Source organism: Pleurodeles waltl, chromosome 2_1, assembly GCF_031143425.1.
Source record: "Pleurodeles waltl isolate 20211129_DDA chromosome 2_1, aPleWal1.hap1.20221129, whole genome shotgun sequence".
Taxonomy (NCBI): domain Eukaryota; kingdom Metazoa; phylum Chordata; class Amphibia; order Caudata; family Salamandridae; genus Pleurodeles; species Pleurodeles waltl.
This window is the reverse complement of record NC_090438.1, coordinates 526031475-526175653: the sequence shown is the minus strand read 5'-3', so window position 1 is coordinate 526175653 and position 144179 is coordinate 526031475. Positions and strand designations below refer to the sequence as shown.

Here is a 144179-nt window from a genome sequence, read left to right as displayed (position 1 = left end):
CCAGTGGACGGAGGCCCAGGAACACAGGGGAACTGGGAGGGCTGCTGTGCGACAGGGGCCGGACAGGCCTAGGGAACCCACTCTCCACGAGGCCCTCTCCTCCATCATGGGAGCATACCACCTCTCCCAGGAGACAATGGCAACGGTACTAGGCAAGTTTCAGGAGACCCAGCGCCTGCAGGAGGAACAGTATTTGGGCTTCAGGGAGGAACTCAGAACCATCAGCACTGCCCTGCGCACCATCGTAGGGGTGCTGAAGGAGATACTGAACACCAGGAGGGACACTGTGGCACTCCAAGGGGCCCCTGACACTAACCTAGACGATGAACTGCCCACCACCTCCACCGGCGCTAGTGGACAGGAGGCACCACCACAGGACCACCACACCAGCACCCCACCCCCTGCAGATGGAGAACCACCCCGCAAGCGGTCCCTGAGAACCAGGAACAAGACAGAGCACAATGCCAAGACCGCCGCCAAGAAATAAGACCATCCTGATTGTCATCCTACTGTCCCACTTTGTAACCCTGTCCATATTGGAACTGCCCCAGCTCCACTTCCAATGCCCATATGAGCAATGCACCTGTGAGACTAATAGACTGGACTCTGCCATGGACATTCCTCCACCATCACCCCTCACCATTTTACAACCCCCCTCCAATATTTAGCACTGGAATAAACACCATTGAAGCACAAAACAACCTGGAGTCAGTCTGTGATTTCGAAAATGTGTATTAGCAATGGCAGTGACAAAATGTGTTCTCAAATGTAATGTCAACATACCTATGTCACACATCTCAAGTCCATGAGGAATCTAAGCAGATGACAAACGTTGGAAACCACACCTGTGAAACCGTAATGGAAATGTACAACTCAGTTACCATATACTGGTTGAAATCGACAGACAGGATAGAGGTAGAAGTTGAAAGTACTTGTAGTAGGCAGGAATGCATTCTCACCTGTGTGTCACTGGAAATATTGCTGGATAACTGTCCACAGGCTCCACAGCTGCCACAACACTGTCATCTGGACCATCCTCCTGCAGAAAAGGCACCTGTCGTCGCAAAGCCAAATTGTGAAGCGTACAGCAGGCCACAATGATCTGGCACAGCTTCCTTGGTGAGTAGAATAGGGAACCACCTGTCATATGGAGACACCTGAACCTGGCCTTCAGGAGGCCGAAGGTGTGTTCGATCACCCTCCTAGTCCGCCCATGGGCCTCATTATAGCGTTCCTCTGCCCTGGTCCTGGGATTCCTCACTGGGCTCAGTAGCCATGACAGGTTGGGGTAACCAGAGTCCCCTAATAGCCACACCCGGTGCCTCTGGAGTTGACCCATCACATAAGGGATGCTGCTATTCCACAGGATGTAGGCGTCATGCACAGAGCCAGGGAACATAGCATTTTCCTGGGAGATGTACTGGTCTGCCAAACATACCATCTGTACATTCATGGAATGATAACTCTTGCGGTTCCTGTACACCTGTTCACTCCTGTGGCGGGGGACCAGAGCTACATGGGTCCCATCAATGGCACCTATGATGTTGGGGATATGTCCAAGGGCATAGAAGTGACCTTTCACTGTAGGCAAATCCTCCACCTGTGAGGAAAACGATGTAGCTCTGCATGTGTTTCAGCAGGGCAGACAACACTCTGGACAACACGTTGGAAAATATAGGCTGGGACATCCCAAATGCCATGGCCACTGTTGTTTGAAATGACCAATTTGCAAGGAAATGGAGCACTGACAGCATCTGCACTTGAGGGGGGATTCCTGTGGGATGGCGGATTGCTGACATCAGGTCAGGCTCCAACTGGGCACACAGTTCCTGGATTGTGGCACGGTCAAACCTGCAGGTGATTATTAAATGTCGCTCCTCCATTGTCAACAGGTCCACCAGCGGTCGGTACACCGGAGGATGCCGCCATCTCCTCACATGTCCCAGCGGACGGTGCCTAGGAAGGACAACAGCGACCACAGAGTCAAACAACTCAGAGGTATGTCCCCACAGTCTACACAGAACACGAATCATAATCCAAAAAGTTCCCTGTATGTGTGTTGAGTCTAGGCCTAGGTATGTTTGATGCACTTAAAAATGAACCCATGTGGGCCCCTGAAATGGCGGCTGCCTGACCTCTAAACTGGGACAAAGGGATGTGAGGTAACTGCGCTGGAGTTGTACACCGTCGCGGTAGGCGGTCGAAGATCGCGGCGCAATGCTGCATTGGTTAACATTGGAACCTATGGGTCCCAGGAGCCAATGACGAAGTGCGCCGGCGGTGATGGTACGCACCGCCGCAGAAGTCACCGCCGCAGACGTGACCGCCATTTTCTATCTGTTCAATCACTCGATACCTGATCTTCGACAGGAGAGGACCTACACTGCAAGTGCTGCTGTGACCTCGGTCTGGAAGAGACAATGGCTCGTGTGTCTTGGGAAAGGGCCCCTGCCTTCACTGCAGAGGAGTTGGAGAAGCTCGTGGACGGGGTCCTCCCCCAGTAAACACTACTCTACGGTCCACCAGACCAACAGGTAAGTACACAGGGAGCACGTTGTATGGGCTATGCCTGAGTGGAGAGGGCTGGTTTTAAGAATGAAGGGGGCACAGTTCTGCATCCATGAAGGACTGTGAATGCATGTGCCACATGGCAAGGGTAGGGATGTGGGCCACTCACTTCAACAGTGCAGTTGCTAATGACTTCTCTTCTTCCCCTGTACATTTCATTTAGGTCAGCGCCCACCAGAAGAAGGATATTTGGCGTGCCATCGCCAAGGACGTCCGGACCCTGGGGGTCCACCACAGACGGAGCTCCCACTGCCGTAAAACATGGGAGGACATTCGCCGCTGGAGCAAGAAGACGGCGGAGGCTCAGCTGGGGATGGCCTCCCAACGTGGGAGGGGTGCCCGTCGCACCATGACCACCCTGATGTTCCGGATCCTGGCGGTGGCCTACCCTGAGTTGGATGGGCGCTTGAGGGCATCACAGCAGACACAAGGGGGTGAGTACAACATCATTCTGCGGACTTTGCGCACAGTGAAGGTGTCTGGGTGGGGGAGGAGGGCTATGGGTTCCCCTAGGCCAGGGCGAGTTCTGTAGGCTAGGCCCCTCCGTAATGCAGGCCATGTGGCACTCCACCCCACCTCTGTAGAGTGCCAAGTACAAGTATACATACCCCTGTGTCATCTATGTGTGCAGATGTCGACCATAGCCATGTAGGCCATATCCCAGGTACTGCATCTGTAGAGCCCAACAGCGCGGCGTAGTGCAGGGGGCTGCTGTGTCTGTATTGTCCGCCAACAGTAGCAGTAAGCCATGCACTCAACCTTTCTTTCTTTTGTTGTCCCCCCCTTTTTGCGGTCTCCCTGTTTTTGTGTGCATCAGCATCATCAGGCGGAGGTACAGTGGCACCGGAGCACAAGGGAGCTGCATCCCACATGGCCATGGAGGGCCACACCACGGACTCTGAATACACCAGTGGGACGGAGGGCGAGGAGAGCTTCCCGGCGGTCACAGGATCTGCAACCAGCGACATGGACTCATCCTCCGATGGGAGCTCCCTTGTGGTAGTGGCATAATCTGTGCCCCCCACTTCTACAGGTACAGCCGCCACCCCCACTACCAGCACGGCCCTCCCAGCAGCCCCTCAGTCTTCGCCCTATGCCCGCTCACCCAGGAGGGTGGGCATCACCTTCGCCCCAGGCACCTCAGCCCCTGCCCCTGTCACCTCTGCTGCCCTCAGTGAGGAAGCCATTGACCTCCTCAGGTCCCTCTGTGTTGGGCAGCCTACCATTTTGAATGCCATCAAGGGTGTAGAAAGGGAACTGCAACACACAAATGCATTCCTGGAGGACATTCATTCTGGTCAGGCTGCCTTTCATCGAACCCTGCAAACTCTGGCCTCAGCACTGATGGCAGCCATTGTCCCTGCGTCTAGCCTCCCCTCTCCAACTTCCTCCACCCAGACCCAATCCCCTATACCCCAGCCTATCCCAAGCACACCATCAGACCAGAATGCACACACCTCACCACACAAGGGAAGCTCAGGCAAACATAGGCACCACACATCCCACAGGCACTCACACAAGCATCACCCAAATACAGACACAGCAACATCCACTGCCTCCACTGTGTCCCCCTCCTTGTCGTCTCCCTCCTCCCTCCCAGACTCGTGTACACTCTCACCTGCATGCACTACAGCCACTACGTCCCGCACCAGCACACCCACCACCACACCCCGCTCACGTACACTCACCACCACAACTACCATTTACACGTCCCCTGTGTCCTCTCCCAGTGTGTCTGTGACGCCCCCTCCCAAAGTACACAAACGCAGGCACACACCCACCCAACATACATCCACCTCACGACAGCCTCCAGCGCATGCACCTGCACCCAAAGTCACAAAAGTTACACCTCCTACAACCACCTCCTCTTCCTCCACTCCCAGACGCCCTCCACCCCACCTCCAATTCATAGGTCCCGTACTAGCACCTCAGCCAAAAAATCTCTGGGACCAGTGGTGCCTGTTGTTACAGGTATGTGGAGTGCACCGGGCACCAGGGCAGCCAGTGTGACACGGAGCCACAGCACAGCCAGTCCCCCCCCTGTGAAGCACAAGAAGTTGGACAGTGCCCGGCGGGAGAGGAGGAAGACTCCAGCCAGCAAAGCCGCTCACAAGGGTCCCAGGGGAGTGTCGACTCAGCTGTGACTCCTCCCAAGGTGGGAAAGGGGCAGAAGAAATCGCCAAAGTCTGGGAGGAGCAGCACAGCGGAGAAGACCTCCATCATCCCCGCTGCCCAGGTGGCCACCACCAGCCCAATCGTCAGTGGCCAGGAGGCCACCGCCAGAGTCAGTGCCCAGGAGAGCAGCCCGATTGTCACTGGCCAGGAGGCCACCGCCAGAGTCAGTGCCCAGGATGGCAGCCCGATTGTCAGTGGCCAAGAGGCCACCGCCAGCCACAGCCCAGCTGTCCAGGAGGGCCCCGGCAGCCACAAGCCCAGCTGCCCAATGAAGGACCACCAGCCCCAGCCCAGCTGGGCAATGAAGGACCGCCATGGCAAGCACCGCTGAACAGGGCAAGCACCGCTGAACAGGTCAGAAACTGCAAACTCAAGCACCGCTGAAGAGGGCAAAGACCTCAATGGCAAGCACCGCTGAACAGGGCAAGCAGCGCTGAACAGGTCAGAAACTGCAAACTCAAGCACGCTGAACAGGGCAAAGACCGCCATGGCAAGCACTGCTGAACAGGGCAAGCACCGCTGAACAGGTCAGAAACTGCAAACTCAAGCACTGCTGAACAGGGCAAAGACCGCCATGGCAAGCACCGCTGAACAGGGCAAGCACCGCTGAACAGATCAGAAACTGCAAACTCAAGCACCTCTGAACAGGGCAAAGACAGCCATGGCAAGCTCTGCTGAACAGGGCAAGCACCGCCAAGTCAAGCACCGCTGAACAGGCCAAGCACCGCTGAACAGGGCAAGCACCTACGAACAGGGCAAGGACCGCCAACTCAAGCACTGCTAGCCCATAAGCGGCAGGGGCAGTGACACAACTGGGACCGTCACGTGGTGAGTGATGCACTCTGGGCACCAGTCCCCCTCCAGAACCAGTGGAGACATGCATCCACTCCTTCTGTCCTGCACAGGATGAAGCACTCTGGGCACCAGTCCCCCTCCAGAACCAGTGGAGACTGTTATCCACTTGAGAGACTGTGGCTTTGCATTCCCCAGGATGGTACAGTGGGCAAACCACCCACTGTAGAGACTTGAGAGACTGTGGCTTTGCACTCTCCAGGATGGTACAGTGGGCAACCCACCCACTGTAGAGACATGAGAGAATGTGGCTTTGCAGTCGCCAGGATGGTACAGTGGGCAACCCACCCACTGTAGAGACTTGAAAGACTGTGGCTTTGCACTCCCCAGGATGGTACAGTGGGCAAACCACCCACTGTAGAGACTTGAGAGACTGTGGCTTTGCACTCCCCAGGATGGTACAGTGGGCAAACCACTCACTGTAGAGACTTGAGAGACTGTGGCTTTGCACTCCCCAGGATACATCAATGGGCATGGAGCCCCCTTGTGGATCTGGCGTGGTGCACTCATCCGGCTGAGGTGCCCCCCCTTCCCTTCCCCCTGAGGTGCCTGTTGTATTTCTATCTGATGCCCCAGCAGTGTCCTCTCCGTTTTGATCAGGTATCTAGTGTGGGCCTCGCCCATGCATTTTGGGTCCAGTGGTCCACGGACAATGACTTGTGCATTACCTGCACTACTAATCGTGGTGTATATTTTGTTTAATGTGTATATATATAGATATGTAGATATTTGGTTACTGTATTTTGATATATTACAATGGTTCCACTCATTTCCTTTGGTCTTTGCATTCTTCCGGGGGGGTTGGGGGTTGTTACTGTAATGTTTGAATATGCATTGGTGTGTGTGTTGTAGTGGGTGAGGGTCAGGTGGGGGTGGGGGTGTTGCGTGTGTGAGTCCCTGTCTTTTGCCTCCCTCTCCCCTATGTCGTAGGTGCAGTACTGACCGTTGTCTTCGCCGCCGGCGTTGATGATCGTCGTATAGGAGCAGGAAGACTAGTGCAGGAAGAATATGGAGTTCAGGCTCCATGGTGCCCTCCTTCCTCGTGGGATGTGTAGAGGTGAGTGTTTTCCCTTTGAAATGGCTGTTTCCGCCGTGTTTTTATCCGCGGGGAATCTGCCCAGGAAAAGGTGGCGGATTGGTAGGTTGTGATACTGTGGGCGGTACTTTGTCTCCCAACTGTCTGTTGGCGGTGACCACTGTGCTGTTTGTCTGTACCGCCGTGGCGGTTTCCGCCACGGTCATAATTCCCATTTTTTTAACGCCGGTCTGTTGGCGGTCTTACCGCCGCTTTAACACCGTCCGCCAGGGTTGTACTGACCACCTAAGTGTGATGGTAAACTTTTAACCGAGGCCTCCTGCGGCATGTAGCTGAGCAGGGCTCCATCGCGGTCGGCCTGAAACTTTGACTTTGCCCCAGTCGAGGTGCAACTAGATGACCCGATTGACGCTATTTGTTTCTAGTTGCTAAAAAAAGAATAATTCTTTAAAAATTCATATCTGCGGTTCCCCTTATCCAATTTTATTTGTTTTGGTGTCATTTTAAAGATACAAATATAATCTATTTTTATAATTTGGGTTTGGATTTTTAAACTAAGTTAAGCCTTGACGCTCGTTGCCAAGCTACCAAGGGTTGAGCTGGGTTTAATTTACCAAGACCTAACTAGACCTTAGTGGAGGTTAGTGGCATATTGCTAAGTGTAGGTACCTACCTGCCCTTACCAATAACCCATTTTCCAACTGTGGGATTGATGTCCTTCAGCACCCTTGCAATGGTAGCCATGATGGCATTGTGTTCCTGCCACTGCTGCATGACATCCTGGTGCTGCTCAATCTGAAGCTTTTGATTTCCCCCTCACATAATGATGCCTTGGCCCATCCTGTCTTGGGAACTTTGGTACACTCCTAGACTTGAGAGATAGTTTCCTGGTCAGTTGTGTCCCTTTGAGGTCCCATCTTCTGGCCCACCGCATCCCTCCCATGCACCCTACCCCCTTGTGCCTGTGCCCCTTGCACAGTGTGCCCACTCCCAGTGTTTGCAGGTCCATCATTGTAAAGGGTCACAAGTCTAGACTCAGGTACCTGTACTGTGTGGTCCATAATAGATGATACAGTCCTTGGAACACAGGTTTGGGGGTGAGTGGTTGCCTGTGATGTCAATGCAACAGGGTTGGTAGGAGTTGATGTGGGCAGGGTGAGGCCGAGAGTCGTTGACTGACCAGGTGTCCCTGAAGGGCCAGGTTGTTCGTCAGTGTCCAGACATCCAAACGTGTTGTCCTCACTGGGGACTTCATCCAGACGGGAAGTGACAGTTTCCGTATCCTTTCCATTGTGGCCATGGCAAGTTTACCTGTGGAGGGAGAGAAACACAGAGTTCAGGTTAAAAAGGGTGTTTTGTAGCATTTGTGTGAGATGAAGACAGTGCCTCTACATGATTCCCTGCAATGACAACAAGAGCTGCTACACAGCATACCTTAGTTGTACATACAACTCTGCGACTTGATTTCCATACTACATGTTGAGAATTGTTAGACTACGTTGGTACAGATTACACTGCAGATGGGATCTGATATTGTCTGATTATTGACGTGACTGTGTTAGCTAAGGAATAGTCAGGCTTGCTAGATGTCACACATTAAAGCTGCACAATGGTGTACTAATGGGAACACAGTATGTGAGTACGCAAGGGCCATTGTCATGTAGCTAGATGTTGTGCTTGTGCATCGACTCGGTCATCTGACTTTCCAACCCAGATCAGTCTATTTCTGGCTTGGGATATTTGATCTGTGGCCATTATGAATGGTCACTCAGCTATAGCTGTGTTTTGCATTGGTTGCTATTGTGAGTGTGCCATTGCATTGCTGCCATTCTCAGGTACTGTTCCTCACTTGATCAATCTAGATGGTGTAGCTAGTAATTTAGTTGTATATGCATTGCATGTGATGTGTTGTGCACATTCCAGGTCTTCACAATAATGGGTAAGTGCATTCTGGGAGTCGTAGTGATATGATTAGCTAGTAGTTAACATGCCATTTCCAAGGGTTGTACGGGCAGTTGGGCTCAGTGGAGCAGTGGCATGTCAGAGAGGGGCATTAGGTGATTTGGTGAGAGGTGTAGTAGCTAAAATATTTCATTAGGGTGGATTTGGGTGGTGAGGGGGCATGAAGGACAAGACAATTGTGTAACATAAATGTTGTGGGTACTTACCAGACTCCAGTTCCCCAGGTATGCCTTTCATGCCCTCAGAATGCAGTACGTCCCAGACCTTATCTTCCCATGATGTGAAAGTAGGGGGAGGAGGTGTGGGTCCGCCCCCGGTCTTCTGTACTGCTAGCTGGTGCCTGGATGCCATGACGCACTCCTTCTCCTGTAGGTAGTTCCACCTCTTCCTGATGCCCTCCCTTGTGCATGGATGACTGCCTCCAGAATTGACCCTGTCGACTATTCTTTACCACACCTTAATTTTCCTGGGAAAAGATGTTTGTTGGACCTGTGCTCCAAACAGGTGTGGCCCTACCCTTACTATTTCATCCACCATGTTGTTGTGTGGACAGTATGTGAGGGTGTTGGGAGTGTAAGGGTGCAGTGTTGGGTAATTGGTGAGGTGTGGGTGCTGAACTGTGAGTTGGAGACGGTTGTAGTAGATTGTGTGTGCTAGTGATGTGTGCATCGTAATTGCTGTGCTGATGAGGGGGGTGCGCTGAGTGAAATGTGTGTGTGTGCCTATAGTGTTCAAGTACCAAATAATTTTGTTTTGGTTTCTCAGTGTATGTCCATAGCGTTCTGGATGCAAAAAATTGGTATTGTGTTCTGACAGAAGTGAGTTGGTACCGCAGTGTTTCAGACCGCCAATAGTTTTCTGCCTTGGAGGAACCACTGTGGTGGTTTGTGGATCATAATTTGGTGGGTGGAATTTTGTCGGGGTGGTGGTGGAACCACCTCTTTTCTATCCTCCAGTTTCCTGACAGTTTCAGAAATTTGGTTGTTTTTTGGTAGACTTAACCATCACCGCAGCGGTCTTTCCAAAAGACCACCAAAATCATAATGAGGTCCTTAGTGTGCATTCGGTCACTTGGGGGGTGAGCTCTGTGGAACCCACTTGGATTTAAGGTCTTGCGGCTCCCTAGGCCAAGACTCAACAGTCAGTTACCTTTACCAAGAAGTCTTGGTGAAGAGGTCATCAGGCTGTCCTTGGTGCTGACAGGATCCGCAGGCACTGTCAAAACGTAGCACTTGGCAAATGCACATCTTGGGGTGGACTCACACTCTGCTCTTGGAACATAGAGGCCTTTGGGGACCCAGGACCTGGATTCACCAGTGGGAACTTTGCCACCATGTGCAGCGGCTCTGAGTGCAGAGGTGGCAATGCACTTGTTAATCATGGGGACTGGTCACACCAAAGATGTTTTCCTGCTCCTCTCGACAACGCCTTCTTCAGGATGCAGATTCTCAAGAAAGGGGTCATTGCCAACGTTGGTCAATATGCTGGGGACTTGACCTGCTCTGAAGTTGGTGATGTCCGAGAAGTTGTTGGTTAACGGGCTGGTGACAAACAAGCCTTGCCAGCAGCAAATGTAGTGCTTGGTTACTTTGTCAGCTGGAGGTTGTCTGGAAGAGGGTAGCGGCTTGAAACTTGATGAAAGCCTCATTACCTCTCCCTGGGTTCAGGTCAAAAACTTTTTTTGGGCCCAAGAGGTTGCCTTACTGGGGAAGAAGCAATTTGTTTTATCTCCAGGTTGCAGGTGACTGGTTCCAACAGTCAGTGAAGTCTGAGTTATGTTTCTGGCTTTCACTGGGTTCCCTCTTGCTGGGAAAAATCAGTTTTTGGTGCCGGCATCTCCTTCGTGCCTCTTCTTGATTTCAAAGTCGGAACTGATATTCTGGTGCCAGAGGAGCCCCTTAAATCCTGGTTTAGGGGGTGTTAAGGGTGTGGGGGACAGTGGCCAACGGGCTACTGTTCCCTGTGGCTAGCCAACCTTTAAAGTGATTACTTCTTCTGGGAGTAAGACACTTTTCTACCCAGAGCCCACTGTTGCTAGGGTTTGCCAGCATGGCAGGATGCTTCTTTGGCTGTACCGACCCTCTAGCCCATCCTAAGGTTGTGGCTAGTCATTGGGGGGTGTACACCTCCTACATAGGTAATTTTCCCATGTGCCAGCTCAGCCAGGGTGTGAAGGGCTTTGTCCTTGATTTGGGGATAAGAGATTACACATGCACCATTTACTAGGGCCTTAGAGGGGTGGTAAAGTCCTTGCCAATTGGATTTGCAATCATCTTAGCACAATTCAAGGGAAAGAACACTGGTACTGGGGCCCATTTAGCAGGCCTCAATACACTTACAGGTCAAAAGCAGCAGCATGAAGGAGCAAAAAGTAGGGGTGACAATCAAAAAATGGAACTTTACAACATGACCCCCCAGATGAAAGGGGATGAGCACTAATATCCCTTCTGGTGGTCCTCATCTTCTAAGCAGAAGAACCTGGAAAGACCATCTGCATTGGCACGGTCAGTCTTTGGTCTGTATTCCACTACAAAGTCCATCCCCTGTAGGGAAATAGACTACCTCAACAATATAGGGTTCTCTCCGCTCAATCACAGGCCTATGATTGATTGGAACCTTGAAGTAAGTCCCAAACAGATAGGGTCTCAGCTTCTTCAGGGACCAAGCCACAGCAAAGGCTTCTCTCTCAATGGTAACCCTACGCTGCTCTCTAGAGAGAATTTGCTTGCTAAATTATGGACTTAGCTGATACTGGCCCTCATCATTGGTTTGTGACAGCACTGCCCCAATACCATGTTCAGAACGATCTATCTGGAAAATTATTTCCAAAGTCTGCTGCTTTAAGGGCCGGTGCTGAGCATATGGCTGCTTTCATGTATCAAAGGCATTTTGACAAGCTTCTGTCAAAATGACCTTTCTCTATTGCTTCTTTGAGGTTAACTCAGTAAGAGGGGCCACCATGATATCATGCCCTTTCACAAACCTCGTATTGTACCCTGTGAGGCCAAGAAGGGCTTTGACTCGGGGCTGTGTCTTAGGTAGCTCCCAATCCAGATTGGTCTGAATTTTGTCCAGGAGTGGTTTAACTTGGCCTCCTCCTACCAGGTGGTCCAAGTAAACCATTGTACCCTGCTCTAACTGGCACTTTCTATCCTTGATTGTGATACCTACCTGCTGCAGGGCCTGCAAAGCGTCTCTCAGGTGGACCAGGTGATCCTCCCAGGTGCAGCTAAAGACAGAATATCATCTAGGTATGCTGCACTGAAGCCTTCGAAACCTGACAGAACTCAACTCACCAACCTTTGAAAAGTGGCAGGTACACTCTTTAGGCCAGATGGCATCACCCTTAATTGAAAGTGGTCCTCTGCGGTGGAGAAAGCAGATCTCTCCTCTGCTTCCTGTGTCAGACCAATCTGCAAGCACCTTGATGTCAAATCAAAGATACTAAGAAATTTGGCTGCCCCTAGCTTATCAATAAGCTCATCTGCAATGAGGATGGGGTGTGCATCTGTCTTAGTGGGTGCATTCAACTTCTTATAGTCCACACAAACCTCATCTCAGGTTTCCCACCTTTTGAGTGAGGTTTGGGGATCAGTTCCACTGGGCTGGCCCAGAGACTATCGGAGGGTTGAATACCCCCTAGCTCTAACATCTTCTTGACTTCATTCTTTAACTTGGGCAGACAGTCTACAAAGTTTGCTTTTGGCAGGGAGAATATCACTGGTGTCCACATCATGGGTACACCAAGTTGTCTGACAGGGGTTAAAGAAAAGAGCTCTGCAAACTGACTGAGGACCTGTCTGCAGTCAGCCTTCTGCTGTGTAGTGAGGGTGTCAGAAAACTCAAAAAACCCACTATGCCATCTTTGGGATTGGTGGATAGGGGATCAGGGAGATGTTCACTCTCCTCCTCCTGTCTTCCATCTGTGACCATAAACATGGTATTGTCAGCCCTGTCTTTGTGTGGTTTTAGGTGGTTCACATGAGTCACTCAGTGGGGATTCCTAGGGGTGTCAAGGTCAACCAAATAGGTGACCTCCCCTTTTTTTTCTACAGTGGGACAGGGCCCAGTCCACATGTCCTGGACGGACCTGAGAGCCACAGGCTTCAACACCCATACCAGACGACCAGCTTCATATTCAACCATTGCTACCTTCTAATCATACCACTTCATTACAAGCTCCTAGATGGCATGAAAAATCTGGCTTGCCTTCTTTCATCATCATCTTTCTTTAATCAGTTATATCAAAGACAACCATAAAACACATAAATACATCAATTAAAATCATAATTTAAAAAATTGTGTTAAAATGTAAAAATAAAAAATCATCTATCCCTCTTAGGAGAAATATTAAGCAGGTTCAAAAAGTGACACTATTCCACCGGCATGTAGCCCCTTTTAAAAAAGGACCAAAGGCCCCACACACTACAGCATCAGGAACCATACATAGCTAACGATAGGCTGAGCAACATTGTACAACCCCCTTACTCTTCAGTAACAGCAATACAAATTTCTGTCTAAAAGGAGCAAAAAACTCACAAAAAAGAGTGAAATGAAGTAGTGTCTGCGAAGAAGCACCATCACACGGACTGAATTGTATAGAGTTTGGATCATACTGATCAAGCGGGAAGCACAAATTACTTCTAACTGAACCTAAACAAAAGCAAGTAATAAGTGCCCTTTCTCAGACATTGTGAACCACCAAAAGGTATGCTTCAGGGCCCGCCTGAAACTTCAGCATTAGAAAATCCCCCACAGATGGTTTCATTAATTCCTCCACCTCCCTATTTCTTCTCATAATTTTGAAAAAGTTCTCCTTCACCCAATGATTATCAGCGCATTTTAGACATTGTGGGATAATAAAGATCTCAGTGTGACAAAGAAGTGTGGCAGCTTCTTTGATATAAGCTAACCAAGGAATAACCAGCCCTCGGTTACAAGCCAGGCAATGATGGATCACCTCCCTATCCAGGGAGGCACAATCATTGGTCCACACAGAGAGCCATAACGGGAGGGGCGTAATCTTTTTTACTGTCACCCACAAACTCAAAGTCCAATTCCTCATGCAGAAAATAACCAGAAGTATTTGGCCTGACTCCAAGTAACCTTCTACAGAATTAGTTTTCTTCTATTTGGGGAGCCGGGCTGCCCGAGTAGCCCCAAATTGAGGCCCCATACAAAAGGACGGAAGGCATTTGCACGTATACACCACAAGCAGTGGTAATATAGGCTTATTTTCCACCCTGGCTGCAAAATCAAATGTAGCACCTACAGCAGCATTAAACCATGCACACCGCCGTGCAATATGGGGCACCAACAACACTTTATTTTCAAAAGTCACCCCAAGGTAAGGAGACTCATGCACACAACTAATTAGTTGGCCATTAATCACCACTACCCCTACTTTGCTCAGAAGTTTGCCCACACCATAAAAAAGGGTTTTACTGATATTGACCTGCAAGTCTAGGTCAGACATAAAGTCAATATAAACACTGACTGCCACACGGAAGCCATTCATAGAATGGGCCAAGAGCACCGCATTATCTGCATAGATCAAGGATGGCACTCTCAATCTGTTAATTTTGGGAACATCCTTGCATCTATCTATCAAAAAATTGTGCAAGCCACTTGTATACAAAGGAAACAGGATTGGAGCAAGAATACAACCCTGTCTCACTCCCCTATTTACATTTAAAGGTTCTGTGCATTCCCCATGCATCCCATATCTCACAGAAGCATTTGTTCTAGAATGAAGGTATCGCAGAAACTCTATGATTGGGCTCACCAAACCCATTGTGGAAAGCAACCCCATTGCCTGCTATGATTTACCTTATCAAATGCACTGCTAAGATCCATAAAAGCAAGGTAAAGGGAACCTCTCTTGAAACATGTGTATTTACCATTAAACAAAAGTAAATTCAAACTCCGCTCCTGAGTCTCAGGCCCTTACCTGAGCCCATACTGCACCTTGCTCATCAAATCATGCTCTCTCACCCACTCCTCAATGCGCTGTAAAACAAAGTGGTCCAAACATTTCACCAGAGAATCTAGGAGTTAAATAGGGGCCATAGGACTTGGGATCACTATGATTTCCCTTTTTAAACACAGGATCATGGTAGGCAGATTTCCAGGAGGGGGTATTCCTACACTCATTGCCGTATTTAAGATGTTCACAATAAGAGGTGCCCACAACTGCAAGTTGCACTTAGAAAGGTCCAAGGGAATTGCATCAGGTCCGGGAGCTTTGTGCCTCGGATGTTCCTACAGGGCAACCACCACCTCCTCCAATGAGAATCTAATGGACAGGTTTGGGCCAAGATCAATATGTTCAGCCACTTCCTCACCAAGGGTCTCTACTGAAAAGACACTATGACAGTGACTCACTCACACGTCAGGTGGAATGTGACAGCCCGACCCCTCAGATGTACCAGTCACAATCTTCCAGAATAAGCTTGAATTCTTAATATGACATGCAAGGTCCAGCTTCTCCTATGCCTGATCTTTAAGCTGCTGCTTCCTCACCTTCAACGCACAATTATACTGTGCCCTCATACTAATCATGTGGACATTATCTCTAGGCTGCATCTTCAGAGCCCTCTGAAGGGTTTCCTTGCCATATAGCAGGTTTTGTTAAGCCAACTGCCCTGATACTTAAGAGTATCTTCGGCAACAATCACATGAAATTCAATTAAACAGGCCTCCAACCTCTCCTTTAATGTCTACAAGCCAGAACACAGGGCCATAATTTGGCAACCAGAATCCCACACTGCATTATAAAAATTTACCAGGAGAACATTATACTTATTGGGAAACACAACCCAAATAATGAGGATTTGCTGATGGCCACATTTAAAGTGATACACTCTATAAATCTTGGAGATATGGACCAAGGTAACTAGGCTCCCCCTAGAGCGGTGGCTGGGCACCTGCACAATAGGCATAGCAAACCTTTGAAATCCATCCCATTCCGCTGCCCTCTCGGATCATGTCTCCTGGTGTGGGATAAAATCAAAACTAGAAATAAACCCTACCCATTGCGTTTCGTGTAGTTTGGCATCATACCCCTCCACATTCCAAGAAATTAAAGACGACAGAGGTGACACCTTTTTCACCTCTGCCACCCTCGAAATTAAAGGTGTGGACCCCATGGGATCCACCTGGTGAATCCCCTCCTGACCAGAAAAGCTCATCCGTCTTACCAGTCAGACATTACTCTCCCAATCCGAGAGGGCAGAGAATCTATTGTTCAATATAAGCGGCGGCAAGCCCTCCCACAAACTGGGAAAACCCCTTGCACAAGGACCAGCTAAGTAGCAGGTGTGTCTATAGAAGAAACCGAGGGAAACCAGACCAATTGCCTCACGAGCCTGGGGCTCACCAGAACAAGAAAGAAGCAAATGACAGGCCAACCCTGGGTATCTACAATTTACTACAATACAATCACCCTCCCCAGCTCCCCATCCACCCAATCCATCTGACAAACAAAATGTCCCCTAAGTCACTGCAATTAAAATCACAGTTTTTGCCCAATCAATGTCCAATCTTATTTTTCAGCTGCTTGGTGGATTCATGTGAGTCCGGAGATAACGATGGTACATTTGTGAGGATTACCCTATAGGGGGCGCAGTCCGGTGGGAGCTCCAACCAGGAGTAAGAGGCACCAAAGGCTAAATACAAATTTCACCCCACTTTATCTGCTCAAGAACAGGTACTGCCTCCCGGCCAGTCCTGCTCAAAAGTCTCCACACAAATCCATCCCTGCCCTTCCCCCTCCAAACTTATCAGATGTTCAAGGGCCACCACCACATGGTTGTGAGAAAGATTTCCTGTGTTAATATGAGGTTGCTGGGAAGGCTCCTTGTACATTCCCTCCTGAGGCGGTCTGCGCAGAATTTCCTTCACTGGGATGGGGCCACAAAGTCTCACACTTTTGGGCTGAACAAGCCCCCACCCTGGAGTGCCACAAAGAAACTGAGGATTCCAATGCCTGCAGATTTACCTTTTGCCTTCAAGGGAATTAAACAGGCTTCAATCAGATCCTTAAGTTTCTCTAGTAAGTTGTCATCCAAAATAACTTGGTTCTGCCCCTTACAATAACCCTCCTAGGTGCCAAAGTGGATTATTAGGTCGGGCACCGCTTTAAGTTTTTTCCCAGTTTTTTTTTGTGGTTTTTTCTTTTTATTTGGTAGGCTGTTGCAGCAGGAGGGAGAATCAGAAAGAATCCCATTACCATTGACCAGGGAACCTTCAATCCCACTGTTGCCTCTATCTGCCAGTGGGGGGGCATCGTCAAATCAGCCTGTGGCACTGTTGGTGTACGGTTATATCTCGAAACCACGAGTGCTTCAAGCACCCATGGCTCAACAATGAGTTTGAAACCACAAACTCGTTGGTATCACTAATGCCTTTACCACGAATGCCTTTACAACGATTTTTCATTGTAAATACATTCCTAGTCCAGGCATTAGTGATCAGCATGCACAGTTTCAGCATGCTTCACCCCTAGCCCCCATCCCTAAAAATTACGTGACCCCCACAACCACCCCAACCCCCCACCCCCAAAATTACCACAACCCCAACCCCCCAAAACCTAAACCACCCCAACCCCCAACCCACCCCTTAAACCTAAAACCTGACCCCCTCCCCTAATCCCTAATCACCCCAAACCCCCCACCCCCAAAAACTAAAAATACCTGAGTCCCCACCCCACCCCTAAAACCTAAGCTCCCCCAACCCACCTCTAAAACCTAAATCCTGACCCCCAAGCCATAATCACCCCAAGCCCCCCATTCCACCCCAAAAACTAAAAATACCCCAAGTCCCCACCCCGCCCCTAAAATCTAAGCACCCCAACCCACCCTTAAAACCTAAACCCTGACCCCCCAACCCTAATCACCCGAGCACCCCACCCCACCACCGAAAACTAAAAATACTCCGAATCCACACCCCATCCCCTAAAACCTAAGCACCCCAACCCAACCCTAAAACCTAAACCCTGACCCAACCCTTCCAACAAACCCTAATCACCCTGAGCCCCCCACCCCCCAAAAAAGCACCAGTCCCAGCCCAACTAACCTCCTCCTTCACCCCGTTGACTCCCTTCTTCAGTGCCTTAAGCACGCATGTACGTGGTTCAGACATGCGTGGTTAAGACACGAAAACCAGGAAGTCGTGGAAAACGAAACTGTTGTTTCGCTTTCATTTTCCACGACTTCGTGGTTTAGGAGTTGTTGTTCCGGGTGTTTCCCCTGGTGTACTATCTTCAAGGTCCATAATCACAGAAACTTCTGCATGGGTGGAGGCTCATTGCCAGTCACATATTTACATTCAGGGACATCTCTTTGCCAGCACTATTTCCTTTTATACTACTCCTACCGCACAGGCAAAAAAACAGCCCATCGTTGAATCTAGAGGCTCCCTTCCCCCTTCTGCTTGGTCTCCACTATGAAGTGTCCTCTTCCGGCCCATATTTCTGATCCACCCAAAACCTTCTTACAAATGTGGCCAGGAAAAGACTCTGTGTAGCCCTCTGAACAGCCCCCTGCAAATTGCCACAAAATAATAATAGATGGAGGCACCACTCACCCCACTTGGCCAAATCAATGCAGAGGTCCTCTGACAAAACAAGGCTTCAGAAGGAGCGCCCAGCCTCGGCCCGCCATGCCCCGGCGTGTCCTGCGCGCGACCAATGCCACAATGTGCCTGCTTGCTTTTAGCGTCCCCCACCTCCTGACCAGGATGCTAGGAAATAGGGTCCTTGTTGCCCAACAACCAATAAAGCATGTCCCATGCTGTGGTGCGCCCGCTTGCTTTAGCGCCTCCGGCCTCCTGACCGGGACGCTGAGAAATACAGTCCTTGGTGCCCAACAATCGCTAAAGTGCATCCCGCACCCGGTGCACCCGCTTGCCAAATTCTTCCATGCCTTCTTTATCTACTCAGCCATGCATAAGTGTAGGCCAAGCACATAGTCCACTATGTCCCGCCTGAGTTGCTTTAGAGGCTTCTTCCATCTTTCCCTCACTAGACAATTGGGATCTCTTACAGGGTGCCCAAACAGAAGTTCAAAGGGGCTAAAGCCAACCCCCTTTTGAGGGACATCCTTGTATGTAAACAGGAGGCATGGTAGTAGGACTTTCCATCTCCTCCTGTGATTATCTGGGAGTCTCATGATCATGCCCTTAATGGTCTTCTTAAATCTCTTCACCAAGCCATTAGTTTGGGGGGTCCTAAGGGATGAACTTTTAAGTCACACCACATTCATCGCACATAGCCTTTAGGTATGCAGACATACAATGTGTTCCTCTATAAAAGACCACTACCAAAGGAAACCCCACTCTGGTAAAGATTCCAAGGAGGACCTTTGCTACTGCAGGAGAAGTTGCAGTCTTAAGAGAGATTGCCTTTGGGTATCTATTAGCATGGTCCACTACTACTAGGAAACATCTGTTCCCAGAAGCAGAAGGTAGATCAAGGGGACCAACTATGTTGACCCCTACCCTCTCAAAGGGAGTCCCAATCACAGGTAGTAGAATTAAGGGAGCCTTTTGGTATGTACCTGTCTTGCCATTGACCTGACAAGTGACACAGGAGCTACAAAACGCCTTCACTCTCTCAGACATCTGGGGCCAATAGAAATGGGCCACTAACCAGCCCCAAGTTTTGGACTGTCCCAGGTGTCTAACAAGGGGGATGTCATGGGCCAATGTGATTATTAACTCCCTGTACCCTTAGGGGACCACCACTCTCCTGGCTGCCCCTGGTTTGGGGTCCCTGTTCTCAGAGTACAGTAAGCCATTCTCCCAGTAAATCTAGTGCGTGCTACTGACATCTCCCTCTTTTTGCATGGCAGAATTTTCCCTCTCTGAATGGTACCCCTACACTGAGAAGTTCTGCCAGTTCAGGACAGGCGTTTTCAGTTGAAAGTCCCTCCTCTGGCAGCAAGGCCTCACCCCAAGGTGAGCTCTCCCCCTGAGCCTGATTAGTATTAGAGGTTGGGCCAACAGCCCTCTTGCCCTTTCTTTTGTTCTTAAAGTGCATGGCCATAATCTCAGGCTCCAGCTCTTTACCTTTACCCTGTTGTGCAGTAGGTGCCCTAGTTGTCTCTCACACACACACATGCACCCAGGGAGACCCAGTATATCAGTATGAGCCATCTTTTCTACCTCTGCTGATGCAGAAGTCTCTAGGTCAACAGGAGACACAACAGCCATCTTTGGGCCAGTATCTCCTCACCACTCTCAGTTCAAACAAAGCCATTGGATGACACATAGGCCCTCATTATGACTTTGGTGGATAGAAAAGCTGAAACTGTGCGGTCAGAAAACCGCCAGTGCGAGGACTATTGTGAGTTTCATGCTGGGCTGGCGGGAAACAACTCACAACATTGATACTGACTCATAATAGAGCTGGTGGAAATGTTGTGGTGCATCAGGTGCAGCAGCACCTGTCGCCCTTTTCACTGTCTGCCAAGCAGATAGTGAAAAGTGCGACAGGGCTGGCCATGGGGACCCCCTGCACCCCCATGCCAAGTGCATGGGCAGTGCAGAGGCCCCCAAGGGGCCCCCGGCACCCTGCCTCTGCCAGCTCTTACATGGTGGTGCAAATGCCATGTGAAAGCCAGCAGAGAGAGGACTCGTAATCCCCAGGGCAGGGCTGCTTGCATTGAAACCGCTGGCACCACCTGTCCGTCGGCCAGCAAAAATATGGTGGTGCTGGCGGTCCAACCATAGCGCTATCACCACTCTCTTAATATGGCGGCTGGACAACCGCATTGGCGGTGGTCAGACCGCACCCATGAGTCAGGCTGTCCTAAGACTGCCATACTCATAATGAGGGCCCTAGTCTCACTGTCAGCATTGGTAATCAAGTCACTAGCGGCAGGGATCGTTTGGCCCGGGGAATCCAGTTTGGCTGTTACCATGATGACACTGGCAACTGTATCCCTCAAAGTTTCTACCTCAGTCTCATTGATTTTTAGCCTTTGTATATACTTCGCCAAGCTTAGAGGTAAGTCTGCCAATGGGCTCAATGTCAACCCCACCCAGAGAAGCCAATGCCTCAGTGTGACCTCTGGCCTCTCCAGAGTACACTTCTACTCCCATTCCAATACTAACAGCACCCTTGGACTGCCCTCTGTGAGGGGCTTCTTGGGACAAACTGTATCACCCCTCTTGTGCCCTGGCTGCTGTCAACAAAACACTACCCAGCCTTCTTGGGATCCCATTTTTCCCCTAATGCCCCTTTCTTTTGGATTGGCAAGAGTCTCAGGCCCATCCTCCTTGGAGAACTTTGGGGGCCTGGTGAGGAATCTTTGTTTTACCTTTGCTGGTGCTATTCCCCTTCCCCTGTTGATAAGTCTGAGCACCCTTCTTGAAGTCACCTCACTATGGGACTTGTTCTGGGATACCCTGGACCTGACCCATATGTCAGGTATCTTCCCCAACTATCTGGGAGAAGGCAACTCAGAATCCACTAGATGCTGCTGTAATTGTTCTATATAGCAATTGATTAAGATGTGCTCTTTCATCAAAAGATCATACAGCCCTTCATATGTGTCAACAGGATTGCTCTTTATCCAGCCTTCTAGTGCCTTGACTGAGGAGTCAGCAAAGTCTACCCAGGTTTGGTCTTTACCTATTCAGGAATCCGTCAAATTGACTCTGTACTCCTCTGCGGTGAGTCCAAACCCTTCTATGAGGGTCTCTTTCATATGGGGTTAGGACTCATCCACCTCCTCAGGAATTGTCAGAAGTCTATCTCTGCCCTTAGCTGGGAATAACTCCCAAAGTAGAGAGCCCCAGTGCTGTGGAGGTACCTTCCTCATTCTGCAACATATCTCAAATGTGGCAAACCATTTGCCAATGTCATCTCCTGCACTGTACATGCTGGAAATCCCTTTGGGGACCTTTGGGTCACAAGAACCCTCATTTTCCTTATTTAAATTGCTGCTACCATCATTGGGGACTAGTTCCAATCTAGCCCTTCTCTCTTCCAAAGTGAGTCTTCTCTCTTCTAGTTCAACGCTCTTCTCCTCCAGGGAGAGCTGCTAAAGGCTGGTCTCTAGAATCCTACTCACCCTTCCAGCGGGGTTTACTAGAGTGACTGTGGACCCTTCCCATTAGGTCTTCTGCTCCCAAACCTATTGGTTCTTCTTCTGAGGAGGTAGCCTCTTCCCTAGCTCTGTTTTCCTCAAATGAGATGAGGGCCTCTATGAGGTCCTCTATTTTGGCTGTAGCCCTAAAGCTAATGCCCCTAGTTTTGCATAGAGACCTCAGGTCATTGACCTTGAGGATGGAGAGTATAGACTGATGGAGACTCAGGATATGCTCCAAAGTGCACTGGTTATCCATAAAGTTGGGTACTTTTTAAAACTGTCTAAAATGCTTTTACCTAAGTACCAAGTTACTTTTTACACATTTAAAACATTTTGAAACCTATTGGAATCAGGATGTAACACAGGGCCCTAGCAGTTCCAATTAAACCTGATTTTTTTCTAAATCTAAAATATACTTTTTGGGTTTAAAGACAATTGAGGATTGTAAAAAAATGGCTCCCTGATGCAGTTACCCCCCACTTTTTGCCTGATACTGATGCTGACTTGACTGAGAAGTGTGCTGGGACCCTGCTAACCAGGCCCCAACACCAGTGTTCTTTCACCTAAAATGTACCATTGTCTCCACAATTGGCACAACCCTGGCACCCAGGTAAGTCCCTTGTAAGTGGTACCCCTGGTACCAAGGGCCCTGATGCCAGGGAAGGTCTCTAAGGGCTGCAGCATGTCTTATGCCACCCTAGGGACCCCTCACTCGGCACAGACACTGCTTGCCAGCTTGTGTGTGCTGGTGGGGAGAAAATGACTAAGTCGACATGGCACTCCCCTCAGGGTGCCATGCCAACCTCACACTGCCTGTGGCATAGGTAAGTCACCCCTCTAGTATGCCTCACAGCCCTAAGGCAGGGTGCACTATACCACAGGTGAGGGCATATATGCATGAGCACTATGCCCCTACAGTGTCTAAGCAAAACCTTAGACATTGTAAGTGCAGGGTAGCCATAAGAGTATATGGTCTGGGAGTCTGTCAAAAACGAACTCCACAGCTGCATAATGGCTACACTGAATACTGGGAAGTTTAGTATCAAACTTCTCAGAATAATAAACCCACACTGATGCCAGTGTTGGATTTATTAAAAAATGCACACAGAGTGCATCTTAGAGATGCACCCTGTATTTTACCCAATTGTTCAGTGCAGGACTGACTGGTCTCTGCCAGCCTGCTGCTGAGAGACGAGTTTCTGACCCCATGCGGTGAGAGCCTTTGTGCTCTCTGGGGACAGAAACAAAAGCCTGCTCTGGGTGGAGATGCTTCACACCTCCCCCCCTGCAGGAACTGTAACACCTAGCGGTGAGCCTCAAAGGCTCAAGCTTCATGTTACAATGCCCCAGGGCACTCCAGCTAGTGGAGATGCCCGCCCCCTGGACACAGCCCCCACTTTTGGCAGAAAGTCCAGGAGAGATAATGAGAAAAACAAGGAGGAGTCACTGGCCAGTCAGGACAGCCCATAAGGTGTCCTGAGCTGAGGTGACTCTGACTTTTAGAAATCCTCCATCTTGCAGATGGAGGATTCCCCCAATAGGGATAGGATTGTGACCTCCTCCCCTTGGGAGGAGGCACAAAGAGGGTGTACCCACCCTCAGGGCTAGTAGCCATTGGCTACTAACCCCCAGACCTAAACACGCCCTTAAATTTAGTATTTAAGGGCTTCCCTGAACCTAAAGATTTAGATTCCTGAAACTACAAGAAGAAGAAGACTGCTGAGCTGAAAAACCCCTGCAGAGGAAGAACAGAAGACACCAACTGCTTTGGCCCCAGTCCTACCGGCCTGCCTACTGCCTTCCAAAAGAAACCTGCTCCAGCGACGCTTTCCAAAGGAACAGCGACCTCTGAATCCTCAGAGGACTGCCCTGCTTCAAGAAAGACAAGAAACTCCAGAGGACAGCGGCCCTGCTCCAAAAGACTGCAACTTTGTTTCAAAGGAGCAGATTTAAAGACCCCTGCAACTCCCCGCAAGAAGCGTGAGACTTGCAACACTGCACCCGGTGACCCCGACTCGACTGGTGAAGAACCAACACCTCAGGGAGGACCCTCCGGCGACTCCGAGACCGTGAGTAACCAAAGTTGTCCCCCTGAGCCCCCACAGCAACGCCTGCAGAGGGAATCCCGAGGCTCCCCCTGACCGCGACTGCTTGAACCTAAAGTCCAGACGGCTGGAAAAGACCCTGCACCCACAGCCCCCAGCGCCTGAAGGAACGGAACTTCTGTGCAGGAGTGACCCCCAGGAGGCCCTCTCCCTTGCCCAGGTGGTGGCTACCCCGAGGAGCCCCCCCCTTGCCTGCCTGCACCGCTGAAGAGACCCCTTGGTCTCCCATTGAAACCTACAGAGAACCCGACGCTTGTTTATACACTGCACCCGGCCGCCCCCGCGCTGCTGAGGGTGTACTTTTTGTGTGGACTTGTGTGTCCCCTGGTGCCCTACAAAACCCCCCTGGTCTGCCCTCCGAAGACGCGGGTACTTACCTGCTGGCAGACCGGAACCGGGGCACCACCTTCTCTCCATTGAAGCCTATGCGTTTTGGGCACCTCTTTGACCTCTGCACCTGACCGGCCCTGAGCTGCTGGTGTGGTAACTTTGGGGTTACTCTGAACCCCCAACGGTGGGCTACCTTGGACCCAAACCTGAGACTTGTAAGTGATTTACCTACCTGATAAAACTAACAATAACTTACCTCCCCCAGGAACTGTGAAAATTGCACTGTGTCCACTTTTAAAACAGCTATTTGTGTTTTATGTGAAAAGTATATATGTTATTGTAATTATTCAAAGTTCCAAAAGTACTTACCTGCAATACCTTTCAAATGAGATATTACATGTAGAATTTGTACCTGTGGTTCTTAAAATAAACTAAGAAAAGATATTTTTCTATAACAAAACCTATTGGCCTGGATTTGTCTCTGAGTGTGTGTTCCTCATTTATTGCCTGTGTGTATGTACAACAAATGCTTAACACTACTCCTTTGATAAGCCTACTGCTCGACCACACTACCACAAAATAGAGCATTAGTATTATCTCTTTTTGCCACTATCTTACCTCTAAGGGGAACCCCTGGACTCTGTGCATGCTATTCCTTACTTTGAAATAGCACATACAGAGCCAACTTCCTACAAGGATTTCTTGTGTACTCAAAGTATACTTATATAGGAGTGTTTCAGTGAAACACAAGTTCAAGAGCTGAACCCCTGATACACCAGTGTAGCAAGGTGGCAGTAATATGTGGTATGACTGGGGAATCTTAACATGTAATACTAGCACGGTACCCAGACCTGGACCTCAGGTTCACACTAGTAAACCTTAGCTCAGTCCTGGTAGAGTGGCAAAGAGCAGTCAGGCTACTTAGAGGAACATGTGCAAAGTATTTCACAACAACCACATGGATAATAAGTGAATGACAACATTTTTGAAAAAGAAAGCACATTTTTATCTTAATTTAGGCACCAAAACAAACTTTATCTTACACACAATGGGAGTTGTGACTTTTTGAATCACTGAAAAATAGAATACTTTTAATGGTCAAATAACTCCCTTTGACGTCCATGGGGAAAATCTGAGGGCCACATTATGAACCTGGATGTCTTAAGTCCTCCAGGGTTGCATGGCACTCAGCATCGCCAGTTTTCCTCCATAGGAGGGATGGGCAGTGCTGGTGGTCCTAATCTGCCAGGGCTGCACTTCAAGCCACAAATGCCCTTTGGGTTACGACCCCTTTTCCGCAAGCAGTTACATTGCGGTAGTACCACCATGTAGCTTCTAGCAGAGACGGGGTGCAGGGGGGCCCAGGAGGCATCCTGCACTGCTTATGCACTTGGCATGGGCAGTGCAGGGGCCTCCCTGGCCAGCCCTATTGCGATGTTCACGATGGGTGCTTTTGCACCCTACGCACTACAGCATTGCCACTGGCTCTATTATGAGCTGGTGTCAATGTTACAGGCCGTTTCCCGCTGGGCCAGTGGGGAATTCTAAATAGGGCCCGCAGAAAGGCAGGCGCACTGGGAGCAACCTGCCCAGCGAGACTTCGGCTGACAGGCTTTTCTATCTGCTGAAGTCATAATGACCCCCTTAGTGTGCAAGATGTTACTTGTAGGGTGAGCTCCGGGGAAGCTACTTGTAGTTTAGGTCCTGTGGGTCCCTATAGCAAGACCCAACAGTCAGTCCCTAGTTACCTTGCCCGGGGAGCCTGGGTGTAGATGAGCTCTGGCTGTCCTTGTTGCTGACGGGATTGGTGGGTGCTATCATAATGCAGCACTTGACAAATACACACATCAGGGTAGACTCAGACTCTACCCTTGGAAAGTAGAGGCTTTTGGGGTCCAGGACCTGTGTTCACCAGCTAAAACTTTGCCACCACGTCTGGCAGCTCTGGGTGCAGAAGTGGCTCTGCAGTTGTTAATCATGGGGTCTGGTCACGCCACATTTTCTTTGCTGCTCCTCTTAATGATGCTTCTTTCAATATGCAGATTCTCAGTAGTGGGGTCATAGCCAATGTTAGTCTCTATGCTTGGGACCTGCTCTGGAGTCAGTGATGTCCGAGAAACTGTTGGTTATTTGGCTGGCAACAGACAAGCCATGGCAGTGGCAAATGTAGTCCACCGTTACTTTGACAGTGGAAGGTTATCTGCAAGGGGGTAGCGGCTCGAAACTTGGTGAGAGCTCCACTGCCACTCTGGGGGATAAAGGTCACTGTCTTTATTTGTGCTCTCTCAAGAGGGGCCCAACCAGTTTCACTTTTGGTGATGCATAACGTTTCTTGTGCAGGTTGCAGGTGACTGGTACCAACAGTCAGGGGAGTCTGCTTTAGGTTTCTGGTGCCCACTGGACTCCCTGTTGCTGAGAACAATGAGTTTTCCCCATGGGCAAACATAGATCACACAATTCCACGGTATGGTCTCCTCAGGACATTTGAGTGTCCTCTCTTTGCCAAAGTCCCGTTGTTGGTGATGACATCTTCTTCGTGCCTCTTCTTGATTTTAAAGTCAGAACTGAGGTTCTGCTGCCAGTGGAGCCCCTTAGATTCTTGTGTAGGGGGAGTTAGGGGTGTGGGGGACAGTGGTCAATGGGCTATTGGTCCCTAAGGCTATCCCGCTCCGAAGTGATGACTTCCTGTGGGAGTAATGTCTCTGTTCTACCCAGAACCCTTTATTCCTGCAGTGCGCCAGCATAACAGAGCTCTTCATCAGCTGTAAAGGCCCTGTAGCCCATTGTAAAAGTGTGGCTAGTCTTTGGGTGGTGTATGCCTCCTGCATAGCTAATGTCCCCACCAACCAGCATGGTGGTCAAGGCAGGAAGGGTTTTGTCTTTGAGTAGGGGACGAGAGATTACACATAAAGGACGGGGAAACCTTTGAGGCTCACCCTCTTGATTACTGTAAACACAAACATTCCTAGGAGAGAGGAGGTGTGACCTGCCCAGGTCCTTTGTCTCCACCCTGGGGGACGTGTTAGCACATCCACCAGGAGGGCAGAATCTTGCAGTAGCAAATGGTTCAGGAGAGTCGGCAAAGCAGGTGAAAGCTGGTATCTTAGTGGGCATCCTCTAAGGATGCCACCAGGGTACATGTTAGTTAATCCTGGCCATGGGAATCATGCTGTGTTCAAAAGCACAGTGTTTGATACCAAACACAGATGAATTGGCAGGACTGCCCATGTGCAGGCCCATGTTATCCTATTGACCGCTGGTCACTTGTGGTAGAATTCAATTTAAAATGCTGCCACAGGGCCATATCTGCTCATGCATATATTTCTATACTCATAACACAGTATACCCTGCCTCCTATTCTAGAGGAGACCTGCCTTAGGGGTGACCTGTGCTATGGCAGTAAATAGACTCTGCCTGTACGTGGTTTGTACAGAGAAGCGAACTCAAGCAGGCAAGCTGCTCATGCAGGCTGACATGGTAGCTCTGTAGGTTTACTTTTACCCAGGTCAGGCAGCGTGGCACACTCAGTACTGCTGTCCTGGTGACCCCTTTATCATCGCTGCCCTGGGTACCATTGGTACTATGTACTAAGGTCTTACAGGGGTGGTAAAGTCCTTGACAATTGGATTTGAAATCATTTCAGTACAATTTAAGGGAACGAGCACTAGTACAGGGACCTGGCTAGCAGGGCTTCAGTACACTTATAGGTCATAAGCAACAGCACCAAGCAGGAAAGAGAGAGTGGTGACTTTCCAAAAAGGAGACTTTACAATAACTGGGATATTATTTTTGCAACAAAAGATAAGCTACCTACTGAGGCACTGTTGAAAATCAGTGTGAAAAGTTTTTTTTCCAATTTTAAGATTAATATTCAGTAATACCCCACTTTTGATTCCTCTGGTTTTGTTTTGATTAATACTTCTCTATTAAATTGTGCCCCATTCACTTCATCAATAAGAGGAAGACTTAAAAAAAGTAATGTCTTGATTAAGAACTTTCAAATGAATTTGGGGAAACACGGATATGTTTTCAAAATTATTTTGAGAAGACCTTTAATTGATGTGTTCTAAAGATTCCATTTCTATATCTTGATCACAGCTGATGAACGTTTAGAAAACAATCACCTCTTCTAACCTACTGGTGTTAGATGTGTGCTATTAATGAACAAAGTTGACAGAAATGGATTTGGTCATGAGTAATAAAAGGGTCCCACCAATATTTGATCTTGGATTTTAGTATACAGCCCAAAGTACAACAGTTAAACCATGGGATCACCCATGAGACAAGTATACATGTTGCTGCAGCAATTTGAAAATATAGTAGATTTTAATATTCCACAATGAAAAACATTTTATTACTTTCATATTCTGGTAAACATATGTATATTTAAAATTGTTGGGGGGAGAATTTTGCCCAAAGATTATTATAGGGATATCATTTTGCAACAACAGATATGTGGCCAACTGAGGCATTTACTTCTGTCCAAATGGAACACTCATACCATCCCAGAAGGGTACCATGGTGTAGCGGTTAGCACTATGAATTCTGAGTCAAGTAATGCAAGTTAAAATTTTGGTGGGACCTACATGAAATCAAAGAGTTAGTTTTCAATTCCTTTATTAGAAGTTGTGATTAGAAAGGTGTAATGTTTGTGTAGAAATATTAACTTGTATTATGACTAAACATAATTAGTAGAGATAAAAATCAGGAGGAGTGGTTGCCTGTCCACATTTGAAACATGCATATCATATCCACTTTCTTCTACATGTTCAGAAATTGAGATCGTATCTTTTTAATCATTTTTATCTAATAGTATAGCTGATTTATACACTGCATATGAGTTGTGAATAATGTTGAAAAAGAAAATCAGATTAGTATCTATAATACAGCTTATCAAAAGATTCTATTTTATGATTGCAGATTGACTGTTGAAAACCAGTGTTTTCAACAGTGTTTTCAACAGCTGTTTATTGCACAATTTTAAAACTAATATTCAAAACGGCACATCTTCTAGATCAATAATACCGCAACTTTGATTCCTCAATTTGTTTTGAGGACTGCTTTCCCTTCAACATGTGCCATGTTCTCCTTATCAATAACAGGAAGGTTAAAGAAGGTAATGTCTTGAATTAGCTCTCTGAAATGTTTTTGAGAAAAACAAGATATGATCATAAAATATCTAGGTATTTTGAGAAGAACTTTGATTTACATGTTTTGCAAATTTTGAGTTTTCTACAAATTGCTCACCAGCAATGGACATTTAGAAAGCAATCATTTAATGACTATTTCATCCTACTGGCTTTGGGTGTGTATGATTAATGAACAAAGCTGACACATATGGAGAAGATTCTAAGTAATAAAACGGTCCACCAACATTTGAAGTAAGATCATTGGATTTACATTCCAATGGGCTAACCTTTGCACCATGGAACCACCCATGCCAGAGACAGAGATATTGTTGCAGCAATATGGAAATTTAAAATGTTTTCTTCTTCTAGAGCCAAAGATGAACAGTATTTTATAACTTTCATAATCTGGCAAACAGTTGCAAAGTTAACACTGTCACGCAAGTATACCACTCAAAAGAATCAAATAGCAGTATAACTCTTTTGACTATTACTATTCAACTGGGATATTATATTTGCAACAAAAGAAAAACTACCCACTGAGAGACTTGCTTTTCTCATAATGGAAAAATCTCTCAAGGACAATAGGGTTTCATGGTGTAATGGTTAGTGTGAGAAAACAGGGCTGATTGCAGAGGCCCCTGACTTTGTTTTGCCCCCATTTTTCACTTTTTGCTGGTGTTTTCCTGACTCTAATGGTACTCTGGGTACTGCTAAGCAGTCCCAGGGCCTGTACTCTTTGTAAAATCAGTATGCAAATTAGGCTAATTATAATTGACTAAGTCAACCTACCTATGAGTCCCTAGTATATGGTAGGGAATGTAGGTTTAGGGACCCCAGCAGCAGTGGTGTGCCCATAGGTGCACTGCTGAGGTGCCCAGTGTCATTTTAAAGGCAGGCCTGCCTTGCTAGCTGCTTTTGAATTAAAGTTACATGCAAATTCGACTTTGGAATTAAAAGTAGTTCCAAAGTCATAAACTACCATATTTTTACATATAAGTCACCCCTAAGGTGTGCCATATGTGCCCCTAGGGCTGGGTGCCATGTAACTATAAGCAGGGACCTTATGAAAATAGTTTAAGATGCCCTGGTGAGGTAAAAACGCCTAATTCATTGTGGTGAATGGCCTTCATAGGCTAGAATGGGGAGACTTTATTTTAATTTGAAAAGCCCCCTTAAGCGACATATACCACAAGTTTGGTATCAAATGAATTGTTCTAATAAATCCCACAACTTCCAGTTGTTGGATTTAATATAACATGTTTCAGGAAAGGAGTTTTAAACTTTACCTGAAAAGTTGCCAACTTCAGCCCTGCAGTGTTTTTGCTGCTTGGCTCTGATTGGCCAGCCTCTGTCAGCCTGGCCAGGTTGCCTGGATGAGGTGTGAAGTGGCCTGGCTCAACACAAAGAGATGTGCCTGGAGGAGGAGAGCTCCCCTCAGCAGATTGGGAAGGAGGAAGGGGGGAGGGCTGCCAAACTGGTCTTCAAAGGCAGGGAAGGACATTTGGAGAAACCTAGTAACACCCTCACTTCCTGCAAACCCAGACAATTAGGTACCTCCTTGATTAGATTAGGAGAGGGCAGGAGAGGGGTGTGTTTAGGATTTTTAGCCACACCAGTGGGTGGGCTCAGCCAGATGTAACCTCCAAAAATCACTTTCAGCCATGATGGATTTTTGAGGAATGCTGCTCCCTGGGTTTCATTTTTGCCACACTTCCCAGGAAGTGGTCATCACAGGGGGAAGGACTCTGCCCCTGATTGGAGAACCAGGACCCCCCTGTTTTTCACCCAGGAGCAAAGATGAAACTGGCAGACCTGCACCCACACCTGAGTTCCCTGCCAGATTCCTACCAGGAAGAACTACAGAAGAAGAAGGACTGCCCTGCTGGACCCCTGACCTGCACCTGGAGACTGCACTCTGGAGGACTGCACCAGCTGCACACTTGGGCTTCATTACAAGAAGGACTTTGCCTGACTTCAACTGGTTCAAGGAGGGACTCCCTGTTTGCTACAGGTGAAAAATTGCTAACCAGAGTCCCCGCACCAACTCCTGAAGAAACTGACCAGAGGACCGCTGTCCAGTGACCAAAAAGGAGTTTGCGACAGGTGCATTCTGGGAGATGTAGTCTGCACCCTCAAGGAGCATCTTAGAGCTTTTGGAACCTTGGGGTGAGCTGTGGACCTCGAAAGAGCCTCAAAGGAACATCTGGAAAAAGATCCAGAAGTTTGGAGAACTTTTGAAAAAAAGCTCCATAAAGGGACCGACCCGCTGAAGCAACTCTAGCCGGCTTGCCTCAACCGCGACCCGGCCTGACTTGCAGGTTCATCCCGGTGAAGAAAATCTCCAGACAAATGACTAAGGGGGTCATTCCAACCCTGGCGGTCATCGATCGCCAGGGTGGATGACCACGGAAGCACCGCCAACAGGCTGGCGGTGCTTCATTTGGGATTCCGACCGCGGCTGTAAAGCCGCGGTCACCCAGCCGGGTCCGGCAGTTTCCCGCCGGATTTCCCCCAGCTGGTAGAATCCTCCACGGCGGCGCTGCAAGCAGCGCCGCCATGGGGATTCCGACCCCCTTCCCGCCAGCCTGTTTCTGGCGTTTTTTACCGCCAGGAACAGGATGGCGGGAACGGGTGTCGTGGGGCCCCTGGGTGCCCCTGCACTGCCCATGCCACTGGCATGGGCAGTGCAGGGGCCCCCTAACAGGGCCCCAGCATGATTTTCACTGTCTGCATAGCAGACAGTGAAAATCGCGACGGGTGCAACTGCACCCGTCGCACTCCTGCAACACCGCCGGCTCCATTCGGAGCCGGCTTCTGTGTTGCAGGGCCTTTCCCGCTGGGCTGGCGGGCGCTCCCTTGGCGGGCGACCGCCGGTCCAGCGCGAAAGTCTGAATGGCCCCCGCGGTCTTCTGACCGCGGAGCGGTCATTTGACGGGGTAAGAACTTGGAATGACCCCCTAAGTCCTAAGGTAAACTTTTGACCGAAGCCTCCAGCGGGCTGTAGCCAAGTCGGGCTTCATCGCGGTCGGCCTGAAACTTTGACTTTTCTTCGGTCGAGGTGCGACCAGATGGCCAGATTGGCGCTTTTTGTTTCTATGTGCTGGAAAGCATTAATTCTTTAAAAAATCATATCTCCGGTTCCCCTTAACCGATTTTATTTGTTTTAGTGTGATCGTAAACCTAAAATGTTTTCCTATTTTTATAAATTGATTTTGGATTTCTAAACTGTTTCCTGTGTTTTATTTAATTACTGTTTTGTGATATTTGAATGCTTTACACTTTGGGCCTCATTATGACCCTGGCGGGCGGCGGAGGCCGCCCGCCAGGATCCCGCCCTCCAAATTACTGCGCCGCGGTCAAAAGACCGCGGCGGGTATTACTCGTTTTCCCCTGGGCTGGCGGGCGGTTCCAGTTAAACCGCCCGCCAGCCCAGGGGAAAACGACCTTCCCACGAGGATGCCGGCTCGTAATCGAGCCGGCGGAGTGGGAAGGTGCGACGGGTGCTACTGCACCCGTTGCGTATTTCACTGTCTGCAAGGCAGACAGTGAAATACATTTTGGGGCCCTCTCACGGGGGCCCCTGCCGTGCCCATGCCATGGGCATGGGCACGGCAGGGGCCCCCAGGGGCCCCGCGACCCCCCCCTACCGCCATCCTGTTCATGGCGGCTTTCCCGCCATGAACTGGATGGCGGTAGGGGGGGGTCAGAATCCTCATGGCTGCGGAGCGCGCTCCGCAGCCATGGAGGATTCCAATGAGCAGCGGAAAGTCAGCGGGAGACCGCTGACTTTCCGCTTCTGACCGCGGCTGAACCGCCGCGGTCAGAATGCTCATTGGAGCACCGCCAGCCTGTCGGCGGTGCTCCCGTGGTCGGTGGCCCTGGCGGCCACCGGCCGCCAGGGTCAGAATGACCCTCTTTGTCTCCTAAGTTAAGCCTTGTTTGTCGTTGCCAAGCTACCAAAGGTTGAGCTAGGTTTAATTTACTGAGACCTAACTGGACCTAAGTGGAGGTTAGTGACCTTTTCCTAAGTGTAGGTACTTACCTGCCCTTACCAATAACCCATTTTCCAACAGTTAGCACTCTGGACTTTGAATCCAGTGATCTGAGCTCACTTGCTGGTGGGATCTAGCAGGTTTTTAGGATTTTGCTATTCCTTTGAATTGAGTGTTTGTCTTGCAAAATATAATATTCACTATATATATATATATATATATATATAAAATCTTTTTGATGTATCTAGTCATATATCTGTAGCTGTCTCTGTCTATGTAGCTAAATGAAAATATAAAATGCACATTTTCAAAAAATATAACTAGTAGGTGTAAAAATCTGAAACTGTTGTTGCCTATTCACATTTATCATGAGTAGTTTTTCCTGTATCTTTTGTATGTCTAGGAAATAATATTGTTACTTTTTGCTCATTTCTTATTTTCAAATATGATTAACTTCTACAACATTGAATTTGTTAATAATTTTATAAAAGAAAATGAGAATAATATGTATGATACGTCAAATTAAATGATTATATTTTATGCTTGCAGATTTACTATTGAAAATCATTGTGATTAACTTTTTTTATTTTCAAGATTAACATTCAAAACTGTATATCTTCAATCACAATGATACCCCAATGTTGATTCCTTTAGTTTTGTTTTGATGAATGCTTCTCGATTAAATTGTACCCCAATCACTTTACCAATAACAGGAAGACTTGAAAATGTAATGTCTTGAGTAAGACCTCAGAAATCAGATTGTGAAAATCAGGATATGTTTTCAAAATTATTTTGAGAAGACAGTCAATTTATACATATTGTAAAGATTCTGGGCCCCATTACGAGTTTGGCAGTCTTTTGGCAAGACTTCAGTGGTGGAGGCTGCCAAAACATCGGCTTGTTGGCAGTAATCTTATTGCCGTATTAAGACTCACATTGCGAAGCCTGCAAAAATGAAGCCAAAAGGACACTAGAGGGTGGGAAAGAGGCGGTCCCACCACTAGCATCGCCAGCCCACCAAAAAATCTCCAATCTTTTTATGACCCACAAATCACAAGAGCAGTTCTTCCATGACTGAAAACCAATGGCGACACATCAGTAATATACCACTCCACATTGGATATTTTGAAAACCCTACACCTGACACACACCCACACAACTGATACACCTACATACTGTACTATAAAACACACCCCTTCACACCCCACAATCATTTGCAACAAAAACACCATACACTACTAGATAGAGACCTCACAAAAAATATTGCTAACCACATAATAGGCACCCATACTCACTTCTCATAGCACTCATCCCTGCACAACACACTCAACACATAAATTAGGAACCCACTGATTCAACTTCACCGCGAAGAACTCACATCACAGCACCCACACCTAATCACCAATAGTTTTACATTATCAATTTGTTCTTTACCTCACCATCTCCTCCACCACTACCATGTCCCCACAAAAGCATCACCATTTCACAGATGATGAATTGAGGGTCATGGAGGACGAAATCATCAGAGTAGAACCACACCTATTTGGAGTACAAGTCCAGCAAACGTCTATAACCAGGAAAATGGAATTGTAGCAAAGAACAGTTAACAGGGTGAATTCTGTAAGCAACTATCCACGCACAAGGGAGGACATCAGGAAGAAGTGGAATGACGTCAGGGGGAAGGTGCGTTCCATGGCTGCCAGGTACCAGCTGGCAGTCCTCAAGACTGGCAGTGGATCCCGACCTTTAAGAAAACCAGAACAGTGCACTGCTAGTTAAATAGCCTTGCATGTTAAACTAACAATCAATCCAACCCATTTGACTTCTCCATTATTGTACACTTCATGGCAATAACATCAATGCCATGGCCATCTATTAGTACTATTACAAGCAACGGACAGCTACAGCTGTGTCCCCCACCAAACTGGCCTTTACATCACCATCCAAACAATGTCAGGTATTCACCTGGGGGGAAATCAATATAGGAAGCTGGATGTGCTTGCAGTACACCCAGACAGAGGCCCAAGTATAATGGTCACACCTACACTGTTGTTCAGCTCTGTTACCATAGTACATTGTGCAGCTGTTAGTTGACTCAATGATGCTATACACCTAACTAGGTGCTGACTTTACATTGTCAAGCTATTAATCAGACAAGATGAGTCAATGGACAGTCATCTAACCACCATGATATACCTACATCTTGTAGCAAGGTGTATGCAGTTTGTAATCTCTATGGTCCATATAACTGTAACCCAGATTTAGAAGCAGGTGTAATTGTTATATCTGGGGATCATGTAAAGGCTTTGTGTGCATGTCACATAGCATGTCTAGCAGTCGAAGTTTGATATCACTTGTTGAATTGCTTTCAGCAACTGTGTGTTCCGCTTTTCCTATAGGTAACCTAGCCAGTGTCACCATGGAAAGGACACCAGCGACTGCCACTACCCCTCTCGGTGACCGCAATGGAATTGTGGGTGGTGTGCAACCTCGCAATAAGTCAGCAGGAAACTTCGTCTCCACCGGCCTGCTGGAGCCTTCAATCATCCATGTCAGTCTCACTGCACTGGTGGTGCCGGCGGTGTTTTGGATGTATTCTGTTTGCATCACAGCCAAAGTTATAATTGGGTTTTCCTCTCCGCCAGCCTGTTGGTGGTCCGATCATCACCCAAACCACCCTGACCCCCAAACTCATAATGAGGCCCTCTATTTCTATATATTTATCACAGCTGATGGACATTAAGAAAACAATCATCTCTTCTACCCTACTGGTGATAGATTTGTGCTCGTAATGTACAGAGTTGATAGAAATGGGTTTGGTCATTAGTAATAAAGGGATCCTTTCTAAGATTTGGACTCTGATCATTGGGTTCGAAGTGCAAATTGCTAGGCATTACACCATGGAACTAGCCATGTTAAGAACAGGCATATTGCTGCAGCAATTGAGAAATATAGAAGGTTTTAATATTCTACTGACAAAGATGAACTGCAATTTATTTATTTCATATTCTAGTAAACCTTTGCATATTTAAAACTGTTAGGAAAGAATGTTGCCCAAAGCAATTAAATAACATTAAAACTCAGTGGGATATCACTTGTCACATGGGATATTATTTTTCAGTAACAGATTAACAGCCCACTGAGCCATTATCTTCTGTCACAATGGAAAACTTGCACTAGAACAAAAGGCTTCCATAGTGTAATGGTAAGCACTCTGGACACTAAATACAGTGATTTGTTTTCAAATCTCAGTGGGACCTTATTGACTTCTAAGGTTATCATTTCCCATAATTTCTTAGAATTTTTTGGTTTGAAAAAATGTAATATATACGTATTTACTTTGACATGTTAAGTTATATGTATGCATCTATGCATATGTAGAAGTTTGAGTCTGTATGGCTATATGAAAATATAAATATATAAATTATAACTAAACTGTTGGAAAGTGGATTATTGTTAGGGGCAGGTAAGTACCTATAATTAGCAATAGGCCATTAACCCCTGATAAGGTCCAGTCAGGTCTCAATAAATTAATCCCAGCTCATCCCTTGGTAGCATGGCAATGAGCAGTTAGGCTTAACAAAGGACACATGTGTGTAAGGTTGCTCCTTGGGAGTTGGGACTATAAGAATGCACCTGGTCAGAATCCTGAAATAGACACTAGATGCTGGTCAGCTGGGCTCTTTTTGCAGGACTTGATACAGGGGACTCTAGGAAGCTCCTTTCTACTTGTAGGTTACAGGGAGTCCCATCGTGAAGCAGTTGAAGTCAGGCAAATTCATTTTAGTGGTGAAGCCCAAGAGTGCAGCTGGTGCAGTCCTTCAGGGTTCAGTGTCCAGATGCAGGTCAGGGGGGTCCAGTAGGACAATCCGTCTTCTTCTTTGTCTTGTTCCTTGTATGGAAATGAGGAAGGGGTGCAGCTCTGCCATATTTATTCTTGCTCCTGAGGTGGAATGCGGGGGGGGGCAATTGTCCAATCACAAGCAGGCCACCTCCCTCTTGGATGACCACTTCCTAGGAAGTGTGGCAAAAATCAATCCCATGTAGCAACATTCTTTAAAAATCCAAAATGGCAGAATCTGAATGTTGGAGGTTAGGTCTGGCTGAGTCCACCCATTGGTTCCCTTAACACATCCCTCTCCAACCCTCTCCTAATATAATCAGTTGGCACCTGGGTGTCTGGGGTTGCAGGAAATGGGGGCGGTTCTGAGCTGCTCTGAATGTCCTTTCCTCCATTGAAGAACAGTTTGGTTGTTCGACTCCCATCCTGTTTCACAATCTGATGAGGCAGATCTCCACCCCAAGGTACTGCTTTTGTCTTCATCCTAGGCCACTTCATACTCCATCAAGGCAGCCTGGCGAGGCAGAGACTGGCCAATCACAGAAGGACACTACAGAGCTGAAGATGGCAAATTTCAGGTAGAGTTATAAAACTCATTCCATGAACTAGATATATTAACTTCAACAATAGCAAGTTGTTGGATTTATTTAAACAATAAGTGTGATACCAAACTTGTTATAGATAGCTCCTTTTGAGACTTTATTAATGAAAATAAAGCCTCCCCATGTTAGCCTATGGGGCTCATTCACTAAAGTGAGGAAAAACTATTTTGGCTATTTTTCTATCACCAGGTCTTCTAAAACATATTTTATAAAGTCCCTGCTTATAGTTACAGAGCACCCAGACCTAGGGACATGTAGAAAACACCTCCTTTGGGGTGACATATGTAAAAATAAGGTAGTTTAAGGCATTTGATGTACTTTTAATTCCAAAGTCGAATTTGCAGGTAACTTTAATTGAAAAGCAGTCAGCAAGCTAGGCTTGCTTTTAAAATGGCACTGGGTACCTCACTTATACGTAGGTTGATACTGCCAATTATAGTTAGCCTAATTTGCATACTCATTGTAATCAAGGAATAGGCCCTGGGACTTTTTAGCAGTGCCCATGACATCATCAGTGTCAGGAAAAAACAAGCAAAAAGTTAAAAATGGGGGCAAAATGTTTGGGCGCTTCTACAATCAGCCCAGTTTGCTGATATAAACTTAATTATTAGAGGTAAAATAGGAAAGAGTTGTTGCCTATCCAAATTTGAATCATGAGTATCTTTCCCTCTCTTTTCTAAATGTTCAGAAATTTAGATCGTTTTTTCTTCCTCATTTTTATGTAACAATATAGCTGATTTATACAGTGCACATGAGTTGTGTATAATGTTGATTGCAGAATGACTGTTGAAAATTAATGTGAAAAGCTTTTTACTCCACAATATCAAAACTAATGACAAATCATGTATCTCAATAATACGGCCATTTTTATTCCTCTAGTTTGGTTTTGAGGACTGCTTCTCCTTTAAAATGTGCTGTCTTCCCCTGATCAATAACAGGAAGGTTAAAACAGGTAGTGTTGTGAATTAGCTCTCTGCAATGTGTTTGAGGAAAAACAGGATATGATTAAAACATGTCTAGGTAGTTTGAGAAGAATTTTGTTTTACATGACTTGCACATTTTGAGTTTCTAAAACTTCCAAAGAGCTGAAAGACATTTAGAAACCAATAATTTAATGACTATTTCAGCCTACTGGCATTTGGTGTATGCTATCAATGAGCAAAGCTGACAGATGTGGAGTAGTTCATGAGCAACAAAACGTCCCACAAAAATTTGAAGTGAGATCATTGGATTCAAATTCCAAAGACCTAACCATTAGACTATGGAACCACCTCTACCACAGACAGAGATACCGCTGCAGCAACGGAAAATATTTACATATTTAAAACACTTATGGAAGGATACCTTTCAAAACAATCTAATAGCATTATAACTCTTTTTATTATTACTATCCATCTGGGATATTGTTTTTGCAGCAATAATAAAGCTACCCACTGAGGCACTCTCTTCTTTCACACTGGAAAAATCAACTGACTAGAGTAGGGTTCCACGGTGTAATGGTCAGTACTCTGGTTTCTAAATCCAGTGTTCTGAGTTCAACTCGTGGTGGGACCTTCCAGACATTTAGAATTTAATATGCCATTGATTTGTAAGAATTTTTGTCCAAGTAAATATAATATTCACTTCATATACTTATATATTTTAACTTGTATGTGTCTATCGATGTACATGTAGCCGTATCTTTCTTTGTAGCACTATGAAAATCTAAAATACAAATGATTAAAAATAGAATCTCTAGGAATGAAAATCAGAAAAATATGTTGTCTATCCACATTTTAACAGAAGTATCTTTTCTTCTCTCTTCTATAGGTCTAGGATTTGAGATAGTGACTTTTTGGTAATTTGTTTCTGACCATATTCTAAACTTCTACAGTGCGTTTAATATGTTAATAATTTTGAAAGAGAAAACAAGATTAATACATATGATACAACTAATCAAAATAGTGTATTTTGTGATTGTGGAATTACCAGAGAAAATCAGTGTGAAGATTATTTTCTTTTTCAGTGTCAAGATTAACATCAAAACCGTATATCTTCAATCGCAATAATATCCCACTTTTGATTCCTCTACTTATATTCTGATGAAGGCTTCTTAAATAAATTGTTCCTCATTTACTTTATCAATAAACGGAAGATTTAAAAATGTAATGTCTTGAATAATTCTTCTGAAATAAGTATGAAAAAAACAGATATGTTTATAAAATGGTCTCAACAACATTTGAACTTGGATCGTTGGATTCAAAGTCCAAAGTGCTTACCATCAAACCATGGAACCACCCATGCTAAAAACACACAGATTACTGCGGCAATTTGGAAATATGGCAGTTTTTAATAATACGCAGACGAAGATGAATTGCATTTTATTACTTTCATATTCTGGTTAAACCTTTGCATATTTAAAACTGCTAGGAAAGGATGGTGCCCAAAGCAATTAAAAAACATTGAACTTTGTTGGATATTACTTATCACATGGCATATCATTTTGCAATAACATATAAGCGGCCAACTGAGGAATTCTCTTCTGTCACAATGGAAAACTCATACTAGTGCAGAAGCATTCCATAATGCAATGTTAAGCACTCTGAACACTTAATCCAGTGATCTGTGTTCAAATCTCAGTGGGACCTTCCTGAGTTCTAAAATTATCGTTTCCCTTTACTTGTTGGAATGTTTGGTTTGAAAAATATAATATTTAAGAACTTACTTAGACATATTAACCCATACGTATCTCTTTATGCATATGTAGCAGTGTGAATCTGTATGACTATGTGAAAATAGAAACATGTAACAGTGTGAATCTGTATGACTATGTGAAAATAGAAACATGTAAATCATAAGTAAACATAACTAGTAGAGGTGAAAATAAGGAATAGTTGTGGCCAATCCACATTTCAATCAAGAGTATCTTTTCTTCTTTTTTCTATATATTCAGAGATTGAGAGAGTTGTTTCTTGCTCATTTTTCACGTAACAATATAGCTGATTTATACAGCACCCATGATTTGTGAATAGTGGTGAAAAGGAAAATCAGATTAGTGGCTATATATAACATCATCTAATCAAAAGATCGTATTTTATGATTGCAGATTGACAGTTGTAAATCAGTGTGAGAACCTTTTTACTCCACAATTTCAATACTAATATTCAGAATGATAAATCTTATATCTTAATAACATCGCAATTTTAATACTTCTAGTTTTGTTTTGAGGACTGCTTCTCCTTTAAACCTTTAAAATGTGCTGTCTTCCCCTTATCAATAATAGGAAGGTTAAAAAAGTTAGTGCTGTGAATTAGCTCTCTGAAATGTGTATAAGAAAAACAAGTTATGAATTAAAAATGGCTAGGTATTTTGAGAAGAACTTTGTTTTACATGTATTGTACATTTTGAGTTTTTTCAACTTGCAAACAGCTGATAGAAATTTAGAAAAAAATAATTTAATGACTATTTCATCCTACTGGCATTTGCTGTGTGCTATCAATCAGCAAAGATGACAAATGTGGAGTAGCTAATGAGTAGAAAAACGGCCCACTAAAGTTGAAGTCAGATCATTGAATTCAAATTCCAAAGAGCTAACCATTATACCATGGAACCACCTATACCAGAGAAAGAGATATTGCTGCAGCTATTTGAAGTTTAAAAGGTTTTATTGTTGTAAAGTCAAATTCGAACAGCATTTTAAAACTTACATAATCTGTTAAACCTTTATATATTTAAAAACACTTATGGATGGATGCCTTTCGAACAAAACAAATAGCATTACAACTCTTTTTACTATTAATATCCAATTGGGATATAATTTTTGAAGCAACAATAAAGCTACCCACTGAGGAATTCTCTTTTTTCACAATAGAAAAATCACTCAACTTGAGTAGGGTTACATGATGTAATGGTCAGCACTCCGACTCTCAATGTAGCAATACAAATTCAAATCTCGGTGAGGCCTTCCAGGCTTTTAGAATTTAATTTGCCACTGACTTTTAAGAATTTTTTTCTCAGGAAATATAATATTCACTTTATATACTTATACATATATCGCTATTGATGTATATGCAGCCATATCTTTCTTTGTAGCTCCATGAAAATATAAAATACAAATAATTAAATATCAAATCTGTAGAGGTGAAAATCAGAAACAGATGTTGTCAATCCACATCTTAACACAAGTAGATTTTCCTCTATCTTCTATATGTCCAGGAAATAAGATAATTACTTTTTGCTCATTTCTTTCTGACCATATACTTAACTTCTACAGTGCATTTCATATGTTAATTATTTTGAAAGAGAAAACAAGATTAATACCTATGATACGTCTAATCAAATGAGAGTATTTTTTGATTGTGGAATTCCCATTGAAAATCAGTGTGAAGTTTGTTTTCTTTTTCAGTTTCAAGGTTAACATCAAAACTGTATATCTTCAATCACAGTAATACCCCACTTTTGATTCCTCTACTCATGGTTTATGGAAGGCTTGTCAATTAAATTGTGCCCCATTTACTTTATCAGTAAACGGAAGATTTAAAAATGTAGTTTCTTGAGTAATCCTCCTGAAATGAGTTTGAAAAAAAACACTGATATATTTGTAAAACGGTCCCACAGCGATTTGAACTCAGATAGCTGGATTCAAAGGCCCAAGTGCTAACCATTACTCCATAGAACCACTCATTCTAGAAAAAAGCACAGATTGCTGCAGCAATTTTGAAATTTGGTAGTTTTTAATATTACGCAAACCAAGATGAACTGCATTTTATTACTTTCATATTTTGGTAAACATTTGCATATTTAAAACTGCTTGGAAAGGATGTTGCCCAAAGCAGTTATATAACATTAAACTTTGTTGGATATTACTTACCACATGGGATATTTTTTTGCAATAACATATAAGCAGCAAACTGAGGAATTCTCTTCGGTCACAATGGAAACTTCACACTAGTACAGAAGCCTTCCATAATGTAATGGTAGGCACCTTGAACACTTAATCCAGTGATCCCTGTTCAAATCTCAGTTTGACCTTCCTGAGCTGTAAGATTATTGTTTGCCTTTACTTGTTGGAATTTTTGGTTTGAAAAATGTAGGCCCGTATTTATACTCTGGTTGCGCCAAATTTGCGTCGTTTTTTTCGCCGCAAATTCGACGCTAAACTAACGCCAACTAACGCCATATTTATACTATGGCGTTAGACGCTTCGGGCGCCAAAGTGCCCGGAGTGTGCGTCATTTTTTTGCGTGAACCCCTTCCTTGCGTTAATGATATGCAAGGGAGGCGTTCCCGTCTTAAAAAATGACTCCCAGGCCTTTACGTGGTATTTATACTCCCGGGCAAAAATGACGCCCGGGAGTGGGCGTGGCCAAAAACGGCGCATTTGCGCCGCTTTTTAACGCCTGGGTCAGGCATGGCGTTAAGGGACAAGTGGGCTCAAAATGAGCCCAGAGTGCCCTCCCCTGCCCCCAGGGACCCCCCCTGCCACCCTTGCCCACCCCAGGAGGACACCCAAGGACGGAGGGACCCATCCCATGGACATTAAGGTAAGTTCAGGTAAGTATTTTTTATTTTTTTTTGTGGCATAGGGGGGCCTGATTTGTGCCCCCCTACATGCCACTATGCCCAATGACCATGCCCAGGGGACAGAAGTCCCCTGGGCATGGCCATTGGGCAAGGGGGCATGACTCCTATCTTTACAATGATAGGAGTCATGTTGATGGGGGATGGGCGTCGTTAAAAAATGGCGCAAGTCGGGTTAAGACGATTTTTTCGACGCAACCTGACTTGCCCCATTTTAAGACGCCCATACGCCATTTTCCCCCTACGCCGGCGCTGTCTGGTGTACGTGGTTTTTTTCCACGCACACCAGGCAGCGCCGGTCTGGTAGCGCCGGCTAACGCCATTCAATAAATACGGCGCCCGCATGGCGCTTCAGAATGGCGTTAGACGGCGCTAAATTTTTTGACGCTAAACTGCGTTAGCGCAGTTTTGCGTCAAAAAGTATAAATATGGCCCGTAATATTTAAGAACTTACTATGACTTATTACCCTATACATAAGTATTTATGCTTATGTAGCAGTGCGAGTTTGTATGACTATATTAAAATATAAACATATAAATCATAACTTAACATAGCTGGTAGAGGAGAAAATGACAAATAGTTGATCCCTATCCACATTTGAATCATGAGTATCTTTTCCTCTTTTTTCTATATATTCAGAAATTGAGTTAGTTGTTTTTTGCTCATTGTTTTTGTAACAATATAGCTGATTTATACAGTGTGCATGAGTTGTGTATACTGGTGAAAAAGAAAATCAGACCAGTGTCTACCTATAATACATCTAATCAAAAGATTATAGTTTATGATTGCAGATTGAATATTGGAAATCTGTCGGAGGACCTTTTTACTACACAATTTCAACACTAATGTTCAGAATGACAAATCTTGTATCTCAATAATACTGCACCTTTGATTCCTCTAGTTTTGTTTTGAGGACTGCGTCTACTTTAAAATGTGCTATCTTGTCCTGTTCAATAACAGGAAGGTTAAAAAGGTAGTGTTGTGAATTAGCTCTCTAAAATGTGTTTGAGAAAAACAGGATATGATTTAAAAATGTCTAGGTATTTTGACAAGACCTTTGTGTCACATGTACTGCTCATTTTGGGTTTCTACAACTTGCAAACAGCTGAAAGACATTTAGAAAACAATAATGTAATGACTATTTCAGCCTGCTGGCATTTGCTGTGTGCAATCAATGAGCAAAGCTGACAGATGAGTAGGAGTTCATGAGCAACAAAAAGGCCCACTAAAGATGAAGTCAGATAATTGAATTCAAATTCCAAAGAGCTAACCATTATACCATGGAACCACCTCTACCAGAGACAGAGATACTGCTGCAGCAATTTGTAAATTTAAAATGTTTTATTGTTGTACAATCAAAAACAAACAACATTTTATAACTTTCATAATATGGTAAACTTTTACATATTTAAAATACTTATGGAACGATGCCATTCAAAAAATACAAATAGCATTACAACTCTTTTTACTATTAATATCCAATTGGGATATAGTTTTTGCAGCAACATTAAAGCTACCCACTGAGGCATTCTCTTCTTTCACAATGGCAAAAAACCACAACTTGGTTAGGGTTCCATGGTGTAATGGTCAGCACTCCGGATTCTGAATCTAGCGTTCCGAGTTCAAATTTCAGTGGGACCATCCAACCTTTCAGAATTTAATATGCCATTGACTTTTACGAATTTTAGTCTCAGAAAATATAATATTCACTTTACATACTTATACATATAAACTTGTATATAGCTATCGATGTGTATGTAGCCATATCTTTCTTTGTAGCTCCATGAAAATATAAAATACAAATGATTAAATATTGAATCTGTAGAGGTGAAAATCAGAAACAGATGTTGTCTATCCACATTTTAACACAAGTAGATTTTCCTCTATCTTCTCTATGTCCAGGAAATGAGATAGTTACTTTTTGCTCATTTCTTTCTGACCATATTCTTAACTTCTACAGTGCATTTCATATGTTAATTATTTTGAAAGAGAAAACAAGATTAATACCTATGATACGTCTAATCAAATGAGTGTATTTTGTGATTGTGGAATTACCATTGAAAATAAGTGTGAATTTTGTTTTCTTTTTCAGTTTCAAGGTTAACATCAAAACTGTATATCTTCAATCGCAGTAACACCCCACTTTTGATTCCGCTGCTGATGGTTTATGGAAGGCTTGTTATTTAAATTGTGCACCATTTGCTTTATCAGTAAACAGAAGATTTAAAAATGTAGTGTCTTGAGTAATCAGCCTGAAATGAGTTGGAAAAAAACCCTGATATATTTGTAAAACATCCCCATAGCGATTTGAACTCAGATAGTTGGATTCAAAGGCCATAGTGCTAACCATTACACCATAGAACCACTCATGCTAGAAAAAAATCACAGAATGCTGCAGCAATTTGGAAATATGGTAGTTTTTAATATTACGCAAACCAAGATGAACTGCATTTTATTACTTTCATATTTTGGTAAACATTTGCATATTTAAAACTGCTTGGAAAGGATGTTGCCAAAGCAGTTATATAACATTAAACTTTGTTGGATATTACTTAGCACATGGGATATCTTTTTTCAATAACATATAAGTGCCAAACTGAGGAATTCTCTTCTGTCACAATGGAAACTTCACACTAGTACAGAAGCCTTCCATAATGTAATGGTAGGCACCTTGAACACTTAATCCAGTGATCCCTGTTCAAATTTCAGTTTGACCTTCCTGAGCTGTAAGATTATAGTTTCCCTTTAATTGTAGAAATTTTTGGTTTGAAAAATGTAATATTTAAGAACTTACTGTGACTTATTACCATATACATAAGTATTTATGCATATGTAGCAGTGCGAGTCTGTATGACTATATTAAAATATAAACGTATAAATCATAACTAATCATAGCTAGTAGAGGTGAAAATAACAAAGAGTTGATGCCTATCCACATTTAAATCATGAGTATCTTTTCCTCATTTTTCTATATACTCAGAAATTGAGATAGTTGTTTTTTGCTCATTGTTTTTGTGACAAAATAGCTGATTTATACAGTGCGCATGAGTTGTGTATAGTGGTGAAAAAGAAAATCAGATCAGTGTCTACCTATAATACATCTAATCAAAAGATTATACTTTATGATGGCAGATTGACTCTTGGAAATCTGTCTGAGGACCTTTTTACTACACAATTTCAACACTAATGTTCAGAATGACAAATCTTGTATCTCAATAATACCGCACTTTTAATTCCTCTAGTTTTGTTTTGAGGACTGCGTCTCCTTTAAAATGTGCTATCTTGTCCTCATCAATAACAGGAAGGTTAAAAAGGTAGTGTTGTGAATTAGCTCTCTAAAATGTGTTTGAGAAAATCCGGGTATGATTTAAAAATGTCTAGGTATTTTGACAAGACCTTTGTGTCACATGTATTGCACATTTCGAGTTTCTACAAGTTGCAAACAGCTGAAAGACATTTAGAAAACAATAATGTAATGACTATTTCAGCCTACTGGCATTTGCTGTGTGCAATCAATGAGCAAAGCTGACAGATGAGTAATAGTTCATGAGCAACAAAACGGCCCACTAAAGATGAAGTCAGATAATAGAATTCAAATTCCAAAGAGCTAACCATTATTCCATGGAACCACCTCTACCAGAGACAGAGATACTGCTGCAGCAATTTGTAAATTTAAAAGGTTTTATTGTTGTACAATCAAAAACAAACAACATTTTATAACTTTCATAATATGGTAAACTTTTACATATTTATAAATACTTATGGAAGGATGCCATTCAAAAAATACAAATAGCATTATAACTCTTTTTAGTATTAATATCCAATTGGGATATAGTTTTTGCAGCAACAATAACGCTACCCACTGAGGCATTCTCTTCTTTCACAATGGCAAAAAATCTCAACTAAGATAGGGTTCCCGGGTGTAATGGTAAGCACTCTGGACTCTGCATCCAGCTATCCAAGTTCAAATCTCGGTGGGACCTTCCAACCTTTTGGAATATAATATGCCATTGACTTTTAAGAATTTTGGTCTCAGAAAATATAATATTCACTTTACATACTTATACATATAAACCTGTATGTAGCTATCGATGTGTATGTAGCCACATCTTTCTTTGTAGCTCCATGAAAATATAAAATACAAATGATTAAATATTGAATCTGTAGATGTGAAAATCAGAAACAGATGTTGTCTATCCACATTTTAACACAAGTAGATTTTCCTCTATCTTCTCTATGTCCAGGAAATTAGATAGTTACATTTTGCTCATTTCTTTCTTACCATATTCTTTACTTCTACAGTGCATTTCATATGCTAATTATTTTTAAAGAGAAAACAAGATTAATACCTATGATACGTCTAATCAAATGAGAGTATTTTTTTATTTTGGAATTACCATTGAAAATCAGTGTGAAGTTTGTTTCCTTTTTCAGTTTCAAGGTTAACATCAAAACTGTATTTCTTCAATCACAGTAATACCCCACTTTTGATTCCTCTACTCATGGTTTATGGAAGGCTTGTTAATTAAATTGTGCCCCATTTACTTTATCAGTAAACAAAAGATTTAAAAATGTAGTGTTTTGAGTAATCCTCCTGAAATGAGTTTGAAAAAAACCCTGATATATTTGTAAAATAGCCCCACAGCAATTTGAACTCATATAGCTGGACTCAAAGGACCAAGTGCTAACCATTACATCATAGAACCACTCATTCTAAAAAAAAAAGCACAGATTGCTGCAGCAATTTTGAAATATAGTAGTTTTTAATATTACGCAAACTAAGATGAACTGCATTTTATTACTTTCATATTTTGGTAAACATTTGCATATTTAAAAAACTGCTTGGAAAGGATGTTGCCCAAAGCAGTTACCTAATATTAAACTTTGTTGGATATTACTTACCACATGGGATATCTTTTTACAATAACATATAAGCGGCAAACTGAGGAATTCTCTTCGGTCACAATGGAAACTTCACACTAGTACAGAAGCCTTCCATAATGTAATGGTAGGCACCTTGAACACTTAATCCAGTGATCCCTGTTCAAATCTCAGTTTGACCTTCCTGAGTTGTAAGATTATTGTTTGCCTTTACTTGTTGGAATTTTTAGTTTAAAAAATGTAATATTTAAGAACTTACTGTGACTTATTAACCTATACATAAGTATTTATGCTTATGTAGCAGTGCGAGTGTGTATGACTATATTAAAATATAAACATATAAATCATAAGTAAACATAGCTAGGAGAGGTGAAAATGACAAAGAGTTGATGCCTATCCACATTTGAATCATGAGTATCTTTTCCTCTTTTTTCTATATATTCAGAAATTGAGTTTGTTGTTTTTTGCTCATTGTTTTTGTAACAATATTGCTGATTTATACAGTGTGCATGAGTTGTGTATAGTGGTGAAAAAGAAAATCAGATCAGTGTCTACCTATAATACATCTAATCAAAAGATTATACGTTATGATAGCAGATTGAATATTGGAAATCTGTCAGAGGACCTTTTTACTACACAATTTCAACACTAATGTTCAGAATGACAAATCTTGTATCTCAATAATACTGCACTTTTGATTCCTCTAGTTTTGTTTTGAGGACTGCATCTACTTTTAATGTGCTATCTTGTCCTGATCAATAACAGGAAGGTTAAAAAGGTAGTGTTGTGAATTAGCTCTCTAAAATGTGTTTGAGAAAAACAGGATATGATTTAAAAATGTCTAGGTATTTTGACAAGACCTTTGTGTCACATGTATTGCACATTTTGAGTTTCTACAACTTGCAATCAGCTGAAAGACATTTAGAAAACAATAATGCAATGACTATTTCAGCCTACTGGTATTTGCTGTGTGCAATCAATGAGCAAAGCTGACAGATGAGTAGGAGTTCATGAGCAACAAAATGGCCCACTAAAGATGAAGTCAGATAATTGAATTCAAATTCCAAAGAGCTAACTATTATATCATGGAACCACCTCTACCAGAGACAGAGATACTGCTGCAGCAATTTGTAAATTTAAAAGGTTTTATTGTTGTACAATCAAAAACAAACAACATTTTATAACTTTCATAATATGGTAAACTTTTACATATTTAAAATACTTATGGAAGGATGCCATTCAAAAAATACAAATAGCATTACAACTCTTTTTACTATTAATATTCAATTGGGATATAGGTTTTGCAGCAACAATAAAGCTACCCTCTGAGGAATTCTCTTCTTTCACAATGGCAAAATATCACAACTAGTGTAGGGTTCCATGGTGTAATGGTCAGCACTCTTGACTCTGAATCTAGCGTTCCGAGTTCAAATCTCGGTGGGACCATCCAACCTTTTAGAATTTAATATGCCATTGACTTTTAAGAATTTTAGTCTCAGAAAATAGAATATTCACTTTACATTCTTATACATATAAACTTGTATGTAGCTATTGATGTGTATGTAGCCATATCTTTCTTTGTACCTCCATGAAAATATAAAATAAAAATGATTAAATATTGAATCTGTAGAGGTGAAAATCAGAAACAGATGTTGTCTATCCACATTTTAACACAAGTAGATTTTCCTCTATCTTCTCTATGTCCATGAAATTAGATAGTTACGTTTTGCTCATTTCTTTCTGACCATATACTTAACTTCTACAGTGCATTTCATATGTTAATTATTTTGAAAGAGAAAACAAGATTAATACCTATGATAGGTCTAATCAAATGAGAGTATTTTTTGATTGTGCAATTACCATTGAAAATCAGTGTGAAGTTTGTTTCCTTTTTCAGTTTCAAGGTTAACAGCAAAACTGTATTTCTTCAATCGCAGTAATACCCCACTTTTGATTCCACTACTCATGGTTTATGGAGGCTTGTTAATTAAATTGTGCCCCATTTACTTTATCAGTAAACGGAAGATTTAAAAATGTAGTGTCTTGAGTAATCCTTCTGAAATGAGTTTGAAAAAAACCCTGATATATTTGTAAAATGGCCCCACAGCGATTTGAACTCAGATAGCTGGATTCAAAGGCCCAAGTGCTAACCATTACATCATAGAACCACTCATGCTAAAAAAAAAGCACAGATTACTGCAGCAATTTGGAAAGATGGTAGTTTTTAATATTACGTAAACTAAGATGAACTGCATTTTATTACTTTCATATTTTGGTAAACATTTGCATATTTAAAACTGCTTGGAAAGGATGTTGCCCAAAGCAGTTATATAACATTAAACTTTGTTGGATATTACTTACCACATGGGATATCTTTTTGCAATAACATATAAGCGGCAAACTGAGGAATTCTCTTCGGTCACAATGGAAACTTCACACTAGTACAGAAGCCTTCCATAATGTAATGGTAGGCACCTTGAACACTTAATCCAGTGATCCCTGTTCACATCTCAGTTTGACCTTCCTGAGCTGTAAGATTATTGTTTGCCTTTACTTGTTGGAATTTTTGGTTTGAAAAATGTAATATTTAAGAACTTACTGTGACTTATTACCCTATACATAAGTATGTATGCATATGTAGCAGTGCGAGTGTGTATGACTATATCAAAATATAAACATATAAATCATAACTAAACATAGCTAGTAGAGGTGAAAATAACAAAGAGTTGATGCCTATCCACATTTGAATCATGAGTATCTTTTCCTCTTTTTTCTATATATTCAGAAATTGAGATAGTTGTTTTTTGCTCATTGTTTTTGTAACAATATAGCTGATTTATACAGTGCGCAAGAGTTGTGTATAGTGGTGAAAAGAAAATCAGATCAGTATCTTCCTATAATACATCTAATCAAAAGATTATACTTTATGATTGCAGATTGACTCTTGGAAATCTGTCTGAGGACCTTTCTACTACACAATTTCAACACTAATGTTCAGAATGACAAATCTTGTATCTCAATAATGCTGCAATTTTGATTCCTCTAGTTTTGTTTTGATGACTGCGTCTACCTTAAAATGTGCTATCCTGTCCTGATCAATAACAGGAAGGTTAAAAAGGTAGTGTTGTGAATTAGCTCTCTGAAATGTGTTTGAGAAAAACAGGATGTGATTTAAAAATGTCTAGGTATTTCGACAAGACCTTTGTGTCACATGTATTGCACATTTTGAGTTTCTACAACTTGCAAACAGCTGAAAGACATTTAGAAAACAATAATGTAATTACTATTTCAGCCTACTGGCATTTGCTGTGTGCAATCAATGAGCAAAGCTGACAGATGAGTAGTAGTTCGTGAGCAACAAAATGGCCCACTAAAGATGAAGTCAGATAATTGAATTCAAATTCCAAAGAGCTAACCATTATACCATGGAACCACCTCTACCAGAGACAGAGATACTGCTGCAGCAATTTGTAAATTTAAAAGGTTTTATTGTTGTACAATCAAAAACAAACAACATTTTATAACTTTCATAATATGGTAAACTTTTACATATTTAAAATACTTATGGAAGGATGCCATTCAAAAAATACAAATAGCATTACAACTCTTTTTACTATTAATATTCAATTGGGATATAGGTTTTGCAGCAACAATAAAGCTACCCTCTGAGGAATTCTCTTCTTTCACAATGGCAAAATATCACAACTAGTGTAGGGTTCCATGGTGTAATGGTCAGCACTCTTGACTCTGAATCTAGCGTTCCGAGTTCAAATCTCGGTGGGACCATCCAACCTTTTAGAATTTAATATGCCATTGACTTTTAAGAATTTTAGTCTCAGAAAATAGAATATTCACTTTACATTCTTATACATATAAACTTGTATGTAGCTATTGATGTGTATGTAGCCATATCTTTCTTTGTACCTCCATGAAAATATAAAATAAAAATGATTAAATATTGAATCTGTAGAGGTGAAAATCAGAAACAGATGTTGTCTATCCACATTTTAACACAAGTAGATTTTCCTCTATCTTCTCCATGTCCAGGAAATTAGATAGTTTCTTTTTGCTCATTTCTTTCTGACCATATTCTTAACTTCTACAGTGCATTTCATATGTTAATTATTTTGAAAGAGAAAACAAGATTAATACCTATGATACGTCTAATCAAATGAGAGTATTTTTTGATTGTGGAATTACCATTGAAAATCAGTGTGAAGTTTGTTTCCTTTTTCAGTTTCAAGGTTAAAATCAAAACTGTATTTCTTCAATCACAGTAATACCCCACTTTTGATTCCTCTACTCATGGTTTATGGAGGCTTGTTAATTAAATCATGCCCCATTTACATTATCAGTAAACAGAAGATTAAAAAATGTAGTGTCTTGAGTAATCCTTCTGAAATGAGTTTGAAAAAACCCCTGATACATTTGTAAAATGGCCCCACAGCGATTTGAACTCAGATAGCTGGATTCAAAGGCGCAAGTGCTAACCATTACATCATAGAACCACTCATGATAAAAAAAAAGCACAGATTGCTGCAGCAATTTGGAAAGATGGTAGTTTTTAATATTACGCAAACTAAGATGAACTGCATTTTATTACTTTCATATTTTGGTAAACATTTGCATATTTAAAACGGCTTGGAAAGGATGTTGCCCAAAGCAGTTATATAACATTAAACTTTGTTGGATATTACTTACCACATGGGATATCTTTTTGCAATAACATATAAGCGGCAAACTGAGGAATTCTCTTCGGTCACAATGGAAACTTCACACTAGTACAGAAGCCTTCCATAATGTAATGGTAGGCACCTTGAACACTTAATCCAGTGATCCCTGTTCACATCTCAGTTTGACCTTCCTGAGCTGTAAGATTATTGTTTGCCTTTACTTGTTGGAATTTTTGGTTTGAAAAATGTAATATTTAAGAACTTACTGTGACTTATTACCCTATAGATAAGTATTTATGCATATGTAGCAGTGCGAGTGTGTATGACTATATTAAAATATAAACATATAAATCATAACTAAACATAGCTAGTAGAGGTGAAAATAACAAAGAGTTGATGCCTATCCACATTTGAATCATGAGTATCTTTTCCTCTTTTTTCTATATATTCAGAAATTGAGATAGTTGTTTTTTGCTCATTGTTTTTGTAACAATATAGCTGATTTATACAGTGCGCATGAGTTGTGTATAGTGGTGAAAAGAAAATCAGATCAGTATCTACCTATAATACATCTAATCAAAAGATTATACTTTATGATTGCAGATTGACTCTTGGAAATCTGTCTGAGGACCTTTCTACTACACAATTCCAACACTAATGTTCAGAATGACAAATCTTGTATCTCAATAATGCTGCAATTTTGATTCCTCTAGTTTTGTTTTGAGGACTGCGTCTACTTTAAAATGTGCTATCTTGTCCTGATCAATAACAGGAAGGTTAAAAAGGTAGTGTTGTGAATTAGCTCTCTGAAATGTGTTTGAGAAAAACAGGATATGATTTAAAAATGTCTAGGTATTTTGACAAGACCTTTGTGTCACATGTATTGCACATTTTGAGTTTCTACAACTTGCAAACAGCTGAAAGACATTTAGAAAACAATAATGTAATGACTACTTCAGCCTACTGGCATTTGCTGTGTGCAATCAATGAGCAAAGCTGACAGATGAGTAGTAGTTCATGAGCAACAAAACGGCCCACTAAAGATGAAGTCAGATAATTTAATTCAAATTTCAAAGAGCTAACCATTATACCATGGAACCACCTCTACCAGAGACAGAGATACTGCTGCAGCAATTTGTAAATGTAAAAGGTTTTATTGTTGTACAATCAAAAACGAACAACATTTTATAACTTTCAAAATATGGTAATCTTTTACATATTTAAAATACTTATGGAAGGATGCCATTCAAAAAATACAAATAGCATTATAACTCTTTTTACTATAAATATCCAATTGGGATATAGTTTTTGCAGCAACAATACAGCTACCCACTGAGGCATTCATTTATTTCACAATGGCAAAAAATCTAAACTCATGGAGGGTTCCATGCTGTAATGGTCAGCACTCTGGACTCTGAATCCAGTGATCCGATTTCAAATCTCGGTGGGACCTTCCAACCTTTTAGAATTTAATATGCCATTGACTTTTAAGAATTTTAGTCTCAGAAAATATAATCTTCACTTTATATACTTATACATATAAACTTGTATATAGCTATCGATGTCTATGTAGCCATATCTTTCTTTGTAGCTCCATGAAAATATAAAATACAAATGATTAAATATTGAATCTGTAGAGGTGAAAATCAGAAACAGATGTTGTCTATCCACATTTTAACACAAGTAGATTTTCCTCTATCTTCTCTATGTCCAGGAAATGAGATAGTTACTTTTTGCTCATTTCTTTCTGACCATATTCTTTACTTCTACAGTGCATTTCATATGTTAATTATTTTGAAAGAGAAAACAAGATTAATACCTATGATACGTCTAATCAAATGAGAGTATTTTTTGATTGTGGAATTACCATTGAAAATCAGTGTGAAGTTTGTTTCCTTTTTCAGTTTCAAGGTTAACATCAAAACTGTATTTCTTCAATCGCAGAAATACCCCACTTTTGATTCCTCTACTCATGGTTTATGGAGGCTTGTTAATTAAATTATGCCCCATTTACATTATCAGTAAACAGAAGATTTAAAAATGTAGTGTCTTGAGTAATCCTTCTGAAATGAGTTTGAAAAACCCCCTGATATATTTGTAAAATGGCCCCACAGCGATTTGAACTCAGATAGCAGGATTCAAAGGCCCAAGTGCTAACCATTACATCATAGAACCACTCATGCTAAAAAAAAAAAGCACAAATTGCTGCAGCAATTTTGAAATATGGTAGTTTTTAATATTACGCAAACTAAGATGAACAGCATTTTATTAATTTCATATTTTGGTAAACATTTGCATATTTAAAACTGCTTGGAAAGGATGTTGCCCAAAGCAGTTATATAACATTAAACTTTGTTGGATATTCCTTACCACATGGGGTATCTTTTTGCAATAACATATAAGCGGCAAACTGAGGAATTATCTTCGGTAACAATGGAAACTTCACACTAGTACAGAAGCCGTCCATAATGTAATGGTAGGCACCTTGAACACTTAATCCAGTGATCCCTGTTCAAATTTCAGTTTGACCTTCCTGAGCTGTAAGATTATTGTTTGCCTTTACTTGTTGGAATGTTTGGTTTGAAAAATGTAATATTTAAGAACTTACTGTGACTTATTACCCTATAGATAAGTATTTATGCATATGTAGCAGTGCGAGTGTGTATGACTATATTAAAATATAAACATATAAATCATAACTAAATATAGCTAGTAGAGGTGAAAATAACAAAGAGTTGATGTTTATCCACATTTGAATCATGAGTATCTTTTCCTCTTTTTTCTATATATTCAGAAATTGAGATAGTTGTTTTTTGCTCATTGTTTTTGTACCAATATAGCTGATTTATACAGTGCGCATGAGTTGTGTATAGTGGTGAAAAGAAAATCAGATCAGTATCTACCTATAATACATCTAATCAAAAGATTATACTTTATGATTGCAGATTGACTCTTGGAAATCTGTCTGAGGACCTTTGTACTACACATTTCCAACACTAATGTTCAGAATGACAAATCTTGTATCTCAATAATGCTGTAATTTTGATTCCTCTAGTTTTGTTTTGAGGACTGCGTCTACTTTAAAATGTGCTATCTTGTCCTGATCAATAACAGGAAGGTTAAAAAGGTAGTGTTGTGAATTAGCTCTCTGAAATGTGTTTGAGAGAAACAGGATATGATTTAAAAATGTCTAGGTATTTTGACAAGACCTTTGTGTCACATGTATTGCACATTTTGAGTTTCTACAACTTGCAAACAGCTGAAAGACATTTAGAAAACAATAATGTAATGACTATTTCAGCCTACTGGTATTTGCTGTGTGCAATCAATGAGCACAGCTGACAGATGAGTAGTAGTTCATGAGCAACAAAACGGCCCACTAAAGATGAAGTCAGTTAATTTAATTCAAATTTCAAAGAGCTAACCATTATACCATGGAACCACCTCTACCAGAGACAGAGATACTGTTGCAGCAATTTGTAAATTTAAAAGGTTTTATTGTTGTACAATCAAAAACGAACAACATTTTATAACTTTCATAATATGGTAAACTTTTACATATTTAAAATACTTATGGAAGGATGCCATTCAAAAAATACAAATAGCATTATAGCTCTTTTTACTATTAATATCCAATTGGGATATAGTTTTTGCAGCAACAATAAAGCTACCAACTGAGGCATTCTCTTCTTTCACAATGGCAAAAAATCTCAACTCATGGAGGTTTCCATGGTGTAATTGTCAGCACTCTGGACTCTGAATCCAGTGATCCGAGTTCAAATCTCGGTGGGACCTTCCAACCTTTTAGAATTTAATATGCCATTGACTTTTAAGAATTTTAGTCTCAGAAAATATAATCTTCACTTTATATACTTATACATATAAACTTGTATATAGCTATCGATGTGTATGTAGCCATATCTTTCTTTGTAGCTCCATGAAAATATAAAATACAAATGATTAAATATTGAATCTGTAGAGGTGAAAATCAGAAACAGATGTTGTCTATCCACATTTTAACACAAGTAGATTTTCCTCTATCTTCTCCATGTCCAGGAAATTAGATAGTTTCTTTTTGCTCATTTCTTTCTGACCATATTCTTAACTTCTACAGTGCATTTCATATGTTAATTATTTTGAAAGAGAAAACAAGATTAATACCTATGATACGTCTAATCAAATGAGAGTATTTTTTTATTGTGGAATTACCATTGAAAATCAGTGTGAAGTTTGTTTCCTTTTTCAGTTTCAAGGTTAACATCAAAACTGTATTTCTTCAATCACAGTAATACCCCACTTTTGATTCCTCTACTCATGGTTTATGGAGGCTTGTTAATTAAATCATGCCCCATTTACATTATCAGTAAACAGAAGATTAAAAAATGTAGTGTCTTGAGTAATCCTTCTGAAATGAGTTTGAAAAAACCCCTGATACATTTGTAAAATGGCCCCACAGCGATTTGAACTCAGATAGCTGGATTCAAAGGCGCAAGTGCTAACCATTACATCATAGAACCACTCATGATAAAAAAAAAGCACAGATTGCTGCAGCAATTTGGAAAGATGGTAGTTTTTAATATTACGCAAACTAAGATGAACTGCATTTTATTACTTTCATATTTTGGTAAACATTTGCATATTTAAAACGGCTTGGAAAGGATGTTGCCCAAAGCAGTTATATAACATTAAACTTTGTTGGATATTACTTACCACATGGGATATCTTTTTGCAATAACATATAAGCGGCAAACTGAGGAATTCTCTTCGGTCACAATGGAAACTTCACACTAGTACAGAAGCCTTCCATAATGTAATGGTAGGCACCTTGAACACTTAATCCAGTGATCCCTGTTCACATCTCAGTTTGACCTTCCTGAGCTGTAAGATTATTGTTTGCCTTTACTTGTTGGAATTTTTGGTTTGAAAAATGTAATATTTAAGAACTTACTGTGACTTATTACCCTATACATAAGTATTTATGCATATGTAGCAGTGCGAGTGTGTATGACTATATTAAAATATAAACATATAAATCATAACTAAACATAGCTAGTAGAGGTGAAAATAACAAAGAGTTGATGCCTATCCACATTTGAATCATGAGTATCTTTTCCTCTTTTTTCTATATATTCAGAAATTGAGATAGTTGTTTTTTGCTCATTGTTTTTGTAACAATATAGCTGATTTATACAGTGCGCATGAGTTGTGTATAGTGGTGAAAAGAAAATCAGATCAGTATCTACCTATAATACATCTAATCAAAAGATTATACTTTATGATTGCAGATTGACTCTTGGAAATCTGTCTGAGGACCTTTCTACTACACAATTCCAACACTAATGTTCAGAATGACAAATCTTGTATCTCAATAATGCTGCAATTTTGATTCCTCTAGTTTTGTTTTGAGGACTGCGTCTACTTTAAAATGTGCTATCTTGTCCTGATCAATAACAGGAAGGTTAAAAAGGTAGTGTTGTGAATTAGCTCTCTGAAATGTGTTTGAGAAAAACAGGATATGATTTAAAAATGTCTAGGTATTTTGACAAGACCTTTGTGTCACATGTATTGCACATTTTGAGTTTCTACAACTTGCAAACAGCTGAAAGACATTTAGAAAACAATAATGTAATGACTACTTCAGCCTACTGGCATTTGCTGTGTGCAATCAATGAGCAAAGCTGACAGATGAGTAGTAGTTCATGAGCAACAAAACGGCCCACTAAAGATGAAGTCAGATAATTTAATTCAAATTTCAAAGAGCTAACCATTATACCATGGAACCACCTCTACCAGAGACAGAGATACTGCTGCAGCAATTTGTAAATGTAAAAGGTTTTATTGTTGTACAATCAAAAACGAACAACATTTTATAACTTTCATAATATGGTAATCTTTTACATATTTAAAATACTTATGGAAGGATGCCATTCAAAAAATACAAATAGCATTATAACTCTTTTTACTATTAATATCCAATTGGGATATAGTTTTTGCAGCAACAATACAGCTACCCACTGAGGCATTCATTTATTTCACAATGGCAAAAAATCTAAACTCATGGAGGGTTCCATGCTGTAATGGTCAGCACTCTGGACTCTGAATCCAGTGATCCGATTTCAAATCTCGGTGGGACCTTCCAACCTTTTAGAATTTAATATGCCATTGACTTTTAAGAATTTTAGTCTCAGAAAATATAATCTTCACTTTATATACTTATACATATAAACTTGTATATAGCTATCGATGTCTATGTAGCCATATCTTTCTTTGTAGCTCCATGAAAATATAAAATACAAATGATTAAATATTGAATCTGTAGAGGTGAAAATCAGAAACAGATGTTGTCTATCCACATTTTAACACAAGTAGATTTTCCTCTATCTTCTCCATGTCCAGGAAATGAGATAGTTTCTTTTTGCTCATTTCTTTCTGACCATATTCTTAACTTCTACAGTGCATTTCATATGTTAATTATTTTGAAAGAGAAAACAAGATTAATACCTATGATACGTCTAATCAAATGAGAGTATTTTTTGATTGTGGAATTACCATTGAAAATCAGTGTGAAGTTTGTTTCCTTTTTCAGTTTCAAGGTTAACATCAAAACTGTATTTCTTCAATCACAGTAATACCCCACTTTTGATTCCTCTACTCATGGTTTATGGAGGCTTGTTAATTAAATCATGCCCCATTTACATTATCAGTAAACAGAAGATTAAAAAATGTAGTGTCTTGAGTAATCCTTCTGAAATGAGTTTGAAAAAACCCCTGATACATTTGTAAAATGGCCCCACAGCGATTTGAACTCAGATAGCTGGATTCAAAGGCGCAAGTGCTAACCATTACATCATAGAACCACTCATGATAAAAAAAAAGCACAGATTGCTGCAGCAATTTGGAAAGATGGTAGTTTTTAATATTACGCAAACTAAGATGAACTGCATTTTATTACTTTCATATTTTGGTAAACATTTGCATATTTAAAACGGCTTGGAAAGGATGTTGCCCAAAGCAGTTATATAACATTAAACTTTGTTGGATATTACTTACCACATGGGATATCTTTTTGCAATAACATATAAGCGGCAAACTGAGGAATTCTCTTCGGTCACAATGGAAACTTCACACTAGTACAGAAGCCTTCCATAATGTAATGGTAGGCACCTTGAACACTTAATCCAGTGATCCCTGTTCACATCTCAGTTTGACCTTCCTGAGCTGTAAGATTATTGTTTGCCTTTACTTGTTGGAATTTTTGGTTTGAAAAATGTAATATTTAAGAACTTACTGTGACTTATTACCCTATAGATAAGTATTTATGCATATGTAGCAGTGCGAGTGTGTATGACTATATTAAAATATAAACATATAAATCATAACTAAACATAGCTAGTAGAGGTGAAAATAACAAAGAGTTGATGCCTATCCACATTTGAATCATGAGTATCTTTTCCTCTTTTTTCTATATATTCAGAAATTGAGATAGTTGTTTTTTGCTCATTGTTTTTGTAACAATATAGCTGATTTATACAGTGCGCATGAGTTGTGTATAGTGGTGAAAAGAAAATCAGATCAGTATCTACCTATAATACATCTAATCAAAAGATTATACTTTATGATTGCAGATTGACTCTTGGAAATCTGTCTGAGGACCTTTCTACTACACAATTCCAACACTAATGTTCAGAATGACAAATCTTGTATCTCAATAATGCTGCAATTTTGATTCCTCTAGTTTTCTTTTGAGGACTGCGTCTACTTTAAAATGTGCTATCTTGTCCTGATCAATAACAGGAAGGTTAAAAAGGTAGTGTTGTGAATTAGCTCTCTGAAATGTGTTTGAGAAAAACAGGATATGATTTAAAAATGTCTAGGTATTTTGACAAGACCTTTGTGTCACATGTATTGCACATTTTGAGTTTCTACAACTTGCAAACAGCTGAAAGACATTTAGAAAACAATAATGTAATGACTACTTCAGCCTACTGGCATTTGCTGTGTGCAATCAATGAGCAAAGCTGACAGATGAGTAGTAGTTCATGAGCAACAAAACGGCCCACTAAAGATGAAGTCAGATAATTTAATTCAAATTTCAAAGAGCTAACCATTATACCATGGAACCACCTCTACCAGAGACAGAGATACTGCTGCAGCAATTTGTAAATGTAAAAGGTTTTATTGTTGTACAATAAAAAACGAACAACATTTTATAACTTTCATAATATGGTAATCTTTTACATATTTAAAATACTTATGGAAGGATGCCATTCAAAAAATACAAATAGCATTATAACTCTTTTTACTATTAATATCCAATTGGGATATAGTTTTTGCAGCAACAATACAGCTACCCACTGAGGCATTCATTTATTTCACAATGGCAAAAAATCTAAACTCATGGAGGGTTCCTTGCTGTAATGGTCAGCACTCTGGACTCTGAATCCAGTGATCCGATTTCAAATCTCGGTGGGACCTTCCAACCTTTTAGAATTTAATATGCCATTGACTTTTAAGAATTTTAGTCTCAGAAAATATAATCTTCACTTTATATACTTATACATATAAACTTGTATATAGCTATCGATGTCTATGTAGCCATATCTTTCTTTGTAGCTCCATGAAAATATAAAATACAAATGATTAAATATTGAATCTGTAGAGGTGAAAATCAGAAACAGATGTTGTCTATCCACATTTTAACACAAGTAGATTTTCCTCTATCTTCTCTATGTCCAGGAAATGAGATAGTTACTTTTTGCTCATTTCTTTCTGACCATATTCTTTACTTCTACAGTGCATTTCATATGTTAATTATTTTGAAAGAGAAAACAAGATTAATACCTATGATACGTCTAATCAAATGAGAGTATTTTTTGATTGTGGAATTACCATTGAAAATCAGTGTGAAGTTTGTTTCCTTTTTCAGTTTCAAGGTTAACATCAAAACTGTATTTCTTCAATCGCAGTAATACCCCACTTTTGATTCCTCTACTCATGGTTTATGGAGGCTTGTTAATTAAATTATGCCCCATTTACATTATCAGTAAACAGAAGATTTAAAAATGTAGTGTCTTGAGTAATCCTTCTGAAATGAGTTTGAAAAACCCCCTGATATATTTGTAAAATGGCCCCACAGCGATTTGAACTCAGATAGCTGGATTCAAAGGCCCAAGTGCTAACCATTACATCATAGAACCACTCATGCTAAAAAAAAAAAGCACAAATTGCTGCAGCAATTTTGAAATATGGTAGTTTTTAATATTACGCAAACTAAGATGAACAGCATTTTATTAATTTCATATTTTGGTAAACATTTGCATATTTAAAACTGCTTGGAAAGGATGTTGCCCAAAGCAGTTATATAACATTAAACTTTGTTGGATATTCCTTACCACATGGGGTATCTTTTTGCAATAACATATAAGCGGCAAACTGAGGAATTATCTTCGGTAACAATGGAAACTTCACACTAGTACAGAAGCCGTCCATAATGTAATGGTAGGCACCTTGAACACTTAATCCAGTGATCCCTGTTCAAATTTCAGTTTGACCTTCCTGAGCTGTAAGATTATTGTTTGCCTTTACTTGTTGGAATGTTTGGTTTGAAAAATGTAATATTTAAGAACTTACTGTGACTTATTACCCTATAGATAAGTATTTATGCATATGTAGCAGTGCGAGTGTGTATGACTATATTAAAATATAAACATATAAATCATAACTAAATATAGCTAGTAGAGGTGAAAATAACAAAGAGTTGATGTTTATCCACATTTGAATCATGAGTATCTTTTCCTCTTTTTTCTATATATTCAGAAATTGAGATAGTTATTTTTTGCTCATTGTTTTTGTACCAATATAGCTGATTTATACAGTGCGCATGAGTTGTGTATAGTGGTGAAAAGAAAATCAGATCAGTATCTACCTATAATACATCTAATCAAAAGATTATACTTTATGATTGCAGATTGACTCTTGGAAATCTGTCTGAGGACCTTTGTACTACACATTTCCAACACTAATGTTCAGAATGACAAATCTTGTATCTCAATAATGCTGTAATTTTGATTCCTCTAGTTTTGTTTTGAGGACTGCGTCTACTTTAAAATGTGCTATCTTGTCCTGATCAATAACAGGAAGGTTAAAAAGGTAGTGTTGTGAATTAGCTCTCTGAAATGTGTTTGAGAGAAACAGGATATGATTTAAAAATGTCTAGGTATTTTGACAAGACCTTTGTGTCACATGTATTGCACATTTTGAGTTTCTACAACTTGCAAACAGCTGAAAGACATTTAGAAAACAATAATGTAATGACTATTTCAGCCTACTGGTATTTGCTGTGTGCAATCAATGAGCACAGCTGACAGATGAGTAGTAGTTCATGAGCAACAAAACGGCCCACTAAAGATGAAGTCAGTTAATTTAATTCAAATTTCAAAGAGCTAACCATTATACCATGGAACCACCTCTACCAGAGACAGAGATACTGCTGCAGCAATTTGTAAATTTAAAAGGTTTTATTGTTGTACAATCAAAAACGAACAACATTTTATAACTTTCATAATATGGTAAACTTTTACATATTTAAAATACTTATGGAAGGATGCCATTCAAAAAATACAAATAGCATTATAGCTCTTTTTACTATTAATATCCAATTGGGATATAGTTTTTGCAGCAACAATAAAGCTACCAACTGAGGCATTCTCTTCTTTCACAATGGCAAAAAATCTCAACTCATGGAGGTTTCCATGGTGTAATTGTCAGCACTCTGGACTCTGAATCCAGTGATCCGAGTTCAAATCTCGGTGGGACCTTCCAACCTTTTAGAATTTAATATGCCATTGACTTTTAAGAATTTTAGTCTCAGAAAATATAATCTTCACTTTATATACTTATACATATAAACTTGTATATAGCTATCGATGTGTATGTAGCCATATCTTTCTTTGTAGCTCCATGAAAATATAAAATACAAATGATTAAATATTGAATCTGTAGAGGTGAAAATCAGAAACAGATGTTGTCTATCCACATTTTAACACAAGTAGATTTTCCTCTATCTTCTCCATGTCCAGGAAATTAGATAGTTTCTTTTTGCTCATTTCTTTCTGACCATATTCTTAACTTCTACAGTGCATTTCATATGTTAATTATTTTGAAAGAGAAAACAAGATTAATACCTATGATACGTCTAATCAAATGAGAGTATTTTTTGATTGTGGAATTACCATTGAAAATCAGTGTGAAGTTTGTTTCCTTTTTCAGTTTCAAGGTTCACATCAAAACTGTATTTCTTCAATCACAGTAATACCCCACTTTTGATTCCTCTACTCATGGTTTATGGAGGCTTGTTAATTAAATCATGCCCCATTTACATTATCAGTAAACAGAAGATTAAAAAATGTAGTGTCTTGAGTAATCCTTCTGAAATGAGTTTGAAAAAACCCCTGATACATTTGTAAAATGGCCCCACAGCGATTTGAACTCAGATAGCTGGATTCAAAGGCGCAAGTGCTAACCATTACATCATAGAACCACTCATGATAAAAAAAAAGCACAGATTGCTGCAGCAATTTGGAAAGATGGTAGTTTTTAATATTACGCAAACTAAGATGAACTGCATTTTATTACTTTCATATTTTGGTAAACATTTGCATATTTAAAACGGCTTGGAAAGGATGTTGCCCAAAGCAGTTATATAACATTAAACTTTGTTGGATATTACTTACCACATGGGATATCTTTTTGCAATAACATATAAGCGGCAAACTGAGGAATTCTCTTCGGTCACAATGGAAACTTCACACTAGTACAGAAGCCTTCCATAATGTAATGGTAGGCACCTTGAACACTTAATCCAGTGATCCCTGTTCACATCTCAGTTTGACCTTCCTGAGCTGTAAGATTATTGTTTGCCTTTACTTGTTGGAATTTTTGGTTTGAAAAATGTAATATTTAAGAACTTACTGTGACTTATTACCCTATAGATAAGTATTTATGCATATGTAGCAGTGCGAGTGTGTATGACTATATTAAAATATAAACATATAAATCATAACTAAACATAGCTAGTAGAGGTGAAAATAACAAAGAGTTGATGCCTATCCACATTTGAATCATGAGTATCTTTTCCTCTTTTTTCTATATATTCAGAAATTGAGATAGTTGTTTTTTGCTCATTGTTTTTGTAACAATATAGCTGATTTATACAGTGCGCATGAGTTGTGTATAGTGGTAAAAAGAAAATCAGATCAGTATCTACCTATAATACATCTAATCAAATGATTATACTTTATGATTGCAGATTGACTCTTGGAAATCTGTCTGAGGACCTTTCTACTACACAATTCCAACACTAATGTTCAGAATGACAAATCTTGTATCTCAATAATGCTGCAATTTTGATTCCTCTAGTTTTGTTTTGAGGACTGCGTCTACTTTAAAATGTGCTATCTTGTCCTGATCAATAACAGGAAGGTTAAAAAGGTAGTGTTGTGAATTAGCTCTCTGAAATGTGTTTGAGAAAAACAGGATATGATTTAAAAATGTCTAGGTATTTTGACAAGACCTTTGTGTCACATGTATTGCACATTTTGAGTTTCTACAACTTGCAAACAGCTGAAAGACATTTAGAAAACAATAATGTAATGACTACTTCAGCCTACTGGCATTTGCTGTGTGCAATCAATGAGCAAAGCTGACAGATGAGTAGTAGTTCATGAGCAACAAAACGGCCCACTAAAGATGAAGTCAGATAATTTAATTCAAATTTCAAAGAGCTAACCATTATACCATGGAACCACCTCTACCAGAGACAGAGATACTGCTGCAGCAATTTGTAAATGTAAAAGGTTTTATTGTTGTACAATCAAAAACGAACAACATTTTATAACTTTCATAATATGGTAATCTTTTACATATTTAAAATACTTATGGAAGGATGCCATTCAAAAAATACAAATAGCATTATAACTCTTTTTACTATTAATATCCAATTGGGATATAGTTTTTGCAGCAACAATACAGCTACCCACTGAGGCATTCATTTATTTCACAATGGCAAAAAATCTAAACTCATGGAGGGTTCCATGCTGTAATGGTCAGCACTCTGGACTCTGAATCCAGTGATCCGATTTCAAATCTCGGTGGGACCTTCCAACCTTTTAGAATTTAATATGCCATTGACTTTTAAGAATTTTAGTCTCAGAAAATATAATCTTCACTTTATATACTTATACATATAAACTTGTATATAGCTATCGATGTCTATGTAGCCATATCTTTCTTTGTAGCTCCATGAAAATATAAAATACAAATGATTAAATATTGAATCTGTAGAGGTGAAAATCAGAAACAGATGTTGTCTATCCACATTTTAACACAAGTAGATTTTCCTCTATCTTCTCCATGTCCAGGAAATTAGATAGTTTCTTTTTGCTCATTTCTTTCTGACCATATTCTTAACTTCTACAGTGCATTTCATATGTTAATTATTTTGAAAGAGAAAACAAGATTAATACCTATGATACGTCTAATCAAATGAGAGTATTTTTTGATTGTGGAATTACCATTGAAAATCAGTGTGAAGTTTGTTTCCTTTTTCAGTTTCAAGGTTAACATCAAAACTGTATTTCTTCAATCACAGTAATACCCCACTTTTGATTCCTCTACTCATGGTTTATGGAGGCTTGTTAATTAAATCATGCCCCATTTACATTATCAGTAAACAGAAGATTAAAAAATGTAGTGTCTTGAGTAATCCTTCTGAAATGAGTTTGAAAAAACCCCTGATACATTTGTAAAATGGCCCCACAGCGATTTGAACTCAGATAGCTGGATTCAAAGGCGCAAGTGCTAACCATTACATCATAGAACCACTCATGATAAAAAAAAAGCACAGATTGCTGCAGCAATTTGGAAAGATGGTAGTTTTTAATATTACGCAAACTAAGATGAACTGCATTTTATTACTTTCATATTTTGGTAAACATTTGCATATTTAAAACGGCTTGGAAAGGATGTTGCCCAAAGCAGTTATATAACATTAAACTTTGTTGGATATTACTTACCACATGGGATATCTTTTTGCAATAACATATAAGCGGCAAACTGAGGAATTCTCTTCGGTCACAATGGAAACTTCACACTAGTACAGAAGCCTTCCATAATGTAATGGTAGGCACCTTGAACACTTAATCCAGTGATCCCTGTTCACATCTCAGTTTGACCTTCCTGAGCTGTAAGATTATTGTTTGCCTTTACTTGTTGGAATTTTTGGTTTGAAAAATGTAATATTTAAGAACTTACTGTGACTTATTACCCTATAGATAAGTATTTATGCATATGTAGCAGTGCGAGTGTGTATGACTATATTAAAATATAAACATATAAATCATAACTAAACATAGCTAGTAGAGGTGAAAATAACAAAGAGTTGATGCCTATCCACATTTGAATCATGAGTATCTTTTCCTCTTTTTTCTATATATTCAGAAATTGAGATAGTTGTTTTTTGCTCATTGTTTTTGTAACAATATAGCTGATTTATACAGTGCGCATGAGTTGTGTATAGTGGTGAAAAGAAAATCAGATCAGTATCTACCTATAATACATCTAATCAAAAGATTATACTTTATGATTGCAGATTGACTCTTGGAAATCTGTCTGAGGACCTTTCTACTACACAATTCCAACACTAATGTTCAGAATGACAAATCTTGTATCTCAATAATGCTGCAATTTTGATTCCTCTAGTTTTCTTTTGAGGACTGCGTCTACTTTAAAATGTGCTATCTTGTCCTGATCAATAACAGGAAGGTTAAAAAGGTAGTGTTGTGAATTAGCTCTCTGAAATGTGTTTGAGAAAAACAGGATATGATTTAAAAATGTCTAGGTATTTTGACAAGACCTTTGTGTCACATGTATTGCACATTTTGAGTTTCTACAACTTGCAAACAGCTGAAAGACATTTAGAAAACAATAATGTAATGACTACTTCAGCCTACTGGCATTTGCTGTGTGCAATCAATGAGCAAAGCTGACAGATGAGTAGTAGTTCATGAGCAACAAAACGGCCCACTAAAGATGAAGTCAGATAATTTAATTCAAATTTCAAAGAGCTAACCATTATACCATGGAACCACCTCTACCAGAGACAGAGATACTGCTGCAGCAATTTGTAAATTTAAAAGGTTTTATTGTTGTACAATCAAAAACGAACAACATTTTATAACTTTCATAATATGGTAAACTTTTACATATTTAAAATACTTATGGAAGGATGCCATTCAAAAAATACAAATAGCATTATAGCTCTTTTTACTATTAATATCCAATTGGGATATAGTTTTTGCAGCAACAATAAAGCTACCAACTGAGGCATTCTCTTCTTTCACAATGGCAAAAAATCTCAACTCATGGAGGTTTCCATGGTGTAATTGTCAGCACTCTGGACTCTGAATCCAGTGATCCGAGTTCAAATCTCGGTGGGACCTTCCAACCTTTTAGAATTTAATATGCCATTGACTTTTAAGAATTTTAGTCTCAGAAAATATAATCTTCACTTTATATACTTATACATATAAACTTGTATATAGCTATCGATGTGTATGTAGCCATATCTTTCTTTGTAGCTCCATGAAAATATAAAATACAAATGATTAAATATTGAATCTGTAGAGGTGAAAATCAGAAACAGATGTTGTCTATCCACATTTTAACACAAGTAGATTTTCCTCTATCTTCTCCATGTCCAGGAAATTAGATAGTTTCTTTTTGCTCATTTCTTTCTGACCATATTCTTAACTTCTACAGTGCATTTCATATGTTAATTATTTTGAAAGAGAAAACAAGATTAATACCTATGATACGTCTAATCAAATGAGAGTATTTTTTGATTGTGGAATTACCATTGAAAATCAGTGTGAAGTTTGTTTCCTTTTTCAGTTTCAAGGTTAACATCAAAACTGTATTTCTTCAATCACAGTAATACCCCACTTTTGATTCCTCTACTCATGGTTTATGGAGGCTTGTTAATTAAATCATGCCCCATTTACATTATCAGTAAACAGAAGATTAAAAAATGTAGTGTCTTGAGTAATCCTTCTGAAATGAGTTTGAAAAAACCCCTGATACATTTGTAAAATGGCCCCACAGCGATTTGAACTCAGATAGCTGGATTCAAAGGCGCAAGTGCTAACCATTACATCATAGAACCACTCATGATAAAAAAAAAGCACAGATTGCTGCAGCAATTTGGAAAGATGGTAGTTTTTAATATTACGCAAACTAAGATGAACTGCATTTTATTACTTTCATATTTTGGTAAACATTTGCATATTTAAAACGGCTTGGAAAGGATGTTGCCCAAAGCAGTTATATATCATTAAACTTTGTTGGATATTACTTACCACATGGGATATCTTTTTGCAATAACATATAAGCGGCAAACTGAGGAATTCTCTTCGGTCACAATGGAAACTTCACACTAGTACAGAAGCCTTCCATAATGTAATGGTAGGCACCTTGAACACTTAATCCAGTGATCCCTGTTCACATCTCAGTTTGACCTTCCTGAGCTGTAAGATTATTGTTTGCCTTTACTTGTTGGAATTTTTGGTTTGAAAAATGTAATATTTAAGAACTTACTGTGACTTATTACCCTATAGATAAGTATTTATGCATATGTAGCAGTGCGAGTGTGTATGACTATATTAAAATATAAACATATAAATCATAACTAAACATAGCTAGTAGAGGTGAAAATAACAAAGAGTTGATGCCTATCCACATTTGAATCATGAGTATCTTTTCCTCTTTTTTCTATATATTCAGAAATTGAGATAGTTGTTTTTTGCTCATTGTTTTTGTAACAATATAGCTGATTTATACAGTGCGCATGAGTTGTGTATAGTGGTAAAAAGAAAATCAGATCAGTATCTACCTATAATACATCTAATCAAATGATTATACTTTATGATTGCAGATTGACTCTTGGAAATCTGTCTGAGGACCTTTCTACTACACAATTCCAACACTAATGTTCAGAATGACAAATCTTGTATCTCAATAATGCTGCAATTTTGATTCCTCTAGTTTTGTTTTGAGGACTGCGTCTACTTTAAAATGTGCTATCTTGTCCTGATCAATAACAGGAAGGTTAAAAAGGTAGTGTTGTGAATTAGCTCTCTGAAATGTGTTTGAGAAAAACAGGATATGATTTAAAAATGTCTAGGTATTTTGACAAGACCTTTGTGTCACATGTATTGCACATTTTGAGTTTCTACAACTTGCAAACAGCTGAAAGACATTTAGAAAACAATAATGTAATGACTACTTCAGCCTACTGGCATTTGCTGTGTGCAATCAATGAGCAAAGCTGACAGATGAGTAGTAGTTCATGAGCAACAAAACGGCCCACTAAAGATGAAGTCAGATAATTTAATTCAAATTTCAAAGAGCTAACCATTATACCATGGAACCACCTCTACCAGAGACAGAGATACTGCTGCAGCAATTTGTAAATGTAAAAGGTTTTATTGTTGTACAATCAAAAACGAACAACATTTTATAACTTTCATAATATGGTAATCTTTTACATATTTAAAATACTTATGGAAGGATGCCATTCAAAAAATACAAATAGCATTATAACTCTTTTTACTATTAATATCCAATTGGGATATAGTTTTTGCAGCAACAATACAGCTACCCACTGAGGCATTCATTTATTTCACAATGGCAAAAAATCTAAACTCATGGAGGGTTCCATGCTGTAATGGTCAGCACTCTGGACTCTGAATCCAGTGATCCGATTTCAAATCTCGGTGGGACCTTCCAACCTTTTAGAATTTAATATGCCATTGACTTTTAAGAATTTTAGTCTCAGAAAATATAATCTTCACTTTATATACTTATACATATAAACTTGTATATAGCTATCGATGTCTATGTAGCCATATCTTTCTTTGTAGCTCCATGAAAATATAAAATACAAATGATTAAATATTGAATCTGTAGAGGTGAAAATCAGAAACAGATGTTGTCTATCCACATTTTAACACAAGTAGATTTTCCTCTATCTTCTCCATGTCCAGGAAATTAGATAGTTTCTTTTTGCTCATTTCTTTCTGACCATATTCTTAACTTCTACAGTGCATTTCATATGTTAATTATTTTGAAAGAGAAAACAAGATTAATACCTATGATACGTCTAATCAAATGAGAGTATTTTTTGATTGTGGAATTACCATTGAAAATCAGTGTGAAGTTTGTTTCCTTTTTCAGTTTCAAGGTTAACATCAAAACTGTATTTCTTCAATCACAGTAATACCCCACTTTTGATTCCTCTACTCATGGTTTATGGAGGCTTGTTAATTAAATCATGCCCCATTTACATTATCAGTAAACAGAAGATTAAAAAATGTAGTGTCTTGAGTAATCCTTCTGAAATGAGTTTGAAAAAACCCCTGATACATTTGTAAAATGGCCCCACAGCGATTTGAACTCAGATAGCTGGATTCAAAGGCGCAAGTGCTAACCATTACATCATAGAACCACTCATGATAAAAAAAAAGCACAGATTGCTGCAGCAATTTGGAAAGATGGTAGTTTTTAATATTACGCAAACTAAGATGAACTGCATTTTATTACTTTCATATTTTGGTAAACATTTGCATATTTAAAACGGCTTGGAAAGGATGTTGCCCAAAGCAGTTATATAACATTAAACTTTGTTGGATATTACTTACCACATGGGATATCTTTTTGCAATAACATATAAGCGGCAAACTGAGGAATTCTCTTCGGTCACAATGGAAACTTCACACTAGTACAGAAGCCTTCCATAATGTAATGGTAGGCACCTTGAACACTTAATCCAGTGATCCCTGTTCACATCTCAGTTTGACCTTCCTGAGCTGTAAGATTATTGTTTGCCTTTACTTGTTGGAATTTTTGGTTTGAAAAATGTAATATTTAAGAACTTACTGTGACTTATTACCCTATAGATAAGTATTTATGCATATGTAGCAGTGCGAGTGTGTATGACTATATTAAAATATAAACATATAAATCATAACTAAACATAGCTAGTAGAGGTGAAAATAACAAAGAGTTGATGCCTATCCACATTTGAATCATGAGTATCTTTTCCTCTTTTTTCTATATATTCAGAAATTGAGATAGTTGTTTTTTGCTCATTGTTTTTGTAACAATATAGCTGATTTATACAGTGCGCATGAGTTGTGTATAGTGGTGAAAAGAAAATCAGATCAGTATCTACCTATAATACATCTAATCAAAAGATTATACTTTATGATTGCAGATTGACTCTTGGAAATCTGTCTGAGGACCTTTCTACTACACAATTCCAACACTAATGTTCAGAATGACAAATCTTGTATCTCAATAATGCTGCAATTTTGATTCCTCTAGTTTTCTTTTGAGGACTGCGTCTACTTTAAAATGTGCTATCTTGTCCTGATCAATAACAGGAAGGTTAAAAAGGTAGTGTTGTGAATTAGCTCTCTGAAATGTGTTTGAGAAAAACAGGATATGATTTAAAAATGTCTAGGTATTTTGACAAGACCTTTGTGTCACATGTATTGCACATTTTGAGTTTCTACAACTTGCAAACAGCTGAAAGACATTTAGAAAACAATAATGTAATGACTACTTCAGCCTACTGGCATTTGCTGTGTGCAATCAATGAGCAAAGCTGACAGATGAGTAGTAGTTCATGAGCAACAAAACGGCCCACTAAAGATGAAGTCAGATAATTTAATTCAAATTTCAAAGAGCTAACCATTATACCATGGAACCACCTCTACCAGAGACAGAGATACTGCTGCAGCAATTTGTAAATGTAAAAGGTTTTATTGTTGTACAATCAAAAACGAACAACATTTTATAACTTTCATAATATGGTAATCTTTTACATATTTAAAATACTTATGGAAGGATGCCATTCAAAAAATACAAATAGCATTATAACTCTTTTTACTATTAATATCCAATTGGGATATAGTTTTTGCAGCAACAATACAGCTACCCACTGAGGCATTCATTTATTTCACAATGGCAAAAAATCTAAACTCATGGAGGGTTCCATGCTGTAATGGTCAGCACTCTGGACTCTGAATCCAGTGATCCGATTTCAAATCTCGGTGGGACCTTCCAACCTTTTAGAATTTAATATGCCATTGACTTTTAAGAATTTTAGTCTCAGAAAATATAATCTTCACTTTATATACTTATACATATAAACTTGTATATAGCTATCGATGTCTATGTAGCCATATCTTTCTTTGTAGCTCCATGAAAATATAAAATACAAATGATTAAATATTGAATCTGTAGAGGTGAAAATCAGAAACAGATGTTGTCTATCCACATTTTAACACAAGTAGATTTTCCTCTATCTTCTCTATGTCCAGGAAATGAGATAGTTACTTTTTGCTCATTTCTTTCTGACCATATTCTTTACTTCTACAGTGCATTTCATATGTTAATTATTTTGAAAGAGAAAACAAGATTAATACCTATGATACGTCTAATCAAATGAGAGTATTTTTTGATTGTGGAATTACCATTGAAAATCAGTGTGAAGTTTGTTTCCTTTTTCAGTTTCAAGGTTAACATCAAAACTGTATTTCTTCAATCGCAGTAATACCCCACTTTTGATTCCTCTACTCATGGTTTATGGAGGCTTGTTAATTAAATTATGCCCCATTTACATTATCAGTAAACAGAAGATTTAAAAATGTAGTGTCTTGAGTAATCCTTCTGAAATGAGTTTGAAAAACCCCCTGATATATTTGTAAAATGGCCCCACAGCGATTTGAACTCAGATAGCTGGATTCAAAGGCCCAAGTGCTAACCATTACATCATAGAACCACTCATGCTAAAAAAAAAAAGCACAAATTGCTGCAGCAATTTTGAAATATGGTAGTTTTTAATATTACGCAAACTAAGATGAACAGCATTTTATTAATTTCATATTTTGGTAAACATTTGCATATTTAAAACTGCTTGGAAAGGATGTTGCCCAAAGCAGTTATATAACATTAAACTTTGTTGGATATTCCTTACCACATGGGGTATCTTTTTGCAATAACATATAAGCGGCAAACTGAGGAATTATCTTCGGTAACAATGGAAACTTCACACTAGTACAGAAGCCGTCCATAATGTAATGGTAGGCACCTTGAACACTTAATCCAGTGATCCCTGTTCAAATTTCAGTTTGACCTTCCTGAGCTGTAAGATTATTGTTTGCCTTTACTTGTTGGAATGTTTGGTTTGAAAAATGTAATATTTAAGAACTTACTGTGACTTATTACCCTATAGATAAGTATTTATGCATATGTAGCAGTGCGAGTGTGTATGACTATATTAAAATATAAACATATAAATCATAACTAAATATAGCTAGTAGAGGTGAAAATAACAAAGAGTTGATGTTTATCCACATTTGAATCATGAGTATCTTTTCCTCTTTTTTCTATATATTCAGAAATTGAGATAGTTATTTTTTGCTCATTGTTTTTGTACCAATATAGCTGATTTATACAGTGCGCATGAGTTGTGTATAGTGGTGAAAAGAAAATCAGATCAGTATCTACCTATAATACATCTAATCAAAAGATTATACTTTATGATTGCAGATTGACTCTTGGAAATCTGTCTGAGGACCTTTGTACTACACATTTCCAACACTAATGTTCAGAATGACAAATCTTGTATCTCAATAATGCTGTAATTTTGATTCCTCTAGTTTTGTTTTGAGGACTGCGTCTACTTTAAAATGTGCTATCTTGTCCTGATCAATAACAGGAAGGTTAAAAAGGTAGTGTTGTGAATTAGCTCTCTGAAATGTGTTTGAGAGAAACAGGATATGATTTAAAAATGTCTAGGTATTTTGACAAGACCTTTGTGTCACATGTATTGCACATTTTGAGTTTCTACAACTTGCAAACAGCTGAAAGACATTTAGAAAACAATAATGTAATGACTATTTCAGCCTACTGGTATTTGCTGTGTGCAATCAATGAGCACAGCTGACAGATGAGTAGTAGTTCATGAGCAACAAAACGGCCCACTAAAGATGAAGTCAGTTAATTTAATTCAAATTTCAAAGAGCTAACCATTATACCATGGAACCACCTCTACCAGAGACAGAGATACTGCTGCAGCAATTTGTAAATTTAAAAGGTTTTATTGTTGTACAATCAAAAACGAACAACATTTTATAACTTTCATAATATGGTAAACTTATACATATTTAAAATACTTATGGAAGGATGCCATTCAAAAAATACAAATAGCATTATAGCTCTTTTTACTATTAATATCCAATTGGGATATAGTTTTTGCAGCAACAATAAAGCTACCAACTGAGGCATTCTCTTCTTTCACAATGGCAAAAAATCTCAACTCATGGAGGTTTCCATGGTGTAATTGTCAGCACTCTGGACTCTGAATCCAGTGATCCGAGTTCAAATCTCGGTGGGACCTTCCAACCTTTTAGAATTTAATATGCCATTGACTTTTAAGAATTTTAGTCTCAGAAAATATAATCTTCACTTTATATACTTATACATATAAACTTGTATATAGCTATCGATGTGTATGTAGCCATATCTTTCTTTGTAGCTCCATGAAAATATAAAATACAAATGATTAAATATTGAATCTGTAGAGGTGAAAATCAGAAACAGATGTTGTCTATCCACATTTTAACACAAGTAGATTTTCCTCTATCTTCTCCATGTCCAGGAAATTAGATAGTTTCTTTTTGCTCATTTCTTTCTGACCATATTCTTATCTTCTACAGTGCATTTCATATGTTAATTATTTTGAAAGAGAAAACAAGATTAATACCTATGATACGTCTAATCAAATGAGAGTATTTTTTGATTGTGGAATTACCATTGAAAATCAGTGTGAAGTTTGTTTCCTTTTTCAGTTTCAAGGTTAACATCAAAACTGTATTTCTTCAATCACAGTAATACCCCACTTTTGATTCCTCTACTCATGGTTTATGGAGGCTTGTTAATTAAATCATGCCCCATTTACATTATCAGTAAACAGAAGATTAAAAAATGTAGTGTCTTGAGTAATCCTTCTGAAATGAGTTTGAAAAAACCCCTGATACATTTGTAAAATGGCCCCACAGCGATTTGAACTCAGATAGCTGGATTCAAAGGCGCAAGTGCTAACCATTACATCATAGAACCACTCATGATAAAAAAAAAGCACAGATTGCTGCAGCAATTTGGAAAGATGGTAGTTTTTAATATTACGCAAACTAAGATGAACTGCATTTTATTACTTTCATATTTTGGTAAACATTTGCATATTTAAAACGGCTTGGAAAGGATGTTGCCCAAAGCAGTTATATAACATTAAACTTTGTTGGATATTACTTACCACATGGGATATCTTTTTGCAATAACATATAAGCGGCAAACTGAGGAATTCTCTTCGGTCACAATGGAAACTTCACACTAGTACAGAAGCCTTCCATAATGTAATGGTAGGCACCTTGAACACTTAATCCAGTGATCCCTGTTCACATCTCAGTTTGACCTTCCTGAGCTGTAAGATTATTGTTTGCCTTTACTTGTTGGAATTTTTGGTTTGAAAAATGTAATATTTAAGAACTTACTGTGACTTATTACCCTATAGATAAGTATTTATGCATATGTAGCAGTGCGAGTGTGTATGACTATATTAAAATATAAACATATAAATCATAACTAAACATAGCTAGTAGAGGTGAAAATAACAAAGAGTTGATGCCTATCCACATTTGAATCATGAGTATCTTTTCCTCTTTTTTCTATATATTCAGAAATTGAGATAGTTGTTTTTTGCTCATTGTTTTTGTAACAATATAGCTGATTTATACAGTGCGCATGAGTTGTGTATAGTGGTGAAAAGAAAATCAGATCAGTATCTACCTATAATACATCTAATCAAAAGATTATACTTTATGATTGCAGATTGACTCTTGGAAATCTGTCTGAGGACCTTTCTACTACACAATTCCAACACTAATGTTCAGAATGACAAATCTTGTATCTCAATAATGCTGCAATTTTGATTCCTCTAGTTTTGTTTTGAGGACTGCGTCTACTTTAAAATGTGCTATCTTGTCCTGATCAATAACAGGAAGGTTAAAAAGGTAGTGTTGTGAATTAGCTCTCTGAAATGTGTTTGAGAAAAACAGGATATGATTTAAAAATGTCTAGGTATTTTGACAAGACCTTTGTGTCACATGTATTGCACATTTTGAGTTTCTACAACTTGCAAACAGCTGAAAGACATTTAGAAAACAATAATGTAATGACTACTTCAGCCTACTGGCATTTGCTGTGTGCAATCAATGAGCAAAGCTGACAGATGAGTAGTAGTTCATGAGCAACAAAACGGCCCACTAAAGATGAAGTCAGATAATTTAATTCAAATTTCAAAGAGCTAACCATTATACCATGGAACCACCTCTACCAGAGACAGAGATACTGCTGCAGCAATTTGTAAATGTAAAAGGTTTTATTGTTGTACAATCAAAAACGAACAACATTTTATAACTTTCATAATATGGTAATCTTTTACATATTTAAAATACTTATGGAAGGATGCCATTCAAAAAATACAAATAGCATTATAACTCTTTTTACTATTAATATCCAATTGGGATATAGTTTTTGCAGCAACAATACAGCTACCCACTGAGGCATTCATTTATTTCACAATGGCAAAAAATCTAAACTCATGGAGGGTTCCATGCTGTAATGGTCAGCACTCTGGACTCTGAATCCAGTGATCCGATTTCAAATCTCGGTGGGACCTTCCAACCTTTTAGAATTTAATATGCCATTGACTTTTAAGAATTTTAGTCTCAGAAAATATAATCTTCACTTTATATACTTATACATATAAACTTGTATATAGCTATCGATGTCTATGTAGCCATATCTTTCTTTGTAGCTCCATGAAAATATAAAATACAAATGATTAAATATTGAATCTGTAGAGGTGAAAATCAGAAACAGATGTTGTCTATCCACATTTTAACACAAGTAGATTTTCCTCTATCTTCTCTATGTCCAGGAAATGAGATAGTTTCTTTTTGCTCATTTCTTTCTGACCATATTCTTTACTTCTACAGTGCATTTCATATGTTAATTATTTTGAAAGAGAAAACAAGATTAATACCTATGATACGTCTAATCAAATGAGAGTATTTTTTGATTGTGGAATTACCATTGAAAATCAGTGTGAAGTTTGTTTCCTTTTTCAGTTTCAAGGTTAACATCAAAACTGTATTTCTTCAATCGCAGTAATACCCCACTTTTGATTCCTCTACTCATGGTTTATGGAGGCTTGTTAATTAAATTATGCCCCATTTACATTATCAGTAAACAGAAGATTTAAAAATGTAGTGTCTTGAGTAATCCTTCTGAAATGAGTTTGAAAAACCCCCTGATATATTTGTAAAATGGCCCCACAGCGATTTGAACTCAGATAGCTGGATTCAAAGGCCCAAGTGCTAACCATTACATCATAGAACCACTCATGCTAAAAAAAAAAAGCACAAATTGCTGCAGCAATTTTGAAATATGGTAGTTTTTAATATTACGCAAACTAAGATGAACAGCATTTTATTAATTTCATATTTTGGTAAACATTTGCATATTTAAAACTGCTTGGAAAGGATGTTGCCCAAAGCAGTTATATAACATTAAACTTTGTTGGATATTCCTTACCACATGGGGTATCTTTTTGCAATAACATATAAGCGGCAAACTGAGGAATTATCTTCGGTAACAATGGAAACTTCACACTAGTACAGAAGCCGTCCATAATGTAATGGTAGGCACCTTGAACACTTAATCCAGTGATCCCTGTTCAAATTTCAGTTTGACCTTCCTGAGCTGTAAGATTATTGTTTGCCTTTACTTGTTGGAATGTTTGGTTTGAAAAATGTAATATTTAAGAACTTACTGTGACTTATTACCCTATAGATAAGTATTTATGCATATGTAGCAGTGCGAGTGTGTATGACTATATTAAAATATAAACATATAAATCATAACTAAATATAGCTAGTAGAGGTGAAAATAACAAAGAGTTGATGTTTATCCACATTTGAATCATGAGTATCTTTTCCTCTTTTTTCTATATATTCAGAAATTGAGATAGTTATTTTTTGCTCATTGTTTTTGTACCAATATAGCTGATTTATACAGTGCGCATGAGTTGTGTATAGTGGTGAAAAGAAAATCAGATCAGTATCTACCTATAATACATCTAATCAAAAGATTATACTTTATGATTGCAGATTGACTCTTGGAAATCTGTCTGAGGACCTTTGTACTACACATTTCCAACACTAATGTTCAGAATGACAAATCTTGTATCTCAATAATGCTGCAATTTTGATTCCTCTAGTTTTGTTTTGAGGACTGCGTCTACTTTAAAATGTGCTATCTTGTCCTGATCAATAACAGGAAGGTTAAAAAGGTAGTGTTGTGAATTAGCTCTCTGAAATGTGTTTGAGAGAAACAGGATATGATTTAAAAATGTCTAGGTATTTTGACAAGACCTTTGTGTCACATGTATTGCACATTTTGAGTTTCTACAACTTGCAAACAGCTGAAAGACATTTAGAAAACAATAATGTAATGACTATTTCAGCCTACTGGTATTTGCTGTGTGCAATCAATGAGCACAGCTGACAGATGAGTAGTAGTTCATGAGCAACAAAACGGCCCACTAAAGATGAAGTCAGTTAATTTAATTCAAATTTCAAAGAGCTAACCATTATACCATGGAACCACCTCTACCAGAGACAGAGATACTGCTGCAGCAATTTGTAAATTTAAAAGGTTTTATTGTTGTACAATCAAAAACGAACAACATTTTATAACTTTCATAATATGGTAAACTTTTACATATTTAAAATACTTATGGAAGGATGCCATTCAAAAAATACAAATAGCATTATAGCTCTTTTTACTATTAATATCCAATTGGGATATAGTTTTTGCAGCAACAATAAAGCTACCAACTGAGGCATTCTCTTCTTTCACAATGGCAAAAAATCTCAACTCATGGAGGTTTCCATGGTGTAATTGTCAGCACTCTGGACTCTGAATCCAGTGATCCGAGTTCAAATCTCGGTGGGACCTTCCAACCTTTTAGAATTTAATATGCCATTGACTTTTAAGAATTTTAGTCTCAGAAAATATAATCTTCACTTTATATACTTATACATATAAACTTGTATATAGCTATCGATGTGTATGTAGCCATATCTTTCTTTGTAGCTCCATGAAAATATAAAATACAAATGATTAAATATTGAATCTGTAGAGGTGAAAATCAGAAACAGATGTTGTCTATCCACATTTTAACACAAGTAGATTTTCCTCTATCTTCTCCATGTCCAGGAAATTAGATAGTTTCTTTTTGCTCATTTCTTTCTGACCATATTCTTAACTTCTACAGTGCATTTCATATGTTAATTATTTTGAAAGAGAAAACAAGATTAATACCTATGATACGTCTAATCAAATGAGAGTATTTTTTGATTGTGGAATTACCATTGAAAATCAGTGTGAAGTTTGTTTCCTTTTTCAGTTTCAAGGTTAACATCAAAACTGTATTTCTTCAATCACAGTAATACCCCACTTTTGATTCCTCTACTCATGGTTTATGGAGGCTTGTTAATTAAATCATGCCCCATTTACATTATCAGTAAACAGAAGATTAAAAAATGTAGTGTCTTGAGTAATCCTTCTGAAATGAGTTTGAAAAAACCCCTGATATATTTGTAAAATGGCCCCACAGCGATTTGAACTCAGATAGCTGGATTCAAAGGCCCAAGTGCTAACCATTACATCATAGAACCACTCATGCTAAAAAAAAAAAGCACAAATTGCTGCAGCAATTTTGAAATATGGTAGTTTTTAATATTACGCAAACTAAGATGAACAGCATTTTATTAATTTCATATTTTGGTAAACATTTGCATATTTAAAACTGCTTGGAAAGGATGTTGCCCAAAGCAGTTATATAACATTAAACTTTGTTGGATATTACTTACCACATGGGATATCTTTTTGCAATAACATATAAGCGGCAAACTGAGGAATTCTCTTCGGTCACAATGGAAACTTCACACTAGTACAGAAGCCTTCCATAATGTAATGGTAGGCACCTTGAACACTTAATCCAGTGATCCCTGTTCACATCTCAGTTTGACCTTCCTGAGCTGTAAGATTATTGTTTGCCTTTACTTGTTGGAATTTTTGGTTTGAAAAATGTAATATTTAAGAACTTACTGTGACTTATTACCCTATAGATAAGTATTTATGCATATGTAGCAGTGCGAGTGTGTATGACTATATTAAAATATAAACATATAAATCATAACTAAACATAGCTAGTAGAGGTGAAAATAACAAAGAGTTGATGCCTATCCACATTTGAATCATGAGTATCTTTTCCTCTTTTTTCTATATATTCAGAAATTGAGATAGTTGTTTTTTGCTCATTGTTTTTGTAACAATATAGCTGATTTATACAGTGCGCATGAGTTGTGTATAGTGGTGAAAAGAAAATCAGATCAGTATCTACCTATAATACATCTAATCAAAAGATTATACTTTATGATTGCAGATTGACTCTTGGACATCTGTCTGAGGACCTTTCTACTACACAATTCCAACACTAATGTTCAGAATGACAAATCTTGTATCTCAATAATGCTGCAATTTTGATTCCTCTAGTTTTGTTTTGAGGACTGCGTCTACTTTAAAATGTGCTATCTTGTCCTGATGAATAACAGGAAGGTTAAAAAGGTAGTGTTGTGAATTAGCTCTCTGAAATGTGTTTGAGAAAAACAGGATATGATTTAAAAATGTCTAGGTATTTTGACAAGACCTTTGTGTCACATGTATTGCACATTTTGAGTTTCTACAACTTGCAAACAGCTGAAAGACATTTAGAAAACAATAATGTAATGACTACTTCAGCCTACTGGCATTTGCTGTGTGCAATCAATGAGCAAAGCTGACAGATGAGTAGTAGTTCATGAGCAACAAAACGGCCCACTAAAGATGAAGTCAGATAATTTAATTCAAATTTCAAAGAGCTAACCATTATACCATGGAACCACCTCTACCAGAGACAGAGATACTGCTGCAGCAATTTGTAAATGTAAAAGGTTTTATTGTTGTACAATCAAAAACGAACAACATTTTATAACTTTCATAATATGGTAATCTTTTACATATTTAAAATACTTATGGAAGGATGCCATTCAAAAAATACAAATAGCATTATAACTCTTTTTACTATTAATATCCAATTGGGATATAGTTTTTGCAGCAACAATACAGCTACCCACTGAGGCATTCATTTATTTCACAATGGCAAAAAATCTAAACTCATGGAGGGTTCCATGCTGTAATGGTCAGCACTCTGGACTCTGAATCCAGTGATCCGATTTCAAATCTCGGTGGGACCTTCCAACCTTTTAGAATTTAATATGCCATTGACTTTTAAGAATTTTAGTCTCAGAAAATATAATCTTCACTTTATATACTTATACATATAAACTTGTATATAGCTATCGATGTCTATGTAGCCATATCTTTCTTTGTAGCTCCATGAAAATATAAAATACAAATGATTAAATATTGAATCTGTAGAGGTGAAAATCAGAAACAGATGTTGTCTATCCACATTTTAACACAAGTAGATTTTCCTCTATCTTCTCTATGTCCAGGAAATGAGATAGTTACTTTTTGCTCATTTCTTTCTGACCATATTCTTTACTTCTACAGTGCATTTCATATGTTAATTATTTTGAAAGAGAAAACAAGATTAATACCTATGATACGTCTAATCAAATGAGAGTATTTTTTGATTGTGGAATTACCATTGAAAATCAGTGTGAAGTTTGTTTCCTTTTTCAGTTTCAAGGTTAACATCAAAACTGTATTTCTTCAATCGCAGTAATACCCACTTTTGATTCCTCTACTCATGGTTTATGGAGGCTTGTTAATTAAATTATGCCCCATTTACATTATCAGTAAACAGAAGATTTAAAAATGTAGTGTCTTGAGTAATCCTTCTGAAATGAGTTTGAAAAACCCCCTGATATATTTGTAAAATGGCCCCACAGCGATTTGAACTCAGATAGCTGGATTCAAAGGCCCAAGTGCTAACCATTACATCATAGAACCACTCATGCTAAAAAAAAAAAGCACAAATTGCTGCAGCAATTTTGAAATATGGTAGTTTTTAATATTACGCAAACTAAGATGAACAGCATTTTATTAATTTCATATTTTGGTAAACATTTGCATATTTAAAACTGCTTGGAAAGGATGTTGCCCAAAGCAGTTATATAACATTAAACTTTGTTGGATATTCCTTACCACATGGGGTATCTTTTTGCAATAACATATAAGCGGCAAACTGAGGAATTATCTTCGGTAACAATGGAAACTTCACACTAGTACAGAAGCCGTCCATAATGTAATGGTAGGCACCTTGAACACTTAATCCAGTGATCCCTGTTCAAATTTCAGTTTGACCTTCCTGAGCTGTAAGATTATTGTTTGCCTTTACTTGTTGGAATGTTTGGTTTGAAAAATGTAATATTTAAGAACTTACTGTGACTTATTACCCTATAGATAAGTATTTATGCATATGTAGCAGTGCGAGTGTGTATGACTATATTAAAATATAAACATATAAATCATAACTAAATATAGCTAGTAGAGGTGAAAATAACAAAGAGTTGATGTTTATCCACATTTGAATCATGAGTATCTTTTCCTCTTTTTTCTATATATTCAGAAATTGAGATAGTTGTTTTTTGCTCATTGTTTTTGTACCAATATAGCTGATTTATACAGTGCGCATGAGTTGTGTATAGTGGTGAAAAGAAAATCAGATCAGTATCTACCTATAATACATCTAATCAAAAGATTATACTTTATGATTGCAGATTGACTCTTGGAAATCTGTCTGAGGACCTTTGTACTACACATTTCCAACACTAATGTTCAGAATGACAAATCTTGTATCTCAATAATGCTGTAATTTTGATTCCTCTAGTTTTGTTTTGAGGACTGCGTCTACTTTAAAATGTGCTATCTTGTCCTGATCAATAACAGGAAGGTTAAAAAGGTAGTGTTGTGAATTAGCTCTCTGAAATGTGTTTGAGAGAAACAGGATATGATTTAAAAATGTCTAGGTATTTTGACAAGACCTTTGTGTCACATGTATTGCACATTTTGAGTTTCTACAACTTGCAAACAGCTGAAAGACATTTAGAAAACAATAATGTAATGACTATTTCAGCCTACTGGTATTTGCTGTGTGCAATCAATGAGCACAGCTGACAGATGAGTAGTAGTTCATGAGCAACAAAACGGCCCACTAAAGATGAAGTCAGTTAATTTAATTCAAATTTCAAAGAGCTAACCATTATACCATGGAACCACCTCTACCAGAGACAGAGATACTGCTGCAGCAATTTGTAAATTTAAAAGGTTTTATTGTTGTACAATCAAAAACGAACAACATTTTATAACTTTCATAATATGGTAAACTTTTACATATTTAAAATACTTATGGAAGGATGCCATTCAAAAAATACAAATAGCATTATAGCTCTTTTTACTATTAATATCCAATTGGGATATAGTTTTTGCAGCAACAATAAAGCTACCAACTGAGGCATTCTCTTCTTTCACAATGGCAAAAAATCTCAACTCATGGAGGTTTCCATGGTGTAATTGTCAGCACTCTGGACTCTGAATCCAGTGATCCGAGTTCAAATCTCGGTGGGACCTTCCAACCTTTTAGAATTTAATATGCCATTGACTTTTAAGAATTTTAGTCTCAGAAAATATAATCTTCACTTTATATACTTATACATATAAACTTGTATATAGCTATCGATGTGTATGTAGCCATATCTTTCTTTGTAGCTCCATGAAAATATAAAATACAAATGATTAAATATTGAATCTGTAGAGGTGAAAATCAGAAACAGATGTTGTCTATCCACATTTTAACACAAATAGATTTTCCTCTATCTTCTCCATGTCCAGGAAATTAGATAGTTTCTTTTTGCTCATTTCTTTCTGACCATATTCTTTACTTCTACAGTGCATTTCATATGTTAATTATTTTGAAAGAGAAAACAAGATTAATACCTATGATACGTCTAATCAAATGAGAGTATTTTTTGATTGTGGAATTACCATTGAAAATCAGTGTGAAGTTTGTTTCCTTTTTCAGTTTCAAGGTTAACATCAAAACTGTATTTCTTCAATCACAGTAATACCCCACTTTTGATTCCTCTACTCATGGTTTATGGAGGCTTGTTAATTAAATCATGCCCCATTTACATTATCAGTAAACAGAAGATTAAAAAATGTAGTGTCTTGAGTAATCCTTCTGAAATGAGTTTGAAAAAACCCCTGATACATTTGTAAAATGGCCCCACAGCGATTTGAACTCAGATAGCTGGATTCAAAGGCGCAAGTGCTAACCATTACATCATAGAACCACTCATGATTAAAAAAAAGCACAGATTGCTGCAGCAATTTGGAAAGATGGTAGTTTTTAATATTACGCAAACTAAGATGAACTGCATTTTATTACTTTCATATTTTGGTAAACATTTGCATATTTAAAACGGCTTGGAAAGGATGTTGCCCAAAGCAGTTATATAACATTAAACTTTGTTGGATATTACTTACCACATGGGATATCTTTTTGCAATAACATATAAGCGGCAAACTGAGGAATTCTCTTCGGTCACAATGGAAACTTCACACTAGTACAGAAGCCTTCCATAATGTAATGGTAGGCACCTTGAACACTTAATCCAGTGATCCCTGTTCACATCTCAGTTTGACCTTCCTGAGCTGTAAGATTATTGTTTGCCTTTACTTGTTGGAATTTTTGGTTTGAAAAATGTAATATTTAAGAACTTACTGTGACTTATTACCCTATAGATAAGTATTTATGCATATGTAGCAGTGCGAGTGTGTATGACTATATTAAAATATAAACATATAAATCATAACTAAACATAGCTAGTAGAGGTGAAAATAACAAAGAGTTGATGCCTATCCACATTTGAATCATGAGTATCTTTTCCTCTTTTTTCTATATATTCAGAAATTGAGATAGTTGTTTTTTGCTCATTGTTTTTGTAACAATATAGCTGATTTATACAGTGCGCATGAGTTGTGTATAGTGGTGAAAAGAAAATCAGATCAGAATCTACCTATAATACATCTAATCAAAAGATTATACTTTATGATTGCAGATTGACTCTTGGACATCTGTCTGAGGACCTTTCTACTACACAATTCCAACACTAATGTTCAGAATGACAAATCTTGTATCTCAATAATGCTGCAATTTTGATTCCTCTAGTTTTGTTTTGAGGACTGCGTCTACTTTAAAATGTGCTATCTTGTCCTGATCAATAACAGGAAGGTTAAAAAGGTAGTGTTGTGAATTAGCTCTCTGAAATGTGTTTGAGAAAAACAGGATATGATTTAAAAATGTCTAGGTATTTTGACAAGACCTTTGTGTCACATGTATTGCACATTTTGAGTTTCTACAACTTGCAAACAGCTGAAAGACATTTAGAAAACAATAATGTAATGACTACTTCAGCCTACTGGCATTTGCTGTGTGCAATCAATGAGCAAAGCTGACAGATGAGTAGTAGTTCATGAGCAACAAAACGGCCTACTAAAGATGAAGTCAGATAATTTAATTCAAATTTCAAAGAGCTAACCATTATACCATGGAACCACCTCTGCCAGAGACAGAGATACTGCTGCAGCAATTTGTAAATGTAAAAGGTTTTATTGTTGTACAATCAAAAACGAACAACATTTTATAACTTTCATAATATGGTAATCTTTTACATATTTAAAATACTTATGGAAGGATGCCATTCAAAAAATACAAATAGCATTATAACTCTTTTTACTATTAATATCCAATTGGGATATAGTTTTTGCAGCAACAATACAGCTACCCACTGAGGCATTCATTTATTTCACAATGGCAAAAAATCTAAACTCATGGAGGGTTCCATGCTGTAATGGTCAGCACTCTGGACTCTGAATCCAGTGATCCGATTTCAAATCTCGGTGGGACCTTCCAACCTTTTAGAATTTAATATGCCATTGACTTTTAAGAATTTTAGTCTCAGAAAATATAATCTTCACTTTATATACTTATACATATAAACTTGTATATAGCTATCGATGTCTATGTAGCCATATCTTTCTTTGTAGCTCCATGAAAATATAAAATACAAATGATTAAATATTGAATCTGTAGAGGTGAAAATCAGAAACAGATGTTGTCTATCCACATTTTAACACAAGTAGATTTTCCTCTATCTTCTCTATGTCCAGGAAATGAGATAGTTACTTTTTGCTCATTTCTTTCTGACCATATTCTTTACTTCTACAGTGCATTTCATATGTTAATTATTTTGAAAGAGAAAACAAGATTAATACCTATGATACGTCTAATCAAATGAGAGTATTTTTTTATTGTGGAATTACCATTGAAAATCAGTGTGAAGTTTGTTTCCTTTTTCAGTTTCAAGGTTAACATCAAAACTGTATTTCTTCAATCGCAGTAATACCCCACTTTTGATTCCTCTACTCATGGTTTATGGAGGCTTGTTAATTAAATTATGCCCCATTTACATTATCAGTAAACAGAAGATTTAAAAATGTAGTGTCTTGAGTAATCCTTCTGAAATGAGTTTGAAAAACCCCCTGATATATTTGTAAAATGGCCCCACAGCGATTTGAACTCAGATAGCTGGATTCAAAGGCCCAAGTGCTAACCATTACATCATAGAACCACTCATGCTAAAAAAAAAAAGCACAAATTGCTGCAGCAATTTTGAAATATGGTAGTTTTTAATATTACGCAAACTAAGATGAACAGCATTTTATTAATTTCATATTTTGGTAAACATTTGCATATTTAAAACTGCTTGGAAAGGATGTTGCCCAAAGCAGTTATATAACATTAAACTTTGTTGGATATTCCTTACCACATGGGGTATCTTTTTGCAATAACATATAAGCGGCAAACTGAGGAATTATCTTCGGTAACAATGGAAACTTCACACTAGTACAGAAGCCGTCCATAATGTAATGGTAGGCACCTTGAACACTTAATCCAGTGATCCCTGTTCAAATTTCAGTTTGACCTTCCTGAGCTGTAAGATTATTGTTTGCCTTTACTTGTTGGAATGTTTGGTTTGAAAAATGTAATATTTAAGAACTTACTGTGACTTATTACCCTATAGATAAGTATTTATGCATATGTAGCAGTGCGAGTGTGTATGACTATATTAAAATATAAACATATAAATCATAACTAAATATAGCTAGTAGAGGTGAAAATAACAAAGAGTTGATGTTTATCCACATTTGAATCATGAGTATCTTTTCCTCTTTTTTCTATATATTCAGAAATTGAGATAGTTGTTTTTTGCTCATTGTTTTTGTACCAATATAGCTGATTTATTGTAGTGCTTTCCTCTTATTTAGTTTCTAAGCACTAACATAACACAACAGAAATGCACTTCTGAGGTCAAAGAAGACTTTTATTGTTATTTTATTCTTCCCCAACCACAATGTTTATGAATGAATGACGAATTAGTAGCTTTCAAGTCCGCGTTAATCAAACAAAATATATCAGTTTGCAATATACACAGCAGGTTATATTTATAAGATATTGAATGCAAAGCAAAACAAATACTTCACCGTGTAGGAACTATTTACAGCTACATCTTTCTAAGGTCTGCAAGCTGAGACCCCTGTCAGCCGCGAGAAAGAGTGTCATCTACCCACACGGGATGCTGGCAACTGGCGCCAAGCTCCAGCACGAGGTCCGGCAGATTCGAATCTGACTCTCTGCAGCCTGTTACATTCGTTACAAAGGTGTGCCCCCTCCTCTCAGACCTGGGAAACTGAGCAAGCCTTTTGGAGACTGGCCAGGTCTCCAAGACTACTCCTGTTCCCAAGCTCAAGGGAAGAGAAACAACGCCCATGTACTCTCTCTTATCAGGTCTAGTCTACTGTGAGAGCAAAACATCTTGGTTCATCTGGTGCAAAAACACAGCTTGGAAAAATACAGCAATGTCTAACTCCACGTTAAAGGCAATGGGCAGCTAACCTAAATATCAAATGCAATGTCATGTTGAAGGCAATAGGCAGCTAACCTAAATATCAAATGCAATGTCATGTTAAAGGCAATAGGCAGCTAACCTAAATATCAAATGCAATGTCTAGTGTCATGTCAAAGCCAATAGGCATCTAAGCTGAATACAAAATACAATGTCTTATATCATGTCAAAGCCCATAGGCAGTTAAGCTGAATACAAAGTGTAATATATGATATCATGTCAAAGCCAATAGGCAGCGGAGCTGAATACAAAATGTAATATATGATATCATGTCAAAGCCAATAGGCAGAATATCTAATAGCATGTCAAAGTCAATAGGCATGCAATGTCAAAGCCAATAGGCGGCTAGACTGGATACAGCATGTCAAAGCCAATAGGCAGAATACAGAATGTAATGACTAATGCAATGTCAAAGCCCATAGGCGGCTAAACTGAATACAGAAAGCAATGGCTAATGCCATGTCAAAGCCAATAGGCGGCTCAACTGAACAAAACATACCATGTGCTACTGGTGAACATTGAGCAACTAATATGCGCAGTGGTGAAACACAAAGTCATTGGTCAAAACAAAACTCCATCAAATAGCAGGACATTCCGCCCTTTGACCAATGAATTTTTGTTTCACATATCTCATATTTCAAACAAACAAAAAAAACATTATCAGCAAATCAAATTTCAATGATCAAAGCAATCCCTGTAAAGCAATAGAAGTGAATTAACACATTGATCTCATAACCTTTCACATCAGATACATCTACATAGAAAAGACTGGGCAATTTTTTTTTTTTTTTTTTTTTTTCTGAATGAGTCTCTAATTCAACAGTGTTAGCAATTTGATGTGGCATGAGTTCTGCTCATGTAAAGGTGCACGGTCCACCTGAAAGGTTTGCTGGAAGATAAGCAAAAGTCAGAGTTCCATACGAGAGGGAAAAAAAAAAACACAGCAAACAAGTTGAACTTGAACTGAAGGCGCAGTTTGCGCAAAATGGATCCATGGGGCTGGCACTTTACTCAGCCAGGTTCAGGTTGGGGATTCGGTCCCTTCCCCGACCCCACACGCACACACCGGAAGGGGGACCACACAGCGCACTCAGGGACAGTGGCGAAACGTGGTAGGATCTGCAAAAGAAACAAGTATGACTTTTCTTGCAAATAACATTTTTCATTTAAACTGCACCCTTCCTCTTTCTTTCCCTGTTTTATAATCAGCAGGACGTTTTTGGGGCCCTTTGTTATATTTTCTGCAGGTTCTGGAGGGTCACTTGGGGCTTCAGCCCACACATCAGTACTGAGGTTTTTATCTGCTGCGCCACAGCTTCCTTTTTCTTGCACTGTCAGAAGGGCTGGGGCAGACTCATTCTTTACCAAACCTCCATTCACTGCACTTTTGTCAATTTGGGCCATTCTGTCTCCAATTTGTATGAATGAATCAGATTCTTTTCTAGGTATCAGCATAATTTCGATTTTTCCTTGGTAATTTGCAGCAATCACTCTCCCTAAAACCTGATCAATTTGCCATTTCTGTTCTGGCAACTTTCCTCTCCCCAACTGCTCTGTGACTGCTTGCATGACAGATTGCTTTTGTGCATGCTGCACAGTTTTTATCAAATCTAGGGGAATGTGCATCTCTCTCATCTCTGCCCACCTGTAAGTGGCTTTTTCACATTTCTGGTGCACCCACATAGCCATCCCCACTAAGGCAGAATTCTGGGTGAACACTTCTCTCTCTGCATTTTTCTCATTAACATCTGCAAGGTAATTGAACCAGTTAGGTGCTAAAACATTATCAAAGAACCAAAAATCAGCATAAAAATGACACATCTCACGTAGCTCTTGCTTTAAAATCTGACACACATTATACAACTCCATTCCTTCTACGGTGCCAGAAAACAACATTTCAGTCAATGAATCATTAGTAAAACAAACATGCTTTTTATCTTCAGTGGACACGAATTCAAATGGTGCACACAATTTCATTGGTAATTCTTTTATCTGTGGTACTCTAGCCCTGTCTTGCAAGTACCAGATCCATTGTATGATTCTAGCTAGGGGCACTATTTTCCTTCCCTGTTCTTGATTTAAATGTACATAAGTATTTCCTTCTTGCACTGCGCAGAAACCTAAAGTCTGCATTATTTCATTTGCCAAATCACAAGCGCGCAACTGCATATAATTTTTCACAGTGACCATATACAAAAGTGTTAGGATTTCACTCAAATGAGGGCTATTCTTTTTCCAAAAATCAAACAAGCTAATGAAACTCGGGGTGTCTTGCTCTAAAATCCTTCGTTTTACTTTTCGTAAATCACATTCTGGTCTCTCGTCCCTGTTATCAGTTAAGGAATGCACTTTGGCTGCCAAAAACCCTGGCTCACACGGAAACTCAGTGCAGCTCGGAGCTGTCTTAACCCCCTCATTACTGGAATGGGACAAGGAAGATTCTTCAAAAACAGCCCTTTTATAACTTTCCGTCGGGCTAATTTGCTCACGTAAATTCCTATTTTCATGTTCCAACTTCCTACATTTCTCCTGCATTTCTCTGTAAGCAGATAAAGGTATCCAGACCTTTCTGTCATCATTACTTCCAAAACACACGTTTTCTACATATATACAACAGGAATTATTTCTCAAAACATTATCAGGCCTTTTAGCTACACATGCATTTTCTTCTGTAATTCCCCAAACAGAAAACAATTCACAGTTTTTCTTAGCACCATCAGGCAGTTCATCAACACATGTATTCTCAGACATGGTCTGCCGTGCTACTGTGATTCTCCAAACAGAAAACAATTTCTGTAATTCTCCAAACAACAAAAAAACAATTACACTTTCTAAAGTGTGCACTTAGAAATCTACTAACTCGTCAAACCCCTTCTTAATCACCTCTTAATGACCGACACCCCACGACCTCTGGTACCAATTGTAGTGCTTTCCTCTTATTTAGTTTCTAAGCACTAACATAACACAACAGAAATGCACTTCTGAGGTCAAAGAAGACTTTTATTGTTATTTTATTCTTCCCCAACCACAATGTTTATGAATGAATGACGAATTAGTAGCTTTCAAGTCCGCGTTAATCAAACAAAATATATCAGTTTGCAATATACACAGCAGGTTATATTTATAAGATATTGAATGCAAAGCAAAACAAATACTTCACCGTGTAGGAACTATTTACAGCTACATCTTTCTAAGGTCTGCAAGCTGAGACCCCTGTCAGCCGCGAGAAAGAGTGTCATCTACCCACACGGGATGCTGGCAACTGGCGCCAAGCTCCAGCACGAGGTCCGGCAGATTCGAATCTGACTCTCTGCAGCCTGTTACATTCGTTACAAAGGTGTGCCCCCTCCTCTCAGACCTGGGAAACTGAGCAAGCCTTTTGGAGACTGGCCAGGTCTCCAAGACTACTCCTGTTCCCAAGCTCAAGGGAAGAGAAACAACGCCCATGTACTCTCTCTTATCAGGTCTAGTCTACTGTGAGAGCAAAACATCTTGGTTCATCTGGTGCAAAAACACAGCTTGGAAAAATACAGCAATGTCTAACTCCACGTTAAAGGCAATGGGCAGCTAACCTAAATATCAAATGCAATGTCATGTTGAAGGCAATAGGCAGCTAACCTAAATATCAAATGCAATGTCATGTTAAAGGCAATAGGCAGCTAACCTAAATATCAAATGCAATGTCTAGTGTCATGTCAAAGCCAATAGGCATCTAAGCTGAATACAAAATACAATGTCTTATATCATGTCAAAGCCCATAGGCAGTTAAGCTGAATACAAAGTGTAATATATGATATCATGTCAAAGCCAATAGGCAGCGGAGCTGAATACAAAATGTAATATATGATATCATGTCAAAGCCAATAGGCAGAATATCTAATAGCATGTCAAAGTCAATAGGCATGCAATGTCAAAGCCAATAGGCGGCTAGACTGGATACAGCATGTCAAAGCCAATAGGCAGAATACAGAATGTAATGACTAATGCAATGTCAAAGCCCATAGGCGGCTAAACTGAATACAGAAAGCAATGGCTAATGCCATGTCAAAGCCAATAGGCGGCTCAACTGAACAAAACATACCATGTGCTACTGGTGAACATTGAGCAACTAATATGCGCAGTGGTGAAACACAAAGTCATTGGTCAAAACAAAACTCCATCAAATAGCAGGACATTTATACAGTGCGCATGAGTTGTGTATAGTGGTGAAAAGAAAATCAGATCAGTATCTACCTATAATACATCTAATCAAAAGATTATACTTTATGATTGCAGATTGACTCTTGGAAATCTGTCTGAGGACCTTTGTACTACACATTTCCAACACTAATGTTCAGAATGACAAATCTTGTATCTCAATAATGCTGCAATTTTGATTCCTCTAGTTTTGTTTTGAGGACTGCGTCTACTTTAAAATGTGCTATCTTGTCCTGATCAATAACAGGAAGGTTAAAAAGGTAGTGTTGTGAATTAGCTCTCTGAAATGTGTTTGAGAGAAACAGGATATGATTTAAAAATGTCTAGGTATTTTGACAAGACCTTTGTGTCACATGTATTGCACATTTTGAGTTTCTACAACTTGCAAACAGCTGAAAGACATTTAGAAAACAATAATGTAATGACTATTTCAGCCTACTGGTATTTGCTGTGTGCAATCAATGAGCACAGCTGACAGATGAGTAGTAGTTCATGAGCAACAAAACGGCCCACTAAAGATGAAGTCAGTTAATTTAATTCAAATTTCAAAGAGCTAACCATTATACCATGGAACCACCTCTACCAGAGACAGAGATACTGCTGCAGCAATTTGTAAATTTAAAAGGTTTTATTGTTGTACAATCAAAAACGAACAACATTTTATAACTTTCATAATATGGTAAACTTTTACATATTTAAAATACTTATGGAAGGATGCCATTCAAAAAATACAAATAGCATTATAGCTCTTTTTACTATTAATATCCAATTGGGATATAGTTTTTGCAGCAACAATAAAGCTACCAACTGAGGCATTCTCTTCTTTCACAATGGCAAAAAATCTCAACTCATGGAGGTTTCCATGGTGTAATTGTCAGCACTCTGGACTCTGAATCCAGTGATCCGAGTTCAAATCTCGGTGGGACCTTCCAACCTTTTAGAATTTAATATGCCATTGACTTTTAAGAATTTTAGTCTCAGAAAATATAATCTTCACTTTATATACTTATACATATAAACTTGTATATAGCTATCGATGTGTATGTAGCCATATCTTTCTTTGTAGCTCCATGAAAATATAAAATACAAATGATTAAATATTGAATCTGTAGAGGTGAAAATCAGAAACAGATGTTGTCTATCCACATTTTAACACAAATAGATTTTCCTCTATCTTCTCCATGTCCAGGAAATTAGATAGTTTCTTTTTGGTCATTTCTTTCTGACCATATTCTTAACTTCTACAGTGCATTTCATATGTTAATTATTTTGAAAGAGAAAACAAGATTAATACCTATGATACGTCTAATCAAATGAGAGTATTTTTTGATTGTGGAATTACCATTGAAAATCAGTGTGAAGTTTGTTTCCTTTTTCAGTTTCAAGGTTAACATCAAAACTGTATTTCTTCAATCGCAGTAATACCCCACTTTTGATTCCTCTACTCATGGTTTATGGAGGCTTGTTAATTAAATCATGCCCCATTTACATTATCAGTAAACAGAAGATTAAAAAATGTAGTGTCTTGAGTAATCCTTCTGAAATGAGTTTGAAAAAACCCCTGATACATTTGTAAAATGGCCCCACAGCGATTTGAACTCAGATAGCTGGATTCAAAGGCGCAAGTGCTAACCATTACATCATAGAACCACTCATGATTAAAAAAAAGCACAGATTGCTGCAGCAATTTGGAAAGATGGTAGTTTTTAATATTACGCAAACTAAGATGAACTGCATTTTATTACTTTCATATTTTGGTAAACATTTGCATATTTAAAACGGCTTGGAAAGGATGTTGCCCAAAGCAGTTATATAACATTAAACTTTGTTGGATATTACTTACCACATGGGATATCTTTTTGCAATAACATATAAGCGGCAAACTGAGGAATTCTCTTCGGTCACAATGGAAACTTCACACTAGTACAGAAGCCTTCCATAATGTAATGGTAGGCACCTTGAACACTTAATCCAGTGATCCCTGTTCACATCTCAGTTTGACCTTCCTGAGCTGTAAGATTATTGTTTGCCTTTACTTGTTGGAATTTTTGGTTTGAAAAATGTAATATTTAAGAACTTACTGTGACTTATTACCCTATAGATAAGTATTTATGCATATGTAGCAGTGCGAGTGTGTATGACTATATTAAAATATAAACATATAAATCATAACTAAACATAGCTAGTAGAGGTGAAAATAACAAAGAGTTGATGCCTATCCACATTTGAATCATGAGTATCTTTTCCTCTTTTTTCTATATATTCAGAAATTGAGATAGTTGTTTTTTGCTCATTGTTTTTGTAACAATATAGCTGATTTATACAGTGCGCATGAGTTGTGTATAGTGGTGAAAAGAAAATCAGATCAGTATCTACCTATAATACATCTAATCAAAAGATTATACTTTATGATTGCAGATTGACTCTTGGACATCTGTCTGAGGACCTTTCTACTACACAATTCCAACACTAATGTTCAGAATGACAAATCTTGTATCTCAATAATGCTGCAATTTTGATTCCTCTAGTTTTGTTTTGAGGACTGCGTCTACTTTAAAATGTGCTATCTTGTCCTGATCAATAACAGGAAGGTTAAAAAGGTAGTGTTGTGAATTAGCTCTCTGAAATGTGTTTGAGAAAAACAGGATATGATTTAAAAATGTCTAGGTATTTTGACAAGACCTTTGTGTCACATGTATTGCACATTTTGAGTTTCTACAACTTGCAAACAGCTGAAAGACATTTAGAAAACAATAATGTAATGACTACTTCAGCCTACTGGCATTTGCTGTGTGCAATCAATGAGCAAAGCTGACAGATGAGTAGTAGTTCATGAGCAACAAAACGGCCCACTAAAGATGAAGTCAGATAATTTAATTCAAATTTCAAAGAGCTAACCATTATACCATGGAACCACCTCTGCCAGAGACAGAGATACTGCTGCAGCAATTTGTAAATTTAAAAGGTTTTATTGTTGTACAATCAAAAACGAACAACATTTTATAACTTTCATAATATGGTAATCTTTTACATATTTAAAATACTTATGGAAGGATGCCATTCAAAAAATACAAATAGCATTATAACTCTTTTTACTATTAATATCCAATTGGGATATAGTTTTTGCAGCAACAATACAGCTACCCACTGAGGCATTCATTTATTTCACAATGGCAAAAAATCTAAACTCATGGAGGGTTCCATGCTGTAATGGTCAGCACTCTGGACTCTGAATCCAGTGATCCGATTTCAAATCTCGGTGGGACCTTCCAACCTTTTAGAATTTAATATGCCATTGACTTTTAAGAATTTTAGTCTCAGAAAATATAATCTTCACTTTATATACTTATACATATAAACTTGTATATAGCTATCGATGTCTATGTAGCCATATCTTTCTTTGTAGCTCCATGAAAATATAAAATACAAATGATTAAATATTGAATCTGTAGAGGTGAAAATCAGAAACAGATGTTGTCTATCCACATTTTAACACAAGTAGATTTTCCTCTATCTTCTCTATGTCCAGGAAATGAGATAGTTACTTTTTGCTCATTTCTTTCTGACCATATTCTTTACTTCTACAGTGCATTTCATATGTTAATTATTTTGAAAGAGAAAACAAGATTAATACCTATGATACGTCTAATCAAATGAGAGTATTTTTTGATTGTGGAATTACCATTGAAAATCAGTGTGAAGTTTGTTTCCTTTTTCAGTTTCAAGGTTAACATCAAAACTGTATTTCTTCAATCGCAGTAATACCCCACTTTTGATTCCTCTACTCATGGTTTATGGAGGCTTGTTAATTAAATTATGCCCCATTTACATTATCAGTAAACAGAAGATTTAAAAATGTAGTGTCTTGAGTAATCCTTCTGAAATGAGTTTGAAAAACCCCCTGATATATTTGTAAAATGGCCCCACAGCGATTTGAACTCAGATAGCTGGATTCAAAGGCCCAAGTGCTAACCATTACATCATAGAACCACTCATGCTAAAAAAAAAAAGCACAAATTGCTGCAGCAATTTTGAAATATGGTAGTTTTTAATATTACGCAAACTAAGATGAACAGCATTTTATTAATTTCATATTTTGGTAAACATTTGCATATTTAAAACTGCTTGGAAAGGATGTTGCCCAAAGCAGTTATATAACATTAAACTTTGTTGGATATTCCTTACCACATGGGGTATCTTTTTGCAATAACATATAAGCGGCAAACTGAGGAATTATCTTCGGTAACAATGGAAACTTCACACTAGTACAGAAGCCATCCATAATGTAATGGTAGGCACCTTGAACACTTAATCCAGTGATCCCTGTTCAAATTTCAGTTTGACCTTCCTGAGCTGTAAGATTATTGTTTGCCTTTACTTGTTGGAATGTTTGGTTTGAAAAATGTAATATTTAAGAACTTACTGTGACTTATTACCCTATAGATAAGTATTTATGCATATGTAGCAGTGCGAGTGTGTATGACTATATTAAAATATAAACATATAAATCATAACTAAATATAGCTAGTAGAGGTGAAAATAACAAAGAGTTGATGTTTATCCACATTTGAATCATGAGTATCTTTTCCTCTTTTTTCTATATATTCAGAAATTGAGATAGTTGTTTTTTGCTCATTGTTTTTGTACCAATATAGCTGATTTATACAGTGCGCATGAGTTGTGTATAGTGGTGAAAAGAAAATCAGATCAGTATCTACCTATAATACATCTAATCAAAAGATTATACTTTATGATTGCAGATTGACTCTTGGAAATCTGTCTGAGGACCTTTGTACTACACATTTCCAACACTAATGTTCAGAATGACAAATCTTGTATCTCAATAATGCTGCAATTTTGATTCCTCTAGTTTTGTTTTGAGGACTGCGTCTACTTTAAAATGTGCTATCTTGTCCTGATCAATAACAGGAAGGTTAAAAAGGTAGTGTTGTGAATTAGCTCTCTGAAATGTGTTTGAGAAAAACAGGATATGATTTAAAAATGTCTAGGTATTTTGACAAGACCTTTGTGTCACATGTATTGCACATTTTGAGTTTCTACAACTTGCAAACAGCTGAAAGACATTTAGAAAACAATAATGTAATGACTATTTCAGCCTACTGGTATTTGCTGTGTGCAATCAATGAGCACAGCTGACAGATGAGTAGTAGTTCATGAGCAACAAAACGGCCCACTAAAGATGAAGTCAGTTAATTTAATTCAAATTTCAAAGAGCTAACCATTATACCATGGAACCACCTCTACCAGAGACAGAGATACTGCTGCAGCAATTTGTAAATTTAAAAGGTTTTATTGTTGTACAATCAAAAACGAACAACATTTTATAACTTTCATAATATGGTAAACTTTTACATATTTAAAATACTTATGGAAGGATGCCATTCAAAAAATACAAATAGCATTATAGCTCTTTTTACTATTAATATCCAATTGGGATATAGTTTTTGCAGCAACAATAAAGCTACCAACTGAGGCATTCTCTTCTTTCACAATGGCAAAAAATCTCAACTCATGGAGGTTTCCATGGTGTAATTGTCAGCACTCTGGACTCTGAATCCAGTGATCCGAGTTCAAATCTCGGTGGGACCTTCCAACCTTTTAGAATTTAATATGCCATTGACTTTTAAGAATTTTAGTCTCAGAAAATATAATCTTCACTTTATATACTTATACATATAAACTTGTATATAGCTATCGATGTGTATGTAGCCATATCTTTCTTTGTAGCTCCATGAAAATATAAAATACAAATGATTAAATATTGAATCTGTAGAGGTGAAAATCAGAAACAGATGTTGTCTATCCACATTTTAACACAAATAGATTTTCCTCTATCTTCTCCATGTCCAGGAAATTAGATAGTTTCTTTTTGGTCATTTCTTTCTGACCATATTCTTAACTTCTACAGTGCATTTCATATGTTAATTATTTTGAAAGAGAAAACAAGATTAATACCTATGATACGTCTAATCAAATGAGAGTATTTTTTGATTGTGGAATTACCATTGAAAATCAGTGTGAAGTTTGTTTCCTTTTTCAGTTTCAAGGTTAACATCAAAACTGTATTTCTTCAATCACAGTAATACCCCACTTTTGATTCCTCTACTCATGGTTTATGGAGGCTTGTTAATTAAATCATGCCCCATTTACATTATCAGTAAACAGAAGATTAAAAAATGTAGTGTCTTGAGTAATCCTTCTGAAATGAGTTTGAAAAAACCCCTGATACATTTGTAAAATGGCCCCACAGCGATTTGAACTCAGATAGCTGGATTCAAAGGCGCAAGTGCTAACCATTACATCATAGAACCACTCATGATTAAAAAAAAGCACAGATTGCTGCAGCAATTTGGAAAGATGGTAGTTTTTAATATTACGCAAACTAAGATGAACTGCATTTTATTACTTTCATATTTTGGTAAACATTTGCATATTTAAAACGGCTTGGAAAGGATGTTGCCCAAAGCAGTTATATAACATTAAACTTTGTTGGATATTACTTACCACATGGGATATCTTTTTGCAATAACATATAAGCGGCAAACTGAGGAATTCTCTTCGGTCACAATGGAAACTTCACACTAGTACAGAAGCCTTCCATAATGTAATGGTAGGCACCTTGAACACTTAATCCAGTGATCCCTGTTCACATCTCAGTTTGACCTTCCTGAGCTGTAAGATTATTGTTTGCCTTTACTTGTTGGAATTTTTGGTTTGAAAAATGTAATATTTAAGAACTTACTGTGACTTATTACCCTATAGATAAGTATTTATGCATATGTAGCAGTGCGAGTGTGTATGACTATATTAAAATATAAACATATAAATCATAACTAAACATAGCTAGTAGAGGTGAAAATAACAAAGAGTTGATGCCTATCCACATTTGAATCATGAGTATCTTTTCCTCTTTTTTCTATATATTCAGAAATTGAGATAGTTGTTTTTTGCTCATTGTTTTTGTAACAATATAGCTGATTTATACAGTGCGCATGAGTTGTGTATAGTGGTGAAAAGAAAATCAGATCAGTATCTACCTATAATACATCTAATCAAAAGATTATACTTTATGATTGCAGATTGACTCTTGGACATCTGTCTGAGGACCTTTCTACTACACAATTCCAACACTAATGTTCAGAATGACAAATCTTGTATCTCAATAATGCTGCAATTTTGATTCCTCTAGTTTTGTTTTGAGGACTGCGTCTACTTTAAAATGTGCTATCTTGTCCTGATCAATAACAGGAAGGTTAAAAAGGTAGTGTTGTGAATTAGCTCTCTGAAATGTGTTTGAGAAAAACAGGATATGATTTAAAAATGTCTAGGTATTTTGACAAGACCTTTGTGTCACATGTATTGCACATTTTGAGTTTCTACAACTTGCAAACAGCTGAAAGACATTTAGAAAACAATAATGTAATGACTACTTCAGCCTACTGGCATTTGCTGTGTGCAATCAATGAGCAAAGCTGACAGATGAGTAGTAGTTCATGAGCAACAAAACGGCCCACTAAAGATGAAGTCAGATAATTTAATTCAAATTTCAAAGAGCTAACCATTATACCATGGAACCACCTCTGCCAGAGACAGAGATACTGCTGCAGCAATTTGTAAATGTAAAAGGTTTTATTGTTGTACAATCAAAAACGAACAACATTTTATAACTTTCATAATATGGTAATCTTTTACATATTTAAAATACTTATGGAAGGATGCCATTCAAAAAATACAAATAGCATTATAACTCTTTTTACTATTAATATCCAATTGGGATATAGTTTTTGCAGCAACAATACAGCTACCCACTGAGGCATTCATTTATTTCACAATGGCAAAAAATCTAAACTCATGGAGGGTTCCATGCTGTAATGGTCAGCACTCTGGACTCTGAATCCAGTGATCCGATTTCAAATCTCGGTGGGACCTTCCAACCTTTTAGAATTTAATATGCCATTGACTTTTAAGAATTTTAGTCTCAGAAAATATAATCTTCACTTTATATACTTATACATATAAACTTGTATATAGCTATCGATGTGTATGTAGCCATATCTTTCTTTGTAGCTCCATGAAAATATAAAATACAAATGATTAAATATTGAATCTGTAGAGGTGAAAATCAGAAACAGATGTTGTCTATCCACATTTTAACACAAATAGATTTTCCTCTATCTTCTCCATGTCCAGGAAATTAGATAGTTTCTTTTTGGTCATTTCTTTCTGACCATATTCTTAACTTCTACAGTGCATTTCATATGTTAATTATTTTGAAAGAGAAAACAAGATTAATACCTATGATACGTCTAATCAAATGAGAGTATTTTTTGATTGTGGAATTACCATTGAAAATCAGTGTGAAGTTTGTTTCCTTTTTCAGTTTCAAGGTTAACATCAAAACTGTATTTCTTCAATCGCAGTAATACCCCACTTTTGATTCCTCTACTCATGGTTTATGGAGGCTTGTTAATTAAATCATGCCCCATTTACATTATCAGTAAACAGAAGATTAAAAAATGTAGTGTCTTGAGTAATCCTTCTGAAATGAGTTTGAAAAAACCCCTGATACATTTGTAAAATGGCCCCACAGCGATTTGAACTCAGATAGCTGGATTCAAAGGCGCAAGTGCTAACCATTACATCATAGAACCACTCATGATTAAAAAAAAGCACAGATTGCTGCAGCAATTTGGAAAGATGGTAGTTTTTAATATTACGCAAACTAAGATGAACTGCATTTTATTACTTTCATATTTTGGTAAACATTTGCATATTTAAAACGGCTTGGAAAGGATGTTGCCCAAAGCAGTTATATAACATTAAACTTTGTTGGATATTACTTACCACATGGGATATCTTTTTGCAATAACATATAAGCGGCAAACTGAGGAATTCTCTTCGGTCACAATGGAAACTTCACACTAGTACAGAAGCCTTCCATAATGTAATGGTAGGCACCTTGAACACTTAATCCAGTGATCCCTGTTCACATCTCAGTTTGACCTTCCTGAGCTGTAAGATTATTGTTTGCCTTTACTTGTTGGAATTTTTGGTTTGAAAAATGTAATATTTAAGAACTTACTGTGACTTATTACCCTATAGATAAGTATTTATGCATATGTAGCAGTGCGAGTGTGTATGACTATATTAAAATATAAACATATAAATCATAACTAAACATAGCTAGTAGAGGTGAAAATAACAAAGAGTTGATGCCTATCCACATTTGAATCATGAGTATCTTTTCCTCTTTTTTCTATATATTCAGAAATTGAGATAGTTGTTTTTTGCTCATTGTTTTTGTAACAATATAGCTGATTTATACAGTGCGCATGAGTTGTGTATAGTGGTGAAAAGAAAATCAGATCAGTATCTACCTATAATACATCTAATCAAAAGATTATACTTTATGATTGCAGATTGACTCTTGGACATCTGTCTGAGGACCTTTCTACTACACAATTCCAACACTAATGTTCAGAATGACAAATCTTGTATCTCAATAATGCTGCAATTTTGATTCCTCTAGTTTTGTTTTGAGGACTGCGTCTACTTTAAAATGTGCTATCTTGTCCTGATCAATAACAGGAAGGTTAAAAAGGTAGTGTTGTGAATTAGCTCTCTGAAATGTGTTTGAGAAAAACAGGATATGATTTAAAAATGTCTAGGTATTTTGACAAGACCTTTGTGTCACATGTATTGCACATTTTGAGTTTCTACAACTTGCAAACAGCTGAAAGACATTTAGAAAACAATAATGTAATGACTACTTCAGCCTACTGGCATTTGCTGTGTGCAATCAATGAGCAAAGCTGACAGATGAGTAGTAGTTCATGAGCAACAAAACGGCCCACTAAAGATGAAGTCAGATAATTTAATTCAAATTTCAAAGAGCTAACCATTATACCATGGAACCACCTCTGCCAGAGACAGAGATACTGCTGCAGCAATTTGTAAATGTAAAAGGTTTTATTGTTGTACAATCAAAAACGAACAACATTTTATAACTTTCATAATATGGTAATCTTTTACATATTTAAAATACTTATGGAAGGATGCCATTCAAAAAATACAAATAGCATTATAACTCTTTTTACTATTAATATCCAATTGGGATATAGTTTTTGCAGCAACAATACAGCTACCCACTGAGGCATTCATTTATTTCACAATGGCAAAAAATCTAAACTCATGGAGGGTTCCATGCTGTAATGGTCAGCACTCTGGACTCTGAATCCAGTGATCCGATTTCAAATCTCGGTGGGACCTTCCAACCTTTTAGAATTTAATATGCCATTGACTTTTAAGAATTTTAGTCTCAGAAAATATAATCTTCACTTTATATACTTATACATATAAACTTGTATATAGCTATCGATGTCTATGTAGCCATATCTTTCTTTGTAGCTCCATGAAAATATAAAATACAAATGATTAAATATTGAATCTGTAGAGGTGAAAATCAGAAACAGATGTTGTCTATCCACATTTTAACACAAGTAGATTTTCCTCTATCTTCTCTATGTCCAGGAAATGAGATAGTTACTTTTTGCTCATTTCTTTCTGACCATATTCTTTACTTCTACAGTGCATTTCATATGTTAATTATTTTGAAAGAGAAAACAAGATTAATACCTATGATACGTCTAATCAAATGAGAGTATTTTTTGATTGTGGAATTACCATTGAAAATCAGTGTGAAGTTTGTTTCCTTTTTCAGTTTCAAGGTTAACATCAAAACTGTATTTCTTCAATCGCAGTAATACCCCACTTTTGATTCCTCTACTCATGGTTTATGGAGGCTTGTTAATTAAATTATGCCCCATTTACATTATCAGTAAACAGAAGATTTAAAAATGTAGTGTCTTGAGTAATCCTTCTGAAATGAGTTTGAAAAACCCCCTGATATATTTGTAAAATGGCCCCACAGCGATTTGAACTCAGATAGCTGGATTCAAAGGCCCAAGTGCTAACCATTACATCATAGAACCACTCATGCTAAAAAAAAAAAGCACAAATTGCTGCAGCAATTTTGAAATATGGTAGTTTTTAATATTACGCAAACTAAGATGAACAGCATTTTATTAATTTCATATTTTGGTAAACATTTGCATATTTAAAACTGCTTGGAAAGGATGTTGCCCAAAGCAGTTACATAACATTAAACTTTGTTGGATATTCCTTACCACATGGGGTATCTATTTGCAATACCATATAAGCGGCAAACTGAGGAATTATCTTCGGTAACAATGGAAACTTCACACTAGTACAGAAGCCGTCCATAATGTAATGGTAGGCACCTTGAACACTTAATCCAGTGATCCCTGTTCAAATTTCAGTTTGACCTTCCTGAGCTGTAAGATTATTGTTTGCCTTTACTTGTTGGAATGTTTGGTTTGAAAAATGTAATATTTAAGAACTTACTGTGACTTATTACCCTATAGATAAGTATTTATGCATATGTAGCAGTGCGAGTGTGTATGACTATATTAAAATATAAACATATAAATCATAACTAAATATAGCTAGTAGAGGTGAAAATAACAAAGAGTTGATGTTTATCCACATTTGAATCATGAGTATCTTTTCCTCTTTTTTCTATATATTCAGAAATTGAGATAGTTGTTTTTTGCTCATTGTTTTTGTACCAATATAGCTGATTTATACAGTGCGCATGAGTTGTGTATAGTGGTGAAAAGAAAATCAGATCAGTATCTACCTATAATACATCTTATCAAAAGATTATACTTTATGATTGCAGATTGACTCTTGGAAATCTGTCTGAGGACCTTTGTACTACACATTTCCAACACTAATGTTCAGAATGACAAATCTTGTATCTCAATAATGCTGCAATTTTGATTCCTCTAGTTTTGTTTTGAGGACTGCGTCTACTTTAAAATGTGCTATCTTGTCCTGATCAATAACAGGAAGGTTAAAAAGGTAGTGTTGTGAATTAGCTCTCTGAAATGTGTTTGAGAGAAACAGGATATGATTTAAAAATGTCTAGATATTTTGACAAGACCTTTGTGTCACATGTATTGCACATTTTGAGTTTCTACAACTTGCAAACAGCTGAAAGACATTTAGAAAACAATAATGTAATGACTATTTCAGCCTACTGGTATTTGCTGTGTGCAATCAATGAGCACAGCTGACAGATGAGTAGTAGTTCATGAGCAACAAAACGGCCCACTAAAGATGAAGTCAGTTAATTTAATTCAAATTTCAAAGAGCTAACCATTATACCATGGAACCACCTCTACCAGAGACAGAGATACTGCTGCAGCAATTTGTAAATTTAAAAGGTTTTATTGTTGTACAATCAAAAACGAACAACATTTTATAACTTTCATAATATGGTAAACTTTTACATATTTAAAATACTTATGGAAGGATGCCATTCAAAAAATACAAATAGCATTATAGCTCTTTTTACTATTAATATCCAATTGGGATATAGTTTTTGCAGCAACAATAAAGCTACCAACTGAGGCATTCTCTTCTTTCACAATGGCAAAAAATCTCAACTCATGGAGGTTTCCATGGTGTAATTGTCAGCACTCTGGACTCTGAATCCAGTGATCCGAGTTCAAATCTCGGTGGGACCTTCCAACCTTTTAGAATTTAATATGCCATTGACTTTTAAGAATTTTAGTCTCAGAAAATATAATCTTCACTTTATATACTTATACATATAAACTTGTATATAGCTATCGATGTGTATGTAGCCATATCTTTCTTTGTAGCTCCATGAAAATATAAAATACAAATGATTAAATATTGAATCTGTAGAGGTGAAAATCAGAAACAGATGTTGTCTATCCACATTTTAACACAAATAGATTTTCCTCTATCTTCTCCATGTCCAGGAAATTAGATAGTTTCTTTTTGCTCATTTCTTTCTGACCATATTCTTAACTTCTACAGTGCATTTCATATGTTAATTATTTTGAAAGAGAAAACAAGATTAATACCTATGATACGTCTAATCAAATGAGAGTATTTTTTGATTGTGGAATTACCATTGAAAATCAGTGTGAAGTTTGTTTCCTTTTTCAGTTTCAAGGTTAACATCAAAACTGTATTTCTTCAATCACAGTAATACCCCACTTTTGATTCCTCTACTCATGGTTTATGGAGGCTTGTTAATTAAATCATGCCCCATTTACATTATCAGTAAACAGAAGATTAAAAAATGTAGTGTCTTGAGTAATCCTTCTGAAATGAGTTTGAAAAAACCCCTGATACATTTGTAAAATGGCCCCACAGCGATTTGAACTCAGATAGCTGGATTCAAAGGCGCAAGTGCTAACCATTACATCATAGAACCACTCATGATTAAAAAAAAGCACAGATTGCTGCAGCAATTTGGAAAGATGGTAGTTTTTAATATTACGCAAACTAAGATGAACTGCATTTTATTACTTTCATATTTTGGTAAACATTTGCATATTTAAAACGGCTTGGAAAGGATGTTGCCCAAAGCAGTTATATAACATTAAACTTTGTTGGATATTACTTACCACATGGGATATCTTTTTGCAATAACATATAAGCGGCAAACTGAGGAATTCTCTTCGGTCACAATGGAAACTTCACACTAGTACAGAAGCCTTCCATAATGTAATGGTAGGCACCTTGAACACTTAATCCAGTGATCCCTGTTCACATCTCAGTTTGACCTTCCTGAGCTGTAAGATTATTGTTTGCCTTTACTTGTTGGAATTTTTGGTTTGAAAAATGTAATATTTAAGAACTTACTGTGACTTATTACCCTATAGATAAGTATTTATGCATATGTAGCAGTGCGAGTGTGTATGACTATATTAAAATATAAACATATAAATCATAACTAAACATAGCTAGTAGAGGTGAAAATAACAAAGAGTTGATGCCTATCCACATTTGAATCATGAGTATCTTTTCCTCTTTTTTCTATATATTCAGAAATTGAGATAGTTGTTTTTTGCTCATTGTTTTTGTAACAATATAGCTGATTTATACAGTGCGCATGAGTTGTGTATAGTGGTGAAAAGAAAATCAGATCAGTATCTACCTATAATACATCTAATCAAAAGATTATACTTTATGATTGCAGATTGACTCTTGGACATCTGTCTGAGGACCTTTCTACTACACAATTCCAACACTAATGTTCAGAATGACAAATCTTGTATCTCAATAATGCTGCAATTTTGATTCCTCTAGTTTTGTTTTGAGGACTGCGTCTACTTTAAAATGTGCTATCTTGTCCTGATCAATAACAGGAAGGTTAAAAAGGTAGTGTTGTGAATTAGCTCTCTGAAATGTGTTTGAGAAAAACAGGATATGATTTAAAAATGTCTAGGTATTTTGACAAGACCTTTGTGTCACATGTATTGCACATTTTGAGTTTCTACAACTTGCAAACAGCTGAAAGACATTTAGAAAACAATAATGTAATGACTACTTCAGCCTACTGGCATTTGCTGTGTGCAATCAATGAGCAAAGCTGACAGATGAGTAGTAGTTCATGAGCAACAAAACGGCCCACTAAAGATGAAGTCAGATAATTTAATTCAAATTTCAAAGAGCTAACCATTATACCATGGAACCACCTCTGCCAGAGACAGAGATACTGCTGCAGCAATTTGTAAATGTAAAAGGTTTTATTGTTGTACAATCAAAAACGAACAACATTTTATAACTTTCATAATATGGTAATCTTTTACATATTTAAAATACTTATGGAAGGATGCCATTCAAAAAATACAAATAGCATTATAACTCTTTTTACTATTAATATCCAATTGGGATATAGTTTTTGCAGCAACAATACAGCTACCCACTGAGGCATTCATTTATTTCACAATGGCAAAAAATCTAAACTCATGGAGGGTTCCATGCTGTAATGGTCAGCACTCTGGACTCTGAATCCAGTGATCCGATTTCAAATCTCGGTGGGACCTTCCAACCTTTTAGAATTTAATATGCCATTGACTTTTAAGAATTTTAGTCTCAGAAAATATAATCTTCACTTTATATACTTATACATATAAACTTGTATATAGCTATCGATGTCTATGTAGCCATATCTTTCTTTGTAGCTCCATGAAAATATAAAATACAAATGATTAAATATTGAATCTGTAGAGGTGAAAATCAGAAACAGATGTTGTCTATCCACATTTTAACACAAGTAGATTTTCCTCTATCTTCTCTATGTCCAGGAAATGAGATAGTTACTTTTTGCTCATTTCTTTCTGACCATATTCTTTACTTCTACAGTGCATTTCATATGTTAATTATTTTGAAAGAGAAAACAAGATTAATACCTATGATACGTCTAATCAAATGAGAGTATTTTTTGATTGTGGAATTACCATTGAAAATCAGTGTGAAGTTTGTTTCCTTTTTCAGTTTCAAGGTTAACATCAAAACTGTATTTCTTCAATCGCAGTAATACCCCACTTTTGATTCCTCTACTCATGGTTTATGGAGGCTTGTTAATTAAATTATGCCCCATTTACATTATCAGTAAACAGAAGATTTAAAAATGTAGTGTCTTGAGTAATCCTTCTGAAATGAGTTTGAAAAACCCCCTGATATATTTGTAAAATGGCCCCACAGCGATTTGAACTCAGATAGCTGGATTCAAAGGCCCAAGTGCTAACCATTACATCATAGAACCACTCATGCTAAAAAAAAAAAGCACAAATTGCTGCAGCAATTTTGAAATATGGTAGTTTTTAATATTACGCAAACTAAGATGAACAGCATTTTATTAATTTCATATTTTGGTAAACATTTGCATATTTAAAACTGCTTGGAAAGGATGTTGCCCAAAGCAGTTACATAACATTAAACTTTGTTGGATATTCCTTACCACATGGGGTATCTATTTGCAATACCATATAAGCGGCAAACTGAGGAATTATCTTCGGTAACAATGGAAACTTCACACTAGTACAGAAGCCGTCCATAATGTAATGGTAGGCACCTTGAACACTTAATCCAGTGATCCCTGTTCAAATTTCAGTTTGACCTTCCTGAGCTGTAAGATTATTGTTTGCCTTTACTTGTTGGAATGTTTGGTTTGAAAAATGTAATATTTAAGAACTTACTGTGACTTATTACCCTATAGATAAGTATTTATGCATATGTAGCAGTGCGAGTGTGTATGACTATATTAAAATATAAACATATAAATCATAACTAAATATAGCTAGTAGAGGTGAAAATAACAAAGAGTTGATGTTTATCCACATTTGAATCATGAGTATCTTTTCCTCTTTTTTCTATATATTCAGAAATTGAGATAGTTGTTTTTTGCTCATTGTTTTTGTACCAATATAGCTGATTTATACAGTGCGCATGAGTTGTGTATAGTGGTGAAAAGAAAATCAGATCAGTATCTACCTATAATACATCTTATCAAAAGATTATACTTTATGATTGCAGATTGACTCTTGGAAATCTGTCTGAGGACCTTTGTACTACACATTTCCAACACTAATGTTCAGAATGACAAATCTTGTATCTCAATAATGCTGCAATTTTGATTCCTCTAGTTTTGTTTTGAGGACTGCGTCTACTTTAAAATGTGCTATCTTGTCCTGATCAATAACAGGAAGGTTAAAAAGGTAGTGTTGTGAATTAGCTCTCTGAAATGTGTTTGAGAGAAACAGGATATGATTTAAAAATGTCTAGATATTTTGACAAGACCTTTGTGTCACATGTATTGCACATTTTGAGTTTCTACAACTTGCAAACAGCTGAAAGACATTTAGAAAACAATAATGTAATGACTATTTCAGCCTACTGGTATTTGCTGTGTGCAATCAATGAGCACAGCTGACAGATGAGTAGTAGTTCATGAGCAACAAAACGGCCCACTAAAGATGAAGTCAGTTAATTTAATTCAAATTTCAAAGAGCTAACCATTATACCATGGAACCACCTCTACCAGAGACAGAGATACTGCTGCAGCAATTTGTAAATTTAAAAGGTTTTATTGTTGTACAATCAAAAACGAACAACATTTTATAACTTTCATAATATGGTAAACTTTTACATATTTAAAATACTTATGGAAGGATGCCATTCAAAAAATACAAATAGCATTATAGCTCTTTTTACTATTAATATCCAATTGGGATATAGTTTTTGCAGCAACAATAAAGCTACCAACTGAGGCATTCTCTTCTTTCACAATGGCAAAAAATCTCAACTCATGGAGGTTTCCATGGTGTAATTGTCAGCACTCTGGACTCTGAATCCAGTGATCCGAGTTCAAATCTCGGTGGGACCTTCCAACCTTTTAGAATTTAATATGCCATTGACTTTTAAGAATTTTAGTCTCAGAAAATATAATCTTCACTTTATATACTTATACATATAAACTTGTATATAGCTATCGATGTGTATGTAGCCATATCTTTCTTTGTAGCTCCATGAAAATATAAAATACAAATGATTAAATATTGAATCTGTAGAGGTGAAAATCAGAAACAGATGTTGTCTATCCACATTTTAACACAAATAGATTTTCCTCTATCTTCTCCATGTCCAGGAAATTAGATAGTTTCTTTTTGCTCATTTCTTTCTGACCATATTCTTAACTTCTACAGTGCATTTCATATGTTAATTATTTTGAAAGAGAAAACAAGATTAATACCTATGATACGTCTAATCAAATGAGAGTATTTTTTGATTGTGGAATTACCATTGAAAATCAGTGTGAAGTTTGTTTCCTTTTTCAGTTTCAAGGTTAACATCAAAACTGTATTTCTTCAATCACAGTAATACCCCACTTTTGATTCCTCTACTCATGGTTTATGGAGGCTTGTTAATTAAATCATGCCCCATTTACATTATCAGTAAACAGAAGATTAAAAAATGTAGTGTCTTGAGTAATCCTTCTGAAATGAGTTTGAAAAAACCCCTGATACATTTGTAAAATGGCCCCACAGCGATTTGAACTCAGATAGCTGGATTCAAAGGCGCAAGTGCTAACCATTACATCATAGAACCACTCATGATTAAAAAAAAGCACAGATTGCTGCAGCAATTTGGAAAGATGGTAGTTTTTAATATTACGCAAACTAAGATGAACTGCATTTTATTACTTTCATATTTTGGTAAACATTTGCATATTTAAAACGGCTTGGAAAGGATGTTGCCCAAAGCAGTTATATAACATTAAACTTTGTTGGATATTACTTACCACATGGGATATCTTTTTGCAATAACATATAAGCGGCAAACTGAGGAATTCTCTTCGGTCACAATGGAAACTTCACACTAGTACAGAAGCCTTCCATAATGTAATGGTAGGCACCTTGAACACTTAATCCAGTGATCCCTGTTCACATCTCAGTTTGACCTTCCTGAGCTGTAAGATTATTGTTTGCCTTTACTTGTTGGAATTTTTGGTTTGAAAAATGTAATATTTAAGAACTTACTGTGACTTATTACCCTATAGATAAGTATTTATGCATATGTAGCAGTGCGAGTGTGTATGACTATATTAAAATATAAACATATAAATCATAACTAAACATAGCTAGTAGAGGTGAAAATAACAAAGAGTTGATGCCTATCCACATTTGAATCATGAGTATCTTTTCCTCTTTTTTCTATATATTCAGAAATTGAGATAGTTGTTTTTTGCTCATTGTTTTTGTAACAATATAGCTGATTTATACAGTGCGCATGAGTTGTGTATAGTGGTGAAAAGAAAATCAGATCAGAATCTACCTATAATACATCTAATCAAAAGATTATACTTTATGATTGCAGATTGACTCTTGGACATCTGTCTGAGGACCTTTCTACTACACAATTCCAACACTAATGTTCAGAATGACAAATCTTGTATCTCAATAATGCTGCAATTTTGATTCCTCTAGTTTTGTTTTGAGGACTGCGTCTACTTTAAAATGTGCTATCTTGTCCTGATCAATAACAGGAAGGTTAAAAAGGTAGTGTTGTGAATTAGCTCTCTGAAATGTGTTTGAGAAAAACAGGATATGATTTAAAAATGTCTAGGTATTTTGACAAGACCTTTGTGTCACATGTATTGCACATTTTGAGTTTCTACAACTTGCAAACAGCTGAAAGACATTTAGAAAACAATAATGTAATGACTACTTCAGCCTACTGGCATTTGCTGTGTGCAATCAATGAGCAAAGCTGACAGATGAGTAGTAGTTCATGAGCAACAAAACGGCCCACTAAAGATGAAGTCAGATAATTTAATTCAAATTTCAAAGAGCTAACCATTATACCATGGAACCACCTCTGCCAGAGACAGAGATACTGCTGCAGCAATTTGTAAATGTAAAAGGTTTTATTGTTGTACAATCAAAAACGAACAACATTTTATAACTTTCATAATATGGTAATCTTTTACATATTTAAAATACTTATGGAAGGATGCCATTCAAAAAATACAAATAGCATTATAACTCTTTTTACTATTAATATCCAATTGGGATATAGTTTTTGCAGCAACAATACAGCTACCCACTGAGGCATTCATTTATTTCACAATGGCAAAAAATCTAAACTCATGGAGGGTTCCATGCTGTAATGGTCAGCACTCTGGACTCTGAATCCAGTGATCCGATTTCAAATCTCGGTGGGACCTTCCAACCTTTTAGAATTTAATATGCCATTGACTTTTAAGAATTTTAGTCTCAGAAAATATAATCTTCACTTTATATACTTATACATATAAACTTGTATATAGCTATCGATGTCTATGTAGCCATATCTTTCTTTGTAGCTCCATGAAAATATAAAATACAAATGATTAAATATTGAATCTGTAGAGGTGAAAATCAGAAACAGATGTTGTCTATCCACATTTTAACACAAGTAGATTTTCCTCTATCTTCTCTATGTCCAGGAAATGAGATAGTTACTTTTTGCTCATTTCTTTCTGACCATATTCTTTACTTCTACAGTGCATTTCATATGTTAATTATTTTGAAAGAGAAAACAAGATTAATACCTATGATACGTCTAATCAAATGAGAGTATTTTTTGATTGTGGAATTACCATTGAAAATCAGTGTGAAGTTTGTTTCCTTTTTCAGTTTCAAGGTTAACATCAAAACTGTATTTCTTCAATCGCAGTAATACCCCACTTTTGATTCCTCTACTCATGGTTTATGGAGGCTTGTTAATTAAATTATGCCCCATTTACATTATCAGTAAACAGAAGATTTAAAAATGTAGTGTCTTGAGTAATCCTTCTGAAATGAGTTTGAAAAACCCCCTGATATATTTGTAAAATGGCCCCACAGCGATTTGAACTCAGATAGCTGGATTCAAAGGCCCAAGTGCTAACCATTACATCATAGAACCACTCATGCTAAAAAAAAAAAGCACAAATTGCTGCAGCAATTTTGAAATATGGTAGTTTTTAATATTACGCAAACTAAGATGAACAGCATTTTATTAATTTCATATTTTGGTAAACATTTGCATATTTAAAACTGCTTGGAAAGGATGTTGCCCAAAGCAGTTACATAACATTAAACTTTGTTGGATATTCCTTACCACATGGGGTATCTATTTGCAATACCATATAAGCGGCAAACTGAGGAATTATCTTCGGTAACAATGGAAACTTCACACTAGTACAGAAGCCGTCCATAATGTAATGGTAGGCACCTTGAACACTTAATCCAGTGATCCCTGTTCAAATTTCAGTTTGACCTTCCTGAGCTGTAAGATTATTGTTTGCCTTTACTTGTTGGAATGTTTGGTTTGAAAAATGTAATATTTAAGAACTTACTGTGACTTATTACCCTATAGATAAGTATTTATGCATATGTAGCAGTGCGAGTGTGTATGACTATATTAAAATATAAACATATAAATCATAACTAAATATAGCTAGTAGAGGTGAAAATAACAAAGAGTTGATGTTTATCCACATTTGAATCATGAGTATCTTTTCCTCTTTTTTCTATATATTCAGAAATTGAGATAGTTGTTTTTTGCTCATTGTTTTTGTACCAATATAGCTGATTTATACAGTGCGCATGAGTTGTGTATAGTGGTGAAAAGAAAATCAGATCAGTATCTACCTATAATACATCTTATCAAAAGATTATACTTTATGATTGCAGATTGACTCTTGGAAATCTGTCTGAGGACCTTTGTACTACACATTTCCAACACTAATGTTCAGAATGACAAATCTTGTATCTCAATAATGCTGCAATTTTGATTCCTCTAGTTTTGTTTTGAGGACTGCGTCTACTTTAAAATGTGCTATCTTGTCCTGATCAATAACAGGAAGGTTAAAAAGGTAGTGTTGTGAATTAGCTCTCTGAAATGTGTTTGAGAGAAACAGGATATGATTTAAAAATGTCTAGATATTTTGACAAGACCTTTGTGTCACATGTATTGCACATTTTGAGTTTCTACAACTTGCAAACAGCTGAAAGACATTTAGAAAACAATAATGTAATGACTATTTCAGCCTACTGGTATTTGCTGTGTGCAATCAATGAGCACAGCTGACAGATGAGTAGTAGTTCATGAGCAACAAAACGGCCCACTAAAGATGAAGTCAGTTAATTTAATTCAAATTTCAAAGAGCTAACCATTATACCATGGAACCACCTCTACCAGAGACAGAGATACTGCTGCAGCAATTTGTAAATTTAAAAGGTTTTATTGTTGTACAATCAAAAACGAACAACATTTTATAACTTTCATAATATGGTAAACTTTTACATATTTAAAATACTTATGGAAGGATGCCATTCAAAAAATACAAATAGCATTATAGCTCTTTTTACTATTAATATCCAATTGGGATATAGTTTTTGCAGCAACAATAAAGCTACCAACTGAGGCATTCTCTTCTTTCACAATGGCAAAAAATCTCAACTCATGGAGGTTTCCATGGTGTAATTGTCAGCACTCTGGACTCTGAATCCAGTGATCCGAGTTCAAATCTCGGTGGGACCTTCCAACCTTTTAGAATTTAATATGCCATTGACTTTTAAGAATTTTAGTCTCAGAAAATATAATCTTCACTTTATATACTTATACATATAAACTTGTATATAGCTATCGATGTGTATGTAGCCATATCTTTCTTTGTAGCTCCATGAAAATATAAAATACAAATGATTAAATATTGAATCTGTAGAGGTGAAAATCAGAAACAGATGTTGTCTATCCACATTTTAACACAAATAGATTTTCCTCTATCTTCTCCATGTCCAGGAAATTAGATAGTTTCTTTTTGCTCATTTCTTTCTGACCATATTCTTAACTTCTACAGTGCATTTCATATGTTAATTATTTTGAAAGAGAAAACAAGATTAATACCTATGATACGTCTAATCAAATGAGAGTATTTTTTGATTGTGGAATTACCATTGAAAATCAGTGTGAAGTTTGTTTCCTTTTTCAGTTTCAAGGTTAACATCAAAACTGTATTTCTTCAATCACAGTAATACCCCACTTTTGATTCCTCTACTCATGGTTTATGGAGGCTTGTTAATTAAATCATGCCCCATTTACATTATCAGTAAACAGAAGATTAAAAAATGTAGTGTCTTGAGTAATCCTTCTGAAATGAGTTTGAAAAAACCCCTGATACATTTGTAAAATGGCCCCACAGCGATTTGAACTCAGATAGCTGGATTCAAAGGCGCAAGTGCTAACCATTACATCATAGAACCACTCATGATTAAAAAAAAGCACAGATTGCTGCAGCAATTTGGAAAGATGGTAGTTTTTAATATTACGCAAACTAAGATGAACTGCATTTTATTACTTTCATATTTTGGTAAACATTTGCATATTTAAAACGGCTTGGAAAGGATGTTGCCCAAAGCAGTTATATAACATTAAACTTTGTTGGATATTACTTACCACATGGGATATCTTTTTGCAATAACATATAAGCGGCAAACTGAGGAATTCTCTTCGGTCACAATGGAAACTTCACACTAGTACAGAAGCCTTCCATAATGTAATGGTAGGCACCTTGAACACTTAATCCAGTGATCCCTGTTCACATCTCAGTTTGACCTTCCTGAGCTGTAAGATTATTGTTTGCCTTTACTTGTTGGAATTTTTGGTTTGAAAAATGTAATATTTAAGAACTTACTGTGACTTATTACCCTATAGATAAGTATTTATGCATATGTAGCAGTGCGAGTGTGTATGACTATATTAAAATATAAACATATAAATCATAACTAAACATAGCTAGTAGAGGTGAAAATAACAAAGAGTTGATGCCTATCCACATTTGAATCATGAGTATCTTTTCCTCTTTTTTCTATATATTCAGAAATTGAGATAGTTGTTTTTTGCTCATTGTTTTTGTAACAATATAGCTGATTTATACAGTGCGCATGAGTTGTGTATAGTGGTGAAAAGAAAATCAGATCAGAATCTACCTATAATACATCTAATCAAAAGATTATACTTTATGATTGCAGATTGACTCTTGGACATCTGTCTGAGGACCTTTCTACTACACAATTCCAACACTAATGTTCAGAATGACAAATCTTGTATCTCAATAATGCTGCAATTTTGATTCCTCTAGTTTTGTTTTGAGGACTGCGTCTACTTTAAAATGTGCTATCTTGTCCTGATCAATAACAGGAAGGTTAAAAAGGTAGTGTTGTGAATTAGCTCTCTGAAATGTGTTTGAGAAAAACAGGATATGATTTAAAAATGTCTAGGTATTTTGACAAGACCTTTGTGTCACATGTATTGCACATTTTGAGTTTCTACAACTTGCAAACAGCTGAAAGACATTTAGAAAACAATAATGTAATGACTACTTCAGCCTACTGGCATTTGCTGTGTGCAATCAATGAGCAAAGCTGACAGATGAGTAGTAGTTCATGAGCAACAAAACGGCCCACTAAAGATGAAGTCAGATAATTTAATTCAAATTTCAAAGAGCTAACCATTATACCATGGAACCACCTCTGCCAGAGACAGAGATACTGCTGCAGCAATTTGTAAATGTAAAAGGTTTTATTGTTGTACAATCAAAAACGAACAACATTTTATAACTTTCATAATATGGTAATCTTTTACATATTTAAAATACTTATGGAAGGATGCCATTCAAAAAATACAAATAGCATTATAACTCTTTTTACTATTAATATCCAATTGGGATATAGTTTTTGCAGCAACAATACAGCTACCCACTGAGGCATTCATTTATTTCACAATGGCAAAAAATCTAAACTCATGGAGGGTTCCATGCTGTAATGGTCAGCACTCTGGACTCTGAATCCAGTGATCCGATTTCAAATCTCGGTGGGACCTTCCAACCTTTTAGAATTTAATATGCCATTGACTTTTAAGAATTTTAGTCTCAGAAAATATAATCTTCACTTTATATACTTATACATATAAACTTGTATATAGCTATCGATGTCTATGTAGCCATATCTTTCTTTGTAGCTCCATGAAAATATAAAATACAAATGATTAAATATTGAATCTGTAGAGGTGAAAATCAGAAACAGATGTTGTCTATCCACATTTTAACACAAGTAGATTTTCCTCTATCTTCTCTATGTCCAGGAAATGAGATAGTTACTTTTTGCTCATTTCTTTCTGACCATATTCTTTACTTCTACAGTGCATTTCATATGTTAATTATTTTGAAAGAGAAAACAAGATTAATACCTATGATACGTCTAATCAAATGAGAGTATTTTTTGATTGTGGAATTACCATTGAAAATCAGTGTGAAGTTTGTTTCCTTTTTCAGTTTCAAGGTTAACATCAAAACTGTATTTCTTCAATCGCAGTAATACCCCACTTTTGATTCCTCTACTCATGGTTTATGGAGGCTTGTTAATTAAATTATGCCCCATTTACATTATCAGTAAACAGAAGATTTAAAAATGTAGTGTCTTGAGTAATCCTTCTGAAATGAGTTTGAAAAACCCCCTGATATATTTGTAAAATGGCCCCACAGCGATTTGAACTCAGATAGCTGGATTCAAAGGCCCAAGTGCTAACCATTACATCATAGAACCACTCATGCTAAAAAAAAAAAGCACAAATTGCTGCAGCAATTTTGAAATATGGTAGTTTTTAATATTACGCAAACTAAGATGAACAGCATTTTATTAATTTCATATTTTGGTAAACATTTGCATATTTAAAACTGCTTGGAAAGGATGTTGCCCAAAGCAGTTACATAACATTAAACTTTGTTGGATATTCCTTACCACATGGGGTATCTATTTGCAATACCATATAAGCGGCAAACTGAGGAATTATCTTCGGTAACAATGGAAACTTCACACTAGTACAGAAGCCGTCCATAATGTAATGGTAGGCACCTTGAACACTTAATCCAGTGATCCCTGTTCAAATTTCAGTTTGACCTTCCTGAGCTGTAAGATTATTGTTTGCCTTTACTTGTTGGAATGTTTGGTTTGAAAAATGTAATATTTAAGAACTTACTGTGACTTATTACCCTATAGATAAGTATTTATGCATATGTAGCAGTGCGAGTGTGTATGACTATATTAAAATATAAACATATAAATCATAACTAAATATAGCTAGTAGAGGTGAAAATAACAAAGAGTTGATGTTTATCCACATTTGAATCATGAGTATCTTTTCCTCTTTTTTCTATATATTCAGAAATTGAGATAGTTGTTTTTTGCTCATTGTTTTTGTACCAATATAGCTGATTTATACAGTGCGCATGAGTTGTGTATAGTGGTGAAAAGAAAATCAGATCAGTATCTACCTATAATACATCTTATCAAAAGATTATACTTTATGATTGCAGATTGACTCTTGGAAATCTGTCTGAGGACCTTTGTACTACACATTTCCAACACTAATGTTCAGAATGACAAATCTTGTATCTCAATAATGCTGCAATTTTGATTCCTCTAGTTTTGTTTTGAGGACTGCGTCTACTTTAAAATGTGCTATCTTGTCCTGATCAATAACAGGAAGGTTAAAAAGGTAGTGTTGTGAATTAGCTCTCTGAAATGTGTTTGAGAGAAACAGGATATGATTTAAAAATGTCTAGATATTTTGACAAGACCTTTGTGTCACATGTATTGCACATTTTGAGTTTCTACAACTTGCAAACAGCTGAAAGACATTTAGAAAACAATAATGTAATGACTATTTCAGCCTACTGGTATTTGCTGTGTGCAATCAATGAGCACAGCTGACAGATGAGTAGTAGTTCATGAGCAACAAAACGGCCCACTAAAGATGAAGTCAGTTAATTTAATTCAAATTTCAAAGAGCTAACCATTATACCATGGAACCACCTCTACCAGAGACAGAGATACTGCTGCAGCAATTTGTAAATTTAAAAGGTTTTATTGTTGTACAATCAAAAACGAACAACATTTTATAACTTTCATAATATGGTAAACTTTTACATATTTAAAATACTTATGGAAGGATGCCATTCAAAAAATACAAATAGCATTATAGCTCTTTTTACTATTAATATCCAATTGGGATATAGTTTTTGCAGCAACAATAAAGCTACCAACTGAGGCATTCTCTTCTTTCACAATGGCAAAAAATCTCAACTCATGGAGGTTTCCATGGTGTAATTGTCAGCACTCTGGACTCTGAATCCAGTGATCCGAGTTCAAATCTCGGTGGGACCTTCCAACCTTTTAGAATTTAATATGCCATTGACTTTTAAGAATTTTAGTCTCAGAAAATATAATCTTCACTTTATATACTTATACATATAAACTTGTATATAGCTATCGATGTGTATGTAGCCATATCTTTCTTTGTAGCTCCATGAAAATATAAAATACAAATGATTAAATATTGAATCTGTAGAGGTGAAAATCAGAAACAGATGTTGTCTATCCACATTTTAACACAAATAGATTTTCCTCTATCTTCTCCATGTCCAGGAAATTAGATAGTTTCTTTTTGCTCATTTCTTTCTGACCATATTCTTAACTTCTACAGTGCATTTCATATGTTAATTATTTTGAAAGAGAAAACAAGATTAATACCTATGATACGTCTAATCAAATGAGAGTATTTTTTGATTGTGGAATTACCATTGAAAATCAGTGTGAAGTTTGTTTCCTTTTTCAGTTTCAAGGTTAACATCAAAACTGTATTTCTTCAATCACAGTAATACCCCACTTTTGATTCCTCTACTCATGGTTTATGGAGGCTTGTTAATTAAATCATGCCCCATTTACATTATCAGTAAACAGAAGATTAAAAAATGTAGTGTCTTGAGTAATCCTTCTGAAATGAGTTTGAAAAAACCCCTGATACATTTGTAAAATGGCCCCACAGCGATTTGAACTCAGATAGCTGGATTCAAAGGCGCAAGTGCTAACCATTACATCATAGAACCACTCATGATTAAAAAAAAGCACAGATTGCTGCAGCAATTTGGAAAGATGGTAGTTTTTAATATTACGCAAACTAAGATGAACTGCATTTTATTACTTTCATATTTTGGTAAACATTTGCATATTTAAAACGGCTTGGAAAGGATGTTGCCCAAAGCAGTTATATAACATTAAACTTTGTTGGATATTACTTACCACATGGGATATCTTTTTGCAATAACATATAAGCGGCAAACTGAGGAATTCTCTTCGGTCACAATGGAAACTTCACACTAGTACAGAAGCCTTCCATAATGTAATGGTAGGCACCTTGAACACTTAATCCAGTGATCCCTGTTCACATCTCAGTTTGACCTTCCTGAGCTGTAAGATTATTGTTTGCCTTTACTTGTTGGAATTTTTGGTTTGAAAAATGTAATATTTAAGAACTTACTGTGACTTATTACCCTATAGATAAGTATTTATGCATATGTAGCAGTGCGAGTGTGTATGACTATATTAAAATATAAACATATAAATCATAACTAAACATAGCTAGTAGAGGTGAAAATAACAAAGAGTTGATGCCTATCCACATTTGAATCATGAGTATCTTTTCCTCTTTTTTCTATATATTCAGAAATTGAGATAGTTGTTTTTTGCTCATTGTTTTTGTAACAATATAGCTGATTTATACAGTGCGCATGAGTTGTGTATAGTGGTGAAAAGAAAATCAGATCAGTATCTACCTATAATACATCTAATCAAAAGATTATACTTTATGATTGCAGATTGACTCTTGGACATCTGTCTGAGGACCTTTCTACTACACAATTCCAACACTAATGTTCAGAATGACAAATCTTGTATCTCAATAATGCTGCAATTTTGATTCCTCTAGTTTTGTTTTGAGGACTGCGTCTACTTTAAAATGTGCTATCTTGTCCTGATCAATAACAGGAAGGTTAAAAAGGTAGTGTTGTGAATTAGCTCTCTGAAATGTGTTTGAGAAAAACAGGATATGATTTAAAAATGTCTAGGTATTTTGACAAGACCTTTGTGTCACATGTATTGCACATTTTGAGTTTCTACAACTTGCAAACAGCTGAAAGACATTTAGAAAACAATAATGTAATGACTACTTCAGCCTACTGGCATTTGCTGTGTGCAATCAATGAGCAAAGCTGACAGATGAGTAGTAGTTCATGAGCAACAAAACGGCCCACTAAAGATGAAGTCAGATAATTTAATTCAAATTTCAAAGAGCTAACCATTATACCATGGAACCACCTCTGCCAGAGACAGAGATACTGCTGCAGCAATTTGTAAATGTAAAAGGTTTTATTGTTGTACAATCAAAAACGAACAACATTTTATAACTTTCATAATATGGTAATCTTTTACATATTTAAAATACTTATGGAAGGATGCCATTCAAAAAATACAAATAGCATTATAACTCTTTTTACTATTAATATCCAATTGGGATATAGTTTTTGCAGCAACAATACAGCTACCCACTGAGGCATTCATTTATTTCACAATGGCAAAAAATCTAAACTCATGGAGGGTTCCATGCTGTAATGGTCAGCACTCTGGACTCTGAATCCAGTGATCCAATTTCAAATCTCGGTGGGACCTTCCAACCTTTTAGAATTTAATATGCCATTGACTTTTAAGAATTTTAGTCTCAGAAAATATAATCTTCACTTTATATACTTATACATATAAACTTGTATATAGCTATCGATGTCTATGTAGCCATATCTTTCTTTGTAGCTCCATGAAAATATAAAATACAAATGATTAAATATTGAATCTGTAGAGGTGAAAATCAGAAACAGATGTTGTCTATCCACATTTTAACACAAGTAGATTTTCCTCTATCTTCTCTATGTCCAGGAAATGAGATAGTTACTTTTTGCTCATTTCTTTCTGACCATATTCTTTACTTCTACAGTGCATTTCATATGTTAATTATTTTGAAAGAGAAAACAAGATTAATACCTATGATACGTCTAATCAAATGAGAGTATTTTTTGATTGTGGAATTACCATTGAAAATCAGTGTGAAGTTTGTTTCCTTTTTCAGTTTCAAGGTTAACATCAAAACTGTATTTCTTCAATCGCAGTAATACCCCACTTTTGATTCCTCTACTCATGGTTTATGGAGGCTTGTTAATTAAATTATGCCCCATTTACATTATCAGTAAACAGAAGATTTAAAAATGTAGTGTCTTGAGTAATCCTTCTGAAATGAGTTTGAAAAACCCCCTGATATATTTGTAAAATGGCCCCACAGCGATTTGAACTCAGATAGCTGGATTCAAAGGCCCAAGTGCTAACCATTACATCATAGAACCACTCATGCTAAAAAAAAAAAGCACAAATTGCTGCAGCAATTTTGAAATATGGTAGTTTTTAATATTACGCAAACTAAGATGAACAGCATTTTATTAATTTCATATTTTGGTAAACATTTGCATATTTAAAACTGCTTGGAAAGGATGTTGCCCAAAGCAGTTATATAACATTAAACTTTGTTGGATATTCCTTACCACATGGGGTATCTTTTTGCAATAACATATAAGCGGCAAACTGAGGAATTATCTTCGGTAACAATGGAAACTTCACACTAGTACAGAAGCCGTCCATAATGTAATGGTAGGCACCTTGAACACTTAATCCAGTGATCCCTGTTCAAATTTCAGTTTGACCTTCCTGAGCTGTAAGATTATTGTTTGCCTTTACTTGTTGGAATGTTTGGTTTGAAAAATGTAATATTTAAGAACTTACTGTGACTTATTACCCTATAGATAAGTATTTATGCATATGTAGCAGTGCGAGTGTGTATGACTATATTAAAATATAAACATATAAATCATAACTAAATATAGCTAGTAGAGGTGAAAATAACAAAGAGTTGATGTTTATCCACATTTGAATCATGAGTATCTTTTCCTCTTTTTTCTATATATTCAGAAATTGAGATAGTTGTTTTTTGCTCATTGTTTTTGTACCAATATAGCTGATTTATACAGTGCGCATGAGTTGTGTATAGTGGTGAAAAGAAAATCAGATCAGTATCTACCTATAATACATCTAATCAAAAGATTATACTTTATGATTGCAGATTGACTCTTGGAAATCTGTCTGAGGACCTTTGTACTACACATTTCCAACACTAATGTTCAGAATGACAAATCTTGTATCTCAATAATGCTGCAATTTTGATTCCTCTAGTTTTGTTTTGAGGACTGCGTCTACTTTAAAATGTGCTATCTTGTCCTGATCAATAACAGGAAGGTTAAAAAGGTAGTGTTGTGAATTAGCTCTCTGAAATGTGTTTGAGAGAAACAGGATATGATTTAAAAATGTCTAGGTATTTTGACAAGACCTTTGTGTCACATGTATTGCACATTTTGAGTTTCTACAACTTGCAAACAGCTGAAAGACATTTAGAAAACAATAATGTAATGACTATTTCAGCCTACTGGTATTTGCTGTGTGCAATCAATGAGCACAGCTGACAGATGAGTAGTAGTTCATGAGCAACAAAACGGCCCACTAAAGATGAAGTCAGTTAATTTAATTCAAATTTCAAAGAGCTAACCATTATACCATGGAACCACCTCTACCAGAGACAGAGATACTGCTGCAGCAATTTGTAAATTTAAAAGGTTTTATTGTTGTACAATCAAAAACGAACAACATTTTATAACTTTCATAATATGGTAAACTTTTACATATTTAAAATACTTATGGAAGGATGCCATTCAAAAAATACAAATAGCATTATAGCTCTTTTTACTATTAATATCCAATTGGGATATAGTTTTTGCAGCAACAATAAAGCTACCAACTGAGGCATTCTCTTCTTTCACAATGGCAAAAAATCTCAACTCATGGAGGTTTCCATGGTGTAATTGTCAGCACTCTGGACTCTGAATCCAGTGATCCGAGTTCAAATCTCGGTGGGACCTTCCAACCTTTTAGAATTTAATATGCCATTGACTTTTAAGAATTTTAGTCTCAGAAAATATAATCTTCACTTTATATACTTATACATATAAACTTGTATATAGCTATCGATGTGTATGTAGCCATATCTTTCTTTGTAGCTCCATGAAAATATAAAATACAAATGATTAAATATTGAATCTGTAGAGGTGAAAATCAGAAACAGATGTTGTCTATCCACATTTTAACACAAATAGATTTTCCTCTATCTTCTCCATGTCCAGGAAATTAGATAGTTTCTTTTTGCTCATTTCTTTCTGACCATATTCTTAACTTCTACAGTGCATTTCATATGTTAATTATTTTGAAAGAGAAAACAAGATTAATACCTATGATACGTCTAATCAAATGAGAGTATTTTTTGATTGTGGAATTACCATTGAAAATCAGTGTGAAGTTTGTTTCCTTTTTCAGTTTCAAGGTTAACATCAAAACTGTATTTCTTCAATCACAGTAATTCCCCACTTTTGATTCCTCTACTCATGGTTTATGGAGGCTTGTTAATTAAATCATGCCCCATTTACATTATCAGTAAACAGAAGATTAAAAAATGTAGTGTCTTGAGTAATCCTTCTGAAATGAGTTTGAAAAAACCCCTGATACATTTGTAAAATGGCCCCACAGCGATTTGAACTCAGATAGCTGGATTCAAAGGCGCAAGTGCTAACCATTACATCATAGAACCACTCATGATTAAAAAAAAGCACAGATTGCTGCAGCAATTTGGAAAGATGGTAGTTTTTAATATTACGCAAACTAAGATGAACTGCATTTTATTACTTTCATATTTTGGTAAACATTTGCATATTTAAAACGGCTTGGAAAGGATGTTGCCCAAAGCAGTTATATAACATTAAACTTTGTTGGATATTACTTACCACATGGGATATCTTTTTGCAATAACATATAAGCGGCAAACTGAGGAATTCTCTTCGGTCACAATGGAAACTTCACACTAGTACAGAAGCCTTCCATAATGTAATGGTAGGCACCTTGAACACTTAATCCAGTGATCCCTGTTCACATCTCAGTTTGACCTTCCTGAGCTGTAAGATTATTGTTTGCCTTTACTTGTTGGAATTTTTGGTTTGAAAAATGTAATATTTAAGAACTTACTGTGACTTATTACCCTATAGATAAGTATTTATGCATATGTAGCAGTGCGAGTGTGTATGACTATATTAAAATATAAACATATAAATCATAACTAAACATAGCTAGTAGAGGTGAAAATAACAAAGAGTTGATGCCTATCCACATTTGAATCATGAGTATCTTTTCCTCTTTTTTCTATATATTCAGAAATTGAGATAGTTGTTTTTTGCTCATTGTTTTTGTAACAATATAGCTGATTTATACAGTGCGCATGAGTTGTGTATAGTGGTGAAAAGAAAATCAGATCAGTATCTACCTATAATACATCTAATCAAAAGATTATACTTTATGATTGCAGATTGACTCTTGGACATCTGTCTGAGGACCTTTCTACTACACAATTCCAACACTAATGTTCAGAATGACAAATCTTGTATCTCAATAATGCTGCAATTTTGATTCCTCTAGTTTTGTTTTGAGGACTGCGTCTACTTTAAAATGTGCTATCTTGTCCTGATCAATAACAGGAAGGTTAAAAAGGTAGTGTTGTGAATTAGCTCTCTGAAATGTGTTTGAGAAAAACAGGATATGATTTAAAAATGTCTAGGTATTTTGACAAGACCTTTGTGTCACATGTATTGCACATTTTGAGTTTCTACAACTTGCAAACAGCTGAAAGACATTTAGAAAACAATAATGTAATGACTACTTCAGCCTACTGGCATTTGCTGTGTGCAATCAATGAGCAAAGCTGACAGATGAGTAGTAGTTCATGAGCAACAAAACGGCCCACTAAAGATGAAGTCAGATAATTTAATTCAAATTTCAAAGAGCTAACCATTATACCATGGAACCACCTCTGCCAGAGACAGAGATACTGCTGCAGCAATTTGTAAATGTAAAAGGTTTTATTGTTGTACAATCAAAAACGAACAACATTTTATAACTTTCATAATATGGTAATCTTTTACATATTTAAAATACTTATGGAAGGATGCCATTCAAAAAATACAAATAGCATTATAACTCTTTTTACTATTAATATCCAATTGGGATATAGTTTTTGCAGCAACAATACAGCTACCCACTGAGGCATTCATTTATTTCACAATGGCAAAAAATCTAAACTCATGGAGGGTTCCATGCTGTAATGGTCAGCACTCTGGACTCTGAATCCAGTGATCCGATTTCAAATCTCGGTGGGACCTTCCAACCTTTTAGAATTTAATATGCCATTGACTTTTAAGAATTTTAGTCTCAGAAAATATAATCTTCACTTTATATACTTATACATATAAACTTGTATATAGCTATCGATGTCTATGTAGCCATATCTTTCTTTGTAGCTCCATGAAAATATAAAATACAAATGATTAAATATTGAATCTGTAGAGGTGAAAATCAGAAACAGATGTTGTCTATCCACATTTTAACACAAGTAGATTTTCCTCTATCTTCTCTATGTCCAGGAAATGAGATAGTTACTTTTTGCTCATTTCTTTCTGACCATATTCTTTACTTCTACAGTGCATTTCATATGTTAATTATTTTGAAAGAGAAAACAAGATTAATACCTATGATACGTCTAATCAAATGAGAGTATTTTTTGATTGTGGAATTACCATTGAAAATCAGTGTGAAGTTTGTTTCCTTTTTCAGTTTCAAGGTTAACATCAAAACTGTATTTCTTCAATCGCAGTAATACCCCACTTTTGATTCCTCTACTCATGGTTTATGGAGGCTTGTTAATTAAATTATGCCCCATTTACATTATCAGTAAACAGAAGATTTAAAAATGTAGTGTCTTGAGTAATCCTTCTGAAATGAGTTTGAAAAACCCCCTGATATATTTGTAAAATGGCCCCACAGCGATTTGAACTCAGATAGCTGGATTCAAAGGCCCAAGTGCTAACCATTACATCATAGAACCACTCATGCTAAAAAAAAAAAGCACAAATTGCTGCAGCAATTTTGAAATATGGTAGTTTTTAATATTACGCAAACTAAGATGAACAGCATTTTATTAATTTCATATTTTGGTAAACATTTGCATATTTAAAACTGCTTGGAAAGGATGTTGCCCAAAGCAGTTACATAACATTAAACTTTGTTGGATATTCCTTACCACATGGGGTATCTTTTTGCAATAACATATAAGCGGCAAACTGAGGAATTATCTTCGGTAACAATGGAAACTTCACACTAGTACAGAAGCCGTCCATAATGTAATGGTAGGCACCTTGAACACTTAATCCAGTGATCCCTGTTCAAATTTCAGTTTGACCTTCCTGAGCTGTAAGATTATTGTTTGCCTTTACTTGTTGGAATGTTTGGTTTGAAAAATGTAATATTTAAGAACTTACTGTGACTTATTACCCTATAGATAAGTATTTATGCATATGTAGCAGTGCGAGTGTGTATGACTATATTAAAATATAAACATATAAATCATAACTAAATATAGCTAGTAGAGGTGAAAATAACAAAGAGTTGATGTTTATCCACATTTGAATCATGAGTATCTTTTCCTCTTTTTTCTATATATTCAGAAATTGAGATAGTTGTTTTTTGCTCATTGTTTTTGTACCAATATAGCTGATTTATACAGTGCGCATGAGTTGTGTATAGTGGTGAAAAGAAAATCAGATCAGTATCTACCTATAATACATCTTATCAAAAGATTATACTTTATGATTGCAGATTGACTCTTGGAAATCTGTCTGAGGACCTTTGTACTACACATTTCCAACACTAATGTTCAGAATGACAAATCTTGTATCTCAATAATGCTGCAATTTTGATTCCTCTAGTTTTGTTTTGAGGACTGCGTCTACTTTAAAATGTGCTATCTTGTCCTGATCAATAACAGGAAGGTTAAAAAGGTAGTGTTGTGAATTAGCTCTCTGAAATGTGTTTGAGAGAAACAGGATATGATTTAAAAATGTCTAGATATTTTGACAAGACCTTTGTGTCACATGTATTGCACATTTTGAGTTTCTACAACTTGCAAACAGCTGAAAGACATTTAGAAAACAATAATGTAATGACTATTTCAGCCTACTGGTATTTGCTGTGTGCAATCAATGAGCACAGCTGACAGATGAGTAGTAGTTCATGAGCAACAAAACGGCCCACTAAAGATGAAGTCAGTTAATTTAATTCAAATTTCAAAGAGCTAACCATTATACCATGGAACCACCTCTACCAGAGACAGAGATACTGCTGCAGCAATTTGTAAATTTAAAAGGTTTTATTGTTGTACAATCAAAAACGAACAACATTTTATAACTTTCATAATATGGTAAACTTTTACATATTTAAAATACTTATGGAAGGATGCCATTCAAAAAATACAAATAGCATCATAGCTCTTTTTACTATTAATATCCAATTGGGATATAGTTTTTGCAGCAACAATAAAGCTACCAACTGAGGCATTCTCTTCTTTCACAATGGCAAAAAATCTCAACTCATGGAGGTTTCCATGGTGTAATTGTCAGCACTCTGGACTCTGAATCCAGTGATCCGAGTTCAAATCTCGGTGGGACCTTCCAACCTTTTAGAATTTAATATGCCATTGACTTTTAAGAATTTTAGTCTCAGAAAATATAATCTTCACTTTATATACTTATACATATAAACTTGTATATAGCTATCGATGTGTATGTAGCCATATCTTTCTTTGTAGCTCCATGAAAATATAAAATACAAATGATTAAATATTGAATCTGTAGAGGTGAAAATCAGAAACAGATGTTGTCTATCCACATTTTAACACAAATAGATTTTCCTCTATCTTCTCCATGTCCAGGAAATTAGATAGTTTCTTTTTGCTCATTTCTTTCTGACCATATTCTTAACTTCTACAGTGCATTTCATATGTTAATTATTTTGAAAGAGAAAACAAGATTAATACCTATGATACGTCTAATCAAATGAGAGTATTTTTTGATTGTGGAATTACCATTGAAAATCAGTGTGAAGTTTGTTTCCTTTTTCAGTTTCAAGGTTAACATCAAAACTGTATTTCTTCAATCACAGTAATACCCCACTTTTGATTCCTCTACTCATGGTTTATGGAGGCTTGTTAATTAAATCATGCCCCATTTACATTATCAGTAAATAGAAGATTAAAAAATGTAGTGTCTTGAGTAATCCTTCTGAAATGAGTTTGAAAAAACCCCTGATACATTTGTAAAATGGCCCCACAGCGATTTGAACTCAGATAGCTGGATTCAAAGGCGCAAGTGCTAACCATTACATCATAGAACCACTCATGATTAAAAAAAAGCACAGATTGCTGCAGCAATTTGGAAAGATGGTAGTTTTTAATATTACGCAAACTAAGATGAACTGCATTTTATTACTTTCATATTTTGGTAAACATTTGCATATTTAAAACGGCTTGGAAAGGATGTTGCCCAAAGCAGTTATATAACATTAAACTTTGTTGGATATTACTTACCACATGGGATATCTTTTTGCAATAACATATAAGCGGCAAACTGAGGAATTCTCTTCGGTCACAATGGAAACTTCACACTAGTACAGAAGCCTTCCATAATGTAATGGTAGGCACCTTGAACACTTAATCCAGTGATCCCTGTTCACATCTCAGTTTGACCTTCCTGAGCTGTAAGATTATTGTTTGCCTTTACTTGTTGGAATTTTTGGTTTGAAAAATGTAATATTTAAGAACTTACTGTGACTTATTACCCTATAGATAAGTATTTATGCATATGTAGCAGTGCGAGTGTGTATGACTATATTAAAATATAAACATATAAATCATAACTAAACATAGCTAGTAGAGGTGAAAATAACAAAGAGTTGATGCCTATCCACATTTGAATCATGAGTATCTTTTCCTCTTTTTTCTATATATTCAGAAATTGAGATAGTTGTTTTTTGCTCATTGTTTTTGTAACAATATAGCTGATTTATACAGTGCGCATGAGTTGTGTATAGTGGTGAAAAGAAAATCAGATCAGTATCTACCTATAATACATCTAATCAAAAGATTATACTTTATGATTGCAGATTGACTCTTGGACATCTGTCTGAGGACCTTTCTACTACACAATTCCAACACTAATGTTCAGAATGACAAATCTTGTATCTCAATAATGCTGCAATTTTGATTCCTCTAGTTTTGTTTTGAGGACTGCGTCTACTTTAAAATGTGCTATCTTGTCCTGATCAATAACAGGAAGGTTAAAAAGGTAGTGTTGTGAATTAGCTCTCTGAAATGTGTTTGAGAAAAACAGGATATGATTTAAAAATGTCTAGGTATTTTGACAAGACCTTTGTGTCACATGTATTGCACATTTTGAGTTTCTACAACTTGCAAACAGCTGAAAGACATTTAGAAAACAATAATGTAATGACTACTTCAGCCTACTGGCATTTGCTGTGTGCAATCAATGAGCAAAGCTGACAGATGAGTAGTAGTTCATGAGCAACAAAACGGCCCACTAAAGATGAAGTCAGATAATTTAATTCAAATTTCAAAGAGCTAACCATTATACCATGGAACCACCTCTGCCAGAGACAGAGATACTGCTGCAGCAATTTGTAAATGTAAAAGGTTTTATTGTTGTACAATCAAAAACGAACAACATTTTATAACTTTCATAATATGGTAATCTTTTACATATTTAAAATACTTATGGAAGGATGCCATTCAAAAAATACAAATAGCATTATAACTCTTTTTACTATTAATATCCAATTGGGATATAGTTTTTGCAGCAACAATACAGCTACCCACTGAGGCATTCATTTATTTCACAATGGCAAAAAATCTAAACTCATGGAGGGTTCCATGCTGTAATGGTCAGCACTCTGGACTCTGAATCCAGTGATCCAATTTCAAATCTCGGTGGGACCTTCCAACCTTTTAGAATTTAATATGCCATTGACTTTTAAGAATTTTAGTCTCAGAAAATATAATCTTCACTTTATATACTTATACATATAAACTTGTATATAGCTATCGATGTCTATGTAGCCATATCTTTCTTTGTAGCTCCATGAAAATATAAAATACAAATGATTAAATATTGAATCTGTAGAGGTGAAAATCAGAAACAGATGTTGTCTATCCACATTTTAACACAAGTAGATTTTCCTCTATCTTCTCTATGTCCAGGAAATGAGATAGTTACTTTTTGCTCATTTCTTTCTGACCATATTCTTTACTTCTACAGTGCATTTCATATGTTAATTATTTTGAAAGAGAAAACAAGATTAATACCTATGATACGTCTAATCAAATGAGAGTATTTTTTGATTGTGGAATTACCATTGAAAATCAGTGTGAAGTTTGTTTCCTTTTTCAGTTTCAAGGTTAACATCAAAACTGTATTTCTTCAATCGCAGTAATACCCCACTTTTGATTCCTCTACTCATGGTTTATGGAGGCTTGTTAATTAAATTATGCCCCATTTACATTATCAGTAAACAGAAGATTTAAAAATGTAGTGTCTTGAGTAATCCTTCTGAAATGAGTTTGAAAAACCCCCTGATATATTTGTAAAATGGCCCCACAGCGATTTGAACTCAGATAGCTGGATTCAAAGGCCCAAGTGCTAACCATTACATCATAGAACCACTCATGCTAAAAAAAAAAAGCACAAATTGCTGCAGCAATTTTGAAATATGGTAGTTTTTAATATTACGCAAACTAAGATGAACAGCATTTTATTAATTTCATATTTTGGTAAACATTTGCATATTTAAAACTGCTTGGAAAGGATGTTGCCCAAAGCAGTTATATAACATTAAACTTTGTTGGATATTCCTTACCACATGGGGTATCTTTTTGCAATAACATATAAGCGGCAAACTGAGGAATTATCTTCGGTAACAATGGAAACTTCACACTAGTACAGAAGCCGTCCATAATGTAATGGTAGGCACCTTGAACACTTAATCCAGTGATCCCTGTTCAAATTTCAGTTTGACCTTCCTGAGCTGTAAGATTATTGTTTGCCTTTACTTGTTGGAATGTTTGGTTTGAAAAATGTAATATTTAAGAACTTACTGTGACTTATTACCCTATAGATAAGTATTTATGCATATGTAGCAGTGCGAGTGTGTATGACTATATTAAAATATAAACATATAAATCATAACTAAATATAGCTAGTAGAGGTGAAAATAACAAAGAGTTGATGTTTATCCACATTTGAATCATGAGTATCTTTTCCTCTTTTTTCTATATATTCAGAAATTGAGATAGTTGTTTTTTGCTCATTGTTTTTGTACCAATATAGCTGATTTATACAGTGCGCATGAGTTGTGTATAGTGGTGAAAAGAAAATCAGATCAGTATCTACCTATAATACATCTAATCAAAAGATTATACTTTATGATTGCAGATTGACTCTTGGAAATCTGTCTGAGGACCTTTGTACTACACATTTCCAACACTAATGTTCAGAATGACAAATCTTGTATCTCAATAATGCTGCAATTTTGATTCCTCTAGTTTTGTTTTGAGGACTGCGTCTACTTTAAAATGTGCTATCTTGTCCTGATCAATAACAGGAAGGTTAAAAAGGTAGTGTTGTGAATTAGCTCTCTGAAATGTGTTTGAGAGAAACAGGATATGATTTAAAAATGTCTAGGTATTTTGACAAGACCTTTGTGTCACATGTATTGCACATTTTGAGTTTCTACAACTTGCAAACAGCTGAAAGACATTTAGAAAACAATAATGTAATGACTATTTCAGCCTACTGGTATTTGCTGTGTGCAATCAATGAGCACAGCTGACAGATGAGTAGTAGTTCATGAGCAACAAAACGGCCCACTAAAGATGAAGTCAGTTAATTTAATTCAAATTTCAAAGAGCTAACCATTATACCATGGAACCACCTCTACCAGAGACAGAGATACTGCTGCAGCAATTTGTAAATTTAAAAGGTTTTATTGTTGTACAATCAAAAACGAACAACATTTTATAACTTTCATAATATGGTAAACTTTTACATATTTAAAATACTTATGGAAGGATGCCATTCAAAAAATACAAATAGCATTATAGCTCTTTTTACTATTAATATCCAATTGGGATATAGTTTTTGCAGCAACAATAAAGCTACCAACTGAGGCATTCTCTTCTTTCACAATGGCAAAAAATCTCAACTCATGGAGGTTTCCATGGTGTAATTGTCAGCACTCTGGACTCTGAATCCAGTGATCCGAGTTCAAATCTCGGTGGGACCTTCCAACCTTTTAGAATTTAATATGCCATTGACTTTTAAGAATTTTAGTCTCAGAAAATATAATCTTCACTTTATATACTTATACATATAAACTTGTATATAGCTATCGATGTGTATGTAGCCATATCTTTCTTTGTAGCTCCATGAAAATATAAAATACAAATGATTAAATATTGAATCTGTAGAGGTGAAAATCAGAAACAGATGTTGTCTATCCACATTTTAACACAAATAGATTTTCCTCTATCTTCTCCATGTCCAGGAAATTAGATAGTTTCTTTTTGCTCATTTCTTTCTGACCATATTCTTAACTTCTACAGTGCATTTCATATGTTAATTATTTTGAAAGAGAAAACAAGATTAATACCTATGATACGTCTAATCAAATGAGAGTATTTTTTGATTGTGGAATTACCATTGAAAATCAGTGTGAAGTTTGTTTCCTTTTTCAGTTTCAAGGTTAACATCAAAACTGTATTTCTTCAATCACAGTAATTCCCCACTTTTGATTCCTCTACTCATGGTTTATGGAGGCTTGTTAATTAAATCATGCCCCATTTACATTATCAGTAAACAGAAGATTAAAAAATGTAGTGTCTTGAGTAATCCTTCTGAAATGAGTTTGAAAAAACCCCTGATACATTTGTAAAATGGCCCCACAGCGATTTGAACTCAGATAGCTGGATTCAAAGGCGCAAGTGCTAACCATTACATCATAGAACCACTCATGATTAAAAAAAAGCACAGATTGCTGCAGCAATTTGGAAAGATGGTAGTTTTTAATATTACGCAAACTAAGATGAACTGCATTTTATTACTTTCATATTTTGGTAAACATTTGCATATTTAAAACGGCTTGGAAAGGATGTTGCCCAAAGCAGTTATATAACATTAAACTTTGTTGGATATTACTTACCACATGGGATATCTTTTTGCAATAACATATAAGCGGCAAACTGAGGAATTCTCTTCGGTCACAATGGAAACTTCACACTAGTACAGAAGCCTTCCATAATGTAATGGTAGGCACCTTGAACACTTAATCCAGTGATCCCTGTTCACATCTCAGTTTGACCTTCCTGAGCTGTAAGATTATTGTTTGCCTTTACTTGTTGGAATTTTTCGTTTGAAAAATGTAATATTTAAGAACTTACTGTGACTTATTACCCTATAGATAAGTATTTATGCATATGTAGCAGTGCGAGTGTGTATGACTATATTAAAATATAAACATATAAATCATAACTAAACATAGCTAGTAGAGGTGAAAATAACAAAGAGTTGATGCCTATCCACATTTGAATCATGAGTATCTTTTCCTCTTTTTTCTATATATTCAGAAATTGAGATAGTTGTTTTTTGCTCATTGTTTTTGTAACAATATAGCTGATTTATACAGTGCGCATGAGTTGTGTATAGTGGTGAAAAGAAAATCAGATCAGTATCTACCTATAATACATCTAATCAAAAGATTATACTTTATGATTGCAGATTGACTCTTGGACATCTGTCTGAGGACCTTTCTACTACACAATTCCAACACTAATGTTCAGAATGACAAATCTTGTATCTCAATAATGCTGCAATTTTGATTCCTCTAGTTTTGTTTTGAGGACTGCGTCTACTTTAAAATGTGCTATCTTGTCCTGATCAATAACAGGAAGGTTAAAAAGGTAGTGTTGTGAATTAGCTCTCTGAAATGTGTTTGAGAAAAACAGGATATGATTTAAAAATGTCTAGGTATTTTGACAAGACCTTTGTGTCACATGTATTGCACATTTTGAGTTTCTACAACTTGCAAACAGCTGAAAGACATTTAGAAAACAATAATGTAATGACTACTTCAGCCTACTGGCATTTGCTGTGTGCAATCAATGAGCAAAGCTGACAGATGAGTAGTAGTTCATGAGCAACAAAACGGCCCACTAAAGATGAAGTCAGATAATTTAATTCAAATTTCAAAGAGCTAACCATTATACCATGGAACCACCTCTGCCAGAGACAGAGATACTGCTGCAGCAATTTGTAAATGTAAAAGGTTTTATTGTTGTACAATCAAAAACGAACAACATTTTATAACTTTCATAATATGGTAATCTTTTACATATTTAAAATACTTATGGAAGGATGCCATTCAAAAAATACAAATAGCATTATAACTCTTTTTACTATTAATATCCAATTGGGATATAGTTTTTGCAGCAACAATACAGCTACCCACTGAGGCATTCATTTATTTCACAATGGCAAAAAATCTAAACTCATGGAGGGTTCCATGCTGTAATGGTCAGCACTCTGGACTCTGAATCCAGTGATCCGATTTCAAATCTCGGTGGGACCTTCCAACCTTTTAGAATTTAATATGCCATTGACTTTTAAGAATTTTAGTCTCAGAAAATATAATCTTCACTTTATATACTTATACATATAAACTTGTATATAGCTATCGATGTCTATGTAGCCATATCTTTCTTTGTAGCTCCATGAAAATATAAAATACAAATGATTAAATATTGAATCTGTAGAGGTGAAAATCAGAAACAGATGTTGTCTATCCACATTTTAACACAAGTAGATTTTCCTCTATCTTCTCTATGTCCAGGAAATGAGATAGTTACTTTTTGCTCATTTCTTTCTGACCATATTCTTTACTTCTACAGTGCATTTCATATGTTAATTATTTTGAAAGAGAAAACAAGATTAATACCTATGATACGTCTAATCAAATGAGAGTATTTTTTGATTGTGGAATTACCATTGAAAATCAGTGTGAAGTTTGTTTCCTTTTTCAGTTTCAAGGTTAACATCAAAACTGTATTTCTTCAATCGCAGTAATACCCCACTTTTGATTCCTCTACTCATGGTTTATGGAGGCTTGTTAATTAAATTATGCCCCATTTACATTATCAGTAAACAGAAGATTTAAAAATGTAGTGTCTTGAGTAATCCTTCTGAAATGAGTTTGAAAAACCCCCTGATATATTTGTAAAATGGCCCCACAGCGATTTGAACTCAGATAGCTGGATTCAAAGGCCCAAGTGCTAACCATTACATCATAGAACCACTCATGCTAAAAAAAAAAAGCACAAATTGCTGCAGCAATTTTGAAATATGGTAGTTTTTAATATTACGCAAACTAAGATGAACAGCATTTTATTAATTTCATATTTTGGTAAACATTTGCATATTTAAAACTGCTTGGAAAGGATGTTGCCCAAAGCAGTTATATAACATTAAACTTTGTTGGATATTCCTTACCACATGGGGTATCTTTTTGCAATAACATATAAGCGGCAAACTGAGGAATTATCTTCGGTAACAATGGAAACTTCACACTAGTACAGAAGCCGTCCATAATGTAATGGTAGGCACCTTGAACACTTAATCCAGTGATCCCTGTTCAAATTTCAGTTTGACCTTCCTGAGCTGTAAGATTATTGTTTGCCTTTACTTGTTGGAATGTTTGGTTTGAAAAATGTAATATTTAAGAACTTACTGTGACTTATTACCCTATAGATAAGTATTTATGCATATGTAGCAGTGCGAGTGTGTATGACTATATTAAAATATAAACATATAAATCATAACTAAATATAGCTAGTAGAGGTGAAAATAACAAAGAGTTGATGTTTATCCACATTTGAATCATGAGTATCTTTTCCTCTTTTTTCTATATATTCAGAAATTGAGATAGTTGTTTTTTGCTCATTGTTTTTGTACCAATATAGCTGATTTATACAGTGCGCATGAGTTGTGTATAGTGGTGAAAAGAAAATCAGATCAGTATCTACCTATAATACATCTAATCAAAAGATTATACTTTATGATTGCAGATTGACTCTTGGAAATCTGTCTGAGGACCTTTGTACTACACATTTCCAACACTAATGTTCAGAATGACAAATCTTGTATCTCAATAATGCTGTAATTTTGATTCCTCTAGTTTTGTTTTGAGGACTGCGTCTACTTTAAAATGTGCTATCTTGTCCTGATCAATAACAGGAAGGTTAAAAAGGTAGTGTTGTGAATTAGCTCTCTGAAATGTGTTTGAGAGAAACAGGATATGATTTAAAAATGTCTAGGTATTTTGACAAGACCTTTGTGTCACATGTATTGCACATTTTGAGTTTCTACAACTTGCAAACAGCTGAAAGACATTTAGAAAACAATAATGTAATGACTATTTCAGCCTACTGGTATTTGCTGTGTGCAATCAATGAGCACAGCTGACAGATGAGTAGTAGTTCATGAGCAACAAAACGGCCCACTAAAGATGAAGTCAGTTAATTTAATTCAAATTTCAAAGAACTAACCATTATACCATGGAACCACCTCTACCAGAGACAGAGATACTGCTGCAGCAATTTGTAAATTTAAAAGGTTTTATTGTTGTACAATCAAAAACGAACAACATTTTATAACTTTCATAATATGGTAAACTTTTACATATTTAAAATACTTATGGAAGGATGCCATTCAAAAAATACAAATAGCATTATAGCTCTTTTTACTATTAATATCCAATTGGGATATAGTTTTTGCAGCAACAATAAAGCTACCAACTGAGGCATTCTCTTCTTTCACAATGGCAAAAAATCTCAACTCATGGAGGTTTCCATGGTGTAATTGTCAGCACTCTGGACTCTGAATCCAGTGATCCGAGTTCAAATCTCGGTGGGACCTTCCAACCTTTTAGAATTTAATATGCCATTGACTTTTAAGAATTTTAGTCTCAGAAAATATAATCTTCACTTTATATACTTATACATATAAACTTGTATATAGCTATCGATGTGTATGTAGCCATATCTTTCTTTGTAGCTCCATGAAAATATAAAATACAAATGATTAAATATTGAATCTGTAGAGGTGAAAATCAGAAACAGATGTTGTCTATCCACATTTTAACACAAATAGATTTTCCTCTATCTTCTCCATGTCCAGGAAATTAGATAGTTTCTTTTTGCTCATTTCTTTCTGACCATATTCTTAACTTCTACAGTGCATTTCATATGTTAATTATTTTGAAAGAGAAAACAAGATTAATACCTATGATACGTCTAATCAAATGAGAGTATTTTTTGATTGTGGAATTACCATTGAAAATCAGTGTGAAGTTTGTTTCCTTTTTCAGTTTCAAGGTTAACATCAAAACTGTATTTCTTCAATCACAGTAATACCCCACTTTTGATTCCTCTACTCATGGTTTATGGAGGCTTGTTAATTAAATCATGCCCCATTTACATTATCAGTAAACAGAAGATTAAAAAATGTAGTGTCTTGAGTAATCCTTCTGAAATGAGTTTGAAAAAACCCCTGATACATTTGTAAAATGGCCCCACAGCGATTTGAACTCAGATAGCTGGATTCAAAGGCGCAAGTGCTAACCATTACATCATAGAACCACTCATGATAAAAAAAAGCACAGATTGCTGCAGCAATTTGGAAAGATGGTAGTTTTTAATATTACGCAAACTAAGATGAACTGCATTTTATTACTTTCATATTTTGGTAAACATTTGCATATTTAAAACGGCTTGGAAAGGATGTTGCCCAAAGCAGTTATATAACATTAAACTTTGTTGGATATTACTTACCACATGGGATATCTTTTTGCAATAACATATAAGCGGCAAACTGAGGAATTCTCTTCGGTCACAATGGAAACTTCACACTAGTACAGAAGCCTTCCATAATGTAATGGTAGGCACCTTGAACACTTAATCCAGTGATCCCTGTTCACATCTCAGTTTGACCTTCCTGAGCTGTAAGATTATTGTTTGCCTTTACTTGTTGGAATTTTTGGTTTGAAAAATGTAATATTTAAGAACTTACTGTGACTTATTACCCTATAGATAAGTATTTATGCATATGTAGCAGTGCGAGTGTGTATGACTATATTAAAATATAAACATATAAATCATAACTAAACATAGCTAGTAGAGGTGAAAATAACAAAGAGTTGATGCCTATCCACATTTGAATCATGAGTATCTTTTCCTCTTTTTTCTATATATTCAGAAATTGAGATAGTTGTTTTTTGCTCATTGTTTTTGTAACAATATAGCTGATTTATACAGTGCGCATGAGTTGTGTATAGTGGTGAAAAGAAAATCAGATCAGTATCTACCTATAATACATCTAATCAAAAGATTATACTTTATGATTGCAGATTGACTCTTGGAAATCTGTCTGAGGACCTTTCTACTACACAATTCCAACACTAATGTTCAGAATGACAAATCTTGTATCTCAATAATGCTGCAATTTTGATTCCTCTAGTTTTCTTTTGAGGACTGCGTCTACTTTAAAATGTGCTATCTTGTCCTGATCAATAACAGGAAGGTTAAAAAGGTAGTGTTGTGAATTAGCTCTCTGAAATGTGTTTGAGAAAAACAGGATATGATTTAAAAATGTCTAGGTATTTTGACAAGACCTTTGTGTCACATGTATTGCACATTTTGAGTTTCTACAACTTGCAAACAGCTGAAAGACATTTAGAAAACAATAATGTAATGACTACTTCAGCCTACTGGCATTTGCTGTGTGCAATCAATGAGCAAAGCTGACAGATGAGTAGTAGTTCATGAGCAACAAAACGGCCCACTAAAGATGAAGTCAGATAATTTAATTCAAATTTCAAAGAGCTAACCATTATACCATGGAACCACCTCTGCCAGAGACAGAGATACTGCTGCAGCAATTTGTAAATGTAAAAGGTTTTATTGTTGTACAATCAAAAACGAACAACATTTTATAACTTTCATAATATGGTAATCTTTTACATATTTAAAATACTTATGGAAGGATGCCATTCAAAAAATACAAATAGCATTATAACTCTTTTTACTATTAATATCCAATTGGGATATAGTTTTTGCAGCAACAATACAGCTACCCACTGAGGCATTCATTTATTTCACAATGGCAAAAAATCTAAACTCATGGAGGGTTCCATGCTGTAATGGTCAGCACTCTGGACTCTGAATCCAGTGATCCGATTTCAAATCTCGGTGGGACCTTCCAACCTTTTAGAATTTAATATGCCATTGACTTTTAAGAATTTTAGTCTCAGAAAATATAATCTTCACTTTATATACTTATACATATAAACTTGTATATAGCTATCGATGTCTATGTAGCCATATCTTTCTTTGTAGCTCCATGAAAATATAAAATACAAATGATTAAATATTGAATCTGTAGAGGTGAAAATCAGAAACAGATGTTGTCTATCCACATTTTAACACAAGTAGATTTTCCTCTATCTTCTCTATGTCCAGGAAATGAGATAGTTACTTTTTGCTCATTTCTTTCTGACCATATTCTTTACTTCTACAGTGCATTTCATATGTTAATTATTTTGAAAGAGAAAACAAGATTAATACCTATGATACGTCTAATCAAATGAGAGTATTTTTTGATTGTGGAATTACCATTGAAAATCAGTGTGAAGTTTGTTTCCTTTTTCAGTTTCAAGGTTAACATCAAAACTGTATTTCTTCAATCGCAGTAATACCCCACTTTTGATTCCTCTACTCATGGTTTATGGAGGCTTGTTAATTAAATTATGCCCCATTTACATTATCAGTAAACAGAAGATTTAAAAATGTAGTGTCTTGAGTAATCCTTCTGAAATGAGTTTGAAAAACCCCCTGATATATTTGTAAAATGGCCCCACAGCGATTTGAACTCAGATAGCTGGATTCAAAGGCCCAAGTGCTAACCATTACATCATAGAACCACTCATGCTAAAAAAAAAAAGCACAAATTGCTGCAGCAATTTTGAAATATGGTAGTTTTTAATATTACGCAAACTAAGATGAACAGCATTTTATTAATTTCATATTTTGGTAAACATTTGCATATTTAAAACTGCTTGGAAAGGATGTTGCCCAAAGCAGTTATATAACATTAAACTTTGTTGGATATTCCTTACCACATGGGGTATCTTTTTGCAATAACATATAAGCGGCAAACTGAGGAATTATCTTCGGTAACAATGGAAACTTCACACTAGTACAGAAGCCGTCCATAATGTAATGGTAGGCACCTTGAACACTTAATCCAGTGATCCCTGTTCAAATTTCAGTTTGACCTTCCTGAGCTGTAAGATTATTGTTTGCCTTTACTTGTTGGAATGTTTGGTTTGAAAAATGTAATATTTAAGAACTTACTGTGACTTATTACCCTATAGATAAGTATTTATGCATATGTAGCAGTGCGAGTGTGTATGACTATATTAAAATATAAACATATAAATCATAACTAAATATAGCTAGTAGAGGTGAAAATAACAAAGAGTTGATGTTTATCCACATTTGAATCATGAGTATCTTTTCCTCTTTTTTCTATATATTCAGAAATTGAGATAGTTGTTTTTTGCTCATTGTTTTTGTACCAATATAGCTGATTTATACAGTGCGCATGAGTTGTGTATAGTGGTGAAAAGAAAATCAGATCAGTATCTACCTATAATACATCTAATCAAAAGATTATACTTTATGATTGCAGATTGACTCTTGGAAATCTGTCTGAGGACCTTTGTACTACACATTTCCAACACTAATGTTCAGAATGACAAATCTTGTATCTCAATAATGCTGTAATTTTGATTCCTCTAGTTTTGTTTTGAGGACTGCGTCTACTTTAAAATGTGCTATCTTGTCCTGATCAATAACAGGAAGGTTAAAAAGGTAGTGTTGTGAATTAGCTCTCTGAAATGTGTTTGAGAGAAACAGGATATGATTTAAAAATGTCTAGGTATTTTGACAAGACCTTTGTGTCACATGTATTGCACATTTTGAGTTTCTACAACTTGCAAACAGCTGAAAGACATTTAGAAAACAATAATGTAATGACTATTTCAGCCTACTGGTATTTGCTGTGTGCAATCAATGAGCACAGCTGACAGATGAGTAGTAGTTCATGAGCAACAAAACGGCCCACTAAAGATGAAGTCAGTTAATTTAATTCAAATTTCAAAGAACTAACCATTATACCATGGAACCACCTCTACCAGAGACAGAGATACTGCTGCAGCAATTTGTAAATTTAAAAGGTTTTATTGTTGTACAATCAAAAACGAACAACATTTTATAACTTTCATAATATGGTAAACTTTTACATATTTAAAATACTTATGGAAGGATGCCATTCAAAAAATACAAATAGCATTATAGCTCTTTTTACTATTAATATCCAATTGGGATATAGTTTTTGCAGCAACAATAAAGCTACCAACTGAGGCATTCTCTTCTTTCACAATGGCAAAAAATCTCAACTCATGGAGGTTTCCATGGTGTAATTGTCAGCACTCTGGACTCTGAATCCAGTGATCCGAGTTCAAATCTCGGTGGGACCTTCCAACCTTTTAGAATTTAATATGCCATTGACTTTTAAGAATTTTAGTCTCAGAAAATATAATCTTCACTTTATATACTTATACATATAAACTTGTATATAGCTATCGATGTGTATGTAGCCATATCTTTCTTTGTAGCTCCATGAAAATATAAAATACAAATGATTAAATATTGAATCTGTAGAGGTGAAAATCAGAAACAGATGTTGTCTATCCACATTTTAACACAAATAGATTTTCCTCTATCTTCTCCATGTCCAGGAAATTAGATAGTTTCTTTTTGCTCATTTCTTTCTGACCATATTCTTAACTTCTACAGTGCATTTCATATGTTAATTATTTTGAAAGAGAAAACAAGATTAATACCTATGATACGTCTAATCAAATGAGAGTATTTTTTGATTGTGGAATTACCATTGAAAATCAGTGTGAAGTTTGTTTCCTTTTTCAGTTTCAAGGTTAACATCAAAACTGTATTTCTTCAATCACAGTAATACCCCACTTTTGATTCCTCTACTCATGGTTTATGGAGGCTTGTTAATTAAATCATGCCCCATTTACATTATCAGTAAACAGAAGATTAAAAAATGTAGTGTCTTGAGTAATCCTTCTGAAATGAGTTTGAAAAAACCCCTGATACATTTGTAAAATGGCCCCACAGCGATTTGAACTCAGATAGCTGGATTCAAAGGCGCAAGTGCTAACCATTACATCATAGAACCACTCATGATAAAAAAAAGCACAGATTGCTGCAGCAATTTGGAAAGATGGTAGTTTTTAATATTACGCAAACTAAGATGAACTGCATTTTATT

General features: G+C 37.0%; 1 protein-coding gene and 19 non-coding genes across 23 annotated transcripts; 19 read left to right on the top strand and 1 right to left on the bottom strand.

The window, feature by feature from the left end:
• Positions 1–49501: 49501 nt before the first annotated feature.
• TRNAQ-CUG (transfer RNA glutamine (anticodon CUG)) lies at positions 49502–49573 on the top strand. The gene has a single exon. It is a non-coding gene; the product is annotated as a tRNA-Gln (tRNA).
• A 2268-nt stretch (positions 49574–51841) lies between these two features.
• On the top strand, positions 51842–51913 carry TRNAQ-CUG (transfer RNA glutamine (anticodon CUG)). Its single transcript has one exon. It is a non-coding gene; the product is annotated as a tRNA-Gln (tRNA).
• Positions 51914–56522: 4609 nt separating this feature from the next.
• On the top strand, positions 56523–56595 carry TRNAQ-CUG (transfer RNA glutamine (anticodon CUG)). Its single transcript has one exon. It is a non-coding gene; the product is annotated as a tRNA-Gln (tRNA).
• A 6949-nt stretch (positions 56596–63544) lies between these two features.
• On the top strand, positions 63545–63617 carry TRNAQ-CUG (transfer RNA glutamine (anticodon CUG)). The gene has a single exon. It is a non-coding gene; the product is annotated as a tRNA-Gln (tRNA).
• Positions 63618–68224: 4607 nt separating this feature from the next.
• TRNAQ-CUG (transfer RNA glutamine (anticodon CUG)) lies at positions 68225–68297 on the top strand. Its single transcript has one exon. It is a non-coding gene; the product is annotated as a tRNA-Gln (tRNA).
• A 6949-nt stretch (positions 68298–75246) lies between these two features.
• Positions 75247–75319, top strand: TRNAQ-CUG (transfer RNA glutamine (anticodon CUG)). The gene has a single exon. It is a non-coding gene; the product is annotated as a tRNA-Gln (tRNA).
• A 4609-nt stretch (positions 75320–79928) lies between these two features.
• TRNAQ-CUG (transfer RNA glutamine (anticodon CUG)) lies at positions 79929–80001 on the top strand. The gene has a single exon. It is a non-coding gene; the product is annotated as a tRNA-Gln (tRNA).
• A 4610-nt stretch (positions 80002–84611) lies between these two features.
• TRNAQ-CUG (transfer RNA glutamine (anticodon CUG)) lies at positions 84612–84684 on the top strand. The gene has a single exon. It is a non-coding gene; the product is annotated as a tRNA-Gln (tRNA).
• A 3835-nt stretch (positions 84685–88519) lies between these two features.
• LOC138265963 (uncharacterized) lies at positions 88520–93249 on the bottom strand. 4 transcript variants are annotated; one of them, XR_011199445.1, is made up of 5 exons: positions 92700–93249; positions 92242–92653; positions 90727–90829; positions 89118–90200; positions 88526–89071 (listed from the first exon to the last, which is right to left on the bottom strand). XR_011199445.1 is itself a non-coding variant. In XM_069214189.1 (2 exons), exons 1-2 carry the CDS (start codon positions 91830–91832, stop codon positions 90089–90091), a joined length of 1218 nt encoding a protein of 405 aa, XP_069070290.1. In that variant the 5' UTR covers positions 91833–92233; the 3' UTR covers positions 89840–90088. The 4 variants fall into 4 exon arrangements, 1 of the variants encoding a protein (XP_069070290.1); XR_011199444.1 differs by lacking the exon at positions 92700–93249 and having other exon boundaries at positions 88520–89071; positions 92242–92687; XR_011199446.1 differs by lacking the exons at positions 90727–90829; positions 92700–93249 and having other exon boundaries at positions 88521–89071; positions 92242–92687.
• An 884-nt stretch (positions 93250–94133) lies between these two features.
• Positions 94134–94206, top strand: TRNAQ-CUG (transfer RNA glutamine (anticodon CUG)). The gene has a single exon. It is a non-coding gene; the product is annotated as a tRNA-Gln (tRNA).
• Positions 94207–98815: 4609 nt separating this feature from the next.
• On the top strand, positions 98816–98888 carry TRNAQ-CUG (transfer RNA glutamine (anticodon CUG)). Its single transcript has one exon. It is a non-coding gene; the product is annotated as a tRNA-Gln (tRNA).
• Positions 98889–105837: 6949 nt separating this feature from the next.
• On the top strand, positions 105838–105910 carry TRNAQ-CUG (transfer RNA glutamine (anticodon CUG)). Its single transcript has one exon. It is a non-coding gene; the product is annotated as a tRNA-Gln (tRNA).
• A 4609-nt stretch (positions 105911–110519) lies between these two features.
• TRNAQ-CUG (transfer RNA glutamine (anticodon CUG)) lies at positions 110520–110592 on the top strand. The gene has a single exon. It is a non-coding gene; the product is annotated as a tRNA-Gln (tRNA).
• A 4609-nt stretch (positions 110593–115201) lies between these two features.
• TRNAQ-CUG (transfer RNA glutamine (anticodon CUG)) lies at positions 115202–115274 on the top strand. The gene has a single exon. It is a non-coding gene; the product is annotated as a tRNA-Gln (tRNA).
• A 4609-nt stretch (positions 115275–119883) lies between these two features.
• TRNAQ-CUG (transfer RNA glutamine (anticodon CUG)) lies at positions 119884–119956 on the top strand. Its single transcript has one exon. It is a non-coding gene; the product is annotated as a tRNA-Gln (tRNA).
• A 4609-nt stretch (positions 119957–124565) lies between these two features.
• Positions 124566–124638, top strand: TRNAQ-CUG (transfer RNA glutamine (anticodon CUG)). The gene has a single exon. It is a non-coding gene; the product is annotated as a tRNA-Gln (tRNA).
• Positions 124639–129247: 4609 nt separating this feature from the next.
• Positions 129248–129320, top strand: TRNAQ-CUG (transfer RNA glutamine (anticodon CUG)). Its single transcript has one exon. It is a non-coding gene; the product is annotated as a tRNA-Gln (tRNA).
• Positions 129321–133929: 4609 nt separating this feature from the next.
• On the top strand, positions 133930–134002 carry TRNAQ-CUG (transfer RNA glutamine (anticodon CUG)). Its single transcript has one exon. It is a non-coding gene; the product is annotated as a tRNA-Gln (tRNA).
• Positions 134003–138611: 4609 nt separating this feature from the next.
• Positions 138612–138684, top strand: TRNAQ-CUG (transfer RNA glutamine (anticodon CUG)). The gene has a single exon. It is a non-coding gene; the product is annotated as a tRNA-Gln (tRNA).
• A 4608-nt stretch (positions 138685–143292) lies between these two features.
• TRNAQ-CUG (transfer RNA glutamine (anticodon CUG)) lies at positions 143293–143365 on the top strand. The gene has a single exon. It is a non-coding gene; the product is annotated as a tRNA-Gln (tRNA).
• Positions 143366–144179: the final 814 nt, after the last annotated feature.

Coding starts and splice junctions, on each gene's coding strand:
- LOC138265963 (XM_069214189.1), bottom strand. CDS start 91,832: ATGTCTGAGAATACATGTGTTGATGAACTGCCTGATGGTGCTAAGAAA. Junction 90,201..90,726: donor TGTGAAAAAGCCACTTACAG/GTGGGCAGAGAT, acceptor TTTCTTTTGCAG/ATCCTACCACGTTTCGCCAC.